This window comes from Tenrec ecaudatus, chromosome 11, assembly GCF_050624435.1.
Source record: "Tenrec ecaudatus isolate mTenEca1 chromosome 11, mTenEca1.hap1, whole genome shotgun sequence".
In the NCBI taxonomy this organism is placed as follows: Eukaryota; Metazoa; Chordata; class Mammalia; order Afrosoricida; family Tenrecidae; genus Tenrec; species Tenrec ecaudatus.
Genome location: NC_134540.1, coordinates 96,952,294 through 97,096,472, shown reverse-complemented (window position 1 = coordinate 97,096,472; position 144,179 = coordinate 96,952,294).

The following is a 144,179-nucleotide window of genomic DNA, read 5'->3' as shown; positions in this document are numbered from 1 at the left end:
TATAGAGATTGTCAGAGATATCCAGAAAGTTTATTATAGATATTGAGGCATATAACAGGTAGCTATATTAACCAAATAATTCTGATTTATGTTCAACTATATACCTAGACAAATATAAGATTTCTGTTTTAGAATATGTTTTTGGTTCTGTGGTTGAAATATTCTGATATTTATAGAGTCTGCCCTTAACATTGTGTTATAACAGAACATAAAATATGATAGTAAAAAAAAATAAATCAATAGATCATCAGATTTTCAGACAATAGAGTGGCAAAGTAAGGGAAATTGGAGGTGGATGTTTCCAGATTATGCAACATAGTAGCAAAATAATTACTATGGCCAACATTTTAATATGAAGTCATATATGGAGATATTCACTCAGCTATGTATCTACTATAGGAGTCCTACTGGCGTGGTTGGGTAAGTGTTGGATTGCTAACCACAGGTTTGTTGCTCAAGCTTATCCGCTGCTCTCTAGAAGAAAGACAAGACTTTCTGAAGATTCAGTCTGGGAAGCCATATATGGAGTCTGTATGAGTTTGAATCACTTAATTTTAGTGGGATTTTTGGTTAGTCAGTATATCTGATAGATTTAAAGGATCCACACCCCAGACTGGTTAAATCCATTAAACATTTTGGCTATAAAAATGCTGAGAAACATAGAGATTTTTTATTTAGTAATTTTTATTTAGTAATAAATTCCCAATATTGTTATTGCTACAAATACATTCAATTATCAAGCAAATATGAAACATAACTAGAGTAAAAATAAAGGCAAAGATTTGCAAACTTAACTAAACTATTTCTAAAGAAATCCTTTCTAGAGGTAGTTGGGTTAATAATAAGGTCAGAATTCTCTTATTTTCATTTACCACCTCATTTCATTTCAGTGAGAATAATCTTTATTCTAGGCAACCTCAAAAATTCATGTATTTTTTCTCTCTTTTCATATTGCTGTTTCAGGATTTGAAGACAAAAAAATGGAAGACTTACACATGAAGTTCAAAATGGAAAGTATGTCTTTTTCTTGAAAATGCTTAGTTTATATTAGCTCTAAATTATATTTGTCCCCATGCATTTTCCATGTGTTCTGAGGGTCTCGTGCTGTATCAAAAGAAAATAAGGTTCATTGCAGAAAAGTTTTTCAGGATGGTGATTTCAAATGGTAAAAGTGCAGCGGAACAGCAAGGGAATGGAGTGGCAAGGTCCCCAGGGAATGCTGAAAGTGGACTTTGGGGCCAGGGCGTGGTGCCCCAACAGACTGGACTGGAAAACGCTCCTAAGGGCCAGCAAAGATCCCTGAACTAACTACAAGCTTTTCTCTTGTGAACTGTTTTGTTCTGTTCTTTTTCAGTGGTTTGTTTTGGTTGTTTTGTTGTCTGGTTATATACTGTTGCTTTGTGTTCCTCTGTCTAGTTTGCGTGCATGTTAGTGACTCCACAGGTCTGTCTGAATAGGACAGGCTGGATGAACTATCTGGAGGAAAAACAACGGGACCGACAGTTCCGGGGGGACTTGGGGTGGGGGGTAGGGGGGGGGTAAGGAAGTGGTGTTAACAAACCCAGGGACAAGGGAAAAACATGGGACCCCAAAGGGTAGAGAAGGGGGAGTGGCAGGCCTGGTGGGAAATGATCAAGGGTAAGGTTGCTTAGAGAAGAGGTATACTCTAGCCCAGGTGGCAATGAAGCATGGTAGTAGGGCAGGAGGAAGGTCAAGGGAGATGGAGGAAAGAGCTAGGAGTCAAAGGGCATTCATGGAGGTCTAGACAAAGACATGTATATGCAAATATATATAGGAGGTTGGGGAAATAGATCTTTGTGTCTATATTTATAGGTCAAGTATTAAGGTGGCAGAAGGACCTTGGGCCTCTACTCAAACACTCCCTCTATGCATGAATACCTTCTTTTATTAAATTGGAACTCTATGATGCTCACTCTCCCGACACAACAGCTGGAGCCAACATGGGTGAACAAGTAAATGTGGTGAAGAAAGCTGATGGTGCCCGGCTATCAAAAGAGATAGTGACTGGGGTCTTAAAGGCTTGAAGATAAACAAGCGGCCATCTAGCTCAGAAGCAACAAAGTCCACATGGAAGAACACACCAGCCTGTGTGATCGAGTGGTCCCAAAGGGATCAGTTACCAGGCATCAAAGAACAAAAAATCATATCATTGACTGCACACCTCCATGATAGGATCGCTGAAGACAAATGGGTGCATAAGCAAATGTGGTGAAGAAAGCTGATGGTGCCCGGCTATCAAAAGAGATAGTGTCTGGGGTCTTAAAGGCTTGAAGGTGAACAAGCGGCCATCTCGCTCAGAAACAAATAAGCCCACATGGAAGAAGCACACCGGCCAGTGCGATCACGAGGTGCCCAAGGGACCAGATATAAGGCATCATGCAAAAAAAAAAAAAAAAGATATAAGTGTGTGTATGTATGTGTATTTATGTGTATATGTATATATGTATGTGTATATATATATTATATTAAATGAAGGGGGAAGTGCAGAGTGGAGACCCAAGGCCCAAGTGTCAGCCAATGGAGATCCCCTCATAGAGGGGCTTAGGAGAGGAGATGGGTTAATTAGGGTGTGAGGTAGTATCGATGAAGAACACAGCTTTCCCCCAGATCCTGGATGCTTCCTCCCCCCAACTACCATGATCCGAATTCTACCTTGCAGGGCTGGATAGGACAGAGGCTGTACACTGGTACATAGGAGGGTTGGAGATACAGGGAATCCAGGGTGGATGATACCTCCACGACCAAGGGCGTGAGGGACGATGCTGGGAGAGTGGAGGGTGAGTGGGTTGGAAAGGGGGAACTGATTACAAGGAGCCACATGTGACCTCTTCCCTGGGAGAGGGACAGCAGAGAAGGGGGGAAGGGAGACCCCGAATAGGGCAAGATATGACAAAATAACGAGGTATAAATTACCAAGGGCATATGAGGGAGGGGGGAAAAGGGAGGGAGGGGGGGAAAAAAAGGAGGACCTGATGCAAGGGGCTTAGGTGAAGAGCAAATGCCTTGAGAGTGATTGGGACAGGGAGTGTATGGGTGTGCTTTGTACAATTGATGTATGTATATGTATGGATTGTGGTCAGAGTTGTTGGAGTCCCTAATAAAATGTAAAAGAAGAAAAAAAAAAAGTGAAGGAAAGCTAACCTCACATTACAGAGTTACCACAAACTCCACTGAATGACTATCATTGCCAATAACCTTAGGGATAAAGCAAACACTGATATTCAGGATATGCTCTTCAATTGATAGACCAAACTGCCATCTCTTTCCACTACCGTCTTACCTACCTTTACCTTCTACCCGCCACCCCCACCCCCACCCCAGTTGATTTTGACCTGATTCTCATGCATGATGACCACATTTTTGCTAGAATGGAATGATGCTCCCTAAGCTTTCGAACAACTCACCTCTCAAAGGTAGATGGACCATATTTTTTTCAAATTGCTTCTGGGTGAATTCAAATTATCTGAATGTTTGACCATCCGTGTCATTCCTACAGAGATTGTGAGAGTAAGGCAAAATCGTTTTCCCTTCCTTTTTGCTGTTAGGAATAGCTACTTCAAGTGCAACTCAAAGTGTGTTAATTATTCCTCGGTTCTTTCCAACTGGAAGCAGCGTAGCCAAAGCAGGAAGATACAGGGGTCTAGTTCTTGCCTCAATCAATTCCAACTGCCCAATCCTGACTATTCTATAGCACATGTATGTAATCCACCATAATAACATAGTTTGTTACTGGTGGGTGAGCCTAATCCTTATTGAAAATCTGTGCTGTCTTCTACATGATTAAATGACTCATAGGTCCAAATGAATAGCATCCATTTATACTGCTTTAATTCTACTCAAGCAATAATCTGAATACATTAATCGAGTAATTGCACAAAGATATCTGTTATAATCATCCCCAATTTCTTGTTTAGTAGACTGAGTTTAAAAGAAATTTTGGTAAATGTTATTTTTTAATCGTGTTCACGTATCAGGTGACTGATGGAATTTGGTCTCTGAACTACTCTGATTCAGAAATTGGACTTGAAACTTTTGTATCTCTGGACTTTTTAAGATGTGAGATACTTGGCCCCTTGTTATTTAATGCACTTTCCTAAGAGTCAGAGTACACCCTAAAGAATGAACACCAAATTTGAAAGTAATACATTTCTAGTGCAGTTGATGATAGAGGCAAGCTCCTGTTGATCTACATTAGGAATAATAATAATAAAGTGTTCCGACTTATGAAACTGCTCAAATTATTGCAACTATGTTTCCATCAATGCTAACTTAAAATATGGTATTGTCATTTAAATTGTTCTTGAGTATTGTTTTGTAGGTACCTTTATCCTAAAGAATCTCCAACAATTATTTAGGATTCATAATTATAAAACTGCATTCTATTACAAAAATAACATTTATGAATATTTTGTAGCTTACCCAATGTTTTAAATTTCTCAAAAGTTTCCTAGAATATTATAAAGTTATTTACCTTTCATCTTACAAAAAGAAAAGTGATAATTATTGTTAGGTTTGTCTGATATGCTCCATAACTTTTAAATTAGCTCAATATTGTGGTTGGAACTACAATGGAAGAGTTGTAAAGAAGATGGTTAGTCTTACTTAGATATGAGTTGGGAAAAAATAATATAAATATTTCAGAAATTATACAACTTATATAAAATCCCTGGAGATTCATCAATGCTCTGATTCTCCATGATATATTCCTTTTTCAGAGGAAATCATTTCAAACTCTTATGAAATAGTTGTGTAATGTAACCTCTAGAGAATCTCAGTCACTGTGACATTTTTTATTATTATAATAAGCAACATAACCATTCAATTTTTATCACCTATGTATAATTTATTTTCACTGTGATCATACCAGAGATTCTGCTATACATTACAGAGCAGAGTTCATGACTTTAACAAACAATCTAAGAGCCTTGTGGGAAAGTCTGTACCAATAACAGTGAACTTTAAAAAAATCCTCTTTTTCACAGACTTCCAAGTTAGTATTCTTAACAAGTTAAATATCACTGTGCTGAATCAGGTTTTTCAGAACTCTTACTCATCTGGAAATAGACCTTCCTCATGGACTCAGACTGGCGACCATGTGTTCCCACAGAACAAAAAGTAATGACATCGGTGTGAACTAATGAGGGAAATGCAGATTTGTTTTGATTGTTCATGCTATGTTGAAGTTCTAAAGCATATATGATGAAGCTCTCCTACTTCTTTTGAAGCAAATCTAATGCCTACTTTCATAAATTCAGCTTTTTAAAATGAGATACCATATTATACAGAGTCTCCTTAATTTTATGGGAATAATGTGTAGATTTTTGTATATGTCAAGTAAGAATCTGTCTTTTTAGTACAATTAAACGAGACAGTTTAATGGTGCTACGCAGACTTATGGGAGCTCTTGCTTTGAGGAAAGTAATAGGGGGCATAATATTTGGTGTGACAAGTTCACTTCTGAGGAACAAGGTTGGCTTTTTGAGATGAGTAAAAGCCTCAAACCCTTGCAGGAAAGCCTGGTGTTACAAAGCTCAGTGCCCCAGCACTAACAGAGAGATCAGTTGTTCAAGAGAAACTGGGAGGCCGGCCACTGTAAAAGTAGTAGCTGAAAAGTCCCTGTGGAGCGTTTTCCTCTGTCACATGGGCCATTGTGAATCAAGATCAATCCCATCAAGTCATTCTCTAAAAATAGCTGTGCTATAATCACCCCCAATGTCCTGCTTAGTAGACTGAGCTTGAGAGAAGTTTTGGTACATGGTATTTTTAACTGTGCTTACATAGCCGATAACTGCTGGAACTTAGGTTGCGATCTACTCTGATTCGAAAGGTAGAAATATGCAACTTTTGTTCATCTCTGGGTTTCTGTGATGTGAGATATTAAGCCCTTTATAGCACCTAACGTCAGCATCATGACATAGCAGAGTCTCAGGCCAACGGGGTAACACATCACTTCTTTTTTAACTTTATTGTGAGTTACATATGAGATCATTATCTTTGCATTTAACAAATCAGACAACTAGCCAAGGCTCTCAATGCCTGACACCGTTCCCGTGCGTTTGTTTTTCCTATTTCCCTGTTGTAGGAAATTGTCTTCCCCTTTTGACCAAGTGAACACCTGCCGATCCTTTAGACTATTATTTTTTCATTTCCATACCTTTCCTTCCCAATCCTTATAACATCAACATTGGTTTCTTTTGGTATGAAAACTTTTATCTTGAGTCATATATATATGACTCAAACAATATTTGACCTTTAGTGATTAACTAACTTCATTTAATATAATGTCTTCCAAATCCATTCATGGCATGAAATATTTCATTTTTTATGATGCATAGTATTCCACTGTGTACCAATTATTTATGTAGGCATATACTTATTTCAATAAAGTAAAGTTTATTTACTTACTAGCATTTAGTCTGTTTCCATATTTTTGTTCTTGAGAATAGTAATATAATTATTACATCACTTCTAGGAATATCACATTTTTTATGTAATTGCAGGAATTCTTTCAAATTTCACCCACCCAAGTTATGTTTACAAAGGTATCGGTGCTATCTGTTGTGGAGAGTGTCTTAAGACTGGTTCCCTCACCTTGGAATAACAAATAAGAAAGCTCTTTGAAAATCCAATCCAAGATTCCTTGTGAAATCATCCAGCAGTATGTTATATGCATCCTTAGTAATATCTTAATGAAATCTAGTTTAAAATTAGAAAACACATTCAAAGATGAAATGAGGGTCCAAATTTCGTCTCACATACTTTGGACACCTTATGAAAATGTACGAACTGGAAAAGGGCATTGTGTTTAGTAAAGTTGGCTGGCAGCAAGAAGTAGGGAGAAGTTTGGTCATGTGGATTGCCACCATGTCTGCAATGATGAAATAAAACAAATAAAAATTGGGAGGATGTTGTAAAACCAGACAGTGTCGTGCACAGGGTTATTATGAGTCAGAACTGACTAGATGGTTATGCAAATAATTCTCTTCATCAGAAGGTAAATGTTTTGCATTCCTTCAAACACACCAAATTCCTGGTCATGGTGTCCCCTCCAATGTCAGCAATTCTCTAGACCAAGTAGAACAGTCCCTCAATTGTTACAAAGGAGAGTCACATCTTTTTCCAGTGGAGCAGCTTATGGATTCAAAATACCAAAGTTTCGTTCATATACCTGAATATTGTATCCTACTGATCATGAATCTGCTTTGCCTCCCTCAGAGGATATACATCTCACTAAGTCCATTTCTCTAATTCTTTCACTTACTTCCTCATTAATATGTCTCCAAGGAAAACAAGCACTAATAAAATGGGAAGAAGGAAAACAAGGACATGTCTAGCTATGGACTTCAAGGAGAAGAAACGCTTTCTGAAAGATGAAGACTTCTACTTCATGTATTTTCAACGAAGACAATGATTGGACTATGTCAATAAAACCCTCAAATTGGAGTGAAGGGATGAACACAAATGGATGTCTGCTTATGGAAAAAGTATCTGCAGTAAGTGCTGACATAACTTTTCTGTCAGTAATCAAGAAAACAGGATCAAGAACTTTCATGCAAATAGAAACATAGGATGGTGGTGGTGGTGGTGGTGATTAGGTGCCATTCAGTCTATCCCTACACACAGCGATCTTATGTACAACAGAAGAAAACGTTTGCTCAATCCTGTGCTTCACCATCATTAATTCTAACCTCTAAATGATTTCAAAGTTCTTTTATTAGCTTCAAAGACTAAGATTTGAAAGTTTGCAATTTACCTTAAGAAGTCAAATTGACCCCATTAGCTCTGGAACTGAACTCACTCCCATGTTAGGATAATCAACCTTTAAGATCAAAGTGGAAACATTTATCCAAGAATGAAGATAAAGAGTGTTAGAAAAGAAAGGGGCCCGGAAGCAGGAAACCTAAGGAAGTAGAGTAATCTGGGTTGCCTTGAGGGGCTTGCAATGAGGGAGTTGAAACAGATTGTATGAATTGTTCCATGTAAGTCCCTAAGCCTGCACCGATTCACAATAAAATGTTTTTTAAAACTCAATTCAAAATACAGAATTGGCATCTGAAAATAAACCTTTAGCTATCAACAATGGAATCTTTTTGTGTGTTTTTGACAATGAGACAATCGCAAAGTCCTTATCAGAACCATCAACTCCTGTCCTGGTTTTTGTGACACAGACCTCAAGGGGAAGTATCTACACAATAAAATACAGGAGTTTTGCAAAGGGATAAATACTAAGGCCAGGAAACTGAGAAGCGATTCAGAAAGGTGTGCAGTGTCCAGCCTCTGTCACAAAAGAGCCCAGATTAAAAGAAAACTCAAGGAGTTTATCAAAGCTGCTCTAAAAATCTAAAGGACTATTCACTAGCAAGAAAGATATTGAGGTTGGGGTGTTTGAGTGGAGCGTAGCTGGGTCAATTAATGCAGATCAATATGAAAATATTTTCTAACAACCACAAATGTGCATTTGGAGAAATGGACTGCCCAAGAGTCACCAAGGTCTCTGTAAGGAGAGATAGTCAAGGTGACTTTTGTTGACAATGTCTGACAAATACCATTGTGGTAAATTACAAAGTTGGGGAGTTATAATAAAATTATTCTTATTTTTTTCACTCTCATACTGTGAATGTTTCCAAAACATTTTTTGAAACCTTAAGCATTAAAAAAGGAAGTTTGACTACTCATTACGCTTGAAATCATAAATCAAATCAAGGAAAATACCATGCGAAGGTAAGGTTCAGTTTAAATTAGTTTAATTTCTTGGGGAATGGCATTAATCTTTGCAGAAAAATGTTCTGGTTTCTTAATGCTATTGTAGCACCATGAAGGCTTAACAACTTGTGATATGCAGATGACACAATCTTGCTTGCTGAAAGTGAGGAGGACTTGAAGTACTTGTTGGTGAAGATCAAGGATTGCAGCCTTCAGTATGGATGACGGCTCAATGTGAAGAAAACACAACTCCTAAAAACTGGATCAAGAGATAACAGGTAATTTCATAGAAAATATTGAAGTTGACACTTCATGATCACACAGGCTGTTGTGCTTCTTCCATCAGCCTGTGTGATGATGAGATGTCAGTGGGATCAGGTATCAGGTATCAAAGACCCAGAGGAAAAAAATCATAATGTGAATGAGGAGGGGAGAGCAGAGTGGAGGCCCAAAGCCAACTGTAAGCAATTGGACATTCCCTTACAGAAGGGCCGTGGGGAGAAGGTGGGCCAGTCTGGATCTTTAATGCTTCCTCCCCCCAGCCCAACCCCCCAACTATCATGACCCTAATTCTACCTTACAAATCTGGTTAGACCAGAGCATGTACATGGGTACAGATAAGTGCTGGAAACACAGGGAATATAGGACGGATAAACTCCACAGGACCAATACTGAGAGTAGCCATACAAGGAAAGTAAGAGGAAGGTGGGGTGAGAAAGGGGGAACCGATCACAATGACCTACCTATAACGCCCTCCCAGGGGGATGGACAACAGATGAGGGGATAAAGAGAGTTATCCGACAGTGCAAGATATGAAATAATAATAATAATTTATTTATCAAGGATTCATGAAGGAGGGAGGGAGGGAGAGAGAGGGGAAGGGAACAAGGGGAAAAATGAGGAGCTGATACCAAGGGCATAAGTAGAAAGAAAGTACCTCAAAACGATGATGGCAACATATGTACAAATGTGTACTTGAGACAATGTATGTATGTATGGATTGTGATAAAAGTTGTACAAGCCCCCCAATAAAATGATTTTAAAAAAGAAGAAGATTGAAGTCAAGGTTTTCATCTTGCTTAGACCCACCATCAGTGCTTCCGGAAATATCAGTCAAGAGATCTAAGGACACCTTTCATTTGTGTAAATCTGTTGCACAAGATGTATTGAAAAGCAAGGATGTCACTTTGAGGACTAACATGCCCCTGTCCCAAGCCATAGTATTTCCCATTTCCTCTTCTACATGTGAAAGATTGACATTGAATTAGGGAGTTCCAAGAATTCAAGGAATTCGATTTAGGACTAAGTCTCATCTGATCTGACTATAATAACATAAAAGGAAAAAAACCTAATTTTCAGATCAGAAGAGTATATGTGTATATATACCCCAACATAATGAATCCAACAAGTACATGAAAGCACAAAGTCTGATTCATAACAAATAAATTTGGTAACTTTAGTGATAATTTTAAAAATGAATTTTTGGTTCTAACCTGTTAGCATTTAGTCTTCTTAAAGAAAAACAATGGCTATAGTGATCTGTATTTACAAACTTCGCATTGTTCATATCTGCATGGTTGAATCTCACTGAGAAGAGTTTGAGAAAAAATAAGTGCCCTGTGTGTATGTCTATGTACATAGATTTCCAAAAATAAAATAATTTGAATACATATACATAACATTTTATTTCAATAAGATGAATACAATGGTTTTAATTTTGTGGGGTTCTGTTTTTTACTTAAATTTTAACCTGTTGATTGGCTAGTAATTTGTTGAAAATTCAAGTGAAAAATATGATTAAGGGGGAAAAACTCAAGCACCATAAACAAGGATTGCTACCTACTATCAAGAATTGGAAACCCCAGGGACCAGGCAAAGGCCATCTCACTGAATGAAGCTCTAAACGTTACCTTATATTATTTTTCTTTCCCTTTTTATTGAGAGCTCCTAAAGATAGTATCCATAATAATCCATAGTTCAATTAGATCAAGCTTGATTGTGCAATTGCTGCCAGCATCAATTTCCAAATATTTTCTTTCTTTTTAAACTCTTTGATATCAGATCCCCTTTATTCCTGTCCTCCACCACCCTACCCGCCAGGAACCCTTATTATAGTAACTATTATTATTGTTGTCGTTATTCCCATCCCACCCCTCATATCTTATACCCTCCAACATATTCGTTCCCCTCGAGTGGGGTAATGGAGTCCTCATTGCTATCAGTTCCCCCACTCTCCCTCCTCCCTGCTTTCTGTACCTTCATGGACTCATTACTCCCATTGCTGATTCAGAAGGGTTTATTTTTCTTGGATTTCATGCATTGCATGAGCTTAATTATACTAATTAATATACATAGGTCTAACAGGATTAATGAGGCAAAACTCAGACCCATAAGAGTAAGGGCAGAAATATTAAAGAACTAAAGGATAGTTATGGGTTTCAACAGTGGTATATTTCACTCTGGATATAATATCCCTTCTGTGAGGGTCTGTATAATTATCTTGCAGGTGGTTTGGGGGTCTCCACTTTACCTATGCTCCTTCACACCAATTTGGTTACTTGTTTTGGAACTTTTGATACCTGTTCCCATGGATACCTCATGATAACACAGGCTTGTGTGCTTCTTTCATGTGGAATTTGTTGCTTCTCTGCTAGATGGCCACTTGTGCAACTCCAAACCTTTATGACCCCAGATGCTATAACTTTTAATAGCTGGGCAGCATCAACATTTTTCACCACATGTGCTTATGCACCGATTTTGTCTACATCAACCACATTAAGAATGTGAGTATAATATATTGCCACTTTATTAGAACAAACTGTTCTTGTATTGAGGTAAGATTAGAGGCCAAAAGTTCATCTGATTCCTTGTTGTATTTATATATATCTATGTGTATGTTTATGTATATACACACCAATATTTTTGTATTTACATATATATTTATTCATGTATATATAAGTTTGATTTTCTTATTCTTTCCTCTTTTTATTTTTTCACTTCTCCAGCCCACTACCATGCTTATCCATTGTTCACCTCACAGTAAGTCCTTTAAGATACATTTCTACACATTAATCAAACCTGACCAGGAGTGCTTCCCCTTCCTTACCATCACTTTTAGATCCTTTGCTATTCCCCTATCCCTGTCTTTATTGGCTCACCACTCCCCTTCCCCTGCCTTCTCCTCTCCCATGCAACGCCACCCCCTCCCCAGCACCCCCCCCACACACACACACTTCAGTCCAGTTGCCATCTCCTTGGGGTTGTTTATCCTGTGCATATTATGTAAATAGACACCAAAAGAGAAAGTTAAAAGAAAGCCATTGCAAATAGTTCCAAGTCTAACTATGGTCCTAACCACAATTGGATGAGTATCCCTCTGTTAAATAGCAAGCAGGCCCAACAGATCTATGTTCTGTTTTCTGGGTGTGTCATTCATTATTGCTGACAGCCCATGGATTCCCTGCATTAAGCTTTGTCCATCTTTTTTTCACTGATGGGTCTGAAAGCTTTGGGTTTTACCTTGAGGTCTGTGAACCACCTTGAATTTGTCCTTGTGTATGGTCTTGGTTCATTCTTCTGCAGGTTGATATCCAGTTTATCCAGCACCGTTTGTTAGAAAGGGCATCTGCTTCCCATTTGATTTTGGAGTTGCTGTAAAAGAAGAGTTGTCTGTATTCTGCTGTTTTAATTTGGGGATTTTCTGTTCTTAGCCATTGGTCCAAGTAGCTATCATTATACCTGTACCATTCTGTTGTGACAACTGTGGCTGTATAAAAGTTTTAAAGTCAGATTACACAAGCCACCCCCACACCACCCCCACCAATTCTTCTTGAGGAGTTCTTTGCCAATTCTAGGTTTCTTCGCTTTTCATAAGAATTTGGTAATCAGGTTTTTTTTTCATTTCTTCGAACAACGATACTGGTATTTTATTGGGATTGCATTGAACTTATATAGTACCTTAGGTAGGATTAGCATTTTTGCAATATTGAGTCTACCAATCCACGAGCATGGGATATTTTTCCATTTGTGAAAGCCCCTTTTGGTTTCTTATACTAATGTTCTGTAGTTTTCTTCATACAGAACTTTTGGAGATTTTTTTGTTAGCTATATCTCTATGCTTGCCTATTATGAAGGATACTACCTCCTTGAATTATTTTTCTGTAATTCCATGCATTGTATATAGCAATCCAATGGACTTCTGTTTATTGATCTTGTATACTGCCACACTACCATATTCTTCTATCACTTCGAGCAATCCTATTGTGGAGATTTGGGGGTTTGCATTATTTAAAATCATATCACTTGAAAATAATGATAATTTCACCTCTTTCCTTAGACATTTGCTTTATAGTATTAGCAATTCTGTTGCTTTATAGTATTAGCAAGGATCTCCAGGAAAATATTTAATAAAAGTGGGGACAAGAAACATCTTATATAATTCTCCTTTTCAGTGGGAATGTTTTCCTCTGTTCTCTATTGATTGTAACACTGGCTGATAGATTTTCATATATAACTTTAATTAGATTGAGGTATTTTCCTTCCAGTCCTATCGTCACGAGTGCCTTAATTGGGAATGGGTGTTGAACATCGTTAAATTATTTTTTTCTGCATCAATTGATATTATCATTTGGTCCTTGTACATCTTCTTCTCAATGTGGTGGATGATGTTGATGGATTTTCTAATGTTGAACAAACCTGGCATCCTGATATGAATCCCACTTGGTCATGATGGACTATTGCTATATACTTTTGTATTTTATTGGCCATGATTTTTGAAGGATTTTTGCACCTATGTTCTTTAGAGATATTGACCTGTTGTTCTCTGTCCTTGTGACACCTTTGCCTTGTTTTGGTATCAGTGTTATACTAGCTTCATAGAGTATATTTTGGAGTTTAACATTATTTACTGAATTCTACAAGAGCTTTTGTAACATTGGGATCAGCTCTTCTCTGAATTTTTGGTAGACATCTCCCGTGAAGCCATCTGGGCCAGGGCTATTTTTAGTTGGTAGTTCTTGATAACCTTACCTATTTCTCCTTTTACTATAGGTCTGTTCAAGTTCATGATGTCTGTGTTGGATTATCTGAGGAGGGTTTGCTGGTCCAGGTATTTGTCCAGATTTTCCAAGTTGTATTCATTAGAGTATAGTCCTTCATAGTACTGTCTAATGCATCTTTTAATTTTATTAGGGTTCACTGAAATTTCTCCTTTCATCCCTCCATCAGAATATTAATATCTGATCATTCCTATCTTTTGCTAGGTTTGCCAACACTTTGTTGATTCTATTAAATCCATCCAGACACCAACTTTTTACTGAGTTAATTTGCTTCTGTGCTCTTTTGTTTTCCTGCTCATTTATCTTCACCCTGATTTTATAATTTCTTTTATTTTGCTATTAGAAAGATTATTCTGTTGACTGTGCCAACTGCTGATGATTTGTGAGAGGTTATCTACCATTAGTCTCTCTTCCTTCTTCATATGCACATTTATCGCTATCAAGCATACTCTGAGAACTACCTTTGCTGTATCTGATAGATTTGAGTATATTGTGTTGTCATCCTGATTGATTTTTGAGAAACTTCCTGATTTCATCTCTAATTTGGGCCAATACCCACTCCTTTTGAAGAAGTAAGTTATTCATCCTCCATATATATTTTGTATCTTTCTTTTGTTGATTTCCAGCTTTATGGCATAGTGGTCAGAGAAGGGAGTTTGAGAGGCCTCTATTTGTTTGAATTTGATCAAACTTGACTTGCGTCCCAACATGTGATCTATTTTTGAACACGTGACATGTGAGCTTGAGAATAATGTGAAAATTTTTACAATTGGGTGGAGAACTCTGAATATGTCTGTCAGGTTGAGTTGACTAATCACAGAGTTTATTTCTGTAGCCTCCTTGTTGAGCTTCTTTCTCACTGATCTATCATTTTCAGGGAATGGAGTATTAAAATCTCTTACTATGATTGTCTATGTTGTGATTTCTTTTTTATCTTTTGAAGGATTTGATTGATCAATTTTGTAGATCTCATTGGGCACATACATGTTGATTATGCTCACTGATTCCTGGTCTGCTGATGCCTTAAGCATTATATAGTGTCCACACTTATTGCTTGTTTGAGACTGTACCTTGAAATCGATTTTGTCCAAGATTAAAATTGCGATTCCTTTTTTTGATTGCTATTAGCCTGAACAGAATTATACCACCTTTTGATCCACAACCAGTTTTTGTCTATGAGCTTGACATGTGTTTCTTGCAGACAACAGATTGATGGGTTTTGTTTTCCAATCCAATCTGTTAGCCTTTGCCTTCTAAAGGGGTGTGTGTGTCAAACAATTGATGTACAGGATTATTATATATATCTGTGGCTTCTTTGCTATCATCACATACCTTTTGTGATAGACCTTTTCCTCCCTCCCTCCTTAGCATTGAGTTGTGTATGTGTGGGGGATTTCATTCTTGCCTTCTTTTCACCATTGGGTCAAAGACATCTTCACTATGACTTTCTGTGCTCTGATTTCTGGACTAGAGTTACACTATCCAGTGGTCTCATGTTTGTGTTCTGTGAATGTTGGTCTTCTGACCAAAGTGAATTAGAAAGTGATTTTTGTGATTTAAAAAACATGTACTCTCTAATTTTTTTTTTCTGATCTGGGAAATCTCTTACCTCTCCTAGTTTGATGGACAGTTTGGCAGATTGCAGTATTCTTAAGTTAGCATTATTCTTCAACTTTTGGAAGATTCTATTCCATTCTCTCCTCTTCTTCCTGGTTTCTACTGATAAGTCTGAGCATATTTTAATCTGATTACCTTTATGAGTGACTGCCTTTTTTTACTCTAGATGCTCTTATGATTTTTGCCCTTAGCTCAAAGTTGGAGAGTTGGACTACTACAGTGAATTGGAGTGTTCTTCTTGGGGTTCAGTCTAATTGGTGTCCTCTCTGCTTCCTGGATGATTGTCTGATTCTCCTTCATTAAATTGGGGAAGTTTTCATTCAGGAATTCCCTTGTTATCTTGGCTGTGGAGTTTTCCCTTATGTTGTGGTCGACCAACCCAATTATTCTAATATTGTTCTTATTTGTAGACTCACTCATTGTTCTCAGGTTTTCTTCATCTTCTTTGATTATCTTGGTTGATTGTTTTTCAGATTTTTTGAATTCTACTTGTCTATCTTTGAGGTCACTGGCAGTAAGGTCTCTTACTCTGCTCTGCTTCTTCTGCATTTCTCTTAACTCTTGCATTTCCCTTCTGTAAGTGGACTCTATGCTGTCTATTTTCCCATCCGTTTTCTGTATTGATTCCCTCATATCCTGTATGACCCTAAGCAACATATTGCATCAGATCAATATCTGCTTCTTCTATACATGTCACTAGGTTCAGATATTCATTGGGCATTGCATTTTGATTGTCTTGTTTTCTGGTGGTGTCTGCTAATGTAGGTTGTTGGTGTGGCGCTTTGGTGGAGCTCAGAACCATGTTGCGGGAGTCTATGAACCCTGTAAATTCTTTTTCAGAGGCTAATAGGGATGATTCTAAGGACTACTGCACCGTGGGACTGTGCTACATCTCTATCTCACTGGGACTTTGCTCTCTCACTTAGCAACCAAGATTCTCTATTTGGCTGGCAGTTTGGGTGGCCCTCTTAGGCAGTGTGGGCAGGGTAGTCTCAAGCAGAAGGGGTGGTGCTGGGCAGGCTGTTTACATTGGAAGCACATGGTAAGGGCCCTGGAGTGTGCATGGTACAGGGTGCTGACACAAAGCAACTATATGGCGTTAGGGTGCCAGCCAGAGGAAACTGTGGTGCTGAGTTGTGGGCCACCAGCAGCAAGGGCAGTGAGCAGGGGTGCAGCCATGAGCCATGAAGTGGTGGCATCAGGCAGGGTGAAGGGTCACAAAGCTGTGATGGCAGGTCAAAGCAGGAGCAGAAGCAGGGGTAGGACTGCAAGCCTTGAAGCAGTGGCAGTGAGCAGACTATGGAGCCACAGATTGAGTGTGCATCTGGGTGGGTGATGAAGGCAGATGATTCAGGTGATTATGGACTGGGGACCAGGCCACACACCACTGATCTCAGCTGAGCGCGTGGGAGATGCAGGGTAGGTCAATGCCACGGGAAAGTCTGCCCATGCAGTGGTACAAAACCCTAGATTTCTGTGAGGCCCCACTGCACACCAAGGACCCAACTCAGTTTCCTTATTCCCCAAACCAACAATCACCCATGGAGCTCTTGACACAGTTACCTACCTCATGGCCATCTCCCTAGAAGTCCCCATAAATTCTTTATCTCAAATGATTCTGAAGCATTCCATTGTACCACCATTTATTTTACACAACAAAAGAAACTAAATTTTCTATCTATTCCACAAAGATTTGCATCATATATATTTTAATTAGTTTGGTTATGGCATGGGAGAATGACATGGGGGTAACATCTTCCCTCCTCTAGGTACATAGGGGAAGGATAATCCAATTACTTATGAATTCAAGGTCAGTTAGCAGAAACAAGGCATACCTTGATTCTCTTTGTCTTTCTTACCCTACTATGAAAACAAATATCCCTTCCATAGCTCTCTATTTCTCTGTTGTGCTCAGTAATTCATTGCAATGGTCAGACAGAATGCACAAATAATACTCAAGATTATGGAAGTCTCTTAGGGAAATTAACAAGTTACATCAAATCAGGATAAGAAAACATTAAGGATGCATTCTTCTGTCCATAGCAGTGTCTCTTCTCAGGCTTGTCTCTTGTTCCTTGATATCTGAGCCACTTGATATTCTGTCCTCTTCCTCATTCTGTGGGCCACAAATCCCACTCACCTATGTGTCTTATGGCTTTGCTTATTGATAACATAGCTTATTATAACTTATTGATATACTTATAACTTATTGATATACACTATCCAGTGATTGGGTGGACATTACAATTCTACAGAGAAGCCATATTTAATGATTTCCTTTCCCCTGAGTTTTTACTCTGAGTTATTTTTTAATCATCGTAAGTTGTACATATTTGACACAAAAATTAGAATAACCAACTGTTCCACAATGGGATATGCTCTACAGAAATTCAGTCCTTTTTTCTTTTTTTTACCTAAGCACAAGAAATATTTCACTTTTATCTTCACTGTAAAAAAAATACCAGTAAGAGTCAACCATAATTGGAAATGTCATATGATCTTTCTCAGAACCCAGGAAACAATGGGGAATATCAAATGGAGCTGTTTAAACCTGCACAGTGTATGTCAAATCTGGAGGGGAAAAAAGGCACTCACTAAATAGCTTTATCTTGGTGTCACTAGGGGAAAAGGTGGTTTAGTGTTGAAAGAGCCTGCAGTATTTAAAGACAAACTAGAAATCTATGTGTTCATATGAAAACACCTACTTTTTTCACTAGAGGTAAATTTCCATACAAAAACCAAGTGATATCACTGAAGGATTAAGCCATGCTGGTGAATATTCCAAATCATGTCTTTTCTTGAAAAATACTTGTAATTTTACAGTGTCAAATATTTATTTTTCATTAAGCCCTAAATAGAGACGATATTACCCAAATTGCTTTTTACGCTATTACCACATTATATACATATTAATGAATTACTGTAACCCATAAATAAATTGTATTTTAAAAGTTAGAATGTAACAATTTCTAAAAATACATAGTCTATAACTTAAAGCAAGCACACACACACACACTAAGATAAGTAAAAAATTGTTGCCCTTAGGATTTCAGTCATATATATTTACTTTATTATAAACCAAACATATATATATATACCTATCTGTGATTATTGGATGGTTCTATTTGTTCCTGTAGCTGATTAATATTTCTCATGACGTGCCAGGTCCTGTGATCTTACCTATCTCTGACAATCCCCATGAACCTACTTTCACATTAACTTTATGCACCCTTAACTTAGATTAATAGTATCTAGTTTGCATCACTTAGTATATATTATTTAATTATGAACAACTAATTGTGAAGAGTCAATGGGTTGTATACATCACTCCCCATGCCATCCCACATGGCTTTACCTTGAAATATTTACCTTGAAATATTTTTCTGTTCCTCTTCTGCATTGCACTCTCCCCTCAATCAGTTGGCCTGCTACTTATTGTGATGGTTCTGCTCTGTCTCCTACTTTATTGTGTAATGCTGTCAGTCATAAAGCTTGCAAGTGGACATCCAAGGCATCCTACTTACCCTCTATTTGCAGGGAAGAGCAAAGGAAGAAGGAGGGCCAGGAACTGGAAGAGAAACTGGAAAGTGTGTCTATTTGCCTCCAAGAACAAGTGTCTCTTTGCCAGGAGACCAGAGAATTAAATTAGTGTTCCCCATAGTGTGGGCACTGGACCTATCCAAGGGACATGCAAAGGCGGATATGGACACTTCCTCCTGAATTATAATGTCGAGTGCAAACGTCTTTCCTTAACAGAGGGACACTGAGCAATGTTTTTTCTGAAAAGTGATGGTGGGTGAGATGGCCTGCTAACCTCAAAGTCACCAGCTTAAAATCACCAGCAGCTCCAATGAAGAAAGATGAGCCTTTCTCCTCCTATAAAGAGTAACAGTCTCAAATAAAACAAACAAACAAACAAAAACACAGGAGCAGTTCGACCCTGTCCTTTAGGGTCACAGTGAGTCAGCATTAAATTAATGGCAGGAGATGCCAAAATAAGTTTGTAAACCTATGAATTAGATGATACGTAGCTATCATTACTGAAGCGGTAGATCAAAGATTCTAAAGAAGAATCCAGATCAAAGGAAGGAAAATAAACACATATTTTAATTCTCATGAAATATAGACTTTTGGGAGCAAAGGTTAAATAACCCCCTGAAGACAATAGTTTAGTTTAATTAGAAATTAATTTGTGCCTTGACGATTGTGTTTCTTAGAGCATTGGCTGTATGTAAAACAAATTGACAATAGCAAATCAAAAGTTGTTGGAGAGTTTTTCGGGGGATGGGAGTGTGTCAATGGTTTTGAGTTGTTCTTAGGCATTTCCAATTGATTTCCCCTCAGAGTAGAACTGATGAACAGCTTTACCCAGGCTGTAATCTGTATAGAACTGAACCCCAAGTCTTTCTTCTACAGAGCCATTGGATGAGTTAGAAGAATCCTGATGAAATGAAGAAAAAGAGCAGAATGTCACATTCTTATAAAACTGGGGGAAAGCAGAAAAATAAGCCAATATGCACCAGAAGAAAGACATAATGAAAATTAGAGCAGAAATAATTTTAAAATAAAACAGAAAAAGAATAGAATCAGCAAGATTAGAATTCGGCTCTCTGAAAGGATTTCTAAAATTGACAAGTCACTGTCCAATCTAACAAAAAGGAAAAATTTCATATAACAAAAATGGAAAATAAAATAAGCAAAATCACAACCAAACCTAGTTAATAGCTCAACATTATGAAACAATTTCAAGAACTCTGGTCATGTAGTGTGTTATGTGTCAGCATGCTAACCATTCAAAACCACCAGCTGTGGGAATTCTGGTGTTATAGTTGGTTATACTTTGGGCAATATCCACAAGGGGAAAATAGAGCCTTCTGATCCTAGAAAGATTTACATCCTTGGAAACACAAAGGGGAGGCAATACTATGTCCTCTAGCGTTACTGCATCAGAAGTGACTTTATGGCAGTAAGTTTGGAATTTTTAGTTTATACAAAAGCAATGGTTAATGTTAATTTCAACAAAGACAGAAAGCATTACTAATGACAATGGAAACCAGACAAGGATGCTCTTTCTTTCCGCTTCAAGAATGTAAAACTATTTAGACTATAAAACAAACAATAAAGACAGTGAGTGATTCTAATACATGACATAAAAAAGGTATTAAGCGTGGATATCAATTAAAAAATCAAAAGTAAAGCTAGATAACTTGAACTTCTGAAATTTTATATTTTTATGTACATTAAAAGATGTTACAACACAAGTAAAAGAGAACCCAGAGTTTGGAAAATTTATTTAGATAATGAGCTATCTGAAAGGGACTACTCAATTTCACAGAAAACTTCAATACCTCAACAAAATAAAGATGAATAATACAGTTTTTAAATGTGTAAAGAACATGAACAGACACTCAAAGAAGATATCTAGGTGGCAAACTAGCATATGAAGAAATATTTTGAGGTCATTATGACACTAAGTTACTACCGTTGAGTTATTTCTGATCCACAGGGACTCTGTACGGTGGGGTGGAACTGGCCCTCTGGGGTTCTGAGATTGTTCCCTTTCGGAGAGAAGAAAGCCTCACCTTTCTCCTCCAGAGAAGCTGGTGCTTTTGAACTGCTGGCTTTTGGTTAGCAACCCAATACATGGATTCTAACTCATTGTGATAGAGTCACTATAAGGACAACAATGAGCTATCATTGACTCCAGGATTTAGAGCAAAGCTTGAAAAAAGAGAAGGCAACAAATATAGATGAGAGTGTGGACAGACTAGAGACCACATACACTGCTGGTGGGATTATAAAATGGTGCAGATTTGTGACAAAATGGCATGAAACTTCCTTAAAATGTTGGAAATATATAATCTAGGAATCCTTGTACTGGGCATAGAAGATAAGGAACTAAGAGCTATGACATGAATACATATCTGTCACTTATGGTCATTTCAGCACTATTCACAATAGTAAACAGATTTAAGCAAACTAAATGCCCAACAATGGAATAGTATGCAAAGTTACAGGAACTGATAAATCCAAGAAATAGCTCGTAACATGAATGAATTTGGAGGAAATTAAGTTGAGCACAATTAATCACAAAGGGACAACTAGGAGAGGGCTTCACCCAGTTCCTGGAAAAAGACCATTAACAGATAATGGAGATTTCAGAAGGACTTTTGAAGCTTGCTTTTACTGCATTACATCTCTATTATAAAAAGTTAAGAAAAAGATGTTGAACTAACAGAGCCATTATTGGATAGATTACCTAGGTGGAGCAAGAAGTGATGGTAAATCACTAATTTGAATATAGACACATATTAACTTGGGTAAGGTAACAATAATGAATTAAAGAATCAATCAATCAATAAAATACACTAAAATAGAAAATTAGGCATGTGAAATGTTGGAATGGTGTATGTGTTATTGAGCATTTTTTCACCAAGAATAAAGAAAAATCTAAGTCTGTTCCTTAAGTAAAAATTAGCCTGCCTTACAAATAAGGAAGATAAAATATTCTTTAAAATAGCAAGATGAGGCAAATGAAAACAAGGTTCTAAAACTAAAAAGCCAAGAGCAAAGTTAATCATCAACATTTGCACATAAAATAATTATGCTTGGTAATAAAAAAAATCTTCAAATTTAATTATAAATATTTAGCAGTGGGAAAAAAACCTGGAAATTATAAGCATTAACCAAATTCATCAGTCCCTAGGTGAAAAATTAAACAAGTTGCTAGCAAATTAATCCTGATATGTGTTATAAAGAAAAGAATTTCCAAATTTACCTTCCAAAATTGGATACTGTATGACCATCCAAATATGCTCTCTAAAAAATACATTCTTAGTGTGGCTTCCTAAGAGTGTTATTTAAAATAAGCTTTGGAATCAAGGAATGATATCATTTGACAATGCCATTTAGCAAAAAATAATAACTGAAAAAATTTTGGAAGCCATGTCAAGAGGAGGGATGATCAGTGGTGTCCAGACACACAATCCCAGACACCTGGCCTCATCTGGGATCCTTTGGAGTCATAAGCCTTTGGTGCATTTTATGTCCTTCAAACGATTCTTTATAATTATCTGTCTGAGTTATCTGACCTTTCAAAAAGAACTGATTTATAGTAAAAGAGGGATTACATTTCATGGCAAATGTGTGGAAATTTCTATTCTAATATTATACTTTAACTGAGAAGTCCTATTTGTTAATAATGAACAAGGTTTGGCCTTTTCTCACAGATAATTTTTATTAATTCCTTACAATTCTCTAAACATACTAAAAGCCTAAATTGTGACGGTCAAGCAGCAAGAATTGCTTTTACGCATGATCTCAACATGCTAAAAGCAAGACCACTGAATGCCCTGTCACAGAATTGGTTCTGACAACGGGTAGACCAGAGAACTGCTCTTCTGGATTCCTGAGACATTACATCTTATAGGGGCAGGCAGTCTCCTCTTCCTGCTGAGAGCAGCAGTTGGTAGGGTCATGGTCAAGGTGCATGAAAATTGAAGGTGACAAGAAAGCACATATAAAAATATTAAGAGCTTGTCTTTGTTATCAAACCCAAACCTAAGGTCCTTGAGTTGATTCCAACTCACAGTGACCCTATATTGGGTTTCTGACATATAGATCTTCGACAGGAACAGATAGCCTTATCTTTCTACCTAGTGCTGCCTGATGGGTTTGAACCACTGACCTTGTGGTTAATAGTTCAGCTCATCCCACAGCGCAAACAGGGACCCTTATCACTGGTAAGTGGGCTTATTTCAGTTTGCATTCTTCTTTATATATTTTTGTACTGCATATATATATATATATATATATATATATATAAAGTACATACTTATAATCATATTACAAATTGTTTTAATAAGATTAAAAAAGTTATATACTAAGGTCCCTGTCCTATCAGGTCATTATGAGTCAGAAATGGCTCGATGGTAACGAATGCATAACGTTATCAAAATCCTCAAAGATAGCTCTTTGCGCTTTCACCTCCTATTGGTACCCTGGTAATTTGGTCATTTGCCTTTTGCTGTCACCAAATGTCTCTGAGGAAAAGATGGCTTACAAACTGTCATGACCTTTCACATATGATAGTTATATTTCAGCTCTTATATTACTGGATCTTTCCACTGGGTATGACTTGATTAATCATGCTGCATTTAAACTCTCTACTGCCTTTTATTCTATCTCCATGAATTTCCCTGGATCTCTTCATTATTCCTGCTTATTCTTCTCCATTTTTTTCCTCTTTTCTGGACCCCTTTCACTTTATACATCACTCGAAGTCCACTGGCCGTTGTGTTCTGTCCTCAGGCCACAAATTTCTCTTATGTTTCCCTCTCAGTGAGGAACTTGGCAAGAAAAGGAGACTACATTGCAATTCATGAGGAAGGTTTGATAAAGGTATCATCCACAAAGGTGTGAGAAGTTTTAGGGAAACCAACCGAGGACCCTGCAGAGTTCTGTGGCTCACACCAGCAGAGGAGTTACTATCGATAGGCCTGAAGAATCTACGAAAAAGCATAATAACCAGAAAACCCACAGAGAGTTGTATGCAACCTCTAAGAGATGAAATTTTAGTCTCTGATAGATTACATTCCGTAGTTGGTGATCCAATGACCCATCAGGGAGGGAACTCAGGGGTATCATTTTATTTCTATCTCCCAATTATATTCCAATGCCTCTCAGCAGAACATAACAAAATCCAAAATGCAGCAGAGCACATTGGTACAGCCCACTCAAGTTCAATGTTTAGGGTACCTAGAGAAGATATGAATCTAATGATCCAATTGGAAGACATGTAACCCTGAAAAATGTACTCTCTAGATAAATTGTTATATTTTTACAATTTAAACTATACAGAGCAGCTGTCATTGAGTTGATTCCAGTGCATGGCAACCCCAAGAGTATCAGAGTAGAACTGTGCTTCACAGAGATTTTAGTGACTGAGTTTTAAGAAGTTGATAATTAAGCCTATTTTCTGAGGTGCCTCTGTGTGGAGTTTAACCACCCACTTTCAGTAATAGCTGGTTATGCTAACTATTGGCACAACCCAGGTATTGAAAACAGAAATCTAGACAAGTGGTTCCCAAAGCTAGCTGTCTTTTATAATCACTTGGGGACTTTTTTTTTCCAACTTGCTCAAATCATATCCACAGATGTTTTAATTTAATTAGTCTAAAGTTGAGTTTGAGCTTTTTTAATTTTTAAAAGATCCCTAGATGATTTTAATGTGCAGTCAAGGTTGAGAAGTAATTTTTAACTTAACATCTGCATCATTTCAAATTCATATGTATATCTGCCTACTGAAAATCTACACATGTAAAAAGATTGGTCTTATATCGGTTGACTTTGAAATGAGTAAATATTATAAAATCAATTTATAAAAATATTAGTTCTATTTTCCTGTTTGTTATTGTGTAATGATAAGACAGTGTGTATATTTTGATTTTATCACAAAAGCTTGTGCTGAATTTAGTTCCTTTTACGGTACTGCCCTTGATTGTGAGGGCCCCTGGTGGCATATTTGATTACACATTGGGGTCTTAACCATAAGGACAAAGTTCAAAGCCACCAGCTATTCTGCAAAAGAAAGATGAATCTATGGACAGCTATGAGTTGAAAGTGACTTGATAGTAGTGGGTATCAGTTTTAGTCTTTATTATGAGATCAGAAAGAGAAGTAGAGAAGTCCTACAGACTCTCTGAGAAATGTTCCATTGATTATTCTTTGTTTTACACCCTTTTCTCATTCATCAGAGTTGCTGTATTGCCCAGTGACTCATAAATACTTTTGATGTTTTGAAAGTGAATAGGGACGAACTCTCAAGATCCATTCATTAAGGAGTCTGGGAGGCTAGGGATCCCCTGGCAGCGACCTTCACCTCATAAATAGAAGATGTGTTCAAGTCACATTCTCCTAAGTAAAGGTCATTCTCCTCAGTGCCCCTCCCATAATAATGCCACATTTAAAATGCAAATTTAAGTTGAAGGCTATCTGCCTAAAGTTTATTTGCCATCAAAAGCAGTCAGATCATCTAACCCTATGGATGGCCCACTCCTTTCAGATAAGGACCACAGATTACTCCCCAGGAGGTATTCAAAGAAAACCAATGTCAAGCCAGCTCAGAGATGACCAAAGTTGGGTCACATGGAATCTAGAATCTTCCCATCTTGATGTGTATGTACCTTCCTGTCACATGCATGCCTCTAGTATTGTGTGTATATCCCTAGCTCATCCCCCTCACACTGCTTGTATGTCTCTAGTACAACCACTTCCACTTATGTATGTGTTTACCGTGGCTTGTGTGCCTGAGATTATATATACTCATGAGACTACATTATACTCTCTCTCTGCTCAGACCTGGTTCCTAAAGCCATGACAGAGGTGAGTCCTTGCATGCCTTGTCTCATGTCACTTTAATTTATTCCTCAATTATGAAACCATACCCTGGGACCCTTTTGGTAGTGGAGACTGGTCCCCCATGGTTTTCCTTAGGGCTGTGTGTGTGTGTGTGTGTGTTTAATATGAACAAGAAATAGAAATTCTATTTTCTAAAATGAATGGGCTCGTTCTGTGATGCATCTACCCAGCAGTGTATCTCAAATATTGAACACTGAACAAGATCCCCAAATTATAGAAAGTGTTTAAAAACCATCATTTCAAATATATAAATAGTGTCAAACTATTTGAGAATTCATTTTATATGATGAGGGGAGGGAGAACATTGCATTGTGGTTGTTATTAGTTATTTTCTAATCAAATCAGACTCCTAATGACCCCATGGACAAGAGAGTGAAACACTGCCTGATCTGGCACCATCCTCACAATCATTACTACTATTGTAGCCACCATGTTAACCTATGTTGTAAAGGGTCTTCCTCATTTTCCTTGACCCTCCACTCTACCAAGCACAATGTCCTTCTCCAGAATAACTGGTTCATAGTATATGAGATAACGTCTCACCCTACTTTCCAAGGGATATTTTGTCTGTACTTGCTCCAAAAGATGCGTTTGTTCTTCTGCATCATATTTCAAATATATTAACCCTTCTCCCCTCTTTATTCAGTGTCCAAAATTCACATGTATATGAGACGTAGGTCAGGAGAACCAGGATGTAGGTCAGGAGCACTTTTGTCCTTAAAATGACCCCTCTCCCCTCTTTATTCAGTGTCCAAAATTCACATGTATATGAGACGTAGGTCAGGAGAACCAGGATGTAGGTCAGGAGCACTTTTGTCCTTAAAATGACCCCTTTGTATTAGTCCACTTTAATGAAGTCTTTTGCATCATCTTTGTCCTTGTCAATGCATCATTTGATCTCTTGACTGCTGCTTCCATGAGCATTGACTGTGGATACAAGTCAAAGGAAATCCTTGAAAATTTCAATATTTTTCTGTTAATTATTTTGTTTATTGGTGTTATAAAGATTTTTATTTTCATTGAAGTATAATCCATACTGAAGGATGTATAATTTAATCTTCAAGTCCTCTTCATTTTGGCATTACTCTTCACTACAGCTTGAAAATATATAGAGCCTCACTATTTATCCAAAATATTTTATATAAACAAAAATCCAATTCATACTCTTACATGGCCACAGATATTTCCAGTTTATGAATACAATAAAATGTATGTAATTAGTCTCCTATGGCTAGAGACTCTTATTATTTCAAGGTTTTCTAGACCATGAAAGGATGATGTGTTGAAAGCATAATTTGCCTTTTCTCCTGGCAGTGTATTTTCACCATTCTTAACCCCCAAAAGTGGCTGTGTCTTTAGTATTTCTGTTTTCACAGTCAGAAGAACGACATGGCCCTGAGCACAAGTTTCTGGATACATCATGCTGTTTGGGGAGATGTTTGAAGGAAGCATCACGTGGACAAGCTTTTGTTCTCTAGGTGCCAATGGACAGGCATCTTGTAGTTTCCCCATTGACTGGATGTACAATCAAATTGTACAATTCTACACTGAATGTGGAATCCAAATTGTAGTTAAGAATCTTACGTCTGAATTACTAATTTCTTCATTAAATATGATCTTTCAAGTGATTGTTGTTGTACGGAAAGGAGCGACCAAGTCAGTTCTGACTCAGACTTAACTTATACACAAAAGAAAGAAACATTCTCTGGTCCTGAATCATCTTCAGAATTGCTGTGTTTGAGTCCATTGTTGGAGTCACTGTGTAAACCCATCTATCAAGGGTCTTCCTCTTTTTCTCCGCACTTCTACTTTACCAAATCTGATGTCCTTCCCCAGGTACTGGTCTCTCCTGACAATATGGCCCAAGTATGTTAGACCAAGTCTTGCCATCCTTGCTTCTAAGAAGCCTCTGGCCTGTACTTATTCCATGACAAACTGGTTTAGTCTCTTGGTTCGTCATGGCACTTTCGATATTCGTCACCAGCAACGCAACTCAAATGCATGGGCTCTTCTGCAGTCTTCCTTATTCAATATCCAACTTTCAAGAGCGCATGAAGAGAATGACCTCATCTGACCAAACCGCAGGTTAGGTCAGGCACACTTCACTATTCAAAGTGAAATCCTTTTTCTTTAATGTTTTAAAGAGCAGCACTTGTGTTATCGGTTCATCCAATGCAATGTGTTACTTGACTACTTAACTATTTTTTCCATGAGAACTGATTGTGCAACCAAGCAAAGTGACATCCTTAACAACTCTGGTCATTATCTATTTCAAATAAGTAACCGGAAAAACATAATTATTCTGATTTTTATTAACATTTTAAGGACATGAAATTACATTTTTAAAAAGAATTATCTTCGTGTTCCCTCAAGTGCATTTTAGGATTGTAAGTGTCTGGCAATTTTGGAGTCCACAACAGTACCTTTTTCTACTTATCGTAGTTGATACTGACTTTATTGAACTTCCAAAGACATGTCCGGAGGGAGAAGCAGCGATAAGGAAGGGAATTCATGATGAAACAGTGATGGACTCCTGGACCTTAAAACCTTCATATCAGTATTATTTATTCTTAGGAGGACGCTGGTTTCTTTTTCAGTCTGGAACAAGCATCTGTGAATTTGGTGCGATGTGTCCTTTAAAGGGAATCTTGTGAGATATCTCAAGAGACAAAGACTTCCACAAACTGGAATTTAAAGTTCTTGAAGGGTAGATATGCTACAATTTTCATATTGCTTCTTGGCTATCAGCCCGGATTTGTATTAGGCTAAAAAATGTTTTTAAAAGAGTGAGTTCATTCTGACTCATGGCAACTTCGTATGTATCAGAATAAAACAGCCATATGGATTTCTCAATGTCTGATTTTTCAGAAGTAAATTATGAGAACTTTCTTTCAAAGTACCCCTGGGTGAATTCGAATCTATAATCTTTTGGTTAGGAACAGTAGAAATTAAGCATTGTACCCAAGAGTATACCTGAATATAGGAGGCATAACAAAAAAGTCTACAGCCCCAAAGCATAAAATCTAGGTGTTTGCAAGGTTGCAAGATTATTCTGAGGTTTATGAAGCAGAATCCATGCCATACTCCCCCCTCTTTTTCCTGATAGCTATTGGTATGCCTTGACATTCATTTGCTTCAGGTTTTATATTCCAAACTTTACCTGGGATGCCTTCACATTCTCTCTGTGTCTCTCTGTCCAAATCACCCCCATCCTTTTTTTACACAAGGACAAAGCTTATTGCAGATAAAGCCCACACTAGGTCTAGAATGATTTCATCTAGAAAGACTTAATTTAACTGAACATTTTTATGTAATCCTCTGTGTTACTTTTCCTAGGGATTTGTATTTTTGAACTATTCATTTTGACACTGGTAATCCCTACACCAAGTCTCAGAAACCCACAGGGCATTTCTAAACCGTTCGGTGTAGTCATTGTGAGTCAGAATTGACTCAATGGCAGTGAAAATTTTTAAAAATCCCGACACCGAGTGTAGTGAACTCTCAATAAAAAGCCTCATTTTGATGAGTGTGTGATTAAATAAGATTTGTACATTAGTCACTAGATACTTTTAGAATTATGTCGACTCTTTGTTAATTTGAAACCGTTCAGGCCTTATGAAAATGTTATGCATGATAATCACTAGACACAAACTACAAGTGGGGCTAAAAACGTTGTTAGGCAATCAACAATTTTACCCACATGTGCTGGTGAGTGCGAAAGCAACGGTTTCACATATTCAACACATATTTACAATCCTATATTCCAGGTGTCATTCCAGATGATTTATGTGTAACGTATTGGCTTATCTAATTATCATGTGAAAGTTAAGTTACAAGCATCACTTCCTCTATTGATACTGGAAAATTGAGGCACAGAAAAGGAAAGTAACTTGTGAAAGGTTATGCAATTATGAAGTAAGTAATACTGATTCATTTTTATGTAAGCATAGTAAATGTGCACAATCAGCTTGATAATTTTTTCAAATAAAACTATCAGTGTAGTCAAGAACAGATCAGGAAATAAAACATTACCACTGTTTCATCTCCACCTATCCAACTTCCAGAGAGACCCATTCTCTGATGCTACCACCATAGGGCAGCTTTGCATATGACTGAGTTTTAAAGAAGGAGTAAAGTGTAATATTATGTGTCTTTCATCTTTCACCAAAAAAGTTTTTAGTTGTATTTTGGTTTAGTGCAACGATAGTTCATTCATTTTTACTGCTGCATAAAATAAAGTTTTATAGGTATGGTAGTAAGTAAAAAACTATTGCTACCATGAATTGAGTTTATACATGCATGTATTTACCAGCCAAAACGTGTTTGAATATATCTCTGCCATCAGTGGATAGATGTAGGTAAACTCTCTGAGCAATACATGTATCTTAGTATCCATAGAGTGCTTTCCAACAGGATGCCTTGTGTGTCATGGGAAAAGTGTTTTTGAGGTCAGGGCTAATATCAAATGTTTAACAAAATGCAAGGGGACAGCAGTCCAAACCACTGAAGATTTGCAACAGTTTAAAGAAATCGTAATCCACATAAAACAGCAGTTTTAAAATGGATCAAACATTTTAAGGGATGTGGGAAGACCTCAAAGATGAGCTAAGATAGCGAAGACCATCAGCCTTAAGGAAAGCTGTCTAGAAATGGGTCAGAGAACACTGTGGAATTACCATTGGGGGCGTAGCTACTGACGTGGGGGCCTCACACGATTCAACGTTTTCCATTTTAAGCAAAGATTTTGGCCTGAGAGAGCTTTATTTTCAATGGTTCTTAAAAGTATTGGACAAAGATTAGTCAGCTTAAAAAGCCAATCTTTTCACTAGTCTTTCAGGAGAAATGCTTTTATTGAAGAAATCATAACGCAGCTATGAGTCTTGGACTTATCAATATGATACAGAGAGTAAGGTCCAATTAAAGCAGTGTGATCAAAGAGAAATTGCTGGGCAGATAAATTCAAGGCAAAGAGGTGAGTTTAGAAGATTGTGGCAACTGTTTTTTGGGGGCATCCCCATTGGATATTTTTGATAGATTTTGTTGAAGGAAAAGGAGCAGTCATAAGGATTCCGAACAAGGTTTAAGAAAAGCACAAACTGCATTGGTGAGAATAAGGCCAGGGATGTAGTACCAATATTTTTTCCCCATCAAGACAATGCATCTGATCATTCTTTGAGGGTCATAAGGGGTAAGCTATGAGGATTTCTCTGGGAAACTTTGCCCCATACACCCCACGGTCCTGATCATGACCCATCGGATTCCGATTTTATTTTCTTAAACTCAACATTCAAAGAGAACAGTTTAAGTACCTTGATGATGTCAAAGATCTATTTTGACATGGTATGAACTGAAGAATGTAGAATTTTCAGGGGAGGGTTAAAATATATATATGTATATATTATCTTTAAAGTATATAGATCCATGTCAGTGATTCTCAACCTTCCTAATGCCATGAACCTTTAATACAGTTCCTCATGCTGTGGTGACCCCCTTAACCATAACATTATCATTGTTGCTACTTCATATCTCTAATTTTGCTACTGTTATGAATCAGGCGACCCCTCGGAAAGGGTCGTTCAACCCCGGCGACCCACAGCTTGAGAATAGCTGCTCTAAATGGAGGATCATTCAAAACGAATGGCTTTGCCGTTTGGTAGCTTAATAAAGGTTTCTGTGATTTAGTAGAAATGCTTCTTGATTTACCCTCACGCACCACAATCTATGCACAAGTATTGATAGACACAGGGCTGCCTAGACTCTACCTTAGTGAATTCCAATAATTGTTATACTGTGCGCTTTGGTCCATACCTGCATTCGTATCCATACATATCCATTCATTTGGTCCATACAAGAGTCTTTGTTTTTAACCTGGAGGTGAAAACAAATTTGGACGTTAAAAATTCCCCGGCATTTACAGATACAATAAAAATCAGCTTTAACTAATTAAATAACCGCCATTCTTATTACACCAAACTTTCTTGCATGTATACGAAGTGCTGCAACCAAGACTAGATTTTAGGGTAGAGCTGTTCCCTGGGGTAAAATTCCAACAAAAAACAAACAAAAAAAAACACCCAAGAACTAGAGTATGGAGATGATCCAGTGTTATTTTAGCACTTAAGGAAATACTCTAGCACATGCAGTACAAAGCTCAGTAGACTGTGGGTTGTAAGAATTACAACTTTTGATTTGATCATGGTTATATCACAGACGCACATGATCTTGGGCGCAGTTTTTGTATGTTCTTGGGCGCAGTTTCTATTTGAAAAAGAGTGATTAACTGAAGGAATACTGAAGGCTTTATTTTACTTCTGCATTTCAACCTCAATGACAGCTTACGCTACTTCAATTCTCTGAAATATGGTTCAAGAATTTAGTTCTTTGGGAAACTAGCTACAATCCACTTTACTAATGGAACCCTTGAACAGAAAACATGATGGGACTCATTTTAAAATATAATCCATGATACTAAAGAAAACGAAATAGACTTCAAAATGACTCTCTTTGTGGGTAATGATTCATGCTTTCCTTTTAGTCCATCTAACTCACTACAGATTATGAAGCTCTAATGAATAATAATGTTCTGTATTATTTTTTGACTAGTTTACTATCATTGAGTCTCAACTAAAACTTCAATCCGCTGCCACCAACTCAATTCTGGCCCAGAGTGGTCTATAGGACAAAGTTTAACTGCTCTTTAGAATTTCTGAGAGTATAAATTTTATGGGAATTGATTCCTTCATCTTTTCACTGCTGAACAGCTGGTGGATTTGAGCTGCCAACCTTTCAGTTAACACACCAGTGCTTAACTTTCTGTGCAATTAAGTCTCCTGCCTCAGCTAATGAGAAATACTAAAAGGACAACAAAGGCAAGGATAAAATTCTAATGTCAACTGTTACACAAAAAAATAGTTCATACAACTCCATATCTACATGTCTCATTATATGTGATTTTTCCCCACATATTTTTTCTGAATGCCATCCCCACTCCATGTAAAACACATTTCTGAAGCATTTAGTGCGCGTTGCTATTTATACTAGTCAATAGTTCACATCATCTGCAAAAAACATGTTTGTGTCCTTTCTACACCCTTTAAAGATGAAAGGAAGGAATTTATGTGCTAAAATGGCTTCATGTGCCCAAATCATGCAAATTCACTAAACTGTCTCCGAAGATTTGCAGATGTATAAATTGCTTCTTTCTTTTTTATTTTTTAGGAGTAGGTATGCAACAGTATGAATCTCAAATCAGCCTTTGTCCCACCTCATAGTTTCATAATATCTTTCCTCAAATGATGAGAACTGATTTACTATTGGGGAATTGTGGAATTCTGAATGGAGTCTAATCTTGTATTTTAATCTTTTATGAAAGGAGTGGGTAAAAAAATTACAAATGCAAAAGATGTGTGCCAGTGAATGTATGCACATGTACTTACGTAATGTATGCGTGCATGACACACTGACACTAACGAAGATCAGATCCTATGGTGAGCCATGAAGACTGGAACATTTGAACTAAATGGGAAAAAGACTGTATGCAATGCAGTCTGGACAATTTTGCAAACTAGTAATATTGAATGTCTGGTATGAAGAAGACCGAGATTTTGTTGTTGTGTTATAGATATATAATCTATATTATATATTATAATATAGATTATGTATAGATATATATATACTATATATAATATATATAAATATATTATATATACTATATATAATCTCTATTATAAATAGTATATATATTTTAAAATATAGTATATATATATTACAAAGTATTCTGTGATTGTCGTCTCCCTGATAACATGGTTATGAAATAAGAAAAGAATGTTTACACTAGTAGATCTTCACACATATCTATCTTATTCATTCATTCATTCAGTCAGTCACTCAGTCATTGTTTTGACCAAAGAATCATTACCCATTGAAGGGCAAGTCATCTTTTGAATGCATCAATTATTGTTATTAGGTGCCACTAAGTTCCCACCTACAGTGACCATGTTTACAACAGAAGCCTCTGCGCGATCCTCAGTTTGCTCCTGTGCTTCAGCCCATTGTTGCAGCCACTGTGTCAATCCATCTTGAGAGCCTTCCTCTTTTTCGCTGCTTCTCCACTTTATCAAGCACGATGACCTCTGCAGGCACTGGGATCTCCTGACAATATGTCAAAAGGATGCAAGACAAACTCAAACTCCTGGCCTCTAAGGAGCGATCTAGCTGTACTTCTTCCAAGTCAGACTCTGTTTTGGCATTCCATGGTGTTTTCAGGAGTGCTCATCAGTACACTATGCAAATGCATCCATTCCTCGTCCATCTTCCTGACACAATATTCAGCTTTAAAAGCATTTGAGACAATTGCAAGTACCTTGGTTTTGTCTAGGCACACCTTAGTCCTCAAAGCAACTTCCCTCATTTCTAACACTTAAAAAGGGGGTTGCATAGATTTACTTAATGCTATGTATCCTTTGATTATTTGGATTTTACTTCCTTGAGGATTTCAGATCTGAGGAAAACATAATCCTTTGCAATTTCATTTTTTTTATCCCTTTATCAGGACCCTATTGGTCCCATTGTGAGAATGGTTGGTCTTCTTTCCATTGAGCTGCTGTCTCTAATGAAGGCTGTGATCTTCATCAAGTGGTCCAAGTCCTCCTCACTTTCAGCGGGGCGCGGGGTTGTGCTATCTACCCATTGAAGCATGTTAATAAGTCTCCTCCACTCCTCAAGCCACATGCTTCTTCAGATAATCCAGATTCTCTGGCTACTTGTTCAGCATACAGATTGGATAAATATTGTGACAGGACACCGCCCTAATGTATAACTGTCTAGCTTTTGAGGCAATTCAGTATTTCCTTGTTCTGTTCTCACCACTTCCTCTCGATCCATGTAAGTTCCTAATAAGCACCATTGAGTGTTCTAGAATCCCAGTTCTTCTCGAGGCTATCCATAGTTGGTTGTGTTCTACACAGTCAAATGCCTTGACATTGTCATAAAACACAGCTAAGCATCTTTCTGGTACCTTCTGCTATCCATCAAAACCCATTGACATCAGCAATAACATCACTCATTCCACATCCTCTTCTGCATCTGGTCTGACCCTCTGGCAGCTCTGTCTATATACTGTTGCAACCATTGTTAAATGGTGTTCATTAAAATTTTACTTGCGTTGTTTGGTAATTTGAGCATTCTTGGGTTACATTTCTTGAAAATGGGTACAAATATGGATCTCAAAATCAGTTGGCCAAGTAGCTGGCTTCCAAATTTTCTGGCAAACCTGAGTATTATGTCCAATGCTTCAACAATTTGTTGAAACATTTCATTTAGTATTCCATCAATTCCTAGAGCCTGCTTTTAGTGCAGCCCGAGCTTCTTCAATACTATTGGTCATTGTTCATATGCTCCCTCTTGAATTGGTGGAATTGTAACTAGTTCCTTTTGAGATGATGGCTCTGTGTATTCTTTCCATCTTCTCGATGATTTCTGCATTATTCAAAATGTTGCCCCTCAAATACACCAGATAACCATTTAATTATATACAATAAATATTATTTTAAAAGGTATGGATAAATATTCCAAGCAAACTGCCCCTCTGGCTCTCATTGAGTTTGTCATAACCATAGAACATAATACAAAGTCTCCTTCTCAGATAGAGAATGATCGAATGCTTTGTGCTTTATGAGAATTTTCCAACATAAAGTAAAATAATCTAATTATAGTGCTTAAGTGAAAGTATGACAAACATTGGGCACATTGATGATAAAGGTAATGATATAATAAGTACACTAAGGAGTTGCAGTCAATGAGTTGATTTTTACTCATGAAGACTCCATCTACACCACACAGTAAGATATATTCCATAGAGTGTTTTATGAAAATTTGATCAGAAGTAGATCCCTAAACCTTTCTTGCAAGTTACCTCTGGCTACATTCAGACCTCTAATCTTTCTCTTAGAAGTTCGGCAAATAGCACATTTAGGCCACGTAGGAACTCCTATATTTAGATAACTTCCAGCTTTCCAGTTATATCTTTTCAGGAACCACTCCTGACCAAAAGAAAAATTAGAACTCATGGATCTTTTGACAGATACAATCAAAATAAAATGGAATCATTTAACCCTTTACAGACTTTCTGAGTAGGTATTTTCTGTTGTTTTTGTTTTAGCCAAATAGTCACTCAATCTGTTCAAAACCTTGTTTGCTCTGCATCAGATCCACAAAACAGGTGAAAAGCGCCAGTGATTTTCATCCTTACTGGAAACGGAATCTGGCTTAAACCTCAGGTGGAGAGGGCAAGATGGCAAACTTATCTCTGGTCACAGTTTCGTCCCTGCTCTGCAGCACATGCATGCTCCTGCTGTCCGAAGGGACTTCTAAGCATCTCCACCTGGGTCCGTTGGCTGGAAATCAGCAAGCTGCAGCACTGACAAAACAAGATAAAGTTTAGACTCTCTCTCTCTCTCTCTCTCTCTCTCTCTCTCTCTCTCTCTCTCTCTCTCTCTCTCTCTCTGCCTTTTGCAAAATAGCTGTATGTTGGAGTCTCTGAGACAAAATGTCAAGTGACTGAGTATCATAAATTGGGGGGGGGTATGGAGAAGACTTGGGGACAGAGGATATTTTTTCAATCATTTTTCCATAGTGGTTCTAATATGGCTTAAACTTCCACAAAGGGTTTGAACTAGAAAACTTTTGGGGTATGTGGAGGGAAGAGCAATTATTTGCTTCTCTTGAATGTGCATTATAATAGTGATAATTAACTGAGTAATTTTAAAAGCCGCTCAGGTACCTGCTCATTTATATTTGTTAATCTATGCAACATCTTCTTACAGGGTTGAGATTCACTTAGATCTATTTTGAAATTTGAATTTGAAGTATAGCATCTTCCTCAATGACATTACCCATGAGTATGTTATTTATTCTCTGTTAAAGCTATCAATAGTATTTTGGTGGCATCCTTTTTAGATCTAAGATTATTATAAATTCCAACCATTGCAAGAAATTTAAAAGCTGCAATTTAATATGGAACTTAAAATGTGACAAATATTTCATGCCGAAATCTTTTTTGTGCTAAGTATTGATTACTTTTTGGTGGCTTTTTAAAGATAAACCTTGCCTGCCAAAAATATCAACCTCGTAGTTTACTTGTATTTAAAAAAATCTTTCTGTCTATTTTGTCCTCATAGACTTGAAATCTAAAGTAGAAGAAGAAAGACTTTTCTTCTAAAAACTCCTCCCTGAAAAAGAATTTCCTTTCTTCCCCTTTCATAGTCTTGACATCTGATGCCCAGTCCTTCCTTCGACAGCTCTACATGACTCTGTCTGACCACTTGATGACAAATTGTCATCTCTGGATGTCTCTGTAGCAGTTCCCATCACTGTATGATAACCATTCCCTACAGATAACCCTGTCCTTAGCCTATTGGGATCATAACTTCTCTGACTCATCTTGTCTCACTTTTTACAACTTCTCTTTAATGCTTTCATTTAGAATTTCTACCCCCAAATGTGAAATCGCCCCTATCCTGTTATCCATAGTCTGATTTGTTCAGTGAATATACCTTTGCTGCTGATGTTGTCAGGTGCCTTCCTGTCAGCCCCAACCCATAGCAACCCTAGGTATTGTTCCCATAACTGAGCCCATTGATGAAGCCACTGTGTCAATCCATCTCATTGAAAGCCTTTCTCTTTTCCTGCCTCTCCATTTTACCAAACATGATGCCCTTCTCCAGGAACTGGTCTCCTCTGACACATGTCCAAGATATGTAAAACTAAGTCTTGGCATCCTTACCTCTAAGGAGCACTCTGGCCTTACTTCTTCCAATTGCAAAATTATATCCATATGACATTGTTTTTATATTTGGTGCTCTGTCGCATTTAACTAACTACCTAAATGCATCTAGGACAGTAGATCAACACTTTGAATTCACTGGGTACCAATTTGAGCAACATATTTACACAGAAGTTGACTTCCGGGTAAATCAGTCTATTTATGTAGGAGAGCATCCCTACTCTTGCAATATACTTTGGATTCATCATGATTCACCCTCTCTTTTTCAAAGTCTCAAATCAAATTGTTTTTCTTTAAAAAATATTTGTGTAAATTTATCTTCATTAAAATAGTATAAGTTCTTGCTGTCTCTATATAATTCCATATAATCACACAATTCTCACCTCAATAAAACAGTTTGCCACCCCAAACTCACTGGTTTCCTCAGCACCTTCCCAAAATCTCCTGATCCCACTGCAGGATTCTAAATTATCTTTTGATTGAATCAACATGGCTCCAATTTTGTTGCAGTGTGATTAAAATGGTAACTTCTAAAATTAAAAAACAGAATATTTATTAAAATATATGGTTACATATATCTGTGTATATATATATATGTTTTTCTGTTTGTATTTTTAAAATTTTTTAACATTTTATTGAGGGCTCTTACAGCTCTTGTAACAATCCATACATCAATTATATCAAACACATTTGTATATATGTTGCCATCATTATTTTCTATTGAGACCTTGGTGTCAGCTCCTCTTCCCCCCCACCCCCGTGTGGCCCCTTTATATATTATTATGTTCATATCTTTTTAAATCATTTTATTGGGGTCTCATACAACTCTTATCACTATCCACACATACATCAATTGTGTAAAGCACATTTGTACATTCGTTACCCTCATCATTCTCAAAACATTTGCTCTCCACATAAGCTCTTGTCATCAGCTTCATTTTCCCCCTCCCTCGTGCTCCCCCTTCCCTCAAGAACCGTTGATAATTTATAAATTATTATTTTGTCATACATTACACTGCCCAACATCTCCCTTCACCCACTTTTCTGTTTTTCACCCCCCAGCAAGGAGGTTATATGTAGATCCCTATAATTGGTTCCTCCTTTCTACCCCACTCTCCCGCTACCTTCATGGTATCAGAGTCTCATGGTGTTACAGTTGATTAATTAATTTCACTGCTAACCTAAAGTTAGAGACATGTGCTAAACTATAGGGGTCTTGGAAGAAAGACACCATAATGTACTTGTGAAAAAACAGCCACTGGAAATCTAATAGAAGTCAGTTCTACCTTGACACACATGGGGTCACTGTGAGTAATAGATAAATAACCTGATGTCAGATTTTAATTTTTTATTTTCATGCATATGCTATTGCTCATAGGTGCTTCCTAGTCTCAGTTCTAACATATATCAACCCTATTAATTGTGTTGCAATCATTGGCAAAAAGAATATTTCAAGGTTTATTTTGAAATACAATACAGTCTGTGATAGGATTATATTTATTTGCCTTCAAGAAATCCAATCAATACAACTATTGTTCAAAACTTTTCACTGACCATAAAATCTAATGAAGAAGCGTTTGAAGAATTTTACCATTGTGCCCAGTCAGAAATAGATCAAACTTGCAATTAATATGCGTTGATAATTAGTGGCAATGGGAATGCAAAAGTTGCAAACAATGAGGAAAGAATGGCAGTTGAAAAGCATGGCCTTGGCGATAGAAATGAAGCGAGAGATTACATGATAGAATTTTTCAAGACTAATAGCTTGTTTATAGCAAATATCTTTTAAAAACAACATAAATGACAGCTATTTCTCCAAGGAAATACACGGAAAACAAACAGACTACATCTGTAAATTCTAAAACACTTACTTGGTGTCTTGCAGAACTGATGCCATGATTCAAAGTCACATTTCACGGAGAACAAGAAGATACTGCATGTCTTGAGATCAGGATAGAGGTATGTTGTATGTAACACTACCCATTCAATCGTTGTATTGTAACACATACAGTTGTCTGTAGCACTATACCTATCAAATTGGTATGATAAGCAAGTTTTCTGAGCAACTGGACTCTACGAAGAAGAATGAGGTATTAGATCAGTGGAAAACTCATTAATAAGTAGCAATAAGCAAAATGTTGCTCACTGAAAACATAGAGGACTCAAAGCACTTACTGAAGAAGATTAAAAGCTAAATTCTATAATACAGATTCCAACTCAACCAAAAAATTTAAATATTCACAACTGGACCAATAAGCAATTTTATTATAAACAATGAAAAGTTATCAAGAGTTTCATTTTACTTAGCAAACAACGAAGCTAATGGCAACAATGGTCACAAACTTAAACAACGAAGCTAATGGCAACAATTGTCACAAACTCAAACAAAAATCGGACACCTTTGCTTTAAAGTGTTCAGTCGGAAGATACATTTTGTGCCTGACCTAAGCCATTATATTTTTCATGTGCCTTATATGAATGTGAAAACTAAACAATGACCAAGGAAGATAATAGAGGAGTTCAATCATTTGAATTATGGTGCTGGTTAAGAATTTTGAGACTATCATAGACTTCCATAAGAAATTTGTTGGGAAAAGTACAGCCAGGATGCTCCTTTGAGTTTAAGATAGCAATATTTCCTTTCGTGTACCTTAGATATGTGATTAGGTAGGGATAATTCTTGGGGGAAAGCATCTTGCTCAGCTAAAATTATTAGACCTCTAATAAGATAGGGAGACATAATAGCAGTGGGCTCAAACACTATTCCTCTTGTGAGGATGGTGGAGGAACTAGGAGTGCTTGATTCTATTGTACGTAGGATCACTATCAATTGGAACTGACTCCCTGGCACGTAACAGTAACACGGCCTTATAGAAACACTCATTCTCCTGTGAAGCAGCTAGTGTGTGTGTACTTTGGACTTGGTTCACAGCTGACTGCTTTCCCACTGTGCAAGCAGAGCTCTGTTGCTCATCACTTACACACTGCCAGAAAGTCTATTCTGACTCATCATGACCCTCGAGGACAGAGTAGACTTGCCTCTGTGGGTTTCCAAAACTGTAATTCTTTATGAGACTAGACGGTCTCATCTTTCTCTCTCTAAGACTGGTAGTTTTGAACTACTGACCTTGTGGATTGCAGCCCATTACTCGTCTAACCCACTATTCCACCAGGGCTCCATAGACATTCTATTGTTCTCTAAAACAGAGTTTCTTTTTAGAGTTTCTGAGACTCTAACTCAGCAGCCATCAGACACATATGTCTCTCTAAAGCAGCTGGTGGGTTTTGGTTACTGATCTTGCAGTTAGTAGCCCAGTGCCTACACGACTGCCCTACCCGCGATCCTTCCTTTATCACTTGGTAGGTATTTAATATATATTATACAAGTGAAAGAAAAAAATATTAATAGCTGTAGCTGACCTTCCTCTTTACATTTTTACTATTGTTCATAGTTGACCACCTAAAGGAATTTCAGAGAGTTGCAGAAGCACATGTCATATGAAATAATGTTGATTAATATGTATTTCCCTGACTTCAATAATTATTCATTAAAGAGGTTTATCCTAAAATATCTCTATCCCAGGTCTGTAGTTTCAGCTTAAAATAATTCCTCCAACTACCTAATGTGCATCCCTGCTTGGATAGCCTAGTCATCAGGAACTTTTCCCACCAACCACTCCGCTGTCCAGTCTCAGGGAGTAACACCTGCATCTCAGCGATCCACTCAGGTGCAATCCTTCCTTCTCCTTTATTCCATAGGCAGGACTGTCTGGGCCATGGACTATGTAAGGTACCCCCAAATCATCAATACTAGATAACATCACATACCTCATCAAAGAGAAGGAGTTCCAGCCATCAATTTAGGGGTGAGTTAATTACATCTTTAACAAAATGTATCAGGCTAAAATTCAGTTAATAATTATGTGTGACCCATGAATGACATTATAAATATTCAGATGTATTCATCAGAAAAAAAGCTCCCCACCTCAGCTTTATTCCCTTAATTAAAATGACTGCAGTCTTATCTGTGTTTTATTCTGTGCTCTTTTGTGACAGTATCAATTCACTTTTTCTTTCTTACTTACCCTGTCTTGGCCAGATTATATATTTTTAAAATAATTACTCTCCTCTCTGCTTTTACTTAATGCCAACTACTTTCCATATCAGAAGTAAAATTTCTTCCTAAAATTTTATTACAATGGTAGCTCCACCTCTTTTATTTTAAACATTTTATTAGAGGCTCATACAACTCTTATCACTATCCTTACATACATCATTTGTGTAAAGCACCCTTGTACATTCATTGCCATCATTTTCAAAGCATTTGTTCTCCACTTAAACCCTTGGCATCAGGTCTCTTTTTTTCCATTCCCTCCCCACTCCCTCCTTCCTTATGAACCCTTGATAATTTATAAATTATTTTGTCACATCCTGCCCTGTCTGACGTCTCCCTTCACCCCCTTTTCTGTTGGCTGTCCCCCAGGGAGGAGGTCCATGCAGATCTCTGTAATCAGTTCCCTCTTTCAAACCCACTCTCCCTCTACCCTCCAAGTATCTCCACTCACACCACTTGTCCTGAAGGTATCATCCGCCCTAGTTTCCCTGTGCCTCTAGCTCCCATCTGCACGAGTGTACATCCTCTGGTCTAGCCAGACTCGCAAGGTAGAATTCAGCTCATGATAGTGGGGCGGGGAGGAAGCATTTAGGAACTAAAGGAAAACTGTATTCTTCATCGGTGCTACATTGCACCCTGACTGACCTATCTCCTCCTCTAGACCCTTTTGCAAGGGGATGTCCAGTGGCCAAAAAGTGGGCTTTGGGTCTCCACTCTGCACTTGCCCCTTCATTCACTATGGTAAGATTTTTTTTTTGTTCTGATGATACCATATACTTGATCCCTTCAACACCTCATGATCACACAGGCTGGTGTGCTTCTTCCACGTGGGCTTTGTTGCTTCTGAGCTAGATGGCCACTTGATTACCTTCAAACCTTTAAGAGCCAGATGCTATACCTTTTGATAGCTGGGCACCATCAGCTTCCTTTGCCACATTTGCTTATGCACCCGTTTGTCCTCAGCAATCATATCATGGAGGTGTGCATCCAATGATTTGATTTTTTCTTCTCTGATGTCTGATAAGTGATCCTTTCGGAACCTCGCGATCACACAGGCTGGTGTGTTCTTCCATGTGGGCTTTGTTGCTTCTGAGCTAGATGGCCGCTTGTTTATCTTCAAGCCTTTAAGACCCCAGACACTATATCTTTTGATAGCCGGACACCATCAGCTTTCTTCAACATATTTGCTTATTCACCTGGTTTGTCTTCAGTGATTGTGTCGGGAGGGTGAGCATCATACAATGTCAATTTAATAGAAGAAAGTATTCTTGCAATGAGGGAGTACTTGAGCGGAGGCCCAATGTCCTTCTGCCAACTTAATACTAAACCTATAAATATGGGCAGATAGATCTATTTCCCCATCCATATATATATTTACTTATGTACATGTCTTTGTCTAGACCTCTATAAATGCCCTTTGCCTCCCAGTTCTTTCCTCTATTTCCCTTGACTTTCCTCCTGTTCCACTATCATGATCCATCCCCACCTGGGTTTCAGCAATACCTCTTTGCTATATGACACTTGATCATGCCCTACCAGGCCTCCCACACCCTCTTAATGCCTTATCTTATTAAAGAATAAATGAACTTGCTGCCATCAAATGAATTTTGACTCATAGGGTTCCTGTAAAATAGAATAGACCTGTCTCATGGGGTTTCCATGGCTGTAGCCTTTAGGAAGCTGATTGCCATATCCCTCTCCAGTTGAGGAGTTGTTGGATTCAAACCATTAACCTTTTGGTTAGCAACCAGCACACCTTTCATAATAGTCATAAAATTTTAAAATGCATGTTATGTACTTTATGAAAAGATCTATATACCCATAATCCTTATAAATGTCTTTCTTGTAACTCACCAAATAATTCCAAGATTTAAAATTTTCATCATTGTCATTTCCTTTAAATACCTTAAGCACAGAATGCTTACATTTAAATCTGAGCCTTGACTTAAGAGGATGTAACCCCCAAAAAAGAGGAATTGCGCTGAGCCGGGGAGGACTTTCCTAGTATGCATTTTTCCAGCTAGGCGAGCATCCAGCAACTTGCTCTGACTTAGTGCACCTAGTGGCATCATCTGGGAAGGTTCTCTCTGGTCACAGTGATTTTTTCATAAAAACAACTTTGTGATGGCTGATTAAAGAGAACAGCATGTGACAGTGGAATTCAGTTTCCTGATCTGGAAAAATATGCAGAATTTATTATGATGTTGAACACAGTTTACAAAGACAGTTCTGGGGGGGGGATCTCAAGTGTACACGTGGTTTTCTCATTTCACAAAAAGTGAAATGTTATTTGATAACAATCATCATTCTGGACTTACATCAACTTCCCCAAAAGACAAAAATGTTGACTCATAGTGAATTTGTATTATATTCACCCAAGTCAGACTGTTAATCAAGCTTTCTTTGTAAAGGTTCTGAAAAGATTGCTTACCAGTGTGTGACAAAAGGCCTGATTTGTGGCAGACTAGGGGGACTGGTTTTGCTACCATGACAATGCAGCTGCTCACCCAACCATTTCAGTGAGGCAATTTTGGGCAAAAATAGCGTGCCTCTCTTGTCACACACACCTGACTCACCTGTCCTTGCTCTGTGTGATTTCTTTTTGTTTCCCTGAATGAAGAGCGAAATGAAAGGTGATTTGATTATGTAGACAAGGTGAAGACAAAAAAGCAGGCATGTTACCAGCATGCAAAATTGATGAATTTGAAAAAGGTTTCTAAGAACGGAATCACAGGTTTGACAAATGTATTAAGTGTATGGAGTGTACTTTGAAGGTAATAAGGTTGTTTGGTAAAAAAAAAAATTACATACCTTTGAACAAATCTGGATTTTTGGGTGGTACCCCATCATATGTTATTTCTTCAGAATTAAATTATCTCTATTATTATATGAAGAAGAATGTGCCTTCAAGGCTGAAGGAAAGCATATTAACAACCTTCCATTCACAGATGACACAACCTTGCTGGCTGTAATTGAGGTGAACTTGAGGAACTTGATGATGAAGATAAAAGACTGTCACCTTCAGTATGGATTACAACTCAATGTAAAGGAAAACAACAACAACAACTTACAAATGGTAACATCATGATAGATGGAGAAAAGATTGAAGTTGTGAAGGATTTTGTCTTGCTTAGATCCACAACCAATGCTCCTGAACCAGCCATAGAGAGACCAAGTGATGTACTGCACTGTGTACGTGTTCTACACAAGACCTCTTTCAAATATTGAAAAGCAAAGCTGTTTCTTTGAGGCCTGCCCCATGCCATAATGTTTTCAATCAGCTCATCTACATGTGAAATTTGGACAAACAGGAAGGAAGACTGAAGAACCATCTATTTATTTGAATTATGATGCTGGAAAATAGTATTGGAAGTACCATGAGCTGCCATATGGTGAGCACACCTTCACTGAAAGAACTATAGGCAGAGTGCTCCTTAGAAGGATTGGGAGACGTTGTCTCAGGTATTTGCACATGCTGTCAGGAAAGACGGGACTCTGGAAGAGAGCATCCTGCCCGGTCGAGTAGCAGTGCAGTGAAAAAGCAGACAGCCCTCAACCAGATGAACTGACACAGTGGCCGCAACAATGCACACAACCCTAAGAACCACGGTGAGTGTGGTGCAGGACCAAGCAGTGTTGCATTTTGTTGTATCTAATGGTGTCCTTGAGTCAAAACTTACTGAATGGTAACAGCAGCAACAACAATGTGCAGAATGTGCTTCCTTTGCCCAGCAATAGACATATTATCCCTTGAACATCCCAACAATGACTGGGAAGTACCTTCATTCCTATGTAATAATTCGTTTTTCTTAAATTTTTCTATGTTCTTTCATCTTTTGTTGTCTTTTGCTTGATGGTCATCTGCCCTATCTTTGTTTTCTTCAGCACCTTTATTTGATCAGCTATTGCATTTTTCTCAAACCCCACCCCCACACACCCCCTCACCCCCCACACACACCACCCCCGCCTCCAGTAATGTTGTTACTGAAGACATTCATCATTGATTCTACACTGGATTAATTTATATGCTACTATTAAAATGAGACATCCTTTAATAATTATTATGTAAATTGAGTCGTATTCTCTGATCCCATATATTATTTGTCAATGCATACATTTATTTTGCTATAACACATACTTCACAAATAATCCTATTAGAAAATGAATTTTCAGAATTATTTCCTATGTATATATCATTATAATGAGACTGTCAAACACCTCATGACAAGAACAAATTTGGAAGATACTATGCTATTCCAGGTTAGATAATCTAAAAAAGATAAATACTTCATTATACCATTTTGTGTAAGATAGAAGGAAAAAAGGAGGGACAGTGTTTCCCAACCAAAGAAGGAGACTTCCAATGCTACAGCATGACCAGGGCGACAAAGGACCTGGGCAGGGAGGGAAACAGGAAGAATGAGAGGAAGAAAAACATGAACAAGGAAGAACCACATGCACTAGAGGTTTTAATGGGACCCTACGACTGTTCAGTCTGTTCAAACTGCTGTGTGTGTGTGTGTGTGTGTTTGTGTGTGTGTGTTATGCTCCACAATGGAGGAGAAAAAGTAAGAAACAAAATATTTTCATTTTAATACTCCAAACTCAACTCACTGCAATCGAGTCAATGCTGACTCTGAGGGAACCCATGTGGGTTTCCAAGCCTTTAGCTATTTACAAGGTTATGAAGTCCAGTCTTTCTCCCACGGAGCTGCTAGTGTTTTCAAACTTCCAACCATGCGGATCACAGCCCAACTTGTAACCACTAAGGGACATTTTATACCTACGCTTTAGTGATAACTATAGATTAATAACTATAGATAAAAAATCAATTTCTCACCAGAATTTTGAAGATATTGCTCCATTGTGTTCTTTCCCAACGAAATGGCTGGTGGGTTTGAATCACTAACTTGCGGTTAGCACCCCAATGATTTAACTAACAACGATGAGACAGTTCATGCTTTCCTTATTTTTCAAAACTGATTATTTCGAACAATACTGGGCAGCTATTTTTTAGCATACCTCTTCACCTGAATATCTCTAATGTTTGTCAAGTGATTAAGGAAAAGGAAAGGTGCAGCTGTATTGGAAGAATACCACAGATGGAAATTGTTCTTCTCTAACAAGAATTTTAAGAAAGGATGCAAGTGTGTTTCTTATTTGGTATAGGCAACTAGAATATTATTTGTGAATATTTTCTGTGATGCATTCAGATATGAATCTTTGGATTCATTGTTTTGTTTCCTAGGTGAACACTTTTTGATATGAAAGTGTGTGTCTTTGGTAGTCCTGGAAATTTCCATTTTATAGTTTCTTTCATATTATTTTATCTCCTTTATCATTTTTGTCACTTTATCATATGTGATCAGTATTTATTAGCTGTTTCCTTATACTATATCATTAATTAGTCTCTTCTCTCTGGGTAAATTAGTCCTGACAATCACTTAATAATTGAGATGGACTCTTGCATATCCTTGCTAGAAATGCAAGGGGTGAAACTAACAGGGTATTATTCTGCTCATCACATATTTACAACTGAAATACAACGAGACATAATTTCGGCTTCTTTTAATTAAAAAAAATTAATTTTCCCTATTTTTGCCTCTGAATACTTCAAAGCACTGACTTATAATTTTTAGCATTCTTAATCTCCGTCTGCCCCACAGCTGACAGGGGTAGGCATACTGGTTGTATGCCTTGGCTCTGTCCACACTTCTAAAGGGATGGAAGCCAATAGTTTGGCCATTCTGATACCAGACACTGAAAGCAAAACGTGGCTGTGTTTTCTCTGGCGAGACTAGGAAGATGGACTAAGTTGACACTGAGAAGATGGGTTTTGGTTAACAGCTGCTCAGCTATGGGTCATTTAGGTTCCCTCTCACTTCCCTCCGCTGCCATGAGGTAATGTTTCCTTTGTCTTCAACAACACTTTACACGACCAAGTTCTAAATCACTAGATAAAAGCTAATTTTCTGATTTTCATTTCCTCAATAAAGTAGATCATATGTAGAAAATCTACATTGGAGGCTGTCTTCCAGATTTTCATGTGGTTTACACTGGCTTCTAAATTCACTATTGAGTTACTTTTTGTTTTGTTTTTCTTTTCTTTTTCCTCTTCTTTTAAATTTTGTATGTCAGTAGATTTTTTGTTTGTTAGCATGTCAGTGTTGCTGCTGTTGATGCCATGTTCTTAAGTGCCACTTTGATGCTGTCAAAGCCATCCGCATTTTTATGCACACATTATTATATCTGCAGGTCCACCTAGGTAAGATAGGCTGGACAAACAATGTGAGAAGAAAATAATGGGACCAACAGTCCTGGAGGGACATGAGAGTGTGGGAGGTAGGGGAAGGGAGGAGGTGTTGGCCAACCCAGGGACAAAGGAACAACGAGTGGTTCAAAACCAGTGGAGGGAGAGGGTGGGGCACACAGAGAAGCCTAAATTCAGGCATGTCCATATGTAAATATATTTATGATTATGGGGGAAATAGATGTATGTGCATATATTTAGAGGTTCAGTAGTAGGGTAGCAGGGTGGACATTGGGCCTCCTCACATGCACTCCCTCAATACAATAGCACCTTGCTCAGCTAAACGGTCATTCCATGATACCCACCTTCCTGACATGATTGCTGAAGACACACGTGTGCATAAGCAAACTTGGTGAAGAAAGAAGATGGTGTCTGGCTATCAAAAAGATATAGTGTCTGGGGTCTTAAAGGCTTGAAGGCAAACAATCGGCCATCTAGTTCAGAAGCAACAAAGCCCACAGAGTAGAAGCACACAAGCCTAAGTGAACACGACGTGTTAAAGGGATCAGGTAGCAGACACCAAAGAACAAAAAAAATCATTGTGTGATCACCTTCCCCACATAAATGCTGAAGATGAATGTGTGGATAAGTAAGTGTAGTGAAGAAGGCTGATGGTACCCGGCTATTGAGAGATATAGCATCTGTGGGCTTAAAGGCTTGAAAGTAAACAAGCGGCCATCTAGCCCAGAAGCAACAAAGCTCACATGGAAGAAGCACACCAGCCTGTGTGATCACGAGGTGTCGAAGGGCCCAGGCATAGGACATCATCAGAACAAAAAATCTTACCATAGTGAATTAAAGGGGAAGTGCAGAGTGGAGACCCAAAGCCCATTTTTCGGCCACTGGAGATCCCCTTGCAGAGGGGTCTAGAGGAGGAGATGAGTCAGTCAAGGTGTAATGTAGCACCGATGAAGAATACAGCTTCCCTACAGTTCCTAAGTGCTTCCTCCCCCCTCCAACTACCATAATCCGAATTCTACCTTGCAAGTCTGGATAGGCAGAGGATGTACACTGGTGCAGATAGGAGCTGGAAGCACAGGGAATTCAGGGTGGATGATACCTTCAGGACCACGGGTGTGAGGGGCGATACTGGGAGGGTAGAGGGTGAGAGGTTTGGAAAGAGAGAACCGATGACAAGGATCTACATGTGACCTCCTCCCTGGGGGACGAACAACAGAAAAGGGGTGAAGGGAGACGCTGGACAAAATAATACTTTATAAATTATCAAGGGCTCATGAGGGAGGGGGCAGCGAGGACGGAGGGGAAAAAGAGGACCCGATGCAAAGGGCTTAAGTGGAGAGCAAATGCTTTGAAAATGATGAGGGCAAGGAATGCACAGGTGTGCTTTTTACAATTGGTCTATGTATGGATTGTGATAAGAGCTGTATGAGTCCCTAATAAAATGTTAAAAAAAGAAAAAAAATCAATTTAACTAAATTCTAAAGCCATTTTTAACAAGCAGTCCGTCACACCAACATGACTTGCTTAGTAAATTCAGAATTCTCCTCCAATTCTAATTTTTGTTCTCTCAGATTTGTAGATCTATCTCCAGGAGATGTAGATGGTCATCATCCAGATTACACATGATAAAATATGTGGTGCCTTGTTCTCTTTAGCGGCCCTCAGTGCTAGCATATTCATCTAGTTTGCTGCAATGATGGAAGAAAGGAGTTAACAGATATTTCACTTAGCTTTGCTATGGAAAGTAATTGCAAATAAGAGTGTTCAAACAAATGACTAACATGATGTGTTTTACCACCCGTAATCATATAGTAGACAAAACTAATCAAAGAAGAGATGAAGTCAAGGAACCGAATCAAATTTTTCAAAGGGTACCTCTGGAAGGCAAAGACAAATATTATAATAAAATGTGCAAGAACCTAAAAGTAGAAAACCAAAAGGGAAGAACATGTTCAGCGTATCTGACCCTGAAAGAACTCAAGACAAATTCAAGTTGCAATCTAGAAAGATTCAACAGGCAAAATATTGAATGATGCAGGACGCATCAAGAGAAGATGGGAAGAATGCAGAGTATCTCTATACCAAAAAGAGCTATTCTATAATCCATTATTTCAGGAGGTAGCATATGAACAAGAAGCAATGGTGCTAAATAAAGAAGTTCAAACTACATTGACTACATTAGCCAAAGACAAGACTCTAGAAATTGATGGAATAACTATTAAAATATTTTGGCAAGCCAAAGAAACCCTGAAATCACTCACTTGTCTATGCCATGGAATTTGATAGAGAGCTACTTGGCTAACTGATAGTAAGTGATCCGTACTTCTGCCCATTTCAAAGACTATTGACCCAACAACATGCTCAACTATTACAATATCATTGAGAGAGCACACAATGAAATTTTGCTTAAATTCATCTAGCAGTGCTTGAAACAGTACCTCAGCAGAGAGCTGCCAGACGTACACGCTGGATTCAGAAGAGGACATTGTGCACAGGTTATCATTGCTGATTTCAGATGAACCTTGACTCCATGCAGGGAGGACCAGAAAGATGGTTGTTTCTGTTACATTGATTATGCAATGGCATTCATCTGTGTGGATCATAATGAACTGTGGATAACTTTGCGAAGAGTGTTAATTGCAGAACACTTCATTATTCGCATGAGGATTGTTTCCATGGATCACGAGGAAGTTGTGAACAGACGAGGGGATACAGAGTGGTTTAAAATCAGAAAAGATGTGTATCAGGCTTGTGTCCTTGGACCATACTTGTTACGTTTGTACACTAAACAAATCCCCAGAGAAGCTGGATGGTATGAAAAAAGAATATGACAGCAGGATTGGAGGAAGGCTTATAAACAACCTGTGATGTGCAGATGACGCAAACTTGTTAGCTGAAATTGAAGTATTTGCTGATGAAGATTAAGGATTGTAGCCTTCAGTATGGATTACAGCTCACTGTAAGGAAGATCATAATCCTCACAGCTGGACAATAGGTAACATCATGATTAATGATGTCTTCCTTGGATCCACAATCAATGATCACAGAAGTAGCAGTCAAGAGATCAAAAATATGTTACATTAGATAAATAGACTGCACAAAACCTCTTTAGAGTATTGAAGAGCCAGGAAGTTAATTTAAGGACTAAGGTGCACTTGACCCAATCCATGGTATTTTCCATTGCATCATATGCATGTTAAAGTTGGACATTGAATAAGGCTGTCCAAGGAAGAATGGAGGCATGTGAAGTGTGGGGTTGGGGAAGAATGTTGAAAGTACCAGGGGCTGCTAAAAGAACAACCCAATCTGCACTGAAAGAAGTAAGGCCAGCATGCTCCTTACAGTAAGGATGTCACGAATGCCATCTGACATTTTTGGACGTACTGTCAGGAAAGACTGGTTCCTGGAAAAGGGCCTCATGTTTTATAGGGTGGAAAGGCAGGAAAAAAAGAACAAGATGGAATGACAGAGGGGCTGCCTCAATGGGCTCAGGCATACGACCAATTGTAAGGATGGCACGGGACCCGGCAGTGTTTCATTTTTTTTGTTCATAGGGTTGCTATGACAAGAGCCACCTCAATGGAATGGAAAGTAGCAACAGTAACAACACATTGTGGTGGAAGCAGAGCCATGTATTTTGTCCCAGTGGGACTTGGAGTTCAAACCGCCGAACCAATTTTATATATATATATATATATAGCAGTGGTTAAAGTGCCCAACATTCACATTAGGCTGGATAGACTAGAGAACATTCACATTAGGCTGGATAGACTAGAGAACATTCACATTAGGCTAGATAGACTAGAGAAAAAATTCATAGATACTCATATGTGTAAAAGAAAGATCTTTATATACAAAAGCAATTGAATATAGAGAAAATATCACAGCCGAGTCCAGGTCAAGTCCGTAAGCCTGGCATTAGCCCATATGTCTGATACCAATCTATAATCTCCAGACTCACAAAACAAATGCAATTATGCCCAAAGCAGCATGATCACAGTTCAGTGTGTGGAAAGTATTGTGGATCCAGTGGTGGTGTAAGCATCTCAGCACTGACAGGGGTCTCCATGTGGCTTCTCCCACTCTGAGGCTCTGGCTGCCATCAGTCTGTCTCCATGTGCCTTGTCAACAAGAATGTCTTTCAGGGACTGGCTCTGTGTCTTGCCTCCAGTGTGCTGTTTACCTCCTGAGCACCTCCAAATGAGGTCATCAAGCTACAATCTGATTGACAGGCTAAACTCCACCCCTTCACTCTTACTCCTCTCAAATTGACAGCAGATTATATAACTACCACAATTTATTACTGGTATGTAAAATTAAGAGCCATGCATATTATCTGACATCTGAAGTTGCTTAATAGCAGTACCCATTTTTATAACAATAATATAATTTAAAAGACTATAAATCTCCATTCTTGATGACACAAATGACACTATATAAATAGTTCTGTATGTCATAGTATTAATTAAAACAAAGTTTTGAACTGAAATAAAATTAACTAAAAAGAAAGCATGAATGTGGATCGCAATGATAATGTACTCACTCTTTGAATGAGTGGGCTTCAAGGAGAGAATTTCTTAGGTCTTTAAAGTGATTTATACTTTGTAGACATGAAGGTACTCTGCACTGCCTCTTGTCTCCCTTTGTCTGTGGAGAGACACTTGGTAAACAGTCCCATTTCCCCTTCATGACTCCTTTCTTCCCTTCATTCTAATAATGACCTGTAACTAGGAGAAAAATTACTGTCAGGTAAAAGGGTTTTAATAGATCCTGCAATGAAGATTATAATTACCTTACAGTAGTAAAATTGTAATCCTAACAGGTATTACTCAGATCTGTTCTTTCTAAACACTCTTTACTTCTTCAGAGATATTTGCTGAAGTTCTGAAATAGTTTTCCTTTTAAATAACTGACATATAAAATATATCCACTTTCCTCCTAGAGATAAGAGCCACTTTAATCCCATATTTTATTATTGTAGGGATAGATAAGTGGGGAGATAGATGATGTCAAGCACTTGAATAATCAAGCCCATAAAAGGCTATATATGAGAAGATATACTTTTTCCTAATCTCTCCAACATATGGCCTATTACAGGATAAAATTCAAAGAAGACTCAACTCGAAGAATGAAGATACAAAATATTTCAATAGAGTGACACATTACTTTGGCCTTTAGTGACTCTCACTCTACTCATCTTTGATGTTGTATTTTTCTGTGCGACAGGTACAGTAATACCAAGTTCTTCGGGGGCTGGAAAAGATAGACTGCTAAACTGTGTGGGGACAATCATGTAATCAAGATGAGTTAGCACTAGTTTCAGTTTTTCAACCGGCCTGAACTGCACTGACTGCTTCACATAGAGTATTCTATGTAATTCATTAATTAACCCTTATGCATTATTCCTCTCACCTATGCAGTACAGGAATATGTATGAACTTTTTGAAAGTTAGGTAACTCTAGTAAGGGCACACTGTTAGCTCTCAGGTAATTTGGCACTGGTACCCATTCTCTGATGCCTGAAAGCACTGGAGTCTTTAGAAGTAAACTTAATTTTTCTTGTCTATTAATTTAATTTTTATTTTCATTATAGTCTATGGCATTAAGCTTATCTTTTCTCTTTGACATGATTTCTCTCTTTTCAAGTGCTCTTTTTATTAAATATAAGGAGTCCTAGAAGCTCTGTGAGCTAAGTGTTGTGCTGCTCACAGCCAAGCCGGAAGTTCAAATCTACCAGCGGCTCCATGAGAGGAAAATGAGGCCAACTTCCCCCTAAAGATTTATGATTTCAGAAATCTTAAAGAGAAATTATATTCTGTCCTACAGGGTAGCTATAAGCCAGAATCAACTTGATGGCAGCAGATATTATTGAATATGTGCTATGTCCCAGACTATATTTTTAATTTAATGTGTATCATTCAACTTCAGTAGTTGAAATAATTTAGTTAATTGTCCCTATCTTATAACACCCTTTTCTATATAAGAGTATAAAGACAAAATCATTCTTTTGTGCTTAATATGTAGTGTCTTATATATACATATTTTCATACCATAGATACATAATTGATAAGTGGTTGAATTAAAGAATCAATATACATATTAAAAATCACTTCTATAATTGATTACTACCTTCAGATTATATATTTTACCGGTAAATATTGATTGAGTTATTAATTATCTGAAGAATTATGAATTCTTCCCTGATGCATACAATTGTATTTATCATTTCTTCTTTTCATGCCATTGTAAGCTAATAAGAGTTTTAAGGCATGATCACATTAGTTTATCTAGCCACAGACACAAATGTAGTTATCAAAGTATCTAAATTATCTTTTAGTTATACATTTTATTGAGGTATATTTTTTACACAATGAATTATACTTGTTTACCACTGAGAAACATCCAAATTAAGATCATAAATACATGAGGATAAAATTCAAATATATATGAATTTGAATTGTGGTGCAAGAGAATATTGAGAGTACTATGAATTTCTACAAGGGCGACTGTCTTGGAAGTAGAGCCAGTGTGCTCCTTAGACACAAGGATGGAGCGACTTCCTCTTACATACTTTGGACATGTTATAAGGAGATGTTCCTGGAAAAGGACACATGTTTGGTAAAGTAGAGGCACAGTGAGAACGAGGAAACCCTGAAGGAGATGGACTGACACCATGGCTGCAGCAATGAGCTCACGCATAGGAACAACTGTGAGGATAACAGGACCGGGCAGTGTTTTGTTCTGCTGTGCATAATGTCGACACTAAAAAGAATAACACAAGTCAAAAAGTATTACTGGAGGAATAATTTAAAATAATCACTACGTGGGTTCCAGTTAACACAAAGGGTACACCCCCAAAATGGATGTCTCTGCTGAGCAGATTTTTCATAGGACACATTTTTCCCACTAAGCTAGCATCCAGCAATTTGCTCTGAGTGAACCTAGTGGCATCACCTGTGAAGGTTCTCTCTAGTCACAGTAAATGTTTTTTCAAAAAAGTATTGTGGCTGGAAGATCTTTTTTTGAGATGGTCAATTTAAGAGAACAGCATTTGGTTGTAAAATTTTATTCCCGGCTCTGGGAAAAATTCTGCCAAAACTGTTGTGATATTGAACACAAATCACAAGGATAGTGTTATGGGAAAAGTTCAAGAGTGTGAGTGGTATTCTTTTTTCAGGAAAGGTGAAATGTTGATTGATGACAAGCCTGATTCTGGACGTCCATCAGTTTCCTGAAGGGACCAAAATGTTGACAAAATTCCAGGAATTGTGCTCAAAAACTGATGACGGTCTTGGGGCTTGGTTCTGTGGATTTGAACAGAACATTTAGGAATGAGAAGGGAGGGCCACAGTGAAATTTGTGCCTTGGGGCTCTGACTGACCAGGAAAAAGATTGTCAAGTGGAAACATACCATGCTTTGAAAGTACAGCTCAGAAGCAACCCAGATCCTAAGGTCTCTACTGGTGATGAGACATGGTGTTATTCCTACGACCCCAAGCCAAACATCAATCCAGCCGGGGGAAGACGCCTTCATCACCTCCCTGCAGCAAAACAAAAAAAAGCTGGGCAAGTGAAATCAAAGATTACGATGATAGTGTTCTTTTCTTTTTTTTTTTTTAATGTGAGAGGAATAGTGTATTTGGTGTTTGTTCCACCAAGTCTGACTTCCATTTAGAGGTTCGGAAAATATTGTGTAGACAAAAAAGGTCTGATTTGTAGCAGACGGGACTGATTCTGAAACCGCAACAATGAACCCACTCAAGCAGCCATATCAGTGTGCCAGTTTGTTTGCAAAAACAGTATGCCTTTCTTGCCCCCCACACCTGACTCACCTGACCTTTCTCCATGCAACTTCCTTTTGTTTCTGAAAATGAGGAGGGGCAATGAAAGAACAGCAATTTGATGATGTAGAAAGGACGAAGGGGAAAAAAGAGGGAAATGTTGTCACTCATCCAAACAGATGAGTTTGAAATATGTTTCCAAAAGTAGAATAGCAGATTTGACAAATGTACTAAGTGTAATGGAGAATACTTATAACATGATAAGGTTGGTTTGTTAAAAAAAATTAAATACATAACAGAAAAAAATCTGTTTAGGGGTGGTACCCCTTTGAACACACATGGATTTATTCAAAGCAAAACACATTGAAACATGTCTCTGTAATCAGTGAACGGCTGTAGAAAAATATTCCTTTTTATAATAGTGGCTCCTGAGTAGAACTTTTGGTCAGTTAAATTCAAGGCAGAGAGGCCAGTTCAGTAGATTATGGTGATATTTTTTGAGTTTACAAAAGGGTTATCTTGATAGAGTTTCTCTAAGGACGTGGGATGATTACAGGATCTTAAAGGATATTTTTCTGGTTATTGTTGTCAATGATTCTATATTCTTTGTATTGACAATTAAGACTCATCGAAGCAACAGTAAAGAAACCATAGAATGTTAAGTTAGGAAAATGTGTTTCAAAAACAGGAGTAAAATGTACCAGATCTGACGTATTGCATTTATTTTTCCTTTCTTTAAAAGAAAGTTGAAAGCTGCATTGGTAAGAAAACGGTTAGGAAATCTTCTTTTTCTCCATCATGACAATGCACCAGCCCATTCTGTGATTGTAGAAAGGGCTGTCATAGGAGAATTTAATTGAGAAACTCCATGCCATGCATGATACAGCTCTGATCTTGACCCTTCATGCTGTCTTGCAGGGCTCAAAGTCAAGCTGCCATCTTGATGTGGTGCAATTAATAGTGCAGAATTATTGTGAACGTGATTTTTTTCTTAGGTTCGTTGAAGATGAGTTCGACTCGTAGTGACCATAGATAAAACAAAATGGAACGCTTTCCAGATGTTACACCATCTTCACAATCATTTCTACATTGCGTCTCCTGATACAACTACTCTGTCAATCCATCTCATGGAGAGTCTTCTTCCTCTTCTTCAATGATCCGCTATTTACAAAGCATGTTCAAAGGGAGATGAAGTCCTGCCATCCTCACTTCTAAGGAGCATTCTGGTTTTACTTTCTTCAAGATGGATGTATTTGTTCTTCTAGTAATCCATGGTCTTTTCAATATACTTTCCCCAAACTGTAATTCAAAGGCATCAATTTTGCCCCAACCTTCCTTTTTAGTTGACATGACTCTCATCTTGAAATGAGCATGTGCTAATTTTCTGATTTTTATCTTTTTAGTCAAAATTATTTTGACTATTTGGGGCTTTATATTTGCATATAAGTTATGTATTTTTTGTAATCATATCAAAATTACTTATTTGGGGGAGGATAGATAGTATCTTAAAATATCTAAAACTATTAAGGCTTCTGGCATGTGGACATAATTTATATATCTAATTTCTGTCAATGGAATTTTTTAGTTTTACATACATAAGTCTTTTATATTTGGATTATTACATTAGGATTATTCTCAAGCATTTCATAGTTTTATACTGTGGTAAATGGCATTTTTCATTTCAAGTTTATATATATTTTTATTAATAAATAGAATTAAAATTAATTTTTTAGAATTGTCTGAGATTCAGCAAAATCATTTACTATTTCTAGTAGCTTTCCCATCAACTCCATAGTATCATCAACAAAGAAATTAGGTATAAAGGTAGTTAAACTTCTTTCTTTCCAACCTAGATATTTTATTTTGTGTTGTTTTCTCTTCTTGATGATTGTGACCAAAAATTCAATTACAATGTTGAATAGACATGAGAATAGACACCCCTGTTTTCCTCCATGTCTTAGGGATCTTCAGTCATTTCCAGTAAGGATGGTGTTAGTTAGGAACCCTGTCAGTGTAGTAGCTAAGTGGTGGGCTGTAATCAGCATGGTCAGCAGTTCAAACCCACCAGCAGCTTTCTATCCCCATCAACAGTTACCGTCTCAGGAAACACACGTGGGTCGCTAAGAGTCCACAGTAATGGGGTGGCAGTGAGTATAACTTGGTTTATAGCATTAGCCATATCCTATACATACTGATTTATTTTGTGAGATTGGAGAATTTCCCTTCTAGTTTTATTTTGACAGTTTACCAGAAATATATCCTAGTATTTTCTCCAATATAAATCATTATCTCGTCTATATTGCTATAGATTAGGTCTGATTTGTGGTGATAGTTTGAATAAGTAATCATATAGAAATATGATTCCTGGTCTTGTGGCATCTTCATGATCACTGATATGTTTGAGTCCATTGTTGTGTTTATCATGTAAACCCAATGCATTGAGGGTTTGCCCCACTTTTTTTGCCCTATATTCTACAAAAACAATGTCTTCTCCGGTAATTAGGCTTCTTGACAATATGTTCAAGGTACGCAATTGAAATCTTGTTAACCTCTTGCATAAAGAACTTTTTAGGGTGTTTCTTGAAAAACTAATTTCTTCGTTCTTTTGACAGTTCCCATTATAGACAACATTTTTGCTCACATAATAGTTCAAACACATCACTTAATTTTAAGCTTCAATTTGTGTTAACTAACTTTGCATACATGTAAGGAAATTTAAAATGAAGTAATATTTTTGATGAAGGATGCATGAGGGGGGGACGGTACAGGAGGAAAGAAAAAAATGAGGAGCTGATACTAAAGGCTCAAGTAGAAATAAAATGTTTTGAAAAGGATGATGGCAACATATGTTCAAATGTGCTTGACACAATTGATGTTTGGATTGTTATAAGAAGTATAACAGCCCCCCAAAATGATTTTTATTAAAAGTAAAGATATAACTGGCATTTCTCTAGCTGAAAGCAAGAGAAAATTTAAGACTTCGGTTGTGATATTGAAGGATTTTATGTACAAGCAACTGGAGAACCCAAGAAGCATTCAGATAAGATGGAAAGAACACATCGAAGTTGTTGTTTTTGTTGTTTGGTGCCATCATGTTGGGTCTGACCTCATAGCAACGTTGTGGGTAACAGCAGTCCGGGTTGGCTCTAATTCTCACATGCATTCTTCTAGGGGAAGCCATTGTTGCAGTCTCGGTGCCACTCCATTACCTTGATGGTCTTGCTGCCTTTTGCTGATCCTCCCCTTTACCACAAAGGACCTTCTTGCCCAGAGACAGGTCTCGCCATACACCATGCCCAAAGCATGCAAGTTGAAACCTCACCACCCTTGCTTTTAAGGACCACTCAGGTTGTACTATTTTGTTGCAAATTTGTGTGTTCTTTTGGTAGTTCATGGCACTTTCAATATTCTTCTAGGAGATCCTATACAACAAAAATTGACCAACATTTACCATTAATATATGATCAGGAATCACTGGTGCTGAATTAGAGGACTTTGGCAAATGAACAAACAAAGAACAACAAAGTCAAAATAAACCAAAGCAAAAATTCAGCAATTAGTATATTATCCAAAAAGACATTTTTAATAAATGGATATAATTCAGAGAGAGGTTTTCTTGTTTTTGTCAAATAATTTAGCAACAGCTCCTGGCCAATAATCTGGAAGAGAGCCATATTGGTGCTCATTCCAATAAAGGCATCCAAGTGGAATTTAGAAATGATGAAAAATATCAGTATGCAAGTCTAGAAAAGTTCTACTGAAGACAATTTTAAAAATCACTACAGCTTTACAGCAATAGGGTATACCAGAAATTCAAGTTAGGTTCAGAAGAGAATGTAAAACTGGACAGTATTGTTAATGTCAAATGGGTCTCGCCCAAACACAGGATACCAGAAAAGTGTTTACTTAGGTTTTATTGAATATATGAAAATATTTTATTTGATTCCATGGATCATAGCAAAATATGGAGACTCTTGTTGATAATGGGATTGTCAAACAACTTGTGTTAAAATGCAATTGTGCTTAAATCTGAGGAACATGTCCATGGATGGATCCAGAGGCAAGCATTCAAGCAGACAGAGGAAACCAATAACGCCAGGACCGGGAGTATATAAAAAAGGACATGGTGGCAGAATTTGGCAAAGACTCATTAGGAGCACGTAATATGCAGAAGAACCAATCTGTTGAAAATGAAGATGGTCTGCAGCATTTGCCGCCTGGAGGTAAAGGATATCAGACATCAGAAAGGCTTACACTGGAAAGTGCAAAATTCAGAAATCCTCAAAGTGTCCAGTAATCATTGTGATAAATGAAGAAGACACTAAAATTGTGATGGAATTCATGCTATGCAGACCAACCTCTAACAGCCATTGAAAGAACAGTCAAGGAATCAAATGGTCTATTGGAATACACCTTTTTAAAGTTTCAAAAGGATAGATGTCACTTTGAAGACTAAGGTGCATATTTAATGACACATTTGTTGTTAATTACATCCAGTAAATATGTCACCTCAATCCATTTAGTTTTCAACTATCATAGCTCCACATTTTTAACACTTGGAAGATAGTTATGATTGTTATTTTAATGTCCTTGACCATCAATCCTAGGAAAATTGTGAAAGGTTGTAGTCAAAATGCAATTGATGGACTTGAAAGTGGCTCGTGTTTTCCTCCATGCCTCCTTATTTTGGCTTATACATGTACAAGGTCCATGAAGTTCTTGTTGAGTATTTCTGTGTTTACATTCTAACCCTTTCAGGCATGATCGGCAGTTCAAAACCATCAGTAATGCTTCCAGATAAAGACTAGACTTTCTACATCCCTAAATATTTACAGTCTTGGAAACCCAGAGGGGTCACTATGAGTCAGCATTGACTCCATAGCAGTGAGTTTGCCCCCACCCTCATCCCTCATTCCCCACACACCCTACCATGAAAGACCCTAGTGGCTACCCTCTGCACAGTCCAGAGTTTGAAACCACCGGCTGCTCTGCAGGAGAAAGACCAGACTTTCTACTCCAGTAAGGTCTCAGAAACTCTCCGGGGCAATTCTACCCTGTCCTCCAGGGTTGCTGCGGTCGTTCCATAATCTGGTGTCAATATGAGATTAGTCAGTCAATCAGATCGCCCCTTCATGACCTCATTTGGAGGCACCACAGAGATAAATAAATAGCTCACTAGAGGCGGGACACACACTCACTCCCTGTGAGACATTCCTGTTTACAAGACACACTGTGCTATACTAGATGTTTCCACTGCCATGGACCTACAAGACTTTCTACCCACAGGCCTGGGATCTTCCTGCATTTGGCATCATTGTATGTGTTGCATGAGTCTCAAGAGGAATTCATGGACAAATATCAGGCTTATGGGCTAATATTTAACTTATTGATATGATCAGAACTGGGCTGTCATGTTTTCTCAATATACAATTGATCTTTCATGTAAAACTCTTTCTTACACACAAGAAGGGTCCATGAATTCGTTGCTCTGGTGTATCCAGACTAACACAGTTGCTGTGAATCAGCTTCAAGTATATGGCAGTGAGTTTGTTTGTTTGTTTGTTTGTTTGTTTTCTCATACATGGCATACATACCTTAATCCTTTTAGCCCATGGCTTATGATTTTAGGTGGATCTGGACTAGTGCCTAGTTTAGGGATAATTACTTATCCCTAAGATTTTCCTAAATGCTCTCCACAGTTTACATTGAATTATGAAACGTTCCAGTCTGGCTAGTGGCAAGAAACATGACTCCTCTCTGCGTGTGCGTGCAGGGCATTGTTACCTGTGCTCTTTTCCCATGGTTCCTTGTCTTTAGTCACGTTCTTACATGCTAATAAACAGTCTCTGGACTACCCAAGGGAGGTCCCCAGAAAAGCTCGATAATTCACGTTCTTTTCAATTATCTTCTCACTAGAACACTGACCTACATATCTCAGCTCTGCCAGTGTGTTTAACCTCCACCCAAGGATTCGGTCCTGGATTCTGCCTGGGTTCTCACTTCATTATGATAGGACCTGCCAACATTTAAGGTTTTAACTTGTAAGAATTATTGTACTTTAATTGTTTCTTTATAACCACTCAGAGATACATTTATTTCGTTGACTTATACAGACTGTCTTCGGAAGCACTGCTTAATACAGTGTGTCTATTTTTTGGTTGCTTCCACACCTTGTTAAGCTACCTCCAGGAACATTGGTGGCATAGTGGGCATACCTTGGATTGCGTTCCTCAAAGTCCACAATTCAAAACTATTAGCCCCTCAACTAGAGAAAAGATGTAGCTTTCTATTCCCATAAAGGACTGTAGTCTCTGAAACACACAGACATTCTTACAGGGTCACCGTGAATCAGAATATACTCAATGGTAGTGAGTTGATTTGTTTGTTTGTTTTATCTATCTCAAGGTATTATCATTAGAAAAACTCTTTTTAATGTGGCTATTATTTTTTCTAATTATTAAGTCCATGATATCTAAATCACCATATTTGTAGTCATATTATTTATTTAGCTGTTTGAAAGTATTTCATCATTCTCTTGATTAAATGATGAATTTCTATTTCATTGCTTATTTCATTTCTTGGTGGCCACAAAATAATAATGTGAATGATCTTTGTTCTTGATTGCAGTACCTTGCTAAAGATACATGAAATGTCATATGCAAAGAAAAAAAGGAACTGACAAATTCCTTTTTCCTTTACCCTCATAGAAAAGAATTGGCAATGATGAAATTGGTATCTTTTGCCAAATAAATGAACATAAAATAGAACTCCTAGTCTGTTGGTATTGGTGTAGAAAACCACCATCAAGTCAACTGTCTCTGTACAACTTTTCTATTGTTATATAAAATATTTCCATCAGCAAAAGCCTAAAAGAGAATAATGAAGACACCCTGGTTTGTTTGGTTTTTGCTTCTACTGTTATTCTCTGATAAAACATATTGCAACCTTTAATGCTGTGGGAAATTGACAGTTTTGACAAATATGCATGTATGCATTAATAAATATAGAATCAAAATCAGGAGTATGCGCATTCTCCTTAGTAGGCATAGGCTTACAATTTTCAGGATACAATTTCCAGGGTTCTTTAAAAAATTATCCCATAAATCAATGTCTTCCTGCAGGAGATTATCTTTAGTATATTTACTTGCTGTAGCTCCTTACTGGTGAATTGGTGTATGAAGGAGGAGAATGGAATTCTTTTCTGTTGACACAAGTTGTTTTAACTGATAATATAATATGGAGATTTTCTTTGCTTATATTAGAATTATAAACTAAGCTCTAAACTATGAGATTTTCTCCGAGAACTTAAATACTGTCTATTGTAAGAAGAATTTTATTGTATGTGATTTTGCTGGGAAAATCTTTCAGTGTTGTCTGAAAATACCTTGATGTCTGAATCTTGGTTTGTTTGGATGGAAAACAAAAGGAACCATGTAAGAGGAACCAGTATGAGAAAGGGGTATTATTAACATTTCAATGAAACCACACAAGCTAAAAAAGTTCACATATATGTTGAAGCAGTTAGTGGGATGACCTTACTGTGCTCTACCAGGAAATGTTAGATAGTCTTTAATTTATTAGATATAACTGTTGCCATAGTTCTAATTAGCAGTTAAAAGAGTTAATTAAAAGGGAGCTACCCTAGTTATTATTGATTACAGCCAAAAATAGAAGTCAACAGCTTAAAAAAACAACAAAACTTTTAAAATAAAACAGGTGCAAAATCAAATACATTAAACAGATTATTGCTACATATGAGCAGAAGAATGAATGCTGATAAATGAATGGGGAAATTAATGAGTCACTTTGATTCTAAATCTAAATCTGTGATTCTAAATCTAAAGATGAAAACGTTAATACAAGTGTTCCAAATGGTGACATCATCAATTTTGCTGAAGCGAGAATTAGATGTGAAGTAAAAACAAAAACCAATTACCATGCACCATAAAAGTGAAAGCAAGGAGCCCGGACACTTACTCGCCGACCTCACTCAGTAGAGGGGGCTTCAACACTGCAAGAGGGAAAGCGTTTCCTTCATAGTGCTCTTGCCATCCTCACGCATTCTAATGACCCTTGAGGCCATCTTCAATGCTCAGAACCTAGTATCTGCAAATGCTGTTTCCATTGCTTCACTATGACGATTCTTGGTAGTAGTCATTTGGGAAATCAGAACAATGAAACTGATCTGGGTTGGCACATTGTTCAGAATGGCAACTTGGTCTTGATTCAAGTTTCCTTTCCCTCCATGTCAAGACTGAACTACCATTAAAGGATGTGGAAAGGATGTGTGTTAGAGAAGCAGAAAAGGCAGAAAACATACGTTACTGGTAGCATTTCCTGCAGAAAAAATGTCAAGTTCTCAGTTAACATGCAGTTTGCATGGAAAGAATACACTATGTTATGAACAGACTACAAAGGCATTTGACTTTTATATCAACAGCTCGAGTTTTATCTTCAACAAGATATGCGAGTTCTTAACACTCCAATTAAGTACTTCTTTTGGCAATGAAGTAAACACTCAAAATGTTTTTTTTAATAATATGTATGGACCAGCACAGATATCTTTTTCCCAACTCAAGTTGTAATTTAAAAAGTTTAAATTCATGAGGAAAGAATACATCAAATGTGCTATTTATTCTCCATTAAACCTTATCTCAATTTAATAACTCTGCTTATTTTTCATGCTATATTCTGCATTGAAACAGAGCAACATGAATGATATAGAATGTTTGGGGATATTCTTAACATAAATCAACTTTTGGGGGTTAGTTTATTTCCACTTTATTACTTTTTAATTCATTGTCTTGCACTAACAACGAAAATTTAGTAAATATATTTTAGATTTTCTTTGAAGATGAAGTATATAAACTTCCAGACTACATATCATCAATTGTACCATGTTTAAGATAATTTTATAAAAATAGATGGCTCTATTTTGTTTAGTTTTCAGATTTAAATATTTTATGAATGTATTTATGTACAATGGTGGGTATTTATCTTGAGGGAATAAGGTTGCATAACTGATTTTTTTTTACTAATGTTATACTAACAATTCTTTTCAATTTAATTTTATTGGTTATTTGGGTTATGACTAAGCATGCTAATTTACAAGAAAAAATTTAAACAAAATTTGAATACATGGCATTGTTCTTAAGCTACATAATAATTTTCGCATTTTTGCACAGTACTGAATTGATAGTCTTGTCTAAGCCTGGTTCTATTCAAAGATTAGCCAAGATAAACACGCTGAAAGTACAAAGTCCCACCAGGAAAATAAAGGGAGGAAGAAAAAGGACAGAACCAATGTTTCAACTCCTGTCATGGTATTATTTTAAGTAAGTTAAATTTATATAAATCAAATATTAACTAGGAAGAACTGGATTATTATAATATAGTCTATCATAACAATATAGAATGCTGTAAAAAGTTACATATTTGTGTAACAAGCTTTCCTATATGAATTTTTTAATAATAGAATCTTACAACAGTTAGAGGTAGCCGTCTATAGGAAGCCACAACATGTGTAGCCAAATCACACACACCAATACCTTCCAGCCCTGGCCCCAACCGTCAGCGCTTATTCTCGATTCCAGATGATTGAACCACAGGAAAACAGGTGATGAATAAGTTAATTATAACCTTGTAGTTGAAGCCTGTGCATGGCATGTTTCAATTTGAATGTTTAGCAAATCAGATTTTATCTTGCAGGAATTTGGATTGGGGCTTCTTGAGGAAATGAAGCAATTAGCAGAGGAGCCAGGTCTCAATGCCTGATTCCTCTGCAGCTTTCACACTAATGGCACTGTCGCTCCAACAGAGTGAAACGACTGAGCATCCAGACGAAATGTGCTCTTACTTCTCCCCGCCAGGTCCAGAAAAGTTGCCTTCAAAAAACACTGAAAATCAGGCTTGACATGTAGTCTGTTATTCCTCAGAGATGTCATGTATCACTGATTTTTATCACTGATTCCTGATTATTTAATTAACTGTAATCTGTCATTCACTCCTGTAGTCACTGTCCTTATTGATCTAAATATTCATGTAGATAATCCTCTTAATTTGCACACTCTTAGTTCTTAGGAATAGTGCCCTCTGGTGATAATTCCGTCCACTCAGATAGTCCTCCCACAGTTATATCATACTTCTGCCTGATAAACCTGCTCATCCTCAATTTCAAGCCACCATTTTCTGGCTCACTCCTATAGGAAGGACCCTGGTGACCACAATGATTTCAGGCTACAGGGTTTTAGAGTACCAATATTGTATCATCTTTGTAGTCCCTCCTTCTAACTTTATCCAGAGGAATCACTCTGATCAATAATAGAATCACTCTCTTGTATACACACTTAATGTCAGTTCTACCCTGGATTTATTGCAGTGGTTTGAATAAAATCAACGCTCTATCATCTTTAGGCCTACACTTTTTCAAGAAGGTATGATTGGAGAAAGACGGATATCCATGCTGACAGATTCCATTTTAGATTTACAATAACGTAACCTCCAATAAAACCTTAACACTGCCTAACAATCATAGCTATACTTTATTTCCTTAGTAGTTTACGCTCCACTGTTTGGGTTTTCGTTTACACCCTTTCCTCTTTTCTCAAAAACCCAATAATTCCTTTTCCATCCATGTCCTACATTGTTTTCCTTCATTGTAACTTGGGTTCGAATCTAGAAACAGTCACAATGTGCCGCTAAAAGCTTCACAGCTTTCTTGAATGCATGTATTCTGTCATCTCTCCTTTCCCTATCTGTGCCTACTCAAGCTTCACTGAGGCAGCCATTCGCTCCCACCAGCTTGATGCACTAGATCCTTTGACAACTCACAGGCATTGTTCAAGAATTCTACCTTCTCGGCTGTATATCAGTACTGTTCTCCTTAACTAATAAATTACTTCCATCTGAGTAAAAACATATTATTAGTATTTTCATGTCTTCATTGTTGACTCTTCTTCATGTCCCTCTCCAGTTACTGACCCATTTTGTACCCCTACAAATCACAAAGTGCCCCTAAAGGTCTTTGTCATTGATTATTGCCCATTTTTCTATAAGTTTAATTCTTATCAATGTCACTTCAATTCTTTGCTTAAATTTGCTCCTTTTAATTCCACAAAGTATATGCTTAAAAATTAAAATAAATATCATTGTCTCATTTTTCTGAGAAGTTAGGCATTTTCTTTTTTTTTATGTTAGGCATTTTCATAGAAGAAAATGTACTGGACAGAACAAAGAGGAGATTAGAAACAGCTGTCCAACTTCTCTCTCTCAGCTTATTCTTCTCTTTGACCCTGACACAGTACCTTACCTTGATTTTCTCTCTTCTCGTTATTTTATCTTTCTCCATCTTCTTTCCACTTGATATCGTCATCCTTAGAGTATAACAATAACAACAACTCAGACCTTGGACTTCTCCATGTTATTTTCTATCTGCCCTCCCTCTCATGCTAATTCCAGTGAGTCTTTCAGCATTTATTGATTTTATATTGATACGAGGCCCTTGGGGGTGGTGTTTCAGATGGCTAAGCAAAGATGTATAAAATGTTGGACCTCCAGCCTCCATCGGAGACACCAGGGAAGACAGGCATGAGATGTGCTTCTTAAAGATTGCAGTTTGCAAACCCTGGAGCAGTTCTCTGCGCGTCAGGATCACCGCGAGTCCAAACTGGTTAGATGACTACTGACAGCATCAGTGGATCTGGATTGTTATATCTTTCATTTCTGCTTTCCTCTGAAATTCCAGACGCACCAGTGCACTGATGTAATCAGCATTCCATTTATTTCAATACTTATATTCAGAACTAATTGGAAATGTTCTTCAGTAGACTACTCAGATTTTCCGATTTCATCTCTTCTTTTCCTTCTGCAGTCTGGTATCCCTGTGAGATTGATGTGATACTCTCAGGATGACCATGGGTTTCGGCTGAGGAGTAGCAGGTCTCGCCCGCCCTGGCCTGGTTCTCATTAGCGTGCATCTGGTTGGTGAGGTAGGAACAGAGAGGTGGGACGAATCTTGCCTTGATGCCGTGATTTCATTTTCTTAGAAAGGAAAATGTTATCTCTGATGTTGTTTGAACAGAATTGACTTGATTTCAGTGAGATTTGTTTTATTACTTTTGGTTGTTTCTGTTTATAATTGCCTATAGAAAAGGAACTGTTTGTTGGCTGCACCTTCGTAGGCCTGGTGGTGCTGTGGATTAGGCAAAAGGCTACTCTATGCCATGTCAGCAGTTCAAGTTCATTAGTCAGTCTACAGGAGAAGGATGAGACGGTGTGCTCCATAAAGATTTACAGGATGGGAGACACTAAACCAGGTCTTTATGACTCAATTGAACTGGATGTGGGTTCTTTGATATTTTTTACACCTAGTATTCTACCATATCTCTTGCTATCACCAAATTTATGTACTGTCTTAAAGGAGCATGTCAGAAACTCCCAACCCTGCAGTCTGTCGCAAATGTTTTTCATAGCTCATTTAGGCAGAATGACAGGAGTATGGGGCGGGGGAGAGGGGGGGGAGAACAATGACTGGGAAGGTTCTTTCTTGGCCTCACTGCAAATCACTCAAAATACCTATCCCCCAGATTTTCAACCTTCTTGGGAATTACTATCCATTATTCTTAGTATTATTATAATGTCTGTACTCCTGGCGAAGACTCACATCTTATTGTGAGATTCTCTTGCATATACCACCAGCTTCCTTGTCTTCTAATGTTCTGTTGGATGAAATACTCATTTTTAAATCTTGCATAATCTTTGAGATTTCTGGTTATAATTAAAAAGCACATCCTTAACTGTGCCCAGCAATCCTTTCTCTCAATTTTATAATGTGTTTACCAAAGGACTATTTTCAAGTTTTCTCTCTTTTAACATATAATAGTTTTAATTATTTTTTTAATCACTCTCAACTATAACTTGACTTCTTTCATTAAAAAATAGAAGAAGTTAGAGTGGATTGAGGTATTTTACATCTCCAAAATTACTAATCTACTTATGTTTGACAAAAAAATACATGTGCTCTATCATCCTTCATAAAGCAACATTAGCATCCTATTTTCATATGTGATACTTCTCCCAAAGTAGATCGCATCCCCTTAAAATATGAATACAGGATTTACATTTGAAGTTTATACTTTATGCTAATTCATGAATCAACCTCTGTTTTGGACAATACAAGTATTCTACTTACAGATGTGCTATAAGTTTCATCAGACAACAACTTGATCAACAAAGTCTTACAGAGATATAAATTTCTTCATTTATATCATAAAACTTTTTGAAATAATTGTCTATAATTACTAATTCCACTTTGTTTCCCTCTGTACCCTATGCTTTATATAACTTGCTTGGATATTTTAGTAGAAGAGAATTAAAAAAGAAAAACAGTTCTCTACAATGGAAGTGTAAGCATTTGTCTTAGGACGATGCTGGGGTGACCCCATAGTCATATTCTGCAAATAGGACATATGGCGGAACTGGAAACCATGCTGTGCTCGTGCCTCAGAAATGCAGCCCCAGCTGTGGCAAGTCCTCAGAAAGCTGTGTCTTCACAGAACACAATTATTTATCATCTCTTATCTGGTAAAATCACCTCTAATTTTTATATCATCAACACCAGGCTTTACACAGATTGCATTTTTTAATTCTGTGCCCCCATACACCACCATGAGAAATTATCTATGATGTTTATTAATTTCATGTTGTTACAAAAATCCCTGAAGAAAATCAATAAAGTGGTAGAGTTTATATTATTCTCTTCAAGCAAATTGAGGTGATTTATTTTTCAGGAAAATTTTAAAAATAGTTACAATCCCAAATATACAAATTTGCTTCATCAATATGAACCCCATTTCTTAGTAAAGCATAACAAAAAATGAAAATTGCCCAGCCCGGGGTTGCTCTCATCCTTCTCTATAGACCCAAGTACCTTCAAAACCCACTCCCCTCCTGCGTCCACTACTTCAGTATCTGAATTTTCACATTTCTTATCATGGTAAAAATCCCATTAGCCAACAATATTTCACATGAATGAATACACCTCACTCTAAAGAATGCCAAAATGTAAGGCTATACATCAAGTTCGATGGGCCATACTTTTTAGTGATTTAACAATTATGTAATACTATTTTTTGGCGTGCTGCAATAATGTAATCGAACTCGATTTGCTAGTCTGAGCTGGTCATTTTCACAAAATGCCAATTCCCACATGCCAAAATAAGCTTGAAACTTAACCATATTGATTAGTGAGAAGAGGGGGCACCCAGTCACTTCAGTTGGTGTGCTGTTTTGAACATCTCACCCTGAACTCCAGCATGGCTTCAGCTCTGGGGCCCTGGCTCCTGTTTGGCTGAGCTCATTATGTCACATTCCTCCAGGATGCCTTCCAAGACTTCCTGTGAACTTCCCCCCATGGCCTATGCGTAATACAGTTTCAGTGATCCCGTGAACTTCTAATTTCCTTCCCCTATTTCACCAATAGAGCTATAAGAAAATGAGTGATTGAAACACAGCATTTTATTGTTTTTTTCTTTAAGAGGCTTCTGATCACTGGGTTCCTTTGTGAAATTCTATTTGTTGGTTTTCTTTTTTTTGTTGTTGTTGGTTTTCTTTTCACCTCTTCTCCTTCTTTATTCCAGGGATAGAGTGAAACATTTATGCTTATTCCTTACCCTATCTGATACAGAAATACTTTATTCGGATGAATGGTACCATAATTTATTACTCTCTATTAGTGAAAAAATATAAACAGTGAGTGCTCTATAAAATTTAACTACCAAGAAAATATCATTCTTCATGTTTGGGCAGGCCAACAATATAGTCCTGCAGGTAGAGTGACATTTGAGTGGATAACCATCTGCATTCCTGGATATTGAATCTTACTGGCACATCAAATCCAATTTGTCCCAAATGTTAGCTTATTGCTAAAATCCATTTACCTTCTCTGCCCCAAAGATGGACTAATTAATCTATACTTTTCTAGAAAACCCAGTAATTACCATCAAGTGAAGACTCTTGAACACTGGTGTTACCGTGGTACTATCTGATGATCAGAATTGGTTCACTTTCCTAAATCATCCAAATTTTCCTGTTTTCAAAGGGCATCAACAGTAAATAGAGTGTATTTCATTTTACTTGTGTGTATCATTAAACCAAGGAGAGAGACAGCAACTCCATCAGCTGTACACATACAAATCCTAGCAGAATATCACTGTGAGTGAGTGAGTGTTGTGATTCCCTCAGCTCATTCACTTAAAAGACAAAATGGGTCAATATATATTTGAAGTGCAAGGGTTATAGATAACATTTTACAATTATGATTTGCTATTTCTGCTCTGAATTTTTATGATGTCTAGTTCAAAACACAAAAGAAAATTGACAAGGAGGTTTTATTTTTAATTTTTTACTGCTTATAAACTTCTTAAATATGCTAATCTCCCAAAGGAATAAGGATCATTTCATTTAATCTTCCTAAGGCTATAATAGCTATATTTCCTAGAGTTTCTGGGAATAATTTTATAGAAGATAATTAGGTAAGAAGTTTTCTAATGTATTCAAAATATGACACAGGAAGAAACATAGTCAGACGGACAATTCATGCAAATAAATCACATCATTTCTGGCTGGTAATTAAGTCTGTGTAAAGACATTTCTCTTTTACTTAATTCATTTTGGAAATGAAAAGAAAAAGTAAACTTGTTGATCAAAATGTGCTAATATGCAGTTAATTTAAAAGATGAAAAAAATTGAATCTACAATTAATTACTGATGGGGATAGAGCTTTTTTCTTCCAGTTTGACAGGAATAGCCAATTACAATGTTGTACTTCAAATGCTGCTACAGTGAAAAACAAAGATGTTGAAATTTATCAAAAGCAGCTCAATTATTTCACAACAAATTTATCTTGGGGGAAAATGTCTCCCATTTAGTAGTGTACTGGATTACATGGATTAAATCTTTTATAATGTACTTGTGAAGGGTAAAAAAAATGATTTCATTTCCAAAACAAAACTTAAGAGTCTGATGAAGCTATTTTCTTTAGAAAACCCAGAAACCATAGCTCAATATGAATTTTAGTTAAGCTCCTGTCAACTTCTCAGTAAAGAATACTTCAAGCCCCGAATGTGATAGAACAGAATTTTATCACATAAAAATATATGACATAGGTGTGTACAGATATTTTTGTTGGTAAAAAGGTAAAGCTCTCCGCAAAAATAATGGCAATGTACCAATATCCTAACAAAAGATTTTCTTTTTTTCCCCTTAAAGGGTTTGCAGCTGCTGCCCTGATGAGAAATCTGCTGCCACATGCAATCTGGAGGGGCCCGAAACCTTGGTTTTGCTGAGCTCACGGCTTCAGAGGAGAGAATACAGCTAATTCATAAAACTTGGACTCCCGGGCTGATGACACAGATGTAAACTCACATAGTCCAGCTGGTAGGGTCAGTGCTATACATTCAGACACAAACTCCAGACATCTCTAAAAGACCATGACCAATCAGGCTTTTTGGCCAGAGGAAATGTCTCAAAACTTCAATGTTATTTTATTTTATTTTGTTTTAATTTTTCACTTTGCACAATAGTAATTTGTGCATTACCTTAGAAATATTGATGGAATCATGGATAAGCAAGTGGCTGCTAACTGAATGGTCTATAGTTCAAAAACTACCTGAATCCACAGGAAGAAAGACCTAGTGATATGTTCCCATAGGGGTATAGCCTAGGAAGACAAATGGGACATTCTATTCTGTTAACAACAAAGTTGTTCTGAATTCGAATCACTCTACAGAACCCCAAAACAACGTGTCACATATTTTATTTATCTCAGATTGGAAAGGGAAATGTTAAGAAAGTATCCAATTTGAAGGAGAAAAGGGTCTCTTTTAGAGGTTCATCTATGAATTATCAGGCTTCTTCTTAACAAGGTTAATTAAAAAATATTGGCACAAAATTATGGAAATATTTATTTTTAAAAATATGAATGTATAAAGCTAGTCTTTCCTGTCATATCATCTATCTAGGCAGATGTACTCCCGAAGGCAGGGTTTCCATCTCTCCAATCTTTCCTGGAAGATTCCTGAGATTTGTTTCTGACACCACACCTAAATGGACAGTTTTGGCATAATAAAAGGACACAAATCATGTTCCTTTAAATATTTTTGGGGGGAGGGCAACAAAAAACTACTGCAATGCAGTGAAATTATGGCTGTAAGATGGTTACTGTAAAGTTTGTCAGCAGAAGTCTAATAGTGCTGCCCTTGTTACGCTCAGAATCAGCTTCTACATTGATGGAAAACACATTCCTCTTGTAAGACTCCTGGCTTTTTCCTCACCAATGGACTTTTCTGCTTTTTCAAAATTTCCTCTTCATAACAATCCATGATTGTTAAGTGTCATTTGAGAAAATTTATTAAAATGATCACTGCCAGGAACACCCCTCTACACACACACACACACACACACACATGAAGCAAAGGGCAGTCACAATAACCTTCTGAGCTCACCTCTCTCCCTCAATTTCCTTCTGAGCTCACCTCTCTCCCTCGATTTCCTTCTGAGCTCACCTCTCTCCCTCGATTTTTAACTGGTCCAGAAAAATCTTACATCCAGTTGTTCAGATTTGGCAGTATGACATCCCTAGCCAAGCATCAAGTACTGGTAAGACCAATGCTATTCTAAGTTTCCTGGCAATATTAATTGACTATAAAAATATGCAGTTCCTCAATAGTGTTGAATAAAAGTCTATCTTTTCCTCAGTATCATTCAACATCACTAGTTTGCTCTTTTGAAAGTTTTTGTGTATTTAAAAAGTGAATACAATAGTCAGTTCAAAATAATGGTTACTTTAATGCAACTGTGAGCTGATTGATCATTTAAACAAAATATAAGTGGAATTCCTTGTAAATTATTCTTAGACTGCATTATGGCAAAGCCATTTTGGCAGTAATAATCATAGTCAATATTAATGGAGTCCTTTCTACAGACCAGGCAAAGAACTAAGAGCTTCATACATGTTAACCACTTAATCCTCACAATAAACAATGAAGAAGATAATATTTACACCTACATTGTTGGAGGTGAGAAAAGTAAGATTATAGAAATGAAGTACCCATTCCTAATTCAAAAGCCAGATAGTATGCACACCAGGTGGCCTGCTTTAAGAGAATACATTGCCAGAAAAACTAGTACCTCTCTTTATGGAGAGTTAGTCCAGTGCAGAGTGATGGAGAGCTGAAGCGCAGCCTATATTATCAGCATATCGTATTTCAAAATAATCACATTTATATGTGCATACAATGTATTCTTTCTCTAGGAGAGTTAACATGGGTAAGCAGATTATTTAAAATTGAAAAACTGCCACTACTGGCTCTAAGTGTATTGCCATTTGTTAGATAACCTTCTTATCATGCAGCAAAATAGCAAGGCACTCTAATGGAGCACAAAGAAAATAAGAGCATCAGCAAAGGAAGATAAAGAAGTTTGCACAGAGCACCTTTTCTTTTTTAAATAAATGGATGACTGTCAGGTAAAAATCAATTTCCTATGGAAAGGACCAAGAGGAAAATACACGCGTTTAAAGGATGGGAGCATCCATGATTTACATATAGATTCTTCTGTTGAGTGGTAGTGAGTATTGAATCTGTTCCAGGAATAGCAGTAATAAATGTTCAACTACACCTCAGAAAGAACAAGAGAGAAAGCTAGAGAAGGGGGAACAAAAGGCTGATGGATGCTGATTGTTTCCCCCCTCTATAGAGCAAAGGAGGCCGAGACTGCATACAACTGCAGTCATGTGTCACTTATGTCCATAATACATTCTGTGAAAAGAGGACCTGATGTGATTTGTGTGTTTCAGGAACCCCACATCACATTTGGGTTCAGCCTTTCCTTCAGTGGTTTTGAACAAACCCTATGCCTTAGCAGCGCACCCCAATAGGATGGAAGTGAAACACAGTGTAGTCACAGTCTCAGCACCTCCTCCCTGTGTTTCCCATTTCCACACCTTATCCTTTTTTACTCTTTCCTGGGTCTCTGAGCTTTATCTTTGAGCTAATACAACCTTGTATCTCTTTATGGTTGGTCATTGTAGGGCATGCATATATCCCTGATATTATGGCTCTCTTTATTGGCCTATTTTGACACTGTAGTGGTAGAGTGGATCACACCTTGCACTGCTAAACACAAAATGAGTAGTTGGAAACCATCGGCCGGTTAACATTTCTTGTCCTACCTTACAGGATCGCTGTGAGTCAGGATCCACTGGATGGCAATGAACTTGGAGTTTGGTAGTGTTTGACTGAACGTAGAGTCATGGCAGTGGCTCAAAAGGTTAAAGGACGACCCAGGCCATATTCGTGTGGGTTCCACCAAACTATCAGAAAAGTATATTGTATGTTCTTTATTATTTATATGCTGGAACTCCAAATGTGAACGATTTCAGTGGAATCGGCAGAGGCCACAGGACACCATCTATCTCTGATCTCAAGGTCATGAAGGATGAGGATGGTGTGGTCCATTCAGTTTTGGGACTAATTGTTTACCCACATCTTCATTTTCTATACTCTTCTTAATTCTGAGGAGGAAGATACAAAGAGTTGTAAATTAGATTACTGAACTGAACCTCCTAAAACCCTAGTCACCAAAGTAGAATTTAGGAGTTTCTTTCTGGAAGATGCTAGGAAAATTGATCTGGATGTCCTTCAAGAGTGGGGTCCTGAGGCTGTCAATACAACGTGTTCCCTTAGGCTACTTGTTTATGGTTATAAGGTTTCCACAACTTTGGCTTCAGGTGATCTATCAAGAAGAAACTAAAAAAAAGTTTGTGGAAAACTGAAATTAAAAGAGAGGGAATTTTCCATGAACTCTTTGAAGCTCCCTAGCATATGCATGGATACATATATCATATAAATACATGTGTGGATATATTCTCTTTCAAATTCTTGGAGGAAAACATCCCCAGATTAATGAATGAAGACCAGGCAATCATTAAGGAGGCTGGAAGAACACCAACTAGACTAAATCCCAAGAAGAAGTCACCAAGGCACAAAAAGAGACCACCACATAGAGCACTCTCACCCAGAGGGCAACAAAGAGTAAACAGACCCCAAGATAGTATCGGCTTAAGAGTGGAAAGAACTCAAGAATTATACACACACACAAATATACAACATACTAATAAGAATGGAAGGTAGGAAAACACCCAACACAAATGGTATAAGATAGCATCATAGAGTCCACAGATGGAGATAATAACTCTAAATATCAATGGCCAGAACTCATGCATTAAGAGACTGAGTCTAATAGACTGGCTTGGAAAACACAGCCCATGAATCTCCTGCCTACAGGAGACACATCTCAAGGCTACAGACAAAATTAGGCTGAGAATCAAAGGCTGGAGAAAGACATACTAAGCAAACAGCAATTCAAAAAAAAGCAGGAGTTGTAATCCTAATCTCGTATAAAATTGACCTCAAAGTGCAAACCATAAAAAAGATAAGGAGGGTCCCTATACAATGCTCAAGGGAATGGTAGACAAAGAATAACTAAGCATTGTATACATATAAACTATATATATTCCCTGAATGAGAGACCCACTGAATACATCAACCAAACACTCCAAAAGATGGGGAAAAAAATCACAGCCTCAACAATTAAAATGAGTGACTTCAATACACCATTCTCTGAGAGAGATAGATCACAGAGAAAGAAACTCAACAAGTTGTCTAGAGATCTAAGCACTACAATTAGGTAATTTGACCTGATACATATTTACAGAGGTTTTCATCCAAATACAGAAATTCACATTGTTTTCAAGCCTTCAGGGCACATATTCACTGATAGACCACATGCTGAAGCATAACAGACCTCTCTCTCTGATTACTGTACCATAAGGATGGAAATCAAAAGGAAGATGAAGAAAGCAAGAGCATACATTTGGAGGATGAATAACTCTCTGTTGCAAAAGGAGTGTCTACTGGCACAGATGAAGTTAGGAAATTTCTAGAAACCTATGAGAATGAGAACACAGTGTACCCAAACTTATGGGATATTTAGCAGAGGAAGTTTCATATCAATACATGCAAACTGAAAACAGAAGAGAGACTCATGAATGATATGCTGGCACAAAATTTACAGCAACTAGAGCAGAGTCAGCAGGACAATCCTATTAATAGCAAAAGAAAAGAAGTAATTAATATGAGGGTTGAGATTCAGGAGAGGGAAAAATTAATGCTGCTAAAAGTTGATTTTTAGAATGGATAAACAGAATAGACAGACCACTGGTAAACCTAACCAAAGAAGGAGGGAACAAATTTCAATAGCAAGAATAAGGGATGAAAGATGGGACATTACAACAGATCCTAATGAAATCAAAAGGATAGTTACACAGTACTTTGAAGGATTGTACTGAAAAGAATTTAACAACTTGGGAGATATGGACAAATTCTTGGAAAAAGCAATTGTTAGACTTTCCCCAATGGACTGTTATCAAGGATTACCAAAAAAAAATTCCACTGGACCAGATGGCTTCACAGGAAAATTCTACCAAGCGTTCAGGGAAGAACATAGAAAAAGACGGTAAACTCCCAAACTCCCTTTATGAAGCTAGTATAACTCTGATTTCAAAACCGGGCAAGGATTCCACAAGAATCAAGAATTACAGACCAATATCCCTAAAGGACATCGATGCAAAAATCCTTAACAAAATACTAGCCATTAGGATACAAAAGTACAAAAAACAAATAATTCACCATGACCAAGTAGGATTCATACCAAAGATGCAGAAATAGCTCAAAATACAAAGACCATTAAATTACATGAAAAACTATAAGAACCACATGATAATATTGATAGATGTGGTAAAAAGCATTTGACAACACCCAACATAAATTCCTGTTTAAGACACTCGAGAAGATAGGAATGGAATGAAAAATCCTCAGTACAATACAAACTGTATCAGAAAAATCAACATTCAATGCGGTGGTCAATGGAGAAAAGATGAACACAGTCCCACTGAATAAGGGGACCAGACAAGATTGCTCCTTGTCCCCACTCTTATTTAACATCGTACTGGAGGTTTTAGCTAACAACATAGGGCAAAGAAAATACATCAAAGTATTTGCCTGGGAAAGGAAAAAGTGAAACTATCATTATTTGCAGATGATATGTTTTTTACATATGGAAAATCCAAAAACTCCACAAGGGGAGTACTGCAAGTAATAGAGTAGTTTGGCAGAGTGGTAGGAAATAAGATCAACAACCAGAAGTCCATTGGACTCCTATACACATCGGCTAAGACCACAGAAGAGGAGCACAAAAAGGTGGAACCCTTCACAATAGCTAAGCACAAATTGAAATATCTAGGGATGTACCTAAGAGGACAAAAGTTCCATATGAAGAAAACTGCATACACTGTTACAAGAAACCAAGAATGACCCCCCAAAATTGAAGAATATCTCATGCTTATGGATTTGAAGACTCAAAATAGTATATATATGTCAGTTCTGCCCAAGGAACTATATATGTTTAATGCAATCCTGATACAATTGCCCTCATCTTTCTTCAAAGAAATGGAAAAACTGATTACCAACTTCATATGGAGAGGGAAGAAGCCCAGAATTAGTGAGAACTCCTCAAGAAGAAGGACACAGTGGGAGGGCTTGCTTTACCTGATTTTATCATTTGACTTTATAGCCACAGTTGTCAAACCCACATGGTATTGGTACAATTACAGATACTCAGACTAATGGAAAAGAACTGAAAACCCAGAAATAATATCATCAGTACACAGACAACTGATCTTTGATAAGGGCCCAAAAATATACAATGGAAAGCAGATGCCCTCTTCAATAAGTGATGCTGGATAAAATGGATATCTACTTGCAGAAAAATGAAACAAAACCCTTATCTCACTCCACGCACTAGAATAAACTCAAGGTGGATCACAGATCTCGAGGTAAAACCCCAAACTCGTAGGGCCATCATTGAGAGAACTGGGACCAACCTGAGAACTTTGGCACAGGGAAAGCATAGGCTTTCAGAAATAGGGAACGGCACAAACACAAAGGAGGCACAAATTGACAAGTGGGATCTATTGAAGATAAAACACCTATGTACATCGAAAGAATTCACCAACAGAGTAATAAGAGAGCCCACAGACTGGGAAAATATCTTTAGCAATGACACCTCAGACAAAGGCTTTAATACTACAATCTACAATACTCAAAAAGAAAAAAAACCTAAGTGCCCACTGAGGAGGTGGGCAAAGGATCTGAACAGAAGTTTTCAGGGGCAGAAATCCAAATGGTCAATAAACAAATGAGAAAATCTTGCTGATTTTTAGCCATGAAAGAAATGCAAATTAAAAGAACAATGAGATACCACCTAACACCCTCAAAATAGCCCAATTCAAAAAATCAGAAAGCAACAAGTGTTGGAGGGGTTGTGGGAAGACAGGAACTCTCATACACTGTTGGTGGACCTGTAGGTACGTACAGCCACTATGGGAACCAATCTAGTGGTATCTAAAACAAATAGAAACAGAACTACCATATGACCCAGAAATCCCCCTACTGGGCATATACTCCAAGGGACAAGAAGCAAACCATGGATAGACATCTGTGCCCCAATGTTCATCGCAGCACAGGTCACAATTGCAAGGACTTGGAAGCAACTCAAATTTCCATCAACAGACGAATGGATTGAAAAACTGTGGAATATACATACAATGGAGCACTACGCATCACTATAAAGCAGTAATGAATGCATGAAGCACATCACCCCATGGGAAGAACTGGAGCAAATTATGCTAAGCAAAGTAAGCCAAGCACAAAAGGACAAGCACAACGTGAGTCCACTGAGGTAAGATTAAAAAACACAAATTGGACATGGGGAAAAAGCTACTGTATACAAACATTCCTGGACAAAGTATTATAGCAGGGGCAAGACCAAATCCAGGGTTACATATTGTAGCCAACTAAAAATGAGGGGGGAAAAGGAGGGAAAAAAGAAATGGGTAGTGGGGAAACGGTATTGTTTATATCTCCACAGGGAAAGAGGGACCAGATTTCAACCTGGTGCTCCAAGATGTGAATACAACATACTGGCATGAAGTAGGGAGCCAGTGGAGAGGGCTGAGAGGCCAGCCTCCATCCCAACTATGTGGATACCTGCCTCTCCTGTGAGAAGAATTTATTTCAGAGGACCGCACTGAAGCCTCAGCTCAGGGAGAGTAACATGTCTGATCAGAGCACATAGGAACAAATGAAGGGAGAGGAAGAGAGAGTGGAGCACATCCTAGCCCACCAAGCCTTGAAGATTATATTCCCATTCAGAAAAGCCAATGCACAGGGAAGACTTCATGGCTGACCCCACCATAAGACACGACAGTCCCAACTGACCCACAGACCTACAGGGAACAACACTGGAGACACAGTGTGAGAATTGTGCCCTATCTGATGCCACCGCACTGAGTCAAACCACTAAGGGCGTGCAACAAACAGCCAGGGAAACGGAGCAACAAAGTCCCCTGGGAATACCAAAAATGGACTTTGGGGCCAGGGCTTGTCACCCCATCACACTCGACTAGAAAACACTCCTAAAAGCCAACAAAAAGACCTTGAACTAACTACAGGCTTTTCTTTGTTGTTAATGTTTTATTTTCTTTTGTTGCTTTGTTTTGCTCTGTCTTGTTTTTGTGTGTGTTATTATCTCTACAGGTCTGTCTAAATAAGACAGGCTGGATGAACAATCTGGAGGAAAAAACAACAGTACTGACAGTTCAAGATGGGAAAAGGGGAGGTGGGGGGAAAGGAAGTGATGTTAACAAACCAAGGGACAAAGCGACAACAAGTGATCCAAATCGGTGGTGAGGAGGGTGTAGGTGGCCAGGTGGAGCATGATCAAGGGTAATGTAACCGAGAGGAATTACTGAAACCCAACTGAAGGCTGAGCATGAGAGTGGGACAAGAGGAAAGTCAAAGGAAATAGAGGAAAGGATTAGGAGGCAAGGGCATTTATAACAGTCTAAATAAATGCGGTAAATATATTTATACATGAGGATGGGGAAATAGATCTATGTGTATATATTTATAGGTTTAGTATTAAGGTAGCAGATGTATGCTGAGACAAGTATTCCCTCAATGCAAGAATACTTTCTTCTATTAAACTGGCATTTCCATGATGCTCCCCTTCCTGACACAATCGCTGAAGACAAAGCGGGTGCATAAGCAAATGTGGTGAAGAAAGCTAATGGTTCCCGGCTACCAAAAGATATAGCACCTGGGGTTTTAAAGGCTTGAAGATAAACAAGCAGTCATCTAGCTGAGAAGCAACAAAGCATATGTAGAAGAAGTACACCAGTCTGTGTGATCATGAGGTGCTGAAGGGATCAAGTAGCAGGCATCAAAGAACAAAAAATCATATCATTGTGAATGAAGGAGAGTGCAGATTGGGGACTCAAGACCCACCTGTATGCAACTGGAAATCCCCTTAAAGAAGGGTCATGAGGAGGAGATGAGCCAGTCAGGGTGCAGTATAACAAAGATGAAACACAATCGTCCTTAGTTCCTAAATGCTTCCTCGCCCCCCACCCCCATCATGATCACAATTCTACCTCACAAATCTGGCTGGACCAAAGGATGTACACTGGTACAGATAGGACCGGAAACACAGGGAATTCAGGACAGATAATCCCTGAATGGTGATACCCAGAGTGGTGAAACTGGGAGGTTGGAGGGAGGGTGGAGTAGAAAGGGGGAACCGATTACAAGGATCCACATGTTACCTCCTCCCTTGGGGATGGATAATAGAAAAGTGGGTGAAGGGAGACATCAGACAGTGTAAGATATGACAAAATAATAATATTTTATAAATTATCAAAGTTTCATGAGGGAGGAGGGAGCAGGGCAGGAGGGGAATAAATGAGGATCTAATGCCAAGGGCTCAAACAGAAAGCAAATATTTTGAGAATGATGATGACAACAAATGTACAAATGTGCTTGGCACAATGGATGGATGGATGGATTGTGATAAGTTGTATGAGCCCCCACTAAAATGATTTAAAAAAAAGAAATATTGTCTTTAGTATATATTCAGTGGGTCTCAACTTTCCTAATGCTGTGACCCTTTAATACATGAATGCAATTTTCATGTTGTGACTCCCAATCATATAATTTTTTCATTGTTATATTATAACTGTAATTTTGCTATGGTTAGGAATTGGGTGACCCCGTGAAAGGGTCATTTGACCCTCAACAGGGTCGCAACCCCCAGAGAGAGAACTGCTGATACATGCGCATGCAGATCTATTTACCTTGCCGTTCCTGTTCACCTTGCCTATCTATGAATTCCTTCTTAGATTATTGTTATTCTCTTAGCATAATTGTGCTGATGCTCTTTATTGACGATGCCTTTAATGTGTGTACTCCTTCCAGTACTTCTTATGCTTAGATTACTTGTATTGACCTCCTCCTGTTTCATATTACCTTCCTTCCTGTCCAAGTTAATATTTTTCTGCCATCTAGGTAGTGATTTAGTATCCCTTTCTCTCTTACTACTGGCAAACTTCAAAGATTTCTTTCTGTGAATAAATGTTTTAAAGCCTTTTTAGTAGCTGTCATATTTATCCCTTTGTTGTTGACTAATTTCACTTACCATAATGCCCTCCAGATTCGTCCACATTTTGAAATGTTTTGTAGATTCATCATTACTCGTTTTTTTTAATGTTTTATGGTTAATTGGGTGAAGGTCTACAGAGATCAGAGTTTTACATTGTAGCCTCATCAATGGTCCTCCTTTGCCCTGTGTGTCCTGCTTCTGATTCACTTCTGCTTCTCCTTTCTCTCCTGATCTGCTGAACATTGTCTTTGGGTACATGCTTCCATTTTGATCTTAAATCTTCTCACAAGGCTGAGTTCAATGCCATACCTGAAGAGGAACCAAGGACCATCATCTTGAGAGTTGCATCAGCCTCCCTTTTCTCCATTTAATGGGATTAGGCCTTTCTCAAAGAAGAGCTGTGCATATAAGGACGAACTTAGCTCTCTGTTATCAATTCAGTATATGTGTTAGTCATTGTACCAATTCCAGAATGTTTTGATTACTGTGGCTGAATAGCAGGTTTTGAGATCCTAAAGCATAAGGCTTCATTCTTTGCTCTCCTTTACTAGAGCTATGTTTACCCAGTTTTTTTCCCCTTTCCATATAAAGTCGATAATTAGCCTTTTAATCTCTTGAAATAATTATGTTGGAATATAGATCAGGATTGCATTATCTCTAGTTTTTAAAAAATATTATTTACATAATATTCCTAAATTTAAGCCTTCTTTCCATGAGCATTGTGGGCACATTAGAGAAACAAATCCACTGTACTCATAAGATAGAGTTTTATATAAAGGTTAAGTTACATTAAGAAAGCATCCCAACCCAGTGCTGCCCAAGCCCATAAATCCAATATAGGGCATGTCAGACACCAATCTACAAAGTCCTCCTCAATCTTACAAAATACATACAATTGGCACCAACTGAGGGAGGAAAGCCAAATCAGTAAATGTGTACACCTCTCAGCGCTGGCAGGGGTCTCCACACAACTGCACCAGCACCCAAGGCTGCATCGGGGTAGGTCCATGTGGTTTCTCCTCAGGGATGTCTCTCAGGAAGTGAACCTTGCCAGGTGAAGCAGGGAACTAGCTAAGGCAGACACACCCTGGACCAATCATCACAAAGCAAGAGACCCGAGAACTGGAAAGGCGAGGCTTACCTAGCCATTTCTCTCTATGCCCTTCAATTAACCTCGCATGTATTTATCGGCCAGGATGACACAATAAATGTGACTATCTCAAGCATGGTACGTTCTTCCATATATGTATGTCTCTTTGTGTAGTAATGCTGTGCAGTTATCTTTGTGTCATTTTTTGGTTAGATTATTCCTAATTATCTAATATGTGTGTCATCACTGTAAATTTTATTTATGTGATTTTGATTTCATTTCCAGAGTTCTCTTTGACAGTGTAGAGAGTTTTACTCATTTTGTGTGTTGACCTTGTATCTTACTACTTCACAGAATCTGTCTATTAGTTCTAGTAGTTTTCCTTTTGGAGTCTGGGTTATAATATTGACAGGATTATATTGCAAATAAAGAAAATTCTATTTTTCTTTACCTATTTGGGCACCTTTAATGTCCCTGTTGTCTAATTGCTCAAAGGCATTCAATACAATATTGAGCAGGCGTGGTGACAAGGGACATTTTTGTCTTTTTCCTTTTGACAGGGTAAATCTATTCAGTCTCTTTCTATTGAGAAAAATGCGGGCTGTCAGGTTTCTGGATTTCCCTTTAATTTTGGAAACTTTCTTTCTGTACAAATATGTTCAGTGTTTTTATCCACAATGGATGTTGTATTTTTTCAAGTGCCTTTTTAGCACCAAGTGCTATCGTCCTGTGGCTCTTTTCCTTTGTTTTATTCATGCTGTTCAGTATGTTGCTTGCTTTCTGATATTGAATCATCCTTGCATACCTGATATAAAATCTACTTGGTCTTGTATTATTTTTATGCTGTTGAATTCTAATTGATAGCATCTCACTATATATACATATCTATATCTATAAATGGATATAGCTATAATATTTTTGGCTAAGCTCATGAACAATTCAAAATCACTGCCAAGACTATAAATCGTTATGAGAACAAACAACTCCCTTCTTCTCTCTTATATCACTGGTGGGTTGGCAAAGCAAAGCTTAGACCAGAGCAAAAACAGGGCTTCTTACGTGAAGGACTTTAGTCTAATTTTCTTTTGCAATGTTGTCTTGCCTGATTTTTGTATGCTTGATTCATAGAATGAGTTTGGGAGTATTCTATGCTTTTTTATCATTTGAAATAGTTTAAGTAGAATTCTTGCCAGCTTTTCTCTGAATGTGTGGTAGAATACGCCACTTCAGGCCTCTAGGCAAAGACATTTTTCAGTTGTAAAGGCATTCATTATTATGTATTGTTGGTTTGTTTGCTTCAATGACCAGTTTTGTTTGTTTATTTTAATGACCTGGTTATCTTCTACCTTGGTGGTAGATTTGTTCAAATATGTTACCTTTGTTGCTGCTGTGAGGTGTCATTGAGTAAGTGCCACTCATAGCAACTGTACCTATGGATAACAGTATGAAACACTACCTGGTCCTCCAGCATCCACACAATGCTTGTTATGTTTGAGCCCATTGACACAGCCACTGTGTCAATCCATCTGCTTGAGAGTGTTCCTGATTTTTGCTACCCCTCTCCTTAACCAAGCATGTTGTCCTTCTCAACGGACTGATCTCTTTTGATAAGATGTGTAAAGTACATGAGACGAAGTCTCGCCATCCTTGCCTATAAGGACCATTCTACTTACACACAGTGTTAATTTTGATAGGCAGTGTATTTCTTAAAATTTATCCACTTCTTTTAGGTTTTCAAATTTATTGGATATGACTCTTCATAAAATTCTGTTACTATCCTTTTATTTCAGTTGGTTCTGTTATGGCATCAACATGTTATTCTTATGTATGCTACTTTCATGTCCTTTTCATATGTTAAATCAGCCAATGGCTTTCCAAATTGTATTCATCTTTTCAATGAGTCAACTTCTAGTCTTATTGACTTTCTTTACTGTCTTTCTCAGATATGTGAATGGAACACGTGAATACGGGTCCTTTCCTTCTCTTGCCTACAGACTTTATTCCAATAAATCTCTGCTTAATTTTATTGGGTCCTTTTGGTAGGCCACAGTTCGTGTGTCTGGGCTGTTTTCATGACTCCCTTTGTCTGCGCTTAGTTTAGTTTAATATTTCTTGGGGATTTGCTTACCGAGGTTTATCCTATTTGAAGTCTTTGAATTTCTTGAACTTATCTTTTCATCTCTCCCCAAATAAGTTGATTTTCCTACAACAAATTTTTAATAAATTTTCAGCACCTTTTAAGGTCTCTTACAGTTTTAGAAGTCTCATTATATGATTGCTATTCTTCATGATAGTTTCCCACATAATTCTTAGACTTTTATCTTTTCCTCGCCCTGATTATTCCTCTAACACAGTGGTTCTCAACTTTCCTCATGTAGTGACCCTTTAATACAGTTCCTCAGGTTGTGGTGACCCCCCAACAATACAATTATTTTCATTGTGACTTCATAAGTGCAATTTTGCTACTCTTTTGAAACAGGTGACCCCTGTGAAAGGGTCTTTTGGCCCCCAAAAGGGTTGTGACCCACTGGTTGAGTACTGCTGTTGTAGATGATCTCTGAGGGATGGTAGTGTTATTATGTTAATTTGTTTGGTGTGTGTTAATTTGTTTCACCTTGATTTTTGTTTTATTTTAATATATTCAGGCAATAGAGTAGGCATGTGCCTCTGGTGTTTAATCTTTAGCTATACTTGCTAGTGGTTTGGTGTGTAGGCATAGGTCTCAGACCACTGGTTGTGTCAAAGAACTGAGGGTGGGTTGGGCAGGTAGTGACTTTCATGCATTGTTGATCCAGTGGCGGTGGCACTAGCACTGACTGAGGTTGCAGACATGATGGTCACTGGCTCCTCACCATCGAGGGTGATACAAAACAAGATCATGTCGAGAGAAACACAAAGGGAAGAAAAATAACAGGTGGGTTGCAAAGAACAACAAAAAACTGTACAGAAGAAAAAACCAAAACACCAGAGTGCTGGTCCAAGTGGTAGCTGCCAAACACATTGGTAGATGGAATGAGGTCTACAGGGCCTACAGGAAGAAGTTGGAGAACGTGTTGCTGACCTCAACGATGGTGGAGGAATGCATCCTCTCTCTGGGCTCATGCATCACCTCCAGAGGACGGTACTGCTGACCCTGCAGATAGCTGGCATCTCCTCTTCAAGATTAAAAAGAACCATGGTGTGGAAAAGATAAAGGAGAAAAATTAAAACATGTAAAGAGGGAAGTGCAAGGGATTATGACAACAAAAAGCAGAGGACAAAGGGCAAGAGAGAGAGAGAGATAAATGAAAGCATGCAGACCTGGTGGAAACAGTGGTCCCCAAGCAGCTACAGTGAATTGTGGCACTCCTGCCATGGGAGCAGGGACTGCTGCTGAATAGTGAAGCACTAGCTACGGCTCTCCTGGCTGTAGTCTTTGAAATTCTCTTCGAGCAACTTTTCCCTAAAGCGTCTGGGTAGGAGAAGTGAGGGGAAGAGGAGTGGCAAAGAAATATCAAAACCAAAGCACAAGGCAGACTAGTGGGCTTTCCAAGCAATGGGGTGAATAACTGCAAGTGCCTTCAAACAGGAGGTTTGCTTTGTCAGGAGGTGCCTCCAGACATATCACTAGCTGAGTTAGATTTATGAACCTATGGAGCTAACGCTGAGTACTTTAGGGTTGAAGTTTAGAGTGGATTGAAGATTTCCTTGCCACTGATGGTAGCCCTTAAAAATGTTTTACAACATGGCCTGATCAGAGCAGAAGACACGAGAGCAAGTGGCTTAATAGGCCAAGGACCAGGAAGAGAGTCCTGCCTGTCAATGTTCAGGGAAGGGTCTGTCCTGACTTGAGAACTGTATCTTGTACTTTTCTAACTCTGAACTGTAACCAGTTAAATTCTCCAACAACGCTGACCATACTGAGTACACTCTATGAACCCTGTATGACCATTGCAACCAATTATTGAACCCAGTTGAGAAGGAGAGAGGACAGTGGGAGGGATGGCTGGTGTCAGAACTAATCAGGAAGGTGGGAGAGTGGAAGCATGTTTGACTTCACCCGCTGCTGGAATTGGCCTTATCCTTATGCTGTGTGTGTTTCTCCTCCTGCCCCACTGAGAAGTTGGAGGACAGACAAACGCTATGAAACTTCTTATAAGTGCTAAATGCAGAAGGATGGGAATGTGACATGCTGATTGTGGAGTTGGCTGATAGTTGGGCAGGTGGGAGGAAGGTAAATGAGAAAGGGAAAAAGAGAAGAGAAACAAGTCCAGTGAGGTGGGAGGAATATGTTAGAAAGAAAAAGAGTAAAGAGAAGCAGGATACTTGTACAAGGGCTAGCCTCCAAGCACGGCTATCAGGAGAATTCTCTCTGCCAGTGTGCACGCCAACTGTAGAATGATGGGTCTGCGATGTCAGTGGATAAATAGAAAATGCAATGAAAAGAAAGGGAAACATAATAGAAGCTGGATAGGGCACGGTAAAGGAAAAATGGACAGAAGGAAGCAGGGAAAGAAGCAAAAGATCCATGTGGCACAGCACGAGAGTGGGTGAGCTGTGGCCTGCTGCCAGGGGCGCTGCGGTGGGAGCCGGGGATCCCTTGCCTCTGGTCACCGGAAGGTTGTGCAAATTAGGGGAGGAGGATATTACACCGCTTTTGTCACTAGTCCTTGATGTGGTTGCTGGTGAAATCCTGAGCTAGTGGAATCAATTACTTGGTTCCTGCCCTGACTAAAATACTGTTTCAGTAATCCTAGATGGCTATACCATGCTTGGGCTATTGGCAAATCACGGTTCCATATGTCTCCTTGTTTGTTGTTTTTCATTCATTCTCTTCGTCTAAAGAGTGTTTGGTCTGCTTGCTGTTTTTCTTTTGAAGGTATGGGTTTGAGGATTGTTTTCCATGTAGGTTTTGCTTAGTTTCCCAAGTCACTGTTGTAGGGGATCTTTGGCTAGCCTGCCTCTTCATCACACCTATAATAAATAGTTTGAAAGTTTATTATAGTATATACATACATAAGCCAATAACATAGTGTTTATTATAACTACGAAGGCATGTGCCTAATAATACAATCACTTTGAATATAAGAGATGAAAAATATACATATTGTATGTAAGAAGCTGTTGTGTTCACTAAACCCATTCTGATTCATATTTCTGAACTCTATTATAACCTTATAGGACCATGAACATTTTTTGTAGTTGGACATTGACCAAATGAACTTTGTACATTGCAAGATTGTAAGTTCTTGAAAATTTAATAGATTTTCCATTTTCTGTCAGTGGGTTCTTTTTGATTTATCAAGAGTTAGCTATGTTTTTTTCACACTAGGTTTTTTAGAAATGGCTTTTAGGCTTAAAGAAATCAGGTTAGATTTAAGCTAATTGACAAAACTTTCGATTTAGAGGTACTGTTTTTATTTAATAGCTAGATGGAACTCTATAATGAAATAAATTTATTTTAAAGAGGGATGTTATTATAATGACATAAATGGAATGAAAATGATACAGGTCCTAGAAGCAAAAACATATAAAGTGTTACATTTGTATGAAAACTGGAATTGTGTGAAATAGACCATGGAGAAAAATCAAAACATAGGTTGATAAGTTAAACTGAATGTTACTTGTTAATACTAAAGATTAAATTCTAACAAAATGATGAGGAAAAACTCTCATCTCACTAATGATTTTCCTTTGTGGGCGGAATGCAAATCCACTGTTAAAAATTCATGAATGACACCCAGGGATTGCTGTAGGAGCAAATTTAATCATTTTGAAATGCATACTTCTACAAAGAATGAACTATTATTCTGTCTAGACTTTATGGTATAGTATAATAAATAAAGAATGACAGCATCACTATATTTCATAAATATATTACTGGAATTTACATTATTTGTATTTATATTTTCTGGGCTACTTTAGGTAAAACAATGTATATAGCTTCCAAAATAAAATGTATTGATAATTCTGTTTACTAGCTGAGGAAAAAATTTCAATGACATTTCTCTGAATATATTAAGCTTTTAAACTAAACATAGGCAATCTGAACTTAGATCTATAGATAATTCATTAGCTTCTGCCCGTAGGTTTTTTTCCCCTCAGAGCCTTCTTATATGGATAATATCCTTGCACATTTCTTCTAATACAGCTTCAAGAGGTTTTATCCACCCTTAAAGAGTAGATAACATAAACATTTCACTATGAGGAGGTGGCGTGTAAAGTTATTAATTGAAATTCTAAAATTATTTCCTTATGAAAACATGTAGTCCAAAAATGCGCGTATTTTTATAATAAAACTAATAGCCACAGATGGTAATCCATGATGTCACTATTGAAGATTTTGCACCAATTGGTCTAATTTCTTTCCAGTCTATTTCATATAACTATGAAAACAGAAAAAGCAACTAAAAATATAATTTTGGAGAACAATTAGTCACTCAGGAAATCTATAAATATTCTTGGAAAATAGCATGACATAAACTTTCCACCTAACAGTTCAAATGTGCTATATATATATGTATTATTTTAGGTCATGGTTTGAAATGTTATTAGAAGAAGGCATGATTCTCTGATTTTTAAAATGTAATATCTAAAAAGTAAATAGTCCTTTTGGCTGTAAGTTTTCCAAGGATGTTTTACTACACTCTCTCTCCCCCTCCTGACATGGTACTTCCTCTGTAAGTGGTCCTTTCATCAAATGAATGAAATATTTTTGCCAGCTTCACACATTAAGAGTTTGATTCACAAGTATACATCTCTTTTTTTAAAAAGACACAATGAGTTAGAGAAGGTAAACTCATGGAATAGTTTGTTTGCTTTTTAAAAAAATTAAATATGTCTAGTTTGGTTGATTTTAGATTTTTGGATATTGACTGGCACTGGAGGCCCTGGAGAAAGTCAAGTCATGTACACACTCTATGTGTACAGATACAGTCATGAACTGTCTCCCCGGGAAGCTGCTGCTGTTCTTGGTTTTAACATATAGAAGCCATAATTTAAATGTCTTGTCATCATTTGTTGCTGTTAGGAGCTGTCAGGTTAGCTTTGACCCATCGCTGCCTCAGGCACAGCAGAAAGAAAGAGTGCCCGGCCCTCTGCCATCGTCATCCTGGTTCCCAGGTCCAAGATTATTGTTGCTGCCACAGTGTCGATCCATCTCCTTGGAAGACTCCCTTCCTTTGCTGCCTCTCTACTTCATTAAGCACGATGTCTTCTCCAGGGACTGGTTCCTCATGTTATCACCAAAACTTATCTACAAATAATTTTTCTAACTTTATATATTATAGTAAGATCGCCTTAAAAACTTGATATTCTCAATATCTTAATAATTATACAAGTTACTTAAGGTGTGGCAGAGAAAATAAATGATGTACTATATATTATTGACTGAATTCTTTAGAGAAGTAAATATATGTATTGAAGATTATATATGTATTTATCCAGAGGTTATATGAAAAAAAATGATTCACCCACTTGTAAATGGAAGCAAGTTCCAATTCCATGAGTGAGATGTCAGACTGGAGGCTTCTCGTGATTCACATAACTGCAAGGTCTGATGGTAACCATATCAGCAGTTGACTTATCAGGTTTCTGGCAGCAGAGGAAAATGAATCCAAGGTTGTCAGGTAAGGTGGCAGGATTGGTAGACAACATGGCAGGCCACAGGCTAAGTTTCAGAAAATCTGAAACTGGAGAACAAATATAGGAATCTGGTCCAGCAAACGGCAAACTATCTGTTTGGGTAATAAGCTACACTCTCAAGGCAACTTCCTTTCAATAGATTGGATCGGGTCTATGATCTGAGAAAGAGTGTTTCATCCCACGCTAAATAGCAGATCCTATTATGGAAACAGATGTTCAAATTATAGCGTAGTGTCACTAACGCCACCTGCAAGGGGGATTTTGCTGATGATCATCCAGCAGTGGTGGCAGCAGTACATGGAGTTGCCAGAGGGTCAGGCTGGATTCCGAGAAGCATATAGAGCAAAGGGATATCATTACTGATGTCAGGAGAACCAAAAGGACATTAACTTGTTATTTTGTTGATTAGGTTAAGGTAGCGGTTCTCAACCTTCCTATTGCCATGACCCTTTCGTACAGTTCCTCATGGTGGTGCCCCCCACCCCAACCATAAAATTATTTTTGTTGCTACTTAACTGGAATTTTGCTACTGTTATGAATTGGGCGACCCCTGTGAAAGGGTCATCAACCCCCAAGGAGATCATGACCTCCACATTGAGAACCACTGGGTTAAAAGGCATTCAAATGTGTGGATCATAAAAAATAACCAAAAGAACTATGGATATCCTTGAGAAGGACGGAATTCCAGGAACACAAGTTTCCTATTTTAAACTGTAAAAATTTGAACATGGATCAAGACGGAATTGTGGAAACAGAACAAAGGACGACTACAGGGCTTAAAAATCAGGACCTGTATGTGTCAAAGTTATATATTTTCTACCCTTACTTTTTCAATATGTGTACTGAGAAAATCATCAGAAAAGCTGAATTATAAGACAAAGAGTGTGGCATCAGAATTGGAGGAAGGCTTATTAACAACCTGCAATATACTAAATTCAAAGACTTCGGTATGGATTACAAGTCAAGTTAAAAAAAAAAAAAAACCCAAATTCTACCAATTGGACTCGTAGGTAAAATCTTGAAAATCCTTTCAAGAAATCCTTTTAATCCTTCAAATATTCTGAAGTTGTCAGGATTTCATTTTGCTCAGATCCACAATCAGTGCTCATAGAAGCACCAATAAAGAGATCAAAAGGCATGTTTCACTTAGTAAATCTGCTGCACAGGACTTCATTAGTGTGTTGACTAGCAAGAATGTTATTTGAGAACTAAAGTTCACCTGCCCCAAGCCATGTTTTTTTCATGTGAAATTTGGACATTGAAAAAGGAAGACTGAGGTCCAGGTAGTATGGCAGGGGCCATAACAAATCCAGGGGTACATATGGTAGCCAACTAAAAAGGAGGGGGTGGGGAAGGGAGGAAAGGGGAAAAAAATAAAAAGAGATGTGTGGCGGGGGAATAGGATACTGACCCACCCAAGGGAAGGGTCTTGTTTGTGTCTCCACCGGGAAAGAGGGATCAGACTTAAATGCAGTGTTCTGGGATGTGAACGCAGCATGCCGGCATGGAGAGGGGAGCCAGTGGAGGGGCCTGAGGGCTCAGCCCCGTACCAGCAACATGGACAACTGCCCCTCCCCCCAGAAGAATTTACTTTAGAGGACAGGACGGCACTGAAGCTGCAGCTAGCGGAGAGGAGCATGTCTCATCAGAGCACAGGGGAGCAAATGAATGGGGTGGAGGGGAGAGTGGAGCACATCCTAGCCCACCAGGCCAGGAATATATCCCCTCCATGAACAGACAATGCATAGAGTGGACTATATGGCTGATCCCACTATGAGACATGCCGTCCTTCGCTGACCCAGAGCCTTATGTGGGACAACACTGGGGACTCAGTATGGGGACTGTCCCAGACTAACCCCATGGCACCGAGGCAAAACACTAAAGGTGTGCAGCAGAGCAATGTGCGGAGCAGAGCAGGAAGCTCTGGAGGAACTACAAAGGACAGACTCGGGGACCAGAGCATGGCACCCCATCGGAGTTTATTGGAGGATGTGCCTAGAGTTCAAAAATCAGTCCTTGATTTATTTACAGGTTTTTCTTTCTTTTCAAATTTTTTTTCTTTTCTTCTTCTTTTTTAAAATTAACTTATTCTTTTATAGGTCATTGGTTTTCTTGTCAACGCTATGTTCTCATTCATTGCCTTGTCTTGCTATGCCTTGTTTTTTGGTGCATATTATCATGTCTACAGATCTGTCTAGATAAGATAGGCTGGATGAACAGTCTGGAGGAGAAAACAACGGGACCGGTGATTCCAGGAGGAGATGGGGAGGCAGGGATAAGGAGGTGTGTTGACCAACTCAGGGACAGGGGAGCATCAAGTTATCCAAAATTAGTGGCAAGGAGGGTGTGAGAGGCCTGGTAGGGATTGAGCAAGGGCAATGTAACTGAGAGAAATTACTGAAACCCAAATGAAGGCTGAACATGATAGTAGGACCAGAGGAAAGTAAAAGGAAATAGAGTAAAGAACTAGGAGAAAAAATGGGTATTTATAGAGGTCTAAATACAGACATGTACATATGTAAATATATTTATATAGGATGGTGGGGAAATAGATCTACATGAATATATTTATAGGTTTAGTATTAAGGCAGCAGATGGACATTGGACCTCCACTCAAGTACTTACTCAATGCAGGAACACATTGTTCTATTAACTTGGCATTTCATGATGCACACCTTCCTGACAGGATCGCTGAAGACAAATGTGTGCATAAGCAAATGTGATAAAGAAAGCTAATGGTGCCTGGCTATCATAAGATAAGGGTCTGGGGTCTTAAAGGCTTGCAGCAAACAAGCAGCCATCTAGTTCAAGAGCATCAAAGCCGACATGGAAGAAGCACACCAGCCTGTGTGACTATGAGGTGTGGAAGGGACCAGGCAGCAGACATCAAAGAACAAAAAATCATATTATCATAAATGAGGGTCAGTGAAGAGTGGAGACCCAAAGCCCATCTGTAGTCAATTGGACACCCCTTTACAGAAGGGTTGCGGGGAGGAGATGAGCCAGTCAGGGCGCAGCGTAGCAATGATGAAGCATATAACTTTCCTCCAGTTCATTATGCTTCCTGCCCCCACTATCATGATCCCAATTCTACCTTACATATCTGGCTAGACCAGAATATGTACACTGGTACAGATAGGAACTGGAAACACAGGGAATCCAGGACAGATGACTCCTTTAGGACCAGTGGTGAGAGTGGCGATACCTGGAGGATGGAGGGAAGGTGGGTTAGAAAGTGGGAACCGATTACAAGAATCTAAAAATAACCTCTTCATTGGGGGATGGACAACAGAAAAGTGGGTGTAGGAAGATATCCGACAGTGTAAGATTTGACAAAATAATAATAATTTATGAAATATTAAGTGTTCATGAGGGAGGGGAAGTTGGAAAAGAGGGGGAAAATGAGAAGTTGATATTAAGTGCTCAAGTAGAAAGCAAATGTTTTGAGAATGATGATGGCAACAAATGTACAAATGTGCTTGACACAATGGATGTATGTATGGATTGTGATAAGAATTGTATGAGCCCCCAATAAAATGATTTTTTAAAGGAAAAAAAGAAAAGACAAAGGAAGACTGGAAAAAGATCAATGAGTTAGAATTATAGTGCTGACAAAGAATATTGAAAATATCATGGATTGCTTAAAGGACAAATAAATTTGTCTTGGATTAAAAATGAGGGCATTGTGCTCCTTAGAGGCAAGGCTGGCAAGACTTTCTTTTGCATACATTGTATTTGTTGTCAGGAGAGACTTCCTAGAGAAGACCATCATGCTTGGTAAAACAGTGGGGTATCCAAAAGAATGAGCCCCTACACAAGGCGGATTGATACAGTGACTCCAATGAAAGAGCACTTGTCAGGATGACAGTGTACTTTTCCCGCCGTGCTGTGTTATACCTAGGAAGCAGTCTGACACACCCGACGGCCACAGCTCTATGGAGGTGATTGCAATGTGCTATGTTTCTATTTTAAAATCATGATTGCTGCTGTTGTTGCTAGATGACGTCTGACTCCTGGTGACCCTGTGGACAACACAGTCAACACTGTCTGTCGAGCACTGCCCCATCCTCTCTACCTTTCCTGGGTTGAGTCCATTGCTGCAGACACTGTCATGTCATCTCAGCTAGGTATTCCTTTTCGCTGCTGATCATCTAGTTAACCTAGCACACTATTCTTCTCCAGGACTGACTTCTCTGAGTAATATGGAAAACTAGCAGATAATGTCTCCCGATATGCATCTTCAAGGAGTAATTTTTGCTGTGAGTTTCCAAGCCAGTCCATGACAGTATTCTTCACCAACAACACAATTTAAACACATCAATTCCTCTCACCTTTCCTTTCAAATTCATGTAACCTGGTTGGAAATAACTCAGCCTGGGTCAGGTGCACCTTCATATGCAAAGAAGTATTTTGCCCTTTAATACTTCAAAAATAGCTTGTGCAACATATTTGCCTAATGCAGTACATCTCTGACTTCATGATGCTGCTTCCATGGGCATTGCTTGTTGTGCTGAGTACATAAAATCCTTGACAACTTCAGTCTTTTCACCATTTATCAGACTGATGTCCAGTATCCTCTTGTGAGGATTTTCCCTCCTTTACAATGAAGGATAGCCCAAACTGAAAACTTTAGTCTTTGGTCTTCCACAGTAAGTGGTTCAAATTCTCTTTGCAAGGAAATTTGTATCTAACTGCATATCATTGGTTATTAAGAAGACTTCCTTTCAAGCTGATGCTACATTCTTTTGGAAATAATCAAGCTTCTTAAATTATTTGGTTAGCATATGGATTGAATAAATATGGAGAAAGGATATAATCCCTGACACACATTTTTGCTGCCTTTAAACCACTTAGTTCATTTTTACATTTTTTGCCATCATCATTTTCAAAACTTTCTTTCTACTTGAGCCCTTGGTATCACCTCCTCATTTTTCTCCCTAACTTCCCCACCTTCACTCCCTCCTGAGCCCTTGAAAATTTATAAATAATTATTTTTCCATGTCTTACACTGACCAATGTCTCCCTTTACACACTCTTCTTTTGCCTGTATCAAGGTAGCAGACGGGCATTGGGCCTCTACTCAAGTACTCTCTCAACACAATAACACTATGTTCCAAGAATCTGACATCGCATGACCTTCTCAACACCCAACTATCTTAAAGCATTCAGTTTTAATATCCAAATATCACCTAGATATTCAACTCTAAATATACCAAATTAACCTTCCTTTTAAATAACTTGAATCAAGTATAGGAGAACTTCTAAATACAGTATATTCTGGGACAAAATGTGTTCATGACATCATACGGTGTCATCCAAGTTAAAATTCTTCTCTTTTATCCAAAAAAGAAAACCAAATTTATTTAATGGTCCCTACTCTTTTATAGCAAAAGTTACCTTGTTTCTAGTTCAAATTTGTTCTCCATTTCAGGGATCATCAGACATGTCTTTATCATATTTTAGCAACATGTCTTTTAGGGTAATAGTCATGCTCTATAAGATCATGAGCATGTTCACCAGAGCACTCTTCCTTTCATTGGAACACTAATCACAATTTTTGCATTCACAATTATAATAATGGTTTCTTCAAAACAATTAAGGCTTTTACTAACAAGATCTTTACATCTCTTGCATCCTCTACTCAGAACCAAATCAAAGATTATTCCATTGTTTCGGTTTGTTATTTTTCCAGAAAAATAGCATATAAATAAATAAATTTACTTTGGGAGATTAGTTTACATAATTGTGGGGGTTGACAAACTCAAAATACATAGGTAGGCAGGATTCCTATAATACAGTTTTGAAGCAGGATTACGTCTCTAGGAAACCTCGATTTTTTTCTTTTAAATCCTTCTACTAATTGGATGAGCCCGATCCATGTTAGTAACGGCAAGTTCTTTTAAAAAATGCAACTGATTATAAATGTTAATCTACAAATTGCACTCATAGCAGCATCAGGTGACTGACCAAGCAACTGAGCACCATCGTCTAGGCAAAGAACTATAGAGTAGAAAAAGTTGTGCTGAGGAAAGAGGTAGAATTGGGATCAAAGCCTATCCTGGGCTGGTTGCAGTCTTGCTCCCTTCACTGACAGGCAGCAAGGAATCTGGGGGGAAATCTGCGAGGAAACGGGACATTCCACATATTTATAATGTCTACTGGGATGAGGGCCAGACAGGAGTGAACTGTATATAAAAGGCAGATCTGCATGTGAAACGAGAATTGTGCGGTGCACCGAGGCAACATTGCACTTCGATTACCTATGTAGGAGACATATCTGGACATGTGAGATACTTCACAAAAAGGACAGAGAAGAAAATTCACCTAATCATCATTTTGCTGTGCTTTCTAAGTTTATAAAAACATGGAAAGAGTGATTCAAAAGTTGAAATTTTCAGTGTGGAAAACAAAGCATCCGACAAACACACACATATATATATTAGGAAATACATATCTTATGATACATATCCTGTGGTGTGTATATATTAAGATATTTTATACATATAACATACATACGCACATATATAAAGGATAGTTTTATATTTATACCAGCATACTAGCTTATTGATATATGAGGGGCTTCCACCCAAGAAATGAAATTGTTTTTTCAAACCTATGTATTTAAATTATTTTACATAGCAACTTCATCACCTTCAAAGTACTCTTCATCACACTTAATACATTTGTCAAATTTGTGATTCCATTCTTGGAAACATTTTTCAAACGCATCTGTTTGATGGCTGACAGCACCTTCTTTGTTTTTTTTCTTCTTCACCTCTTCCACTTTCTCAAATTGCTGTCCTTTTATGTCCTGCTGCATTTGAAAAAGCAAAATGAAGTTGCATAGAGTGAGGTCTGGTGGATTAGATGCATGGGGCGAGAGGGGCAGGCTGGTTTTTACCCAGACTGTCATTTAGAGTTGGCTGCATGAGCAGGTGCATTGTCGTGGTGGCAAAACCAGTCCCATGAGTGACACAAATCAGGTCTTTCTTGTTGCTCACTGTTACACAATCTTTTCAGAACCTCTAAATAGAAAGCATGCTTAACAGTCTGACCTCGTGCAACATACTCCCAGTGTATTATGAGTCAACACTTTCATCCATTTGGAAAGTTTATAGATGTGCAGAATGAGTTTTGCCATCAATCAATATTTCACCTTTTTTGAAATGAGAAAACCACTCATACACTTGAGTTTTGTTCCCCCATCACACGCTGTCCTTGTAAGCTGTGTTCAACATCACAAGAGTTTCTGTGCCATATTTCCCATGCAGGCAACACAACTTCACAGCCACGCACTGTTCTCTTAAATTGACCAGGACCAAAAAAACGAGGTTCAAGGGAAGCTGCTTTTATGAAAAAATCCAATGTGACTAGAGAGACCCTTCTCAGGTGACGCCACTGGGTGCACAAACTCAGAGCCATTTGCTTGATGCTCACCTAGCAGGAGCTTTGCCTAGTGGATCTTTTTTCCAATTTTTGTGGGTGGTACTCCCTCATATATTATATATACAATAGGATAACACATGTATTGTACATATGTGGTGGTCATATAATATATATATATATATACATATACCACCATATACAAATTATATCATATTTTATGCTTCCTCCCCTCCCCACACTAACATGATCCGAATTCTACCTTGCAAGTCTGGATAGAGCAGAGGTTGTACACTGGTGCATATGGGAGCTGGAGGCACAGGGAATCCAGGGTGGATGATACCTTCAGGACCAGGGGTGTGAGGAGCGATACTGGGAGGGTAGAGGGTGAGTAGGTTGGAAAGGGGGAACCGATTATAAGAATCTACATGGGACCTCCTCCCTGGGGAATGGACAATGGAAAAGGGGATGAAGGGAGACGCCCCATAGGGCAAGATATGATAAAATTATAATTTATAAATTATCAAGGGCTCGTGAAGGAGGGGGTAGCGGGGAGGGAGGGGGAAAAAAAGAGAACCTGATGCAAAGGGCTTAAGTGGAGAGCAAATCTTTGAAAATGATTAGGGCAAGAATTTACAGATGTGCTTTATACAATTGATGTATGTATATGTATGGATTGTGATAAGAGTTGTGTGAGTCCCTAATAAAATGTTAAAAAAATTTCAAATTTTAAAGCACATTAAATGAATGTATTATCTCAGTATTATGATTGTTAAGTTTTAAAATACCTAGTCTTTGGCATTCATCCATTTTTTCTTTTTTCCTTTGTCCATTTGTTTGTATTTTCAGGATAGCAGTGTGTATGAATTTGTGTGTTTGAGTGTAGCCCAGAATTTCTTTTACTGAATTTATCCTGAAAAGAGCTATATTCACTTTTATTTTCCTACAGAAGTCGATTTACAACCATGTGACAGGAAATACAAGAATAAGTAAAACATTATTGCTGCCAAAGTATAGAAGCCTTTATTAAACAAAAGTATCAAAGTATGTCGCTATTTTTTCTTGCCATGACATCCATCTAGGTTTATAAACTTTTGACAGGAGGGTTTCTGTCTGCTAACCTTTCCCAGAATAATTCTGTGCTCTTAGATTTGCACCGCAGGGAAAAGGCAGACTTGGAATTCTCACGGGACTCATAACCTGTTCCTTTAAAGGGGTCTTTCTGTTTACGATAACAAATGAAAGTTTGAAGGATCAAGATCCGAGCTGTAGCATGGATGCAGAAGTTTCCCAATGACACGGTCAATGCTAGAGTTTCCCAAGGAGAGTCTTTGCTATCATTGAAGAATAAACAGGTGCATTGACATGAGAGGACAGAAAAACCTCTCACTGTGTAACTGTCCCAGTCATTTTCTCACCCATATATTTTTCAATTTTCTTTAAGCTTCTTAATCAGCCGCCTTTATCACCCTGTGTCCCTTGAGAAAATGTATCATGATTACCCCTTGGGAATCTCAAAACTCTCTCTACCTTGAATTTCACTGACCCAGCAGATCCTCTCAGAAACCACTGTTTCGATTGGAAGGTATATGTGCATGTGTGTGTGTGTGTGTGTGTGTGTGTGTGTGTGTGTGTGTGTGTGTTTGTGTGTACACCCTTCAACGTTTGAGACAAGTATATTAGGGGAGTTTAAAAGTTTGGAAAAAAACCTTAGATTCATCTTTTCATTCCATTTTATACTAACATTTTGAAACCTTCCTCTAGTTCCTGAAAGCTTCCTCCCCTCCCAATCATCATGACCCCAATCCTACCTTGCCTTGCGGACCTGGTTATACCAGAGGATGTACAGCAGTGCAGTGGGGATCTGGAGGCACAGGGAATCTAGGACAGACAAACCCCTCAACACCAGTGGTGGGAGTGGCGACACCAGGAGGGAAGGGCATGTAGAAAGGGAGAACCGATCTCGGAGATCTATGTGTAACCTCCTCTCTGGGAGATTGGCAAGGGGGAGGCGGGTGAGGGGAGACGCCGGGGAGTGTAAGATAAGATATAATAATTATTTATAAACTATCAAGGGACCAGGGGTGGGATCGGGGAGGGAGGGGGATGGGGGGGAAAAAAGGGAAACCGAGCTGATTCCAGGAACCCAATTGGAAGGTGAATTATGAGAGTGACGAGTGCAACAAATGTATAAGGGTGCTTTGCTCAATTGATGTATGTACAGATTATGATAAGAGCCTTATGAGCCCCAATAAAAAGATTTAAAAAAAAAGAAACTCCTTCATATTACTGAAAGAACTTGTCTATAGTTGTCCACTGATTGCAGAAACATTTTAAAACACATTTTATTTGGAAACTCATACATGTTTGAACTGGAACCTAAGAAGCAATACTTTTGATGTACTCTCATAAAATACACAGGAAGAATCTTGTAGGTTAAAATAGAATTAATGTGTTGGCTAAAAGGTTTTTACATTATTCCCTTCACTTGGTTATAAAAATAGTTCAATTTATTCTTTTATTTAAAATTTAGTTTTAGAAATAAATGCTTAATTCAGAATCAGCAATTTGTTTTTTCCCCTTTATGTCTGGGGATGCCCAATCTTTTCTCATTATTTTGATAATTCTCTGTAAGTGCTTAAGTAAACTTGATTTTTAATGAAGAAACACCAACAGAACAGAAAAATTAATTTTCATGAATGGAGTTTTAAACATTGCTAATGGTATAAAATGTATTGTTTTTCATCCACTGTTAAAATAGAAATGGCCTTTTAAAGTCTCAATATTTATGGAAGAGGCCAATGAAAACTTTAAAAGAATACATCCACTCTCCAAATCCCTAGTTATATTAAGAAAATAATTATGAAACTATTTCATCATTAATGTAGAAAATCCTTTCTTAAAATTAGACATACTTTTTGGTATTTATTGACAGTTAAATTGGAATTTTTTTTTATCTTCTTTGAGAATAAAAAGTTTAGCCTCATATTTTACTTCTCTTGTTTCACCACATGAATGTGATTTGAGAGATAGGGAAGAAATTGGGTTACAAAATGGAAAGTACATATAAGACTAGCGTCACTATCATCCATGTTTTTGCCAAACATGTCAGGCATCTAAGAATTTATAATCTCCATTTTACAGGTTAGTAAATAGCATTCTAGACAGTTAAATTAATTTCCCTAGTCAAAACAGAGGGAACATCTTTCATTCATTTCATTTTCCCCTTCTTGATGAGACTACACATTTTTGTGGTTATTCTCTCTGAATATTTATAGTGAAACAAAAATCAAAGAGTCACAGAGTATAGAAAGCACAATCCCACTCTCTCAACTCTCTCTCGAATCTCTTCTGCTGATATACCTTGGTTATAATTTTTTGAAAAATTTTCTAAACATTTCCTTCTAGATTGAGTCAAACTTTGCCTTCTTAATGTTTGAATTAGTTCATGCTGTACTTTAAAAAAGGTTTTATATCATACATAAACACTAAACGTGTACACATTACTCCCATATTAACACCCAGATTTCCACCTTCTCTTGAAAAGGAAACCTTAAATTTTCAAATTGGAACCTTTAATCCTGCTTGCAATTTTCAGCTAGGTTTGGGTGGCTGCACTGTTGTTCAGTTTACCAGAGCTCACTTGACTCAGTGGTTCTTCAGCAGCACAGAGGCCAAGGGTGGCTGTGATTATGTTGCATCTAACTTGATGGCACCTGGCTGGGCTCTTAAGGAATTTGACAAGCCAAATTGTAGATTTTCTCCTTTTAGTCACTTTTTCTTTCTACTTAATGTCATAGAAACTATACCTTTCCATATTTTCCATTTATTTTTAGTATCTACAAAGGAGTGCAGTGTTTATGTATACCATGAGTTCGTTAACCTCCTTCTCCCGATGAAGACCTGACATGTTTCCAAATATTGCTACTGAGTTGTTTTAATGATCTTCCCTGTACATGTGTTATTGTCAGTTGTGTTTACATTTCAGTAAGATAAAGTTCTGAGGGTGAAATCATGGGGTTAAAGGTATATGAATTTTACACTTTCATATATTGGCCAAATTGTTATGTAGTGCTTGTGCTGGACATATTACATGCAAATGTGTTTCAGAGCACTAGCAGGGCAATGTCTTTGGGGTGGACAAATTATGAATTAATAGGTACTCATACTCTGGAATCATTTGGCAGGGGGAACATGTGCATCTTGGAACAAGGAACTAATTAAAATACTCAAAATTCTATTTTTTTAAATTGACTTTCAAAGCACATATGCCCATAAGGAGGTTCAATCAAGATGGCACTGTTGAATAGACTGCAATTACCATTAATACCATAGGAAGACAGGAATGCAGAAACCACTGGGAACTATGTTCCTCTCATTACACTTCACTGAGATAGTTTTTGGTAAATACAATAAGAAACTAAAGAAAAGTGAGGCGCTGTTGTAGGAAATTATACTGAGTGTAGCATTTTAATTGTTCCTGGATTTTGAACTATTGTTTGAAATATATTTTTTAAAATACCTTCTGAGAAGGAAATATAATAAATACCATTTAGGAAATACAGAGATATAAATGTAATTATGAGAAGAATGAGTTGTTTCTGCCAAATTACTGGGGGAAGTCTAAAAAGGAAATGTAGGCTTTTTTAAAATCATCATAAATATTCACTTTACAAAGACTAATTCCAGCCTAAACCTAACCTCAGGTGGGATTTGCTGAAGGTGGATTGGATGCTTATCTCTTAAAAGAACTGTAATGAAGAAACACAATGCGGAGATGTTTATGACTGTGCTTCTGCAATAAAACATGGTGCACCATTTCTGTATTGAATATACACACACATAAAACACGCACAAACGTTGGAATTTCAAAAGTGTGTAGACTATCCCAGGATTCATTCCATTCCATTTCTCACAAACTTTTGAATTTGTGTGTGTGTGCGCGCATGTGCCCCTGGTGGCATAGTGACTTATTCTTAGGCTGTAAACCAAAAGGCCAGCAGTTTTAAACCACCAGCTGCTCTGAGGGATAAAGGTAAGGCCTTCTACTCCTGTAAAGGTCACTGTCTCAGAAACTAACACAGGTAGTGCTGCTCTGTCCTATACGGTCGCTAAGAGTCCATATCATCTACTGAGTGGCAGTGCGTTTACATAGGTGTGTGTATGGTGCATGTCTCCCCACTTCTATCAAGTTGATTTCAGCTTCTAGGACAGAACAGAGCTGTTCTTTGGGGTTCAGAAAGATACATTTTCAGGGGAGCAAACAGCCTCATCTTTATGCTTTGGAACCACTGGTGAGTTTGAATGATAGATCATATGATTATCAGCCCAGTGCTTAGTCCACTCTACCACCCAGGTTTCTTGCTATAATGGGGGCTCTGTGTGTATATATTATATATTTTGGTGTATGCAGCACAATTTTAGGTATTTCCATATTTTATCAATCAGATTGTGCATCAATGTGACCAGACTGATTCTCAGTGGTAGGCAGATAGCATGTAATCATTTTCTACTTTGTGAACCACCAATTAGTTGAAAGGGGAAATTTTTGGAAGTACGGCTTACACCCAATACATAAGTACATGTAGTGGTGGGATTCAAATAATTAGAAAAGCAGTTATCTCCCCTAATGACCATTTTAAGTAAAAGAAACATAGAAATACTAAAAGGTAATTTATTATTTCATAAAGTTAATACTTAAATAAGAATAATGAAAGAGGTAGACAAAACTGGATTATGTCATAATAGTTTTAAAACATTTATAAATATTAAATAATACCAGAAAAACAATTTAACTGCTATTTCCATGCTGTCTTTTATTGGCATCCTCATTTGAAGTACTCTGAGCTTTTATCTGAGCATCATCTGCTGTGTGATTTGTGCTGATCCACGTTCTCGTCGTTGGAATAGAATCGCCATTGCTTTAGCGGTTGGCCAATGAAACAAGAGTCACTGTGTTTGTTATCAGAGGAAGAGCTAGGCAACTTCGACTCTCTGAACATATCATGTTCACCTTTGTAAAAACCCTTTCTGCTCCGGCTAAACTTAAAGCACTAGTTCTGACAATAGTTTTAGCTTGTTGAACACTCTCAGGACTTGCACAATTCACTCACAATATCCCGTGGGAATTTGGGACTTAACACAAAGATGAAATGAATGGCAGTGTGTCACCTTCTGGTTGTTGGGCACCTTTTCTGTGTGCTTTGTAAGTTCATTTACCGAAGTAGCAAACACGAGGGACTGCAGATATAGCATTCCATAAAAAGTCGAATGAGTTTTATGCGATGAATAAAATAAATATGATAAGCATGTTTCCATCTAACATTTTATATTTGTAGATGGAATGATCATTACTACAGGTGCTTAGAATACAGTGTTGTGCAGAAGAATGTATAAAAAAAGCATGAGGAATGGAAATATGTCATTTCCACATCAAAAGGCTGTTCAGTCGCCCACCTTAGCGAGAACCCTGATGGCAAGGACCATTTTAACAACCAATTCTTGGAACCGAACAAAAAATCAAGTGTAATTTCTGCCAAGCTCATGCAAACCCATTGAATTCCACCACTGAGTAAGTACATGGGTTTCATAAATAGTCCTGCAGTATGTTTTCTCAATATTTTTCTCTTATAAGATGAATGTCAGTAAATTGTGGCTCATCATCACAGTACAGGACAGGGTAGAACTGCCCGTGTGGGTTGCTGAGACTGTACCTGTTTATGGGAATAGAAAGCCTCAACTTTCTCCTGCCAAGTAGCTGGTGGTTTTGAACTGCTTGTCTTTCAGTTCACAGCCCAATGACTAAATAATACACAACCAGGGCTTGCGCACTCTCTCTTTCTGTGAACATACACACACAAATATATATATTACTTTCATACTTATATTTACATATAAATATGCATGTATTTCCACCCCTACCACCACTGGTTTTGCTGTTACAGAAAGCCTAGCCTAAGAAAAACCTCATTAGAAAAGAAAGCAGAAAATATATAAAAGTGGAACAAAAGTAAATGGATCATAAAGGAGGTCAGATGATAGGACACTAAATTTTAACTGAACTGTGTTTGAAACAACCTAGTTCCCAATCCACACACACACATAAAATAAAACTCCATTTATAGATACTTTATATAGGATATATATAATATAAACTTCACTTAGTTTGAAATTAATCAAGTATATATATTCAAGCTCAGATGAGAAAAGAACTGGGAATTATACACAATACACACACACATGTGTTTGTATGTATTTTTATCTCACCACACCTGGTTCTGCTGCTATGGGAAATCCAGCCTAAGAAACTCATTAGATAATCAATTTTCAACCACCCGTAAGTGTATACCTCAGACAGCATATAGAGATGGGCTTTAACCCTTACGCAGGTCTAAATAGGTTTCATTTCATTATCAGAAAATGATTTCTATTTTTAATTGATCACCTCTACAGAAAACAAAATGTAGTTTCTGGCATGTTAAAAAGAAAACCATGATAAAGGTTTTAAAATAGATACATCTTCTCTGCAAAAATGTAATCAACTTTCACACATCCTCTGAGTCAGTAGTTTTCTTAGCTAATATCGCCTGCATTTACATTTTCAGTTCTCATCCTTATGTGCTTAATTAATGACAGTAATTATATTTCATGTTTGTAAAAGATTTAATGAAAAATATATTACTTTTGCCTATCTCTTTTTAATAGTCAAGAGGGTCATTCAAACACTTTCTTGTCAACTCTATACTCTAAGAAATTGACTAGATCAAAAATGAGTTGAATAACTACACCATTCTAGAAATGAGAACCAAATAGTTGGTTTATCATGTTCTTGCTCAACTGAAACTCAGGATGGTATAGATTATTTAATTTAAAAGACACAGAATTTAAAACTATCTCAATAGATTGAAATAATGAAACATAAATGCATAAACAAACACTTTTATATGATACTTCAGAGGATATTAAGAAAAATAAGACAACATCTTATGTAAAACCTAGGAAAAATAACACATATAGAAAAGTGAGTAAAACTCCTCAAAAATTATTGACCTGAATGAAACAAAAGTACGTGATTACTGATCAATGTAACACTCTCCACTTAGTTGAAAAGTAATCTAAATTATATATTCAAGAGTGCACGCAAAAAGAACTGGGAATTAGCCACTGCTGAGGTGACATTTTAAACAACAATATTAAATAAACTCACTGCCATTGAGTCAGTTCTGACAGATAGTGGTTGTATAGGGATTTGTTCTATAAGGTTTCCAAGATAAAATTGTTATGGGCATAGATTGTGCCATCTTTCTCCAAAGGAGGAGCTGGTGCTTTGGCATGCTGACATCGAAGTTAGCAACCTGATGCATCCCTCACTGTGTTACCAGGGAGTCTGGCAACAGCGGCAATCCGAGTGGTGCGGCGGCATAAGCAGACCAGGGTCCCCACAGGCAGGGGTTCAAAGTGGCCCTCCAGACAAAGAGAAGCTTTTCTGCTTCTGAAAAGATTTCGATCCCTGGAAATCTCCCTAGGGGAGCTAGGAGGCTGATTCCGTGAGAGCCAGGCACTGCTTTCAGTTCTGAGAAGATTATCCTAGCTCCAGTTTATCATTCCAAATTAAACCTGAAAGACCTTCTTGGCCCTATTTAACGTATCCCATTATAGAATTTGCCTGGCCAAATTTTCTTAATTTCCTTAGCAGGGTATTAAAAGTTACATAGTTCTGTGAGCATACAGTGTTTGCCATAACTATCTACAATACCTGTATAATGAAGTTTTCCAATAATCTAAAAGCACATAAAAGACGGAGTCCTCCTCTTGGTAAAGAGTCCATTTCACTTGTTTCACCTCTTACTGGCTGATTTTATTTGAAAATGAATCAGTTGCTTTTCTTGCAGAACACTCACAGGTCATTAGACTTAGTGAATCTAAATTATACTTTAAAGAATATTCCTCTATTTAAAGGGACGGAAAGGAACTGCCAGAAGTAGCACGATAGTAACACGATACTGACAAGAAAATTAGTTGCCAGATTTTAATGTCAAGAATACTAATAAAGAATATTAATATCATGAATAAACTTGGTGATTAGAATTTTAGCTATATGAGCATTCGGTTTTGAAGGCAGGCTTTGGCCAACTCAGCATCAGCATCATGTGTGATACATGTCAAAAAAACTGATTTCCAGGTCTCACCCAGGATAAAATAAATTGGCATATACGTGGCAATAATGTAGAGTCTGAGTTTTAAGCAGATATGAGGAACTTTGTATAGTTGTGTTCCTAACTAACCAGTGCATCAGGATAAACAATGGGTATTTGGTAAGAGGGAGAGAATCTCACCGCTCACTATCCTGCGCATTTCCCACTTTCCTCAGTGCTTTCATGAAGCTATTTATCATCGAAACAATGAGGAAATCTGTTGGGGGAAAATGTGTGTGAGGCTGCCGAAGCAGATGAATGCAACTCAAAGAAAAGCAAAAGACAAAGTACTACTTCTGTAATAATAATCTGACTACCAAATTATAAGAAATCTAGACAGTGTACAATGAAGACTGAGCTTCATTTCTTGTCTTCTGAAGAAACTTTCATGGAAACTTTCAGCCCCGAATTCCCCTTTCGCTTAATGTCATTGCATTTTGTTCCCTTCCCCCCTCATGTTATATAGATGTACATTATATTTGATGTGGCACACTCCTGTTATTTTATATTTGCTATGATATAGCTCATGACTGTATAAATTCCAAAAGAAAAAGACACAGGATTTTAATTGTATGTTGTAGCATATATTGGAGGGGGACAAAAAATAACTATTTTAATATTTTGCATGTTTGATTTGCTCATATAAAATGTTAAATAGATAACTAACATGTTTCAACTCTATAAACAAATCGTTCATAGATATGTGAGGAGCAGTATGGATAAATAGACAGTCCTCATGGACTAAATTATCTCAACCTTCAATTTTTGATTAAATGTAATAGTTCTCCAACTAAGCCATGATTGCAGGAAGCATGGGTCAAAGACTCGAGCATTCAGTATGAAAGATGCCTGTGCAGAGAATAGAAATGCATCCTCACCCTGGACTAATCAACAGCATGACAAATAGAGGCAGAATTGAAGTTGTCAATAATTTCATTCTACTTGGACAGGCAAACGATAGCCATGAATGAAAACAGCAGTGACGAAATGAAACAGGGCATCGCAGAGACTTCTTTAAACGTTCAGGAAACAAAGGCATCACACTCCGATGCTGACTAATGGAGGTGAGCCTACCATGAGCCATGTCTCATTGTGGTTTTCAGTTACCTCATGTGTATAGGAAAACAAGAAAATGAGGAGAAAATTTGAAGACACACAAATTGATGTATTTGAATTATGGTGTTGGTGAAGAATACTGAATATATTAAAAACTGCCGGAAACATGAACAGATAATTCTTTGAATGAACAAAGCCAGAATACGCCTCAGAAATGAGAATGGTGAAACTTTGTGGCATGTCTTCATAAAGATTAATTATTAGTGAAAGACATCATGCTTCGTAAATCGGGCCAGAGAAACTTGAAATGAGATGGTTTGAAACACTAGCTACAAAGCATGGATTCAAATATGCCAATAACCATAAAGATGCCAGAGGACTGGAGAAAGTTTTTTATTTTGTTTCTTTCCTGTTATTCAGAAGGTCACCTAAGTCTGAGCTGACTCGATGGCAAATGGAAATAAACACAATGAAATAATATTGAGAATAAATCACATATAGTGTGATCAAGAAAACAGACAGAGAATAATATACGCTTTCTCATTGATAAAATAGTTACAAGCAGAAATTTCCCTACAGTCCCAAGCTACAAATTAATAGCTTGTAACAACAACAACCATAGCAAAGCTATTGTGTCCAAGACGAATGTTTTCCTGAGAAGAGAATGTGGTAAAAATAGGTCCTCCCCAAAGGAAATAAGCATGCTGGGCTTTAATTAAGTCGAGCGTTGAAGAGTTCCTTTAGGGTGGTAATACAATGCCTGTGTTCCCTCAAGGAAATATATGTGATTGGTGATGAGGGACTGGGTGGCTTAGGAAGGATCGGGATGACAGCTATATAAAGAATGAAGAGAAGCTACGAGGATGTGCAGATTCAGGAAGGAAGCCGCATATCAGGAAAGCTTGGAAGCAACACTCTGTAGTCTTGGGCAACTCTAAGATCACACCGTTTGAGAAAAGGAAAGTCTGAATCAAATTCTGATTAATTATATGGATACTAAAATTTCATAAGAAGAAATGATGCCTGTGCATTCTTGATCACTACAGGAAACACTAAGAACTAAATGCCCATCAGAGAGGAGGTCCCATCAGGAGGACAAACCATTCAGATAGTGTGAAGAGGGAGAGGTCCTTGCATTGAAGTTAAGCAGCAGAAGCATCTTCTGTGTTCAGATAGATTTTCCTGGTCTTAAGGATAACGTTAGGGTGAGATGATGTTGCTGAGAGTTACAGAAAGTTGGAAATTTAAGTCTACTGAGAAGCTTCTCCATAGAAAGGGCCTTACAATCCCATTTATCCCTTTACTATATTTTTAGTGATTCAAAATGTGGGAGAGCACAGTCCTACCCCAATACACAGGGGTGTCCACAAGTAATAAAAGGGATCAGGTATAAGGCATCATCAAAAAAATCTTACCATAGTGAATGAAGGGGAAAGTGCAGAGTGGAGACCCAAAGTCCATTTGTCGGCCACTGGAGATCCCCTCACAGAGGGGTTTAGGAGAGGAGATGGGTCAGTCAGGGTGCGATGTAGTACCGATGAAGAACACAGCTTTCCCCCAGATCCTAAATGCTTCCCCCTCCTAACTACCATGATCTGAATTCTACCTTGCAAGACTGGATAGGGCAGAGGTTGTACACTGGTGCATATGGGAGCTGGAGGCACAGGGAATCCAGGGTGGATGATACCTTCAGAACCAGGGGTGTGAGGGGCAATACTGGGAGAATAGAGAGTAAGTGGGTTGGAAAGGGGGAACTGATGACAAGTATCTACATGTGACCTCCTCCCTGGGGGACAGACAACAGTAAAGGGGGTGAAGGGAGATGCCGGATAGGGCAAGATATGACAAAATAATAATCTATAAATTATCAAGGGCTCACGAGGGAGGGAGTAGTGGGGAGGGAGGGGAAAAAAGAGGACCTGATGCAAAGGGCTTAAGTGGAGAGCAAATGCTTTGAAAATGATTAGGGTAAAAAATGTACAGATGTGCTTTATACAATGATGTATGTATATGTATGGATTGTAATAAGAGTTGTATGAGTCCCTAATAAAATGTTTTTTTTAAAAAGAAGCAAATTCATGGCAAATTATTTAGGTTGAATTAGTGAAAAATATGGCATAGCAAAGAATATCTTCTTCAGGCTAAGTCAATCTTACGGTCATAAAATGTAACTAAAAGTGGTTTAGAATTTCCTGACCAGGGTCACCTGTCCGCTTTCTAGAGGATTCTCAGTATTGTGTGTAGTTTGCAACCACGGTAGGCACAGAGTAATAACTTTTACAGGAGAATGTAATTACTCCTTCAAACCTCACAGGAACCAAAATTAGTTCTGCCTTCGCATAACTTCTGTGCTACATTTACCATAGGTAGCCTGAGGAGATAGGAGGTGCTGCCATTAAAAAAGAAAAGGTGAATAAAGGTACAAGCGCTTTTGATTAAAAACATAAAAAGAAACCCACAGGAACTTAAATGGGGGGAGAATGTTATAGATTAAACATCAGTAGCCTCTGAAAAAATCTTAAACATACACAATGCTAGTTTCATCCTAACACACCCAACTGGATTATTTGATGGTGCATTTTTATTCTGTTACTTACAAAAGGTTTGTTATAATTGATTAAGTATAAAAAGTAACTAGTGGTAAAACTCTATACTACTAGACTAAAGATGATTTTGAAAACAAGGTCCAATTTCCATCTAGGAGAAGACTCCAATGTAGGCTTGAACAATTTTAAAGACGAGGAGCATATTATATTAGGGCACATCAAAATTGTTTTACTGGGGGAGGAAATACATTATGCGAATTTACATCTTGGTATAAGTTGGGGTCCTATCATCAGCATGCAATCAATCTGCTGAGTCTTCGATAAATATGCTATAACCTTCATCTAACAACTGGCAAATACATTTCTCCTTCTTTGGTGGGGCAGCGACAACAGAAAGCATTATAACAGAGCTGCTGCGCTCTGTTGTCTGCCTGGGACAACCGACAAGGGAAACAACCGAGTGGTTTGAACTGATTATTCTTATTCTTGGCATGAATTTTGCCACAATTGTTCTTGTTAGGTGCTGTCAAGTCAGTTTCAACTCATAATAATTCCGCGTACAGCAGAATGAAACACTGTCTCTTTCTATGCCATCTTCACAATCATTGCTGTAGTTGAGCTCTTGTGAAAATTTCTCACTGAAGGGCTTCCTGGTTTACAATGATCTTTTACCTTACCAAGCACAGTCTCCTTCTGTAGGGACCAATTCTCCCTTCTAAGGAAAATTGTACTTCTACTTCTTCAAAGACAGTTTTTTTGTTTTGTTTGGCTTTTCTAATCTTCTAACAAACTCAGGTGTATATAGAATGTTCATTGTCAACATCATAACTGAGAGGGGTCAATCACACTTTGGTTTTCCTCGCTCATTGGCAATATTTCACATAAGTGTAAAATTACTTACAATGGTCATGGCTTGAGTTATGTGCACCTAAGTCTGTAGAGTAGTATCTTTGCGTGAAAATTTACAGAGAAGATAAAAAGGTTTTCACCCTTTTATATTAAAGGAAATCATGTACAAAGGATATTTTATTAAGGCCATACTCTGATTTAAAATTTTACACATCTCAAGTAACTTATAAATAACTTCAATATACAAATATTCTAAATTACAGTAAAACATTAAACATATTAATATAATTTTGGATTATGTGGTCATTTCTGCACTAAATTTTTTTTATTCTAAAGTCAAAATTATATGTAGAACCAAAAAATGTAGCTAAAAATTAACATGCACTGGTACCATTATCTATTTTTTTGTGGAATTTATTTTACTGGATTTATAGAATATTCTTTGAGGGAAGGGTCTGGTCACTTGGAAACTCTTCTGAAACACTTTAGTGAGTTTCAATTGTTGGTTGAATGCTGTGGTAGTTCCTAATCTGACGATTAGGAATCTGTCAATTTGAGGATTCAGAGTGAAGGGGTAAAGTCTAGCCTGTCAATCAGGTTGAAATAGTGCCAACCTGGCCAATAAACACATGTGGGGTTAATTGAAGACGGAGGGATAAATGGCCCAGTGAGCTTCACCTTTCTAGTTTTCGGGTCGCTTGCTTTCTGATGGTTGAACCAGGGTGCAGCTGCCTTAGCCAATTCCCTGCTCCAGCTGACAAGGCTCACCTCTGGAAGACATCCCTGAGGGGAAGCCGCATGGACCTACCCTGATGCAGCCCTGGGTGCTGGAGCAGCCCTGTGTAGACCCCTGCCTGTGCTGAGATGCTTACATGTTCACTGACTTGGCTTTTCTCTTGCAGTTGGCATCATTCCATGTGTTTTGTGAGATTGAGAGGACTTTGTGGACTGGTGTTGGACATATGGGTTAATGGGTTAATGTTGGACATGTGGGCTTGGGTAGCACTGGGTTGGGATGTTTTCTTGATGTGCACTTAACCTTTATATAAAACTTGCTCTTATACATGAGTTTCTGTGGATTTGTTTCCCTAAAGTACCCAGACTAACACACAGGTCAATGACCTCATATAGAGATAAATAGCTCTTTGGAAGCTGGATACAGGCTCACTCCCAGGGAGACATTTCAAGTGACAAGCCAAATGGAGACAGGCTGATTGCAGGCAGAGTCTTAGAACTGGAGAAGCCACATGGAGACCCCTGCCAGTGCTGAGATGCTTACAATCCCACTGGTTCCACAAGACTTCCCACCCACTGGCCTGTGATCTTCCTGCATTTGGCATCATTGCATGTGTTTTGAAAGTCTGAAGAGGAATTTATACATTGGTATCAGACATGTGGGCTAATATTGGACTTATGAACTTGATATAGGCTGGACTGAGATGTTTTCTCAATATTCAATTGCTCTTGTATATAAAGCTCTTTCTTATACACAAATGTATCTCCCTGGATTTGTTTCTCTAGACAATCCAACTGACACAATTTTAAAAAAAGAAAAGTATTTTTGAGGTACAGAAGGATCCACAAATTTGCAAGTTTTGTATATCCTTCATGATCAGTATACCTGCCATTGCTTTCTTAACACTATAAAAATAAGGAATTGTTCAATAGATTTTTTAAATACAGTATGACACTTCAATTGACATCTGCTGCTTCCACAGATATTGATAATTCCAATATTTTTCTGTTTATTGTGATGTTAAGCATTGATCCAGTTAAGAGAATTTTTATTTATAGTGATATGTAATCCATGCAATCTTTTGATTGCATGCAATCTTTTGATCTTCAGCAGTAAATCTCCTTTCATCAAGCAAGATTATATCATTTACATATAGTAGATTGATAATGAGTCTTCCCCGAAACTTAATATTGCCTTTCTCTTCGTGTAGTCCTGATTCATGGCTTACTTGTTCAGCAAATAGACATAAATATGGTGAAAAGATATAATCCTTTCCAAGAGTGATATGTGCTCTCTTCCTATTCACAAGGTTGCTCTTTGGTCAATGTATTGATTCCACAGGAGCACAATTAAATATTCTGGAATTCCCATCCTAAATTTGTCATGCTCTTCATAGTTTAATCCTTTAAATAGTCAAGAAAACACAGGTAAATATCACTCTGATATCTTCTCCTTTTACTTGGATACATCTAATTTCCGCATTGGGTGTCCCTCGCTCTCTATCCTTTGTTGAATTTGGCTTCAACTACCGATTTCCTGGCAGTTCCCTGTGCATGTGCAACCATTTTTGAATTATCTTCAGAAATGTTTTACTCGCATGTGTTTATTAAAAATATGGTTAAAATCTCCACATTCGGTTCCATTATCTTTCTTTGAAATGGTCACAGATAGTTTCATTTCCAATCAGATGTCGAGGTAATTAATCACCTTGGGAATGTCTTGGCATAGGTGAGTGCCTGCTCCCGGTTTACATCAGTCTGTTGAAACAGCTCAGTTGATATTCACTCAACCCTGTGAGTGTCATTTTTCTTCCAAACCTTAACTGCATCTTGAAATTCTTCCTTCAATGCAATTGGTTCGGGTTCATATGAGACCTCTGGAAAGCTTTGAACTTCAGTGAATTATGTTTGGTTCAGCAGCTTGCATATTGGTCTGGTGCTTCTTTTGTTGTTCAGTATGTTCCTTAGATAATTGTTCAATATTTTAACCTTCACTTGATTTTCATTTTCTTTTATTGCATCTTGAGAAATTCTGAGCATGTTCTTGTCTTCTGGTTTTCTAACTCCAGGTCTTGGTTCTTTGTTATCTTCTGAAATTTTCTGCTTAACTGTTTCATATTTTTCAATTTGCTTTGGGTAGTATATATTCTACTTGCAATTTACCTCCCCCCATATTTCCTTGGGTACTCTATGTTCTAGAACAATTTTCAAAGCCTCTCCTAATATTCATTTTTGGTTTCTCTTTCTTACCTAAGGATATACTGATGTTGGATTTTCTTGATACCATCTTCCAATTCATTCAGTTTCCAGTCATTAGTGCTCAATGCATCAAACTGTTTTTGTATATAATCCTTAAATTCAGGTGAAATATACCCACATTTTCACTTTGGCTAACATGTGCTTGTTTTAATTTTCCTCAAATTTGACTTGAACTTGAATCTGAGCAGTCTATGATCCATTTTTTTCAGTCAGCTCCAAACATTGCTCTGACTTGATAATATTGATCCTCTCCATGGCCTCTTTCTAATAGATGTAGTGAATTTTATTTTTTATATTCCATCCAGTGAAGTCCACATATAAAGTCGTTTCTATTTATGTTGTTGAAAATGGAAAAGGCATTTGCAATGAATAAGTAATTGGTCTTACAACAGTTTCTCACATGATCTCCTGCAACGTTTCTATCACCAAGGCCATCATTTCCTGGTATACATCCTACTTTGTTGCCGACTTTTGCCTTCTCTTCAGCATAATTATCAGTACATTGTGGTTATGTTTATGCATATCAGAATGAAGAAGTTGGTAAAAGTCTTCAATTTTTTCATTTGGTATTAGTGGTTGGTTCATAAATCAGAATATCAGCCATATAAACTTATTTTCCCCATAATCAAATGGATATTGTTATCACCAACAGTGTTTTAGTATATCGGGCTTGGAAATGGATTGAAAAGATGATGTACTGCCATTCTTCTTAAATTTCTAATTCCTGGAATGATAGACCCTATTAATGTCTGAATTTAAATGACTAATTAACTCACATAGGATATTAATCTTTATGTATTTTATTTAAATTTTGCTGGCTTTCAATTTCTTAAATCCACATTTCATACATTCCAATTAATAATGGGTTGGTACAGCTGTTTTTTTTTCTCATTTTTAGCCATAACACATCAGCAAATGAAAGTTATAATTCTTACTTCTATTCACATCAATAAGATAGACTCCGCCTTAAGGAAGCAGCCTTTTAGTTGAACTTAGAATATTTTAACCAGAGAGGCTCATTTTCTGGTACTGTCTTAGTCAATATTCCATCAGCATTCATCAAGTGTCCTCTAGGGACCGCCCCCCCCCCACCTTTTTTTTTTAAAAAGTCGTTTTTTCACATTCTTCTTCTTCTTCCTACTCCGCTTTAATCTGAAAGCTCTGCTGAGCTTGTCCACCTTGAATAACCCTGTGGGTATTTGAAGTACCTCTAGCGTACCTTTTACACCAGGAGTGATGGCCCGAAAAGAAGGAGAAACTCAGGAAATAAGGGATATCAATGACATGTTCTATTAGTTAAAAAACTGAAATTTCAAAACTAGATACAGGTTTGGGTGGATGTTTTCTTTGCTTGTTTGTTTACTGAACTATTTGTTTTGCTTCTAATGATGTGAATGGTGCACCTTTCTAAACCCTTGAGGTCAGCTACATATGAAATCTCTACTCTCCTGACTTTTTCCTTGTGATCAAGGATGATAGAAAGCATTCAGAATTAGTGATAGCAATTCTTTGTTTACAGGTTAAAAACTGCCAGGACTGTTACTCTCATGGAACATTTATTGAGCATTGGTGAGTAATCAAATGGATCAAAAAGAAAAATGGACACAGATTTGTACTGAATTGAATACCCCAAATGTTATATTTGCCTGAAATGTTATACTTTAGAATCCTTGTTTTGTGGTTTGACTTTATTACACGAAAATATTATCACCATCTGGTCTGAGTCTAAGTCACTCTACTCCCAAAACATGACACAGCAAATCCTTCATTTCTTTAAAATGAAATTTAATTGCCCTTATTTTTAATTTCCTTTCTTATTCTTCCCTAATTATTTTAGGAAATCATATACCACCTTTACCCTTGCCTTCATAGCAATTCCACATATAGCAATCATATAGCATAGGGAAGAAATGCCTATAGGTCTCCGAGGCTGCAAAACTTCACCCAAGCAGACTGTCACATATATTTTCCCACAGAGCAGATGGTGGATTCAAATGGCCAAGTGTTCCATAACAGCCAAGTGCTTAAACACTGCTCCAACTTTATTTATAGAAGAGAAAAAAATGTTTCATGAGGATATAGTACAAAGAGATGTGGTAACACATTGGTTAAACACTGGACTGCTAGTACCATGGGCTATCTGTGGAACTCATTCGGTAATTCCCTTGAGAAAAATCTCATGATAAGCTCCAGAAAGGTCTGTCATTGCTGTTAGGTGACATTGGTGCAGCTGTGGCTCAGAATGGCCCTGTGTACCTGAAAAGGAAACGCTGCCCCACCCTTAACCATCCTCACAATGGTTGTTCTTTTTTTAATCTCATTGTTTCAGCTACTGTCTTAAGCCATCTTTTCTTGGGACCCTCCCTTGCTCACAAGCCCTCTACTTTACCAAGCAGGAGAGCTTTCTCCATGTTTTCTTCTGATAACGTGTCTAAAGTAGATGAGATGAAGAATCACCATCCACACTCAAGGAACCTTCTGGTTGTAGGTACTTCCAGGAAGATTTGCTTGTTCTTTGGAAATCCATGCGATTTTCAAGATTCTTTGCCAACACTGTAATTCAAGTGAATCAATTCTTCTTTCTCCCACTTCCACTGGCCCACAGGGACCCCCTACAGGTTTCTGAGACGGTAACTGACTAAGGGCGGAGAAAACCCAGTATTCCTTATTCCTTGTACAACTATCACCGACATAGGAGGCATTTGAAAATACCGAGGTTTGAGTCTGGCACACCTAAGTTTCAACTTACACCCGTTTTGCGTATCCGATTTACAAAGTGCAATATAATGTTTATATTTTTGACTGGTGCTTCTATGAATATTGTTTGTGGGCACAAGTCAAAGGAAATCTTTGACATTTTCAGTCTTCTCTCTGTTTATCATGTTGTCTATTGGTCCAGTTGCAAGGATTTTAGTTTTCTTTACATTGAGTTGTAATACATATTGAAGACTGTAGTCTTTGATATTAATAAGTAAGTGCTTCAAACCCACTGTGCATTCAGTGACCCAGATTGTGTCTTTTGCATATCACAGGTCAATAAACCTTCTTCAAAACTTGATGACTTGTATTTTTTTCTATCTCTGCTTCTTGGATTATTTGATAGGAATATAAATTGATTAATTGCATTTTAGGTATTACCTGTTGGGCACCATGCATGGTTGTACACATTCCTTTCTTGTTAACATTACCCATATGGTGGATGCTTTTGTATAGTCAATAAAACCCAAGCATGTTTGGCCACATGCTATCTTCCAAATTTCTTAGCATAGACCAGTCAGTGCTTCCAGTAATAGATCAGTTAGTATTAACCAATATTTCAGTTAGTATTAACCAATTCTTGGAGCCTAATTTCTCTCCAAAGTCTTTAATGCACCTTGAACTTTTTCCCCTTTCGCCAAAGTCTGACCAACTGACAGGTAAGTTGTGGCTCAGTAAAGATTACAGCCTAGAGAACATTTTGAGGTTTCTCTATTCTGTGATGTAAGGAGCCCAGGTGGTTTTTTAGTGTGCATTGGACTACTACCAGCAAAGTCAGTGGTGTAAACACACCAGTCACTCCAGTGGAGAAAGATGAAGCTATCTACTCCCATAGAGATTTACAAACTCAGAAACCCTATAAAACAGTGGTTCTTAACCCCTGTGGGGGTTGAACGACCCTTTCACAGGGGTCACCTGATCCATAACAGAAGTAAAATTACAGTTATGAAGTAGCAATAAAATAATTTCATGGTTGGGGGTCCACCATGGCATGAGGATGTGTATGAAAGGGCCATGATTAGGAAGGTTGGGAACCACTGATATAAAGTATTTCTGAGTGGTAATCCACTCAAAGGCAATAGGTATTAAAAATCATTGTATTGTCATAAAATTCACATGTCATGCAATTTAATGGTTCAATCATGGTAAGAAGAGTTGTGCAATCATCTCCACAATCAATTTCAGAACCTTTTCTTCTTTCTCACTTTCATTGTGCTATCTCCCATCTCCCCAAGCTCCCCTGCCATGCCCCTAGGTGATCACTGTGTCTACAGATTTACCTCTCCTAGATTTCAAATACAGAAAATCATGCAATATAGGAAACAAACAAAAAGCACAATGATAACAAAACCTGAATTAAAATGCAAACAGAAAATATTAAAAATGGAAATAATTTTAAAATGAGTCAAAAGTATTACATTTTAAGCTATGTTTGCCATAATGCTCTCTGGCTGAGATCAAGGCTCTTTATGTCCTTGGACTATAATCCCAGGGTATTCACAGGAGGATGAATCCATGTGGGTGTGGACCCTGCAGATGGATTTTGTGATCCCACTATCATCCACAGCCTTCTACAAAGTGGGCATTGTGAATGTTGGTTCTGAAACCAGAAGTCCACACCCCCACCCCCTTTGGATTTGGGTTTTATTCTTTGCACTCCCTGGGTCACCCATGCTGGTGGGCTTCTCCCATGTACACTTAGTTGATGCCTCACTTTGATGGCTCTTTATATGAAGACAAGGCTTAGGTTAGGGCTATGATGAAGTATGAGACCAAAAACTGTTCATATATCTCTGCCTTTATATATGCCTCTGGTTCACTTGAGAGACAGCAATAGCAGTTTACAATAAAGAACCCAGGACACAGGGAATTCTATGGATAATGTCATTAATTTAGACAGGGAAATATATGACAAAATAATAATTTATAAATTATCAAGGGCTCATGAGGGAGGGGGGAGTAGGGAAGGAGGGGAAAAAAGAGGACTTGATGCAAAGGGCTTAAGTGAAGAGCAAATGCCTTGAATTGATGAGGGAAAAGAATGTACAGATGTGCTTTATATAATTGATGTATATATGGGTTGTGATAAGAGCTGTATGAGTCCCTAATAAAATGCTTTAAAAAATTTAGACAGCGATATATAGTTGGAAACATTGTTGTGAGCAGAGTGGAAATAAGGGAGCTTTCACCTGCCTGGTCAGCAGCTGCTCCTCAGAAGGAAGCCAGAGTTTCTATGGCCAGAAATAGTTACGGCCTCCGAAACTCACCTGGGCATTTCTAAACTTCCCGATGGGGGGTCACTGGGAGTCAGCATTGCCTCCACAGCAGTGAGTTTGGTTTCTTTGGGTTGAGAGAAGGACATTATATACATATAGTCCAGCTTTTAAAACTGCAGTGTAGGATTTGTTGACTTGTACAGATTAAACGTTTAAGTGATTAAACATTATTTACATGAACATTGAGGATGGAGGCTAGGGCAATATTTTGAATAACACTGCTTCACAAAGGCAGACCCAGGCCTGCCAGTGTACTGCGAGTCATGGAAAAGGAAAGTGAGCGTTAAAATAGTAAATTTGGGGCAGAGTGGTGCCAACATTAATTGGGCACCCTCAAAGCAAGAGATCTGAACCAAAGTGCGACGTGACCGTGGGGCTTTTGCCTTAGGCTCTTTCATATAGACTTGTTGTGTGGCACCGAAAGCAAAAAAGCAATTATTTATGTAAATTGAGACGAGATCCTTTCCTTCCACGTCTTCCTTGCCCGCGTCTGCAGTCCTACAGTCCTAAGCTCCAACACGGCACAAGCTATCTGAGCAATGTGATTGCTATTTCATTGCTGTACTGGAGGATTCCCACTGCCTACTATAGAAGTTTCACTTTTAGATCAAAATAAAGATGTGCTTAGAACTTCTGATCCTACAGAAATTAGCTCTTAATTTAAGTATGCATGTCTATAAATATATACTATTCTTTTACTAAAACCAATCATAATTGTATGACTCTTCTTGATGTGATTCAAATATTGAATTATATAATATGTGAAATATGCCAAAACATCTATAGCTAAAACAAAATGGCTGACTGAAAATAATTTAACATTTTTCTCACAAAAATATTGTATATTTAAGTTATGCTATATTTTTATCAAAAATACAATTTATAATTATTTCTCATAAAAATCCAGAACTTTGATAAATTCCATAATTCTGAGTGAAAATTTTCTGTTTTCCCACCACAGTAATTGAAAAGCAAACTCAAATGAAATAGATAATTTAACTTGAGTAAGATAATTATGTTTAGAAAATATTACTAATGGTAATTTTGAATGACTTTATAGCTAAAATATGTAATCAGAAAAAGATAACAGAATAGATTAATCAAATTTTATATCAGTAACCCTTCTGTGATGGCATATCCAACTGTCTACTAATGGGCTTTGGCTTCTCTACTCCAACTCCTCTCATTCACATTGATATAATTGTTTGTTTGGGATCTTTTTATACCTGATACCTGATCCAGTAGACACCTCATGATCACGCAAGCTGGTGTGCTTCTTCCAGAAGGGTTATAAGGAAGGGATGATTCAACCAAGGTATAGTATATCACCAATGAAACACACATCATACCTTTAGGTCCCGAGTGCATCCTCCCTTCCCACTACTATGACCCAGATTTACCTTACAAATCTGGCTGGAAATCAGGAACAGTAGTGGGAGAAGTGATATCATGAGGGTAGGGGGGTGCTCGAGGAAGGGGAAGGGAGAGAAAGGAGAAGCCCAAATAAGGAAGGATATACAGCACCCCCCCTAGGGGAAAAATAACAGAGATGGGTGAAGGGAGACAATAAAAGTATAAGATACAAAATAATAATCACAATATATAATTGATCAAGGATTCACAAGGGTGGGAGGTGGGGGGCAGAGGGGAACAAAGAGGGAATGATACCAAGAGCTCAAGTAGAAAGAAAATGTTCTTGAAATGACGATGGCCACATATGTACCAAGGTACTTGATGTAACTGATGTATTGAATGTTATAAGAGCTGAAAGGGTCCCCAAGAAAATGATTTTTAAAAATTATATCAGTGTTATTCTAGTTACAAAGGTAGAAGATTGTTTTATATTCTCCTAGGTTTTGTTGCAATTATCCAAACCCCTGAAAACAATCTTTAAGGACTCTTTACCATATATTGAACGAGAGACACAAACATTATTAGATGCTGTGTAAATGAAGTAATTGAGACATTTTAAAATGGTAGACTTTCTGAAGAAATATGGAAAAAACAACAAATATACTACTGTTGTTTGGATTTCAACCCAGAGAAAACATGTAAGATGGACTAGAACTGATCTTCCAAGGTTGTAATCTTTATGGATGCAACTGCCACACCTTTCTCCCCCACAGAGGGCTGATGGACTGAAACTATCAACATCTTGGCCAGCAATCAACCCTTAACCATTAAACCACCAGGATTCTCCTCCAGGATGCTCAGGAATTTAGCAGTTGAGACTGTACCCATGCTGTGACTTTTCATAATATAAACAATTCCATGATAGGATCTGCTGCGGATATACAAGCAGTTATAAGAAGATTAGGAAATTAAAAAAAATTAAACAGAAGATTAGAATGGAGTGCCATTGAAGGACATTTCCTGAAGGGTTTGGGCTGGTCCCAAATAGGTTGATGCTTTAAAGAACTCCAATTCTTGCTGGTTGCTTGAAAAGGTTCATTACCCCAGGTTCCTTGGCCTTGAGTATATGGCCCACCATATGGCCTTCTTACCCTGGGAGTTACCAGAGCCTGTCGTCTGACCTACTGATATTAGATTCATCTACTTCTTTGTTTTAATAAAAATCATTTTACTGGAGGCTCTTATAACTCTTATAACAATCCATACATCAATTGTATCAAGCACATTTGTACATATGTTACCATCATCATTTTCAAAACATTTTGTTTCTACTTCAGCCCTTGGTATCAGCTCCTCTTTTTTCACCCCCTCTCCCACCCTCCACCCTCATGAACCCTAGATAAACTATAAACTGTTGTAATTTTCTGTTGTTCATCATCTGGTGGGGCTCGATCAAGTGGAATTTAGCTGAGAGGAATAAGTGAGAGCTGAATAAAGGTAAACATGACATTGGGGCAAAAGGAAAGTAAAAGGAAATAGATGAAAGAACCAGGAGTCAAAGGACATTTGCAGAGGTATAAATATGGGCAGGTATGTATGTAAATATATTAATATATAACAATAGAGGTGTAGGTCTATGTACATATATTTTTATATTACTATCAAGGCAGCAGATGGATATTGGGCCTCTATTCACGTCCTCCCTCGGTGCAAGAACACTTTGTTCTAATAACTCTGCATTGGGTGATGCTCACTGTGTTAGGCTGGGTAGACTAGAGAAATCAATCCATAGAAACACTCACATGGATATAATGGAGAATTTTATATAAATGGCACTTGTACATTAAGAAAGCATCACAACCGAGTCCAGTCCAAGATCATAAGTCTTATATTAGTCCATATGTCTGATACCAATCTATAAAGTCCTGTTTAGACTCATGAAACACATACAAAGGCACCAAATATAGAAGATCACAGGCCAGTGGATAGAAAGTGTTTGCATGCAGTCTTTGCATCTCAGTGCTGGCAGGGTTCTCTATGTGGCTTCTCTGGCTTCAAAGGTTTGATTACATCAGGGCAGGTCCATGTGGCTTCTCCAGCTCAGGGCACTAGCTTAGTTTCATTTTCTTGTCAGCTGAAATGTCTCCCAGGAAGTGAACACAGAGAGAGGTAGTTTCTCCCACCTCCAAGAAAGAATACAGGATTTTCCCAGAATTCCCAGGAGAAGACCATGCCCACACATAGGTCTCATTGGCTACAGCCTGATTGACAGCCTAGCCTAGTGTCCACCCCTACATTATTACTCCTCAAATTGACACCATCTTATGTAACTACCACAATCACCTTCTCAACACAATCATTGAAGATAAAATGGGTGCATGAGAAAATATGGTGAAGAAAGCTGATTGTGCCAAGCTTTTTGAAGATATAGCATCTGGGGACTTTAAAAGCTTCAAGTTAAACAAATGACCATCTATCAGGGAAGCAACAAAGCCCACATGGAAGAAGCACACCAGCCTCTGTGATCACGAGATGTTGACGGGATCAGGTATCAGGGATCAGAAAACCCAAAACAAGCAATTACACTGATGCAAATAATGGGTCAGCATTGAAACCCAAAGCCCATCAGTACACAATCAGACATGCCACACAGAAGGGTCACAAGGAAGGGATGAGCCAGTCAGAGTGCAGTGTAGCACCTTTCCTTTAGTTCCTTTAACTCTCCACCTCCACCACCTCCTGCCCCACTATGACCCAAATTTTCCCTTACAAGTCCGGCTAGACCGGAGCATGTACCCTGGTACAGATAAAAGGTCTACACACACAGAATCCAGGACACATAAACCCTCGGGAACAATAAGGGGAGTAGCGGTATCAGGAGGGTAAGGGAAAGGTAGGGTGCAGAGGGAGACAAAGGGGAAACCAATTGCAATGGGCTACAGGTCTACAGATTCATCCACTTCTGTAGCCACCAGTTGTGGAACTTTCTGAGGCTTCCTCTTTCATCTCTCTGCTTCCTTATTTGTCAGGAAAAGCCTCCAGCTTAACATGCGATGCATGGACTGAAATCAGAGTAGTCTCTCCCCATTGACAACTGTGTGAGCCAATTTCTTGATAAAAGGTGTGTGTGTGTGTGTGTGTGTGTGTGTGTAACATTGGTTTCACTTCTCTAGAGAACCCACCCTAGCAAAGATTGTTAAGGAAAAAAGTTTAAATTCATGAGAAATGAATTCAACAGAGAATATAGTGTGCTTTTAGAATATGTTATTTTAAAATATACATAAATAACATAAGATGGAATAGATGAAAATTAATTTTTAACTATATTTTGTTTTATCAGACAGTTTGTTGGCCTAAGGTTATACCACAATTCCTTCCATTTATATGATTTCAGTGGTAAAGTCAGATGCAATTTCACTGTGTGTTCTTGTTTGTTATAGCAAGGATATAAATTGTGTCCAATTGCTTTAAAGGAGTCTAAAATCTACAGGCCATCATCACTGTCATATGAATTCATCCCTAGTTTAGACAAGACTGTTACTCGATATAATACAAATGAATAAGTCTATGAGAAACAAAAAAGAAAATACATGCAAACTAATGGTGCAATCCAAATAATCAAAAGGAAGCCTGGAGAACCAAATTTAAGGATCCAGGTCTAGAAAGCTGGTTCTGTAACTCACTGCCATTGAGTTCATTCCAACTCACTGCTACCCCATAGAACAGTGGAGAATTCATCTTGTGGGTTTCCATGATATTATTAGAATAGAAAAAACCTCATCTTTCTCCCCTGGAGTGCCTGATAATTCCAAACTGCTGACCTTGTGGTTAGTGACCCTATGCTTAACCCACTATGCCAGCAGGGCTTCTGAAAGATGGTTATCAAAGAGCGTAGTTGAAGGTCCCATACAGGAATAGCCTGTACAGTGCATAGCTGCTATTGGGCCTAGACCACTACCTTTGATATTGCTGAACTACTGTTACTCCCCACACCAGTGCAGCGTTACATGACCCAAGGAGGTGATTCAAACTCAGATGTTCTGACCTTACCAGAGATTGCAATGTTTGCTCTTTTCAGCTTTTATAATAACGGCAGATTCAAGATAGTATGGAGTTCCTGTTAATCCAAAGGATATAAAAAGTGCCCAGTAAACTATTCCCCATGACATGGAAACCCTCTTAAGGGCTCCTGCAATTTCATGGTCTGAAGTGTTGGCTAGATTTATTGTTATTTTAAAATTGTACTCTCTGCTTAAAATATTTTACTTAAAACATATTGCTATTAAGATTTAATGTAGCTACTATTAAACAATGATAATAATAAAAGCAACAGAACCCCGCCATCAAATCAATTCCAACCCATAGCAACTCTCTATAAGTTTCTTCCTGCAGCAAACAGCCTCATCTTCTTCCTTGGGGCTGGTTGGGGAGTTTGAACAATCAACCCTGTCATTAGCAATGTAACTCTTCTCTGACCAGGAAATATAATTCAGCAACAAAAAACAAAAGTACTCATAATTCCTCCATTTATAGAGAAATAATATTTTCTATATATGGTTACTGAAAATTTTAACAGTTTTTTAAAAAAATTAAAATGGTTTATATATGAATTTAATATATATGTACAACCACATGTATTTGAATAGTTCAATATAATATAGCTTAATTTCTATGAGATTTTTGCACTCTTTAATCATTGGCTTAAATTCCATTATACCACTATCACAAAAATTAACTAATCCTCTCCTACTGTTGCTCTTTAGGGCAGCATTTTCATTATTTTTGCTTATAAACAAGCCTGCAAAGAATATCCTTAGGGAAGATTGATAACTGTAGTCTTAAGATAACATTTTTTACATGCGTTACGGTAGCTTCCAAGTGGGATATCTAATTACCTTTTATATGGAAACAAAGTTCTAAATTATGTACTTCTGACAGAGAGAATATCCTGTAGTTAACAGGTGCTGACTTATAATTGCATCCATTCAAATCACGGTTTTATAAACTATAAACATATGTTTATAGGACTAGAGCCTGTGTGCCTTCCTCTCTCTTCGCTGTTAGATAAAGCTAAGGCTCAACACGAATGTGAAGAAACAGCAGCCAGTCAGGAGATGATTTCAGTGGAGTCCAATAAGTAGATAACAAATATAGTACTGTGAGATATCCATCACCACTACCTCCCTTCGCTCATTGATTAAGATAATTATCTTACTTATCCTTCGAAGAACTAAAGTACCATTATGAAAAAACAAACAACCCAAACAACCTACTACTTTACATTTGCATAAGCTCTTCTGGGTTCTGATTCCGTGTTTTTTCCCCCACTTTCTATAAAGATTTTACTGTGACAGGTGGTCAGTCGACCTTTCTCTTTACCATGCCCTTGTTTCTCAGACACAAGAAAAATGTGTGTTCCCCTAGATTTGCACCTGCCTCTGACAGTTCTCTTTTTAATTTATTCATTTGCCTTTCTTAATTGACCTCGCAAAGGATATTTCCTTTACTGCAAGTCAAACCATTCAACTCAGCCATTTGGCACCTTCAGATTCAACATCAGCCATTCAACCAGCCGCTCCACCAAAAAAAGATGATGGTGTCTGCTCCCGTACCGATTTCGTCTCCAAAACCCAAGAGAGTAATTCTACTCAGCCCCACAGGGCTGCTATGAGATAAATTTCATAAGTACTACATTTTTTTAAATGTACAAGTGTAGAAAAGCCATGCATGAGAAGGTGACCATCCCTATCATCTAGCTCATTTCTACTAATGGGATTCTCAAATGCCTTGTTCCCCCTTCCTTAAGCCCCTCATCACAATCATTCAGAACCAAATAGACTGCATGCAAATTATCCAAGCGTCTCTCTTCATTGTGGAACACTTACATCTAAAATCATAGTGTATTCCTTCACCAAAAGAATCTTTTCATTTAGTCTATGTCTTTCCCTGGGCGTTGACTCTGATCCCTAGCCTCATCCCCATAGGTAGGCCAGGGCTTCCCATTGATGCACACACCCACATTCATATACTGCTTGAGGTACAAGTATCTTGGTCTCTGAGATCCCAGCAAGCCCAGAGATTCTTTCTGATTGCACATTTGGGCTCTGGATTTATTGAGAGTGGCCTTAGGGAAGGAATGTACCTTGTCTTAGATCACCTGCTCATCTCCTGTGATAAAAGACAGTGTTAGTTTCATAAAAGCACACCGCTGACCCAGGGGAAGAACTTGATTTGTCAAAAGAAATGAGGGGTGCTGCTATTAAAAGTGAGAGAGCATGGCTTCCCGGCAGGGAACACCAGGTGTGCACCACACTCGGACTCTACACCCACTGTCTTTTACAGCCTTCCTTGATCCTGTGCCAGAACATTTCAAATTATTTTCAATCTCATCCCCTGTCTTGCCTAGAATGTCTCCCTCCTCCAATACTCTCCATTCATATGCGAGATGAAGTATTTTAATAAAACAACCATGGCTATGGGCCTTATATTTAAAGCATATCAATGGATATCTGGAGCCTTTATAAACATTTGAACCACTAAGCACAGTTTAAGGAATCTTAATGACACCATGAGGAAGTACTTGTGTGCTATCCTCAAGACTGCCTGCTTAAACCCACTGGCTGCTGTGGGGGAGAAAGGTCTGACTAGATGCTTCTCTAAAGATTACAGGCAAGAAAATCCGTGGGACCGTTCTACTGTGTCAAAGCACTACATGTCAAAATCAACTCCAGGACACCTAAGAACAGTAATTACACAACTTGCAGATCATTCCATCTTTTACAGTTTTTTTACATGCTTACAATCATGGGGTTTATTAGAGACATTAAAGAGGTTACAATTTATGATCAGAAAGGTTTGATAAAGTTCTTTTGATCAGGACCGCATCTTTGCAGTTATACCCACCCACAGACCCATATCTGGTCCTTGGCCCGTCGGTCACACGGCCCCATAACTCTGTCCAGCTTAAGCAATATTTAAAAGCTCTTCCAACACTGCTGAGAAATGCCAAACAGCACTCTACTCTGCCACAAGCCTTCCCATGAAGGGACGTTCCCTTCTCTAAACACAGCTCGTCTTCCAGGCAAACTAGATGGATCCTTTGGCCAGAAACAGCACTGACATTTCGATTTCCTTGTCTTGGTTGTCGTCTTTCACTGCAGTATCATTTGTACGACACAGTTTTCCCAACCCCTTTTTCTCCACCAGCCTACCTCTTCCTCTGGCAGACATAATTACTTTCAATTTGTGTTTCCTTGGCACATAACAAAAAATTCTACTAAGATAGGGATCACGATAATTTGCAGGGATTTATGTTTACATTTCAATCTCTCTTGGTTAACTGAGAGTTGCTTAAGGCTAGGGTTCGTGTTCTCAGTTTTGTAAACCAGGATGTCTGAAAAGGGTATCAAATAAAGCACAAACTCAATAAGCACAACAAGCATTGGTTACATTGAATTTCTGTAAACTTAGCAACAGAAACATTTCAGAGTTATCCGTGTTATTTTTGTTAATCCAATCAACTTCTCTGAGACAACAGCACAGTGCCAAGAAGACATAAGTACTTCCAGTGTCTCTGATAGAAAAAAACCATCACACTTTTGTGTTAGGGGGTGACTTAATTTATATAACAAGCAAAGAGTCAAAATGAATATACTTTATCTAGCATCTTCCCTTCTAATCTAATGATTTTTTTTTTACTGAACGTCAAATTACAATGCACACCTCTAGATTCAAAAGTTGCTGGCGTTTTATGTGAACATGACAACAGTGAGATCCTTTTCTCCCTTCCAGAATCAAGGGCTATGTATAGCAGCCATGATGAAAGGCCAAGGAGAAAATCTCTTTGAGAGGCTAAATGATGATTTCTCTGAGCGCAGACCGTACCATTCTGAGTTGCAAGGCACTCCATTAATTAAACAAGTCTGCGTGCCCATAATTTAATTTGCTGAAAGAATTCACAAGAGGGATGGGAAACCGGGTTCCCTGGCTTCCCATAAATGTAATTGACATAATGAGTAGCTTTCTTCTCTTGAGTCACAATGCCTTACAGTAATACCTGTTTCACGTGATAGCAAGCGCTCTTTGAGCTGCACGCAGAAATAATTTTCTAAGTGCAATTCAGCTCAATATAGATAGCTATCAGATGGCATCCAAGACTTCAATAATAAAGGAAATAAAAATTACTTCAATGAATTCAGTGGGTGGAGACAGTAAGAATCGGATCAGATAATAATCTACATCGATACACACCACATACATACCCTCTCAAGGTATTATTTTAATCATACTTTGCCAAATGTTAAATAGAAGGAAAACTAACAATATTAGGTAGAAATGCAAAATAGAGAGCATTTTATTTTGTGTCACTGTGTTGAGAACACTTGATATTTACTAACTTATTTGGCTCTGTATCAATTTAGTACATGAGACACTGTCAATGCCATCATCACCATTTCTCTTTTACAAAGATAGTACAGAAAAAAAGTTGAAGGACTTAGTAATCTGACCAGACCCATATTGGTAACAAAGGGAAGAATTCAAACTTGAATATAGGTAATTTTTATTCATAAGGCTTTTTCCACTCTGTAATTTTCTGATTGCTTCAATACTTATCATTAGGTCATCATCATCCTAGAAGCCCAGCAATTATCTTCTCAATGAATAGATACAATTCAAGACCAAGTATAGCTCTCATCCTACTGCTTCTTTTCACAAAAAATATAATGCCTTCCTACGGCTGACCGTTACAAACCAAAGGGCTCGTCATAATTTCCACTCCCCCTTAAGATTGCAGTTATAAATACCTTCATTTTTCTTAATCTTACAAATATTTTTAGATCCTAAGATAGCTATTTCGTAAAAGAGAAAATGTGAATCTTTGATTTTCCCGAATGCACCTTTCCTTGCTCACTCTCTCAACATCTAACTTCCTTCGCTCACTCTCCTCCTTCTTGGTTTTTTGGGGTTTTTTTTTTCGCTTAGTATTTTTGGATATTTTAGATTTTTCAATGAATTCCCTTTTAACTTCCTGGGCCGCATTGTTCACAATCATAAAGAAAACAACCAGGGAGCTAATAAATGTCATTTTAAACACATTAAGAAAAGTATGTGTAAAACAGTAAGCACTTTTCAAGTATCTTTAGAACTGGCTATTTAAGACTTTAATATGTAGGGCTGAGAAAAATAGTACTTTGTAAGCTTTCATTTTATACCTCCGCTATAGAAATTGGAGCACCTACTGATAAGTTGTGAACAATTACAAGTGAATGAAACAAATTAAATGACAAACTCCTACTAGTATTTAAAATGCAATATTTTAGTCACTTTCATTTATCAAATCAAAATAGAACACCAAGCAACTAACTACTCAATGAAATTAGCCCTTATGATTATTTTAACCAACTTGGTCAAAATCTCCATTATGTGTAAAAATACTTGTTTTAATAATGTAACACATATTTGCCAATTCTTGGTGGCCTTATACCAAGGCCTATGAAAACCATGGAGATGAAATATCTATATCTAGATAGCTTTATATATATATTTATTAAGTGCTTCATTGTACAAAGGTTTTTTAAAATGTTAATTTCAGTTTTTTTCATTCATAATAACTCTTTGATTTCTCTCTGATCCTTTATCTTTTGCCAGACTGCTGCTCCCCAGGCAAAGAAGTGTATGGTAATCAAAAGAATTAGTTTTTAACTCAGAAAGACAAGTATCAAAATAGGACTTTTTCAATCATGTGAAGAACTCCAGCATAATGTTAAAACATGTTTCCATAGATTTAGAAGCATGTTTAATAAAATAGAAGTTCATGTCTCATGGGCAGATTATGAGAAACGGCCAAGGGAGCACTATGAGCCTCTGAGAGGGCGCACGAGTCTGTGAACTAAGTTCTCTTCTTTCCACATTCATTCACCATCACAAATTACATCAATGGGAGAGAAACCAGAATTGAAGTAATTTTTCAAATGCCAAAGCAGTCTATAACTGTACTCCACAACCCGATCAGAGAGGGAAGGAGAGAAAATTGATTCATATAGAGTCATCTGAAAGTCCACGGCAGGGAAGCCCAAGGGGTCTGAGTGTGTTGTCAACGCAAAAAATTAAAAACTCTCTGCCAATGAGTCCATAGACTGGCCCCTGTCGGTTTCCAAAACTTAAACTTTTTTTAATTGGAAGATAATTCATATATCATTTCTTCATTCCATAGCTCAATAACATCAAGCAATATTGCACAATCGCTACCAAAATCAGTCTCCAAACAGCATTCTTTTCCTTCCTGGACACCTTGACATCAGCTCCTTTTTACTGCCCCACCTAGACCACCACTGTAGCCCACTCCCAGAGAACTCCTTATGCTTCCCATATAGGTGAATGCCCCATGGGTATCATATACAAAACAAAACATATAACACAAATTCAAGATGGTCACCCCAATGACATGACACACCAATATGAACAAACAAAAAAAAAAACCAAACCCCATTATAATGAACAAGTGAAAAACAACAACAAAAAAACCCCACAGAAATGTGATTCAAATCAGGTCCCAGCATGCATCAGAGCAACCAACTGACAGGCTTTTAACTATTGAAACCAGGGTTCTCCTTTTGAGCTCTAATATGATTATCTCTCCAAAGCCCTTCATTTTGTAACCATTTTCCTCCCAGCCCCATTTATGGGATTAGGAAGCAGCTCTCACAGCCGCAGATGGTTTTAAACTGCTGACGTTGTGGTTAGCAACCCAGAAACTTACCACTATGCCACCAAGGAGTCAATGCAAAGAGGGATGAAAACAACCACTTGACATTCACAAGTATCCCAGAGAGTACCTGAGAAATAGGAGGACTTTCCATGTCCTCAGGAAAGCCGTGTGCATTAGCAGGAAAAGAGACAGTAGACGTGATGGGGTCACATGTTCTGCTTAAGAAACTGTCATTGCACATAACATGGTGGTCCATAGGATGGCGTTCATATGACAGCAAGGACACTTTTGTCAGTGTTCACAAGTACAAATCAAGGTATCGCTCACTCTGAGAATGCCAATGTGAACCAACATATCAGATGTTCACTCCATTATTCAGCTGTTATAAAAATATATCCATATTTTTGCATCAATCCCTGAAAAAGGGGAAATTAAGCAGCTCAAAATAGGGACATATTTGATTTATAAAAGTTGTGAAGTTACATGTTCATATTTTGAACTATAACTATTAGATCCACTCTAAAAATAATCACTTTATTCTACAAGGTAATAGATAATGAAGTTATTATAAAGTAGATGCCAAAGATTAAAAGTAGCTTGTTAATAAAACAAAATAATGACTTCATTATGAAGGTTTACCAAAAAATTTAAATTTTGTGAAAAATCTTGAATGGAGTTTGACTATCATGCTAGAATGATTAGCATTTTATGTCGCTAGAATCCTAAGAAGCAAATAAGTTTGTTGAATAAGAACTGATGTGATCATACCTTTAATGTAGGTTAATTTTGCCCAATTGTGACCTATGGACTTGAGTCAAATTTAGAGATAGGAATGTTGGCTAAGAAATTTAGAGATAAGAATGTTGTAAGGCATGACATAATAATAATAATTTATAAATTATCAAGGGTTCATGAGGAAGAGTGGGGCAGGGAGGGAAGGAGCAGAAAAATGAGGAGCTGATACCAAGGGTTCAAGTAGAAAGTAAATGTTTTGAGAATGATCAGGGCAACTGGTGTACGAATGTGCTTGACACAATGGGTGAATGTATAGATTGTGCTCAGAGTTGTATGAGACCCCAATAAAACGATTTTTGAAAATAAATAAATTAAATAAAAAGCAAAAAAAATGTTGGCTAAGAGATTATAAAACGTGCAGACAAGAAGTAATACATTTTAAAAGTAAAAGATGATGAAATTAAAAATCCAAAATTCACTGGTGATCAGTTATGGGAAGGAGAAGTTGTCCAAAACCCACAGATGTCAAAAATGATTGACTGAACAACCATGCTCCAGAAATGGGTTTGATGAAGAAGAAGAATTGATTAGTGAGCTGTGGAATGATATTTTGCCTTTTTAGTTTTATGCAATGGAAAGAAATTTAAAATCAAAGGTTAAAATAGATCACTAGAGAAAATGTCTACTAAAAGTAGTAGAAAATATCTAATAAGTAAGTAGGCAGGATTGCTGACTGCAAAAAAAACAAAAACAAATTGGAATCATAGCACACTTGTACAAAGGGACCGAAAAGGGGCAGAAAAAGGTGAGATGTTAAGAGATAAGAAGCAGAGAAATGGAATGTTAAATGCCACAGACGTCCATTATCTCCAATGATTTTTGAGAAGCCCTGTACATAGTTAATGGAACTCATTACTAGTATGTAGGTTTTTAGATTTCATAGAGAATTTTGATACTGTCTGATGAACACTTGTTCTCAATAATGACATGTTCTTCCAGGACCAAAAGATTAGCAGTTTTGCTATTGTTTTGCTTCTAGGAGTTTCATGCAAAGCATTGGAGTTGGACAGTTTTATTTCTCAAATTGTTTTCCATTTTAAAAAGCCTAAATAAAGATTCCATCCAAGCTGTACTTGTGGGAATTCCTGGATCTTTTAGGAGGAAGTTATTTTAGTCAAATTAAGTTGAGAATCAGATTTCTAGTTGGAGAGAATAACAAAGACATGCAAATTGAGGAGATAGCTATACAGTAGCCTCATGCCAATAAAGAAAGAACAATATTGAGTCATTTGGATATTAGTCATTAAAATATTAATGCTTTAAAATGTTAGAGCAGCTCACCACAGGGTACAGACATGTTGTGTCAAAGATGGCTTTCTGTGGACTCAAGTCTTTATCTCCTTTTGTGAATGAAAGAAAAAAGCATGTCTATTTGGTTCAGGAGGATATACAGCGAGTTGTGGCCATAAGGCTGAGTTTCAGGCAAGAGGATAATCACAGCACAAGAGACGGAAATGACAAAGTCCTGACTAGTCTGGTTCTCTAGAGCAAAAAGTACTACAGATCTAGCTATTTGAGTAAAAAATAAATTCCTTATTTATTTGAGTCATTATGTAGATTGGGGTTGTTTTATTATGTAGTTTGTGTTACCTTGAAATTATTATACCCCTTGCCTCTTTTGTGATTGCTGTTGTTAGTTGACATTGAAATGGCTCTAACTTTTGACATTCCATATGCACATAGTTGAATTCATTTCTATGAGTTTCCAAAAGCAGATGACTAACCCTGTCTTTTCAGATGCCTCTGACTGGTTTGAAACACTTTAAGTTTGAGCCTTTAAAGACTTGCCCACCCTCCCTCCCTTTCCTCCTTCATTCTTTTTCTACTTCCCTATTTCTCTCCTACTTTCTTAACTCCGTCCATTTTTTCTCTCTTATTATTATTATATGTGCTTCTTACAAACACACATGCTGATTGTTCCATTTTAAAGTCAAGAGGTGAATATCTAGCCTGTTTTCCTTACAAGCACCATCATGCTTGATAATTATTGCTAGTGTGCAGCATGCATGCACGGCAGTGTTGACATGCCGTCTGACTCCTTTTATCTAGAAAGATGTTTGCCAACAATCTAGTTTCAAACATGCTGGTCATCCTTTAGTATTACTGATTTATATCCCCAAGATTTTCAAGGTTGTGATCAAGATACCACTGAGTGGGTTCACGTTTCCTATTTCTCAATTAGAAATCCAAAGCTTATCCAGTTACTTCACTCAGGGATTGATCTTATATTCAATCACTTCGCTTGTTATTTCATCATTAACAATCCTTTCACTTCTTTCCATCTCCACTAGGTTTAGTCAGCATGTCGTAGAGTTCTATAACTCAGAAAGCAGTTTGGGTGCTGTCATATAGTTAGAACTTTCCAACATCGAATGGCATCTAATCACCAGAAAAGAAAAAGTCTTATGAATGAAAGACTATATATAGAGAAAAAAACAGAAAGAAATAAGAACGACATAATGTGAAGAGGATCGGTTAACACATAAGAATGAAAATCCACTGAGGTATGAAAGGAAATTCAGGACCTGTTGGTATTAATAAAAAAAATAGAAATATGCCACTTAAATGTCTTTGATTGGAAGAAATGAAGAACAGTTTGAATTAAACTCAGAAAAAATATGAACAGGAAGCATATTTATAGCTCATATAATTAAGCAAAGCTAAAGAAATTGGTTCTTGAAACGGAGAATGATCTCAGTATAAGAAATGTCTAAACTATTTTAAAAATCTATCACTGCGGCAGTTACACAAGTCTAGCCCTAAAGGTGTAGTGGTTACCTTAGGGATTGCTAAACAAAGTTCAGTATTTTGAAGCCACTGGTTACTCTGTGGGAATAAGACAAGGTTTTCAACTTCTTAAGAGTTACACAAACACACACACACACACACACACACACACACATACACACCCCTCCACACTTATTGTCATCAATTTGATTCCAACCCAAGGTTGGAACTGCCTCTGTGGGGTTCAGAGACTGTAACTCTACTTAAGTAGAAAACATCAGCTTTCTCCCTTGGAAGGCAGCAGGGTGTTTTGAACAACTGACCTTGCAGTTAGCTGTGCAGCGCTCCCCCTCCATAAGGAGTCACAGTCTCAGAAATGCATAGGGGCCGTTCTAGCCTGCCACTCATAGGGTCATTATGAGTCCAAATTGACTCTATTTTGTTGTGCGGTTTTGTTTTTTTGAAATAGTTTTATTACTGAGATATTTTGTATGAAAGTTATGTGTTCAAAAATTGGATAAGAGCAGAAGTGAAATCCCATTGACTATATGCTTAAATCACTAATAGACATTGTCCTAAAAATTATTAATTGAAGTAAATTCTATTCTCCTACTTGGATAAATATAATTTTATATTTACAAATATATGTAAAAATGTTTTTTATGTAATTGGAGTTTGGCAAGAAATGAATTGTGAATGGGTTGGATTATTTTAAAATATTTTAGATTAATGCTACCATTAATATATATGACATTAAAATTATTAATTTTTTAATCCATGTATATTTTTGTCTAGCCTTTCTTTCCTTTAGCAATATTAATAATTATGTAATTAAATAATGTTTTCAACATAATTTGATTTCTCTCAAGAGAAAAACATATTTTAAAATAAAGTGCAACTATTCAAAGTATGTAAAATTCAGAGCACATTTTCTTCAAAATTTTAGAGTGTATGTAAATTTTAAAAAATTAAACTGACATTTTCATAAATTTATATGTGATTTTTGTTCAAGGGCATTCAAAATTCTCTTTTAAGATGGAATGAGAATATGTAAATTACAGTAAATGAATATAAATATATCTAGATTATTTAAATAAAGTTAAATTTTATTCACTTAAATGACCTCATAGTAAATAATTTTGTCAAAAATCCTTATAATTTTATAATTCAAATTCTATGAGGTTACCAATATTAAATTTTACTATTACACCACAAAGTGAAAATCAGTAGTGGTATTTATGTAATTAAGATTGTTTAACATACTAATATTTCTCAATCACAAGTGCTTGCACATACACACTCATGTACACACACATAATCATGTTAATTTGTGCATATCTCAAGACCCTAAATTGGAACACTAAGAGAAGCAAGAAAATGAACATTCAGCATGAAGGCACTTGGTAACACAGTGCTCACATGCGGATGCTGTGTCCTTCCCTATCATCTGCATTGCCATCCTCCACATACCTCTTTGACTGAGTTACATTCATTCTTTGTTTCAAGGATTCAGCTCAAGCAATACGGAGAAGAGTTTCATTAAGCCTGTGAATGAATAGTCACAAAAGTGGACACCAGAGTAATACTTCTTCCTATGCCAGGGTTTATCTCTGTATCCTGAATTATTACAACCAAACACCAAACTACTGCCATTGAGTTGATTCCAACTCATAGTGACCTAACAGGGCATAACATAACTTCTTCCTTGGGTCTCCCAAGAGACAAGTGTTTATGGAAGCAGAAAGCCTTATCTTCCATTGAACTGCTGGTGAATTTGAATTGCTGACCTGGCAGTAAACAAAGAAATGCTTAGTGAAAGTCAACCACCCGAATGGTGATAGAGATGTCCGTATCTACTTTCTCTAATACAATACCTAGGGTAGCACATTTCATGCCTGAAACTAAAAGTAGTACTGGTTGCTTGCTGGCTGGAATTAAAATTAGGACATGATAATAATAAATCAAAATAGATAAAATTCAAGATAAAAGATAAGAAAAATGATTGGCCATTTGATGAAATATGGTTTAAGAAATCCCAAAAGCGCTTGCCTGCTCTTTGTCACATTTTGGTGGCTTATGTGCTGTTGGGATGTGGAAAGCTATATCACTGGTCTCTCAAACACTGGCAGGGTTGCCTACATGTGAACAAGTCTCAGCAGGACTTCATACTATGAAGGAGAAATAGGTTGTCTACTTCTGAGGAATGAGCCACTGCAAAGCTTATGACTAGCAGTGGACTTTCATCACATACTGAAAACCTTACAGGTGGCACCAGAATGTTGTCAGAGATAGTGCTGGAAGATGAACTACTCAGGTCAAAAATATGACTGAGGAAATCTGTCTTCTCAAAGTACGGTCCATAATTTTGACATGGATGGAGCAAAGTCTTCAGGATCCTCATTTAAAGGTGAAGCACGACTCCAAAATGAAAAGAATAGCTGCAAACATATATTCATGATATGAACTTGGACTATACAATATAGGAATCTAGGAAAATTGGAAGCTGTCATAAAGGAAATGGATCACACAAAGATATCTTGTTAGTGAGCTGAAATAGATTGGCACTGGCCAATTAAGCCAATCAGATAGTCATATGGCTTAATATATCAAGAATGACAAAATTCAAGAGGAATGCCTTCCTATGCATCATCAAAAAGGACATCTCAAGGTTGATTTTGAAGTATAATGTTGTCTGTCATAGGATAGCTACATTCATTCAAGTAAATCCATTCTAGAGCTTCCAGAAATTCAGGCAACTATTATTCAAATTTGCACACCAACCATGAAAGGCAGTAATGAAGAAGTTGAATAATTTTAACAACGTCATCAATCCAAAATTGATTAAACAGCCATCAAGATGCATGGATAATTATAGGACATTGGAATTCAAAAGTTGAAAATAAAGAGAAAGGAACCATAGTGGGAAAACAAGGCCGTGCTGATAGACATGAAGACAGAGATTGCATGATAGAATTTTCTGAGACCCAAAGCTTTTTCATCATTAGTGCCCCTTTTCAACAATACAAAGGGTGACTACATATTTCAACTTCTCCAGATGGAAGACATAGAAATAAAACTGACTATACCGGTGGGAGTAAACAGTAGACAAACAGTGCATCAGTAGCTAATATTAAATCTGGGGCTTACTGTGGAACAGACCATGAACTGGTTATATTTTAGTTCAGGTTGAAGGGGAAGAACATGAAAATAAGTCCATGAGAGCCAAAATCAGACCTTCAGTACACACCAACTTAAATTTTGAGAATATCTCAAGAACAGATTTGATGCATTGAACAGTATTAACAGAAGACCTCATGAGCTGTGGGAGGATATCAACAACTTGACTCATGAAGAGAGCAAAAGGTCATTAGAAAGACCTAGCATTAAAACCCATAAAAGGAAGAACACCCTCAGCATATATTAAACTGAAAGAACTCAAGAAAACATTGAAGCCTCAAGTTGCAACATTGAAAGAGTCTATAAGCAACATATTGAATGATGCAAAAAGCTAAAAAGAAAATGGCAAGAATACACAGAGTCACTGTAGCCAAAAAACTAGTCCACATTCAACTATACCAAGAGAGAGCATATGATCAAAACCCAATGGTGATGAAGGGAGAGGCCCAAGCTGTATTGAAGGAGTTACCCAAAACTATTCTCCAGGTATTGATGGAAGACCGATCGCAATGTTTCAACAAGTTCATGCGGCACTGGGAGCCCTCACCCCTGTAGGGCAAGGGATTTGGAAGACAGCGACTTGACCAACTGAGCAGAAGAGATCCATACTTATAATCATTCCAAATAAAGATGACCCATTTTAATGTGCACATTGTAGGATAATATCATCCTTACCCCATGCAAGTAAGATGTTGCTGAAGATCCTCCCACGACAATGGCAGGTTTGACATTGACAAGGAGCTGCCAGAAATTCGAAGGGGACTCGGAAAAAGGGATACACAGCCCAGTAACAATATTTTGTCTGTCTTGGTATCCTGGTGTTTAGACCTGTTTCTGGAGATGTTTGGGGAGTTGGTTCAGAAAATGGCATTGGCTAGACTACATAAGCTCTACTTCCTTAGATATGGTTGAATTTATGAAATTATAGTCTGCTTTTCCAAAGATATCCTCTGTGGAATCAAGACATCAAATCAGATTTCTTCTTTTAAGGGGAAGTGTGTTTATCAAATTACCCACTTTTTTTCTTTATAATACCTATGTTTCATACCTATTTGTCTCCATCCTTCTTCAAAATGCACACTATTCCACAGTCAGATCTTTTACCTGTTCCACCTCTCTGTGAACTACCCCAGGTCTCAGGGGCTGTGATTTATGTCTGATATCACACAGGGCCAAAAGTGGGGGCAGTGACAGTGATCTCCAAAGAACTTCACAGGGTGGACGATTTGGGCAGAATGAATTGAGGAATCTCTTGATGGACGTAAATATTCCTGCAGAGTCTTTTGAAATGCTGGCCTCCGGACATGAAGAAAAGAATAGACTCCAACTGGAACAAGAATTAGATTTCATCAAAGGGAAGCAAAGGATTTGCTGTCATTCTTTACCAAAGACAAGGACTTTGTCTTCTGTGATGACAATATAAACCTTCTGAAGAAAAATGGCCTTTCAGAATATAATCCATGTGAGTGGTGTCTTATCATCAACAGGTCAAAATGTAGTTTGAATTGTGTTCTTTTAAATAAGGGCAACAAATGTGGTTCTCATCTAATCAGCCACTCCACCAGGATGAACAAATAATCCAAGGTCATCTCTTTAAATTAAAAATGGATAAATTACCAAGGTCATCGAAGTGTGGTTAATGTAGGTTTGAAATTGGTTCATTTTCTTCTTGGTTAACAAAATGGCTCCATAAAGTATCCTTGTTTGTTTTTTTTTATGTTTGGGGGCTAGTAGAGACAAACATGAATATTGGACAAGAAAAGATTACTCTTCTGTGGGAATAATCGATGGACCTTTGGTAGAAAGAGATAGAATAATATTGATACCACTACATAAAAAGCTAGCCCTGGTGAAATAATTTGTAAAGGGTTTGAATAAAGAAATTCCCGAAATGAATACATATCATGTAAGTTACCTGAATGTGTGAGGTAGCGTTGACTAGAGGAACAAATCCAATGGCAATCATATATGTGTAAGAATGAACTTTGTATCAAGAAGTAATCGTTTATTGATAAACACCCCAGCCCAGTGTAATTCAAGAGCATAAGTCTTAAACTACTCCACAAATCGCTCTTCAAACTCACACAGCCACATGCAACAATGAAGAATGTAGGACTATCACAGGCTGGTGGGTGCAAAGTCTTGTGGATCCAATGGCAGTGGATGCATCTCAGGGCTCTGTCAGTCGCCAGGATCATCCAGCCGGAAGGTAAAGGCAGAGCGAGGGAGGCACCATCAGGCTGTGACTTGATGGGCAGGCTAAACTCCGGCTCTACATTTTTATATATCTTCAGTTTGACATGAAATGATGCAACTACCATACTGGATTTACCATGTAAATATTGAAGACAGGAATTTTCAATGATCCACGGATCTGACAACTTATAAATGATCCAGGTTTCATAGGATCAGTGAAGGAGATCCACTCATGTACCTGGTGGTCTTCATTTGTTTTTGTTGTGGAAAACTTTCTTGGCAACAAGAAGGAAGAAAACTACACACAATTAGTAGCGGATATGCCCTTTTATTTCAAAAGGCTAGGTTGTAGCATGGATGTTAAAGTCCATTATCTGCACAATCACTTAGATTTCTTCCTAGAGAAACTTGGTGGATCAAGGCAAGAGCAAGGTGAAATATTTCACCAAGACTTACAAAAAAAAAATACCTGGTAGAATCCAGATACGAGGGAACATGGGATGCTTATATGTAGACTGACTATGGATGGGCTCAGATAAGACTGTCCTAGCAGATTGCATTCACCAAAAGCTTTAAAAAGAGCATTTGTGTAGCAGAAACATGTGCTTTTAGTTTTAAATAAATAGATTTTCATGTAGTACACTTTTCTTTTCATTTTAATATGTTTCTTTCATGTTTAAAATATATAAATTTAAACAATATGCTATTATATCCTGATTTTTTAATGGGTGAACAGAATGAAGACTGGCATATGGCATATGTTATGTGTCTCAAATACTATAGTCATTTTTGAAACCAGTAGGTCAAATATACCCAGAACCAAGTTTAACAGTTGAGGTACCAGAAAATATGATACTATTACTGATGTCAGATGGATCTTAGTCGAAAGTAGAAAACACTAGAAAGATGTCTAATTGTGCTTTATTAACTATGCAAAGGCATTTGACGCTACATACCATGACAAATTATAGGTATCCTTGAGAGGAATGGGCATTACAGAACACTTCACTGCGCTCATAGGGAGCCTAGATATGGACAGCTGTGTGAAGAGAAGAAGGGAATACTGCATGGTTAAATATCATAAAGGTGTCAGGGTTGTATCTACTCACCATATACATTCAGTCTGTATACTGAACAAATAATCAGAGAAGCTGGATTAAAAGAAGGTGAATGCGGCATAAGGATTGAAGGAAGGTTTATTAACAACCTTTCATGTTCAGATGACCAACCCCAAAGTGAGGAGGACTTTCATTAGCATATGTTAATGAAGATCAAAGACTACAGCCATGAAGACCAAAAGTCCTCACTACTGAACCATCAGGATGAAAGAAGAGAAATTTTCAAAGATTTCATCTTGGCCAGATCCCCAATTCTTGAACTTGAAAGGGAATCAAAGATGTGTTCATTGCATGGGAAAAATCTGATGCACAAGACCTCTATAAAATGCTAGAGAGCAATAGGTCACTTTGAGGTACAAGTGGTCACTTTGATCAAGAGGCATGCCTGACCAAAGTCATGGTATTTTCACTTGTACCATGTGCATTTGAAAGTTGGGAGCTGGAATAACGAAGGCTAATGAAGATAATGTGCTTGAATTATGGTGCTGGAGAAAAACATGTAATGTACCATGGACTGTCAAAAGAACAAACAAACATATTTTGGAAGGAGTATAGCCAGAATGCTCCTTGGGAAGAAGTCCAGTAAGACTCATTCCCCCACACTTTGGACATATTATCAGAAGAGAAGTCTCTGGAATAGGACATCAAACATTGCAAAGTAGTAGAACAGTGAAAAATGGGAAGACCTTGGCCAAGATGGATTAATGCCCTGGTTGAAACAATGGGCTCAAAGATAATCACAATTGTGAGGATGACACAGGCCAAGGCAATGGCTTGCTCTTTTGTGCATAGGGTCATGGTGAATCAGAGTTGATACCATGACACCTGATAACAACAACAAATAATCTCATGAGTGTCTTAAGAACAATTGAGTTGAATCTGTAAATACTGAAGTTACCAGTGATCTTAAGAATGTCAGTTTAACCAACCTGATATATATATATATATATATATATATATATTATATATATACATATATATATATACACACACACACACACACACACACACACTCACACACATCCTTGAAGTGCACTGATTAGAAAAAGAGACATGAGAAAGAGACAATGAAGGTTATGAACTTTCTTGAACAGTGTAGGGGTGAATGCTGACTAGAGAAAAAGAAGGGCCACTTAAAAGGATATTGGGGATGAGTGTAATTAATTTTGTAAATTAAGGCATGCTAAAACAATGTTTCATGCTGAAGGCAGGATATAAAGGGGGTAATAGAAATAGTAGGCACTGAACAGAAAGGAGGAATCTATAGGACCAGTTTAAGTGTTGATAGATAGTAATAGAATAATATGTTCATCCTCAATACCAGAAAATGCTAAAATAGTAATACTGCAGAAATCTATGAAGATTATTGGGACAACTAGAATTTTTCTTCTAACCAAGGTATTATCCAAATACAAGCATATTTCAGAATCTTCTTCCCCCAAAGACAACTATAGTTCCAAGATATTAGGACCAAGACATTGAAGTGTAATAGAAATCAAGAGAGATGAAAAATTCAATAACTATATAAGTCAAATAGACAAAAGCACGTTGGCAATCTACACATCATCTTCAAAATGGGAAGCAAGAATTATAAACCTCTTCAAAAACGCTGAGTTTGAAATGATGACATAATACCTAAATATAGGTGCCTTTAGGCATTTTATATTTTATAAGTGAAAGCTTGAGGCTGGATATAGGGGTTTGGCAATAAGTGGTAAGCAATCATAATTATATTTTAAAATAATGGAATTATTTAAGCTTATATGGAAACTGAACACTTTAACAAAAGTAAAATATAACATGTTTTTCTATAAATACACACACACATATATACACACACACATATAAACATAATTTCGCAATAGAAGCAATCTAGTGTCCGCTGTGCTCTTTTGATAAACATTTATAATATTAACTGTGTCCCAGAGAGTAGAATAATTACAGGTACATCCAATAATT